The sequence below is a fragment of the Grus americana genome, chromosome 6 (assembly GCF_028858705.1).
Source record: "Grus americana isolate bGruAme1 chromosome 6, bGruAme1.mat, whole genome shotgun sequence".
NCBI lineage: Eukaryota > Metazoa > Chordata > Aves > Gruiformes > Gruidae > Grus > Grus americana.
The window spans coordinates 19,454,257-19,558,892 of record NC_072857.1 but is presented as its reverse complement, the minus strand read 5'-3'; the positions used below and the strand labels follow the sequence as shown (position 1 = coordinate 19,558,892).

The 104,636-nt window shown below is 37.2% G+C and overlaps 3 protein-coding genes and 1 long non-coding RNA gene across 6 annotated transcripts; 3 read left to right on the top strand and 1 right to left on the bottom strand.

Annotated features, from left to right (window-relative positions):
• Window positions 1-1,358: 1,358 nt before the first annotated feature.
• Window positions 1,359-6,432, bottom strand: LOC129208172 (uncharacterized). Of its 2 annotated transcripts, none has more exons than XR_008577698.1 (6): window positions 6,389-6,432; window positions 3,918-4,071; window positions 3,237-3,354; window positions 2,711-2,905; window positions 2,133-2,235; window positions 1,359-1,538 (listed from the first exon to the last, which is right to left on the bottom strand). It is a non-coding gene; the product is annotated as an uncharacterized LOC129208172 (long non-coding RNA). The 2 variants fall into 2 exon arrangements; XR_008577697.1 differs by lacking the exon at window positions 6,389-6,432 and adding an exon at window positions 5,772-6,284.
• Window positions 6,433-7,813: 1,381 nt separating this feature from the next.
• On the top strand, window positions 7,814-31,827 carry IFIH1 (interferon induced with helicase C domain 1). Its single transcript, XM_054829412.1, is given in 20 exon segments — window positions 7,814-7,919; window positions 8,723-9,006; window positions 10,764-10,806; window positions 10,809-10,842; window positions 12,133-12,152; window positions 13,161-13,337; window positions 21,518-21,692; window positions 21,694-21,733; window positions 22,577-22,651; window positions 22,654-22,822; window positions 23,031-23,089; window positions 26,235-26,416; window positions 26,418-26,595; window positions 28,025-28,177; window positions 28,867-29,028; window positions 29,363-29,420; window positions 29,423-29,546; window positions 30,772-30,865; window positions 30,973-31,108; window positions 31,111-31,827. Coding segments are annotated over 20 exon segments (2,313 nt in total). The 3' UTR covers window positions 31,155-31,827.
• A 7,724-nt stretch (window positions 31,828-39,551) lies between these two features.
• Window positions 39,552-86,375, top strand: FAP (fibroblast activation protein alpha). Of its 2 annotated transcripts, XM_054830165.1 has the most exons (27): window positions 39,578-39,639; window positions 39,721-39,784; window positions 40,055-40,139; window positions 47,483-47,578; window positions 49,473-49,567; window positions 49,715-49,789; window positions 49,977-50,029; window positions 51,133-51,205; window positions 52,799-52,919; window positions 53,487-53,641; window positions 54,710-54,813; window positions 55,148-55,283; window positions 58,692-58,736; window positions 60,445-60,549; window positions 60,641-60,711; window positions 61,311-61,364; window positions 61,697-61,821; window positions 63,050-63,097; window positions 65,976-66,074; window positions 66,797-66,866; window positions 68,076-68,270; window positions 70,868-70,922; window positions 74,522-74,621; window positions 77,643-77,707; window positions 78,586-78,658; window positions 78,923-78,996; window positions 79,930-80,349. In XM_054830165.1, exons 2-27 carry the CDS (start codon window positions 39,779-39,781, stop codon window positions 80,032-80,034), a joined length of 2,283 nt encoding a protein of 760 aa, XP_054686140.1. In that variant the 5' UTR covers window positions 39,578-39,639; window positions 39,721-39,778; the 3' UTR covers window positions 80,035-80,349. The 2 variants fall into 2 exon arrangements, with proteins under 2 accessions (XP_054686141.1, XP_054686140.1); XM_054830166.1 differs by lacking the exon at window positions 79,930-80,349 and adding an exon at window positions 80,378-86,375 and having other exon boundaries at window positions 39,552-39,784.
• A 2,315-nt stretch (window positions 86,376-88,690) lies between these two features.
• On the top strand, window positions 88,691-101,036 carry GCG (glucagon). The gene is made up of 7 exons (XM_054830167.1): window positions 88,691-88,770; window positions 93,737-93,837; window positions 94,232-94,393; window positions 95,233-95,286; window positions 96,902-97,039; window positions 99,232-99,375; window positions 100,446-101,036. Exons 2-7 carry the CDS (start codon window positions 93,740-93,742, stop codon window positions 100,468-100,470), a joined length of 621 nt encoding a protein of 206 aa, XP_054686142.1. The 5' UTR covers window positions 88,691-88,770; window positions 93,737-93,739; the 3' UTR covers window positions 100,471-101,036.
• The last annotated feature ends 3,600 nt before the right edge of the window (window positions 101,037-104,636 follow it).

Below are 104,636 nucleotides of genomic sequence, written 5' to 3'. Positions count from 1 at the left end.
CAGCACAATTGCTCACCACCCAAAGCTGATGTTCAGCAAGTTTCCGAGCTGCATCCCTTCCTGGCCAACCCCCGTCATATACAGAGCATGATGTCATATGGTATGGAATATCCCATTGGCCAGTTTGGGTCAGCTGTCCCGGCTGTGTCCCCTCCCCCTGTCCCTTCTTGTATGCCCACCGCCTTCTCACTGGCAGGGCAGTATGAGAAGCTGAAAAGTCCTTGACTGCTTGGCAACAACTAACATCATCAGTGTGTTATCAACATTATCCTCATCCTAAATCCAAAACACAGCACTATACCCACTGCTAGGAAGAAAATTAACTCTATCCCAGCTGGAAGCAGGACAACAGGACACCACTCACTGGCTTGAAGCACACAGAACAGACACAAACTTAGACCTTTTCAGAAAATTCTATGCACACAGCAATCTCCATGTATCATATTGACCTCCATCCCTCAAGTACAACTGGATGTTATATCCATGTCTACTCACTCCAACTCCACCCACTGAGGAATTCAAAAATCTAAGTTAACTTCTAGTTACAAAATCTGGGTAATAAAGCTGACAATTGCTATCCATTGAGACTGAAATTTTCAAAAAATATTTTGATCAGAAGTGCTGTCTAAATATCTATCTTCAAGCAAGACATTTCCATTGCTTAAATAATTTTATTTTAGCAAATTTAGACTGAATCATGGGATGGATTTACCATGCAAGAAGTGATTTTACTGATCCAGATGAAGAGCCACTGTAAGCTCTTGAAATAAGCTGAGCTCTTGAAAAGAAAAAAATTTTTAAAAAAATTAAAAACATTAAAAAAAAAAGCAAACAAATAACCCAAACAGAACAACAAAAACCCCAAAACACCACACCCACAGATCGCCTTGAGGAAAAGCCTTAGGTGGGATTAAAAAAAACACAATCAGTTGAAGGCCATTCCAGCTGTATTCAAATAGTATTATCTGAGTTTGCCTCACAAAAAAAACCAGTGTATTGCAACAAGCTGGAGCACTGAAAAAATTTTATCTAGAACATCTTGGGTTTTTAATGGAATCCACTGATCTAGCTTCTCCAAACCATCAGAATTTTTCAGAGTGTGCCATCTGAGACAGTATGCCACTACTAATGAAAAAAAAAAAAACCACCCCACATATAGCATTTAGGGTATCTGATGTTTTATCTTTGTAAGCAAGCTATTTATAAGACACAGCCTATTAAGTATGACCATAAGCTTTTCCTTTTCATTAAGCTTTTGAGCTTAACACAGAAATTTACTTGTCTGGAATTACACATGTACAGATAAAAAAAGCCATGCTTCTCAATATAGTAAAATGCAAAACGTATTTATTGCTGTGAATGTGCATTTAAAAATCAAAGTATTCATTCGAAGAACATGTCTTATAAGGCAAGAAGATTAAAAACTCTACAGTAGCTTCCATTCACAGCAGTTCTTCTGAACATGAACTTTGACAGGTTGGCAATCCTCTTTTCTTCCAGCAGTTCAGCACTCAGAATGCCATGGTGCACTGCAAGAACTAGAAGAGACAATAATAGGCAAGTCAGTGTTTGGAGATTTTGGAAGCGTGGCAAGTACCATTACACCAACCATCAGTGAGATTCCAAAGGAATGGCCTACTTACATCCTGACAGATGGAGGGACTCACAAGTTTAAATATTAGAAATAACTTCTCTAATAAATGAAAAGCATTCACAAAACTGTAAGAAGAGGTAAGTCAAGGCTGCTTCTGCTTTTGGGTTTTTAGCAACAAAACTGATTCCTCAATCTTATTTCATTAGTTAGAGCATATCCAAAAATTACTTAGTCAGCTGAACAGTTCACATTCTACCAGTAACTTCCACAATCTACTGTGGTGATCCAGCAATCACTTCCCATAGCAACAAAGTAGTTGCACCACTGACAAGCAGGACTATTCCTATACTATACAGTAAATAACCTGCAGTAGAATTGTTGATATTCACTGGTCTTCTAAAGATTTATGCTTTCAATATTAAGATGCAAATTGAATTGTATGTTAATACCAAGATAAATTATTTTTACAGATATTTTGACGATTTCAATGCAGTTGCATGCATTAAGTTAAACACAACATCAGGAATGATGACCATACCTTTATCTTAATCTTCCTTTCGTGAAACTGTGAAAGTTCAATGGAAGCTCTGATTTCTAATGCTTGTACTGCTGGTGATCAGCTTAACATGAATGAAACCACTCTGTAAAATTACAAAGTGCAAGACATGCAGATCAAATAAAGAGTTACTGCAGCTGAAAATAATACACCTCCATCACCGGTATCTACACCCCATTATAAATGGCCAAACAAAACTAGTATTAAAAGTTAAGAGTTTAGCTAATTTAAAATTCAAGTTTCTCATAATCACCAACAGGTTCAAAGTGATAGCAAGATTCCACTACAGTCCTAATATGTACAAGGATATATTCTACATGGAGATCATAATTCTGCAAGCTTCCAATCTGAATGCTGCAAGGGTAATTAAAAAAGAATCAGAAGTTTGTAATTGGTGTTATTTTTAATAATTAGTTTCAGAAATGACAGTGACCATGAATTCATTTTTTTTTAATCCAATTTAAAAAAAGAAACAAAAAACATTCAAGTAGCCTCATACTAAAAACACCTTTGGTATTTTTAGTCTGTCTACTATGGAACCAACAGATATATTGACTTACTATCTTGGAGCGGCATCCTTGACATCATCTGATGGGTGACAGAATTAGATTAGGCATAAAAGCCCAGTCTTCTCAAGTTTGCACCTCAGAAGACAAGGCAGTGGTGGTAACACTCAGTATCTTACAATAACGGGTTCTACTAATTCCAGACTGCATTAGATATCACTGCAGTTTTTCAGCATCTACTTCACCATCCTGTAGAACAAACGCACACATATGACAAGTGGACAATTCACATTTAACTTGCAAAAACCATCAGTGATTTTTAATGGATTATATTACCTGTAGCAATACCTGAAATGTTCTTATATCGTTAGTCACATAAGAGCAACTGGTCTAAACTGGAAACAGTATGCAGAATTCACTGCTTAAAGCATATCAATGGCAGTGAGCAGGTAAGCAGGTAATTAAACATCCACTAAACATATTCAAAACCAGTATCACAGTTATAGCATTTACTAATGTAGAATTTACATGGGAAGATAATCAGTCCCTCTAAGTCCCTCTAAGTAAGAAGGCCACTCACCTCTAACTGGACATCTTCCAATACATTGCTTCTGCAGATCCATGTTCTTGAGAAGGTGCATGTTGGCACCACAGAAGCCAGAACCATCTCGTAACCCGTGGGGCTGCACACATGACCTCTTAAAGAACATAAAATGTCAGATTTAGGACCTCATGCCAGAATACCTTGCAAAACACACATCAACCTTTCTGGAGACTCCAGTTCCTTGGGATGCTAACCTGGCAAGTTACATGTCTGCATTATGCTTTTCTAGTCAAGCTCCATATGTAGTACAGAACAAAGTCAATTGAAATCCTAGTCTCAAAAGTTTCACAATTGGCTTTTAAGGTTCTGTTATCTGCACACAAAATTAGAGCACTGACATGTACAATAAGGTACAGCAAACCTAAAGAAGAAACAGTATTTCAAGATGGCAGTGAGAATCGGAACATGAACTGCCAATATATTTCTATTTATTTTATCTTATTAAACAGCAACATGTCTATCAAGTCTGTAGTAAACGCTACTGTCAACAATAATTACAATTATTGTTGAACACAATATATTTTACCTGAAGAAGAATGATTATCACTGGGAACGTTATGCTAAAGTATTTCTACTGAAGAAAAAAGCACAAAACAAAACTTTACTGGAGTTGTTTTCACAGATGATTATACAGTTATATTGTTTATATTATCTCACCTGTCCAGCAATAGCACTGAAGTCAGCCAGCAGCAGAGTAAGCACCAGCATACGCAGAACATCCAGTGCACGCACCATGAGGCATATTTGGTACAGCTCCTGGCATTGGCTGTCCCATTGTCACTGGCATTCCAGGCATCTATAGCTGCAATGCCTTGGGAGGAAAAAAAAAAAAAAAATCAGTATATTCACCTTGATAGCCTGAAACACTTCAATTTTACAGTGATTAAGAAATACCTGTTATACTGTGTATTTCCAAAAATAAATCCATTTCAGACTCAGTCCTACAACTGGATTTATTGTTAAATGGCCTCCATTTAAAGGAGTTTTGAAAACACTTGGTGACTAAACAGAATAGCACAACTCCAGAAACAGTTCCACGTGCCTTTGACTGCATTACCAAGAACCTTTCTAAGAAAAAAAAATGAAGTTACTGTTATACTGTTAGGTTTTGTTTTGCTTTGGGGTTGTGGGGATGGAGGTGCTTTTGTTTTTAAACAGATACCTTATGGGCATTAGCAATATTGTTTGCAGGACACTGTAGTCATCATTTAGATACTCTAATAAAATTAATTAAAAAAAAAATAATGCAGTTCTGAACATTAAGTCCCAATCATCTACTTTTCCCTGCATTTGTAACTGGATCAGTCTTTCCTTCTCAGTGCTGAGCTGTTAAAGGTCACTTATCTATGCCAGGATTTCATAGAATTTTCTTTTTATGCAGGTACCACAACAGGTGGCAGGGGTTCCCTTCTTCAGGCTGGGCCATGTACAATTTGAAATGGCTTCAAGTATCTGAGAACTACAGTTTTATGAGAAGCTTATAGATTTTACTGTGCTGATATGTTGCCCTTACTTATAACAGCAAAGTAAAGCTTAATTTTTAACATGGGATGTTTTATCCAAACATTTGACTAAGAAAAATAAAATACAATCACACAGTGGAAGTTTTCCAGATACAATAATGCAAAGCTTGTCAGGCCACACGATCACCTGAGAGAAACAGAGTTACAGCAATCAATAAGAAAGTGACAGGACACAAAACACACAGCTTTGTAAAAATAAACACTACATGGAACTAGTTAGATCAGCAAGTCTTTGGGAAAACAGTAAAAGAGGCATCTAATTTTTTGTCCCAAGTAGCCAGTGTTAGTCCTTAGCACAGCTGCAAATGGCTCCTGCAGATCACATATAAAAAAGTATCTTTGTTATATTGCAGAAGGGTCTCAGATCCGTAGCCCTGAAAGAAGCAAAGCCCAATAAGCCATCACTGCCACTGGTATCATCTCTGCCAGTTTTGTAACAAGAATAATTTTCAGCTATACCACTACAAGGCAATTTCAAAGGAAGGTAAAAGATTTAAGATCCCAAAATACATCGTATCAATATTTAAAGATTTAATTTTAACTAACAATGACAGAGGAGAAGCACACAAAGGTCCAGTTTGCTTAAGCAATATGGAAGCTACCGAACACCAGTGTGATGAGAACTAAGCAACAAGCCTCTCTAGTGACTGTACTTACACTGAGTAGCTAAATTGTTTAGACAAGTATTTACTTTCATCTCTTACGGAGCAACCAAAACCACTTGAGCAGCTTTCCTTTTGCACAAGGACACATAATGCAAACAGCATCCAATTCTTATACATTTCTCTTTGTGCTGTAGTTGTTGTACTTTCACATTTTCTAACGACTACTACTAAAGTTTCCAGCTGTACTATCAGTCCATCCCGGAATGCTGTTTTTACAAAAGGTAGCATAGTGTCCATGGCCACTGCAAACCCCCCCCCCCGCCACTGGCCACGAGAAACACCAAATACAATGCAACTTTTTTTTGCATACGGGCAATAACCACCTCAAAATTGTGTTCCAGGATCTGGGCAGTACGCAATTAGAGACCCCGGTCCTCCAGGGGGGCCTCACTCCTCCTGCGTAAGGGCTTCCAACAGAAGTTCACCCGCTGGTTTATGCGGCACACGGCACCGGCTCTGCCCACCGGCCCTGGCCCAGGCCCACGGACGGCGTGGGCCGCTCGGCTGCAGTCCTTGTGCAACTGCCCGCCTCCCCTCAGACACCTCGACCTCCGCCTCGACTGCTCCGGCCCCGCCAGGTGAGCATCCCGGTTCCGCAGCTAGCGCCGGGAGGAAACCCTTTCCTCCGCTACCCTCCACCGCAGCCCAGCCTGCCAGCGTGCGCGGCAGACAGAGGCGGCCGGAACGCTCCCCGCCAGCCGCCCCCGAGCAAGCACGGAGGGCCGGGACGGACCGCTGCTCTGGGCCGCGCGGGCCTGGCCTCTACGGAACCGCACCGGAAGCGCGATCCCGCCGAGCCCGAAGGCAAGGCGCTGAAGGAGGGAGGGAGGGAGGGAGGGAGGGAAGGAGGGAGGGAGGGAAGGAGGGAGGGAGGGAGGGAAGGAGGGAAGCACCCTGCCCAGGCCGCGGGGCCCCGCCAGGCGGCGGCACCGACACTCACCGCTCCGGCAGCAGCACCGTCACCCCAGCAACAGCGCGCCGACCCCGGCCCTCCTATTGGCCAGCCGAAACCCCGCCCACTGCCTCGGCCCGCGAGCCCTGATCGGCCGTTCGGGGTGGGCGCGTGCGCAGCGCGGCTCGGCCGTTTCCGGTGCGCCGGGTTAGGCGGCTGCGTTGGCTCAGTGCCCCGCGGTGGTGGGTCTCTTTCCTCTGGGACAAGTAACCGCTAAGTGTAACTCCTGCAGGCGCTGGGGCGCCCGTGCTCTTCTTCCGTGTGCTTTAGCCTTTGCGTCTGAGCAGTCTCACGGCTGTACGCGTGGACTTTCACCGTGCGGGGAAGGGAGCTGGCACTGCGCAGCTTCTCTGCAGAGCCGCACAGTGAGGGAGGCCTTGTGCTCCAGCCCTGCCCCTGCCGCAGCCCCTGCTTATGAACCCTGTGACTGATTTCAGTCACATCTGAAAGGGAGAAAGGCCTCAAAAATCACTGAGCTTGTAAGGAGTGTAAGCATCCAGCTAGAGGAGAGCAAGGGAGTCAGGATATTTGCATCATCAACGGACAAGGACGAGCTCAGCCCTCATCAGTGCAACCTAGCAGTAGCCGGGATAACCAAGTAGCATTGATTTTTTGTTTTTCTTTATATATGTCAGACTGCCCTTTTAATGTCTGCAAACTCTTAGAACCTGTAAAGGATTGTGGTATAAATACACTGGGCCTGAATTACCACTGCTACATATACAGCTTGGGAAGCAAAGCAAACGTATCTACACACACTGCACCCAAGTAACTCCTGCAGGCTCCTGAGGCCTTAAAAGAAAGACTGGCATGCCATCCAAATAATGTGCTGAAGACAGAAGAAAGAGTGGGGGGAAAAAAGCAGTGAGACTTCCTTCAGAAATCTCTCAAAGGAAACTTGCACAAAGCAGTAATAAAAAAATAAGAGTGAAATAAAAGTGAAACCTGAAATAAGCAGAAGAGACAAGAATGAAATGAAAGTAAAAAATTATTCTGCAAAAGAAGCCTCCAACTGAAGGAAGCTCCACTGAGAGCAGAATGCTGTAGCACATCTCAGCATGACAAGCAGCTGAGGGCACGATTTGAATTACAGGAAATTTTAGGCTGGGAAGGGACCTCTGGAGATATCTTGCTTCCTTTTAAAATCAAGGGCCCTGCCAAGCCAAGTCTTGAATACTTCTATTGAGGAAACTCCCACTACTTCTCTGGGCAATATATTCCAGTATCTAGTTGTTTTTACAGTGGAGAATATTTTTCTCTTGGACAGAATTTCCCCTGAAGAAACGTATTCCAATTGCCCCTTGTCCTGTGCACCCCTGTGAAGAGGGATCGAACTTTCAGGAGTTAGAAAACTGGTTGGATCTCCCCTGAGCCTTCTTTTCACAAGGCTGAATAAACCCAGTTCCTTCAAACATGTGGCAAGCTCTGCAATCCTGCAAGCATCGTGTTGGCCCTCCATTGGACCCTCTCCAGTTTTTTACTCTCTCTCATGAACTGTCCAGGACCAAAACTCAACACAGTAATCCAGGTGCTCTCTATTTACTCTCTCATTTTGCTACAAAACATGAAACTGAGTCAAGGATCTGTTGCCTTACCTCAGAATCACACTGAGGGTCCCTAAAACCCCACAATGGAAACCAAGCCTGCTCCTGAAGCTCAATGACGTGGACCACATGGGTGAAACCACAGCTCAGGGAGAGACTGTCCCAACAATCTCAGGGACTATCCAACAAACTCCTCTAGGAAGTTTATCACATGCATCACAACCTCCTGCTCTGTATGCAAGCTGCAATTCTTCAAACTAAAAAAAAAAAAAAAGAAATCTCTTTAAGACAAACCACTACAATATACGAGTTGGCTTTACTTCCCTGATGGCTTTTTGAGGGTCTGTATTCTGCAAAAAGGCACATCCTGCAAATGACTGGGATCACTTTGATCACCTGGGGTTACCAACGCTGAAGTGTCTCATTTCTCTGCCATTGCCCACCTGGAAAGCCACCAGTGCCGAAAACCCTGACGCACTAGTGACCTGCCCTAGAAACTGATGAGCTGGAAAGTGAAAGGTACACATCAATTTATGTTTGTTTTTTTCAGTCATGGTTCCTGCTAAAGGTTTCCTTTTAAGTACTTAGGAGTAACACCGAGTCGTGCCCTCCCCTCCAGCTGCCGGGCACCCCCGGCCGGCGGTGCCGCCGTGCCCCGGCTGGCCCCCATCACACGCCAATCCCGCAAACGAAACCGAAACGGGCGCTGGGGCTGGCCCGGTGGCTGCCTGAGGAGGCGCGGAGCGGGACGGGGGACGCGCTCCTCGCTGACATGGAGCCGGACCACCGGAGACCCTCGGCCGCCCCTGCAGGCACCCACCCCACGCCCTCCGTCATTCTCCAGCGGCAGCAGAGGGGCTGGAGCACGGCGGCTGCAGGCTGGCTGCCTGCTGCGGGAACCCCAGCCTCAGCTGCCCTTGCCGGCCGCCCTCGCTGGCCCAGGAGGCCGACTGCAACCTCTGCGTGCACTTGGTGGAGCTGCTCCACAGCACGCTGGTGGATAGAATGCAGACCGCCAAGTGCCTGCAGATGGGCATCTTCCAGGGCGAGGACCGGGATCGGGTAAGTGGCCCACCCACACCAGGCAGTGCCACAGACACTGGCCATCCCCAGGAGCTGTGGGGCAGGTAGGAAGCCACAACTAGAAATGGCCTTGTAAGTGCAAAAATGAAAGGTGAAACTTGGGGGAAAAGAGAAATGGTGCTCCAAGTAAGCCAATGAAGACTGTTGGCAGTGGGCCAGCAGGTGGGATGCCAGCTAAGAACCAGGAAAAGAAAAATGCCATGAACAGAGGGTTAGACTAAGCCAGTGTCTAAATGGAAGGAATATGGCTGGCTTTGCTGATACTTATCATTTTGCCACAGACCTTAGGCTCAGAAGATCATTGTCTTCTGACACCAGAACCGTACCAGGAAGTAGTGATGGCCTGTGAAGTCCTAGAGAATACTTGAGTTAAAATAAAGCAAGACCTTCCCTCCCCTTTTTTCCCATAGGTTCACTAAAGAGTACCATACTAGACAGTAAAGCTGAGCAGAAATACCAGTTTGACAAGAAAGAGCAACTTTGATGAAAACATTTGCCAGTGTTTACTCCATTTGGCTAAGAATGACTTGCCTGGACTAATGTGAAACTTATTTGGAACCCAAAAAAATGGATACCCTGAAACAGTGTTAGAAGAAATTAAAGTAATACTTGCCATAATCATGATGGTAAAACTGGCAAACTAAGGGTGGAACTACATCATATTAGCACTCTGAGCTTTTGCGTCCACTTTTTAGGTAGTTTTATGCTCCATCTCAGATAAATGACAGTCATGTACATAATTTTGTCTGGTGACTGTCAGGCAGCAGTAAGGGCCAGCTGCACCCTAAGGGATGGGTAGCCGAGCATGGTAACACAGCAGGCAGAGGCAGGGGCCTTTTAGGAGGTTACCGGCTCCATTCCCTGGTAATGGATCCACATGTTCCCCCAGGCTGTCTTTTTGCTCCTGGTATTTCCATTAAGCCCTTCATTGCCCTCCACAATCCTGCCAGTTTTAACTCCAACAATGCCTAAGCTTTCTTAATGTGCTTCTGTATTCCTTTCTGTTTACCTCTCCCTACTCGCACTTCCCATGCACTTCCTTTTAGTGTTCAGTCTCAGCGGTTTCCACTGCTATGCCTGCCCATTTTCTTGCATATCAGGATGGGTGATTCTCGAGCCTCGAGAAAATTGCCCTTGAGGACCAAACACCTGTCTTGGGCTGCTTTACTGCTGTGATGGTCATATTGTTCCTCATGTGATCACATGTCAAGTTCTGCTCATGACAGCCTTGGGACACTTTTCCATAGCTTCTTTGAGGGCAATAGTCACTTTCTAGAGGCTTAGCTATTGTATCTTTAAGTGGAAATTAATATAGTGAAGCCAGTTTAAGAAAGGAAATGTTCCATTTTATGTATGAAGTCATGTTACAGATTAAGTCTGAGCTCTGGTAAGCCGTATGACATGACTTCTCCTTAATCAAGGTTGGCTATTCCCTAAACCAGTGTCAACACCAATTATTATTCAATAATAATAATTATTATATAGTGGTTATTATTATAACCATTGTCCAGTCTCTCCAATTAAATTTTAGGTCTCATAAGTTTTATATATCCTACTCAAAACCATATGAACATGGACAAAATTGCAATAAATTTCTTCTGATGAGTGGCAGGCCCACTTTATATCTTTATTTTTAAGTGTGTTTTAATGATGACAGAGAAATGCTTTTGTACCTATCCTGAACCATTTCCAAAGCCTGTCTCAGGATTAGGGTTTTTTTTTTTAATTTTCACCAGATCCACACTGTAACTGACAATCTTGGGAACAGAGATGGTGCAAGTAGCTATTGAGCAGAATAGTGCAGAAGAAAGATTGGTTCTGTCCTTTTTTGATTGCTCTGTGTGAAAGCCAACATGGAGGCCTTGCAGACAATTTAAGCAGAAATACAAGAGGAATCATCTTATTTCACTAATGCTAATGTGTGGGGTTTAAATATCTCTTTTTTGTACTGTTACTTAGGAAACAATGCAGGGTTCTCACTGTATTGATTTCACTGTGACACTGAGACTAATTCTTTCACTTGTCCAGGGATTTCAAAATCAAGTTATGTAACAGCTTATTCAATAGGTTCTTAAACACTAAAAATCCTTGTTAAGCAATATCAGAAATACAATCATATGTATGTAGTTGTAATTAAACTGAATCCTTACCTTTTATAACCCATTGGTTTTCAATGTGATGTTTTTATAATAATTCATAAAAAATATTCTGAAGATTAATTTGAACAAATAAAACAAACCTTTTCTGTATTTCTCCTTCAACACAAAGATTAGTGTTTCCTTTATAGAATGTTTACAAATATATGTGGCATTTTAAAGTACACTGCAGTATGTCTCCTTGGGGGTAAGACATTCATAAGTCTCAAGACATTGTATAAAATTTCCTATAAATAATAAACTAGTAAAGGCATTATTTACAGAAATGAAACTAAACAAGCTATAGGTTTTTGGCTACTACTTTTTATTCCTGTACAATAATTATGATATTGTAAAATTATCCCAGTGCTCCTCTGGATTCTGAAATGTGAAAAAGGAAGCAGCCCCAAAATACTCTATCCCTCATTTTTTACTGGGCTCCACATATGTTTTATAATATTTTTGAGACAGAAGGTTTTTAACAGATTTCCCATGTAGCAGCTTCAGCCTTCTTGCTTGAGGAGCTCACCAGAACTGTATCTTTGTGCTTTTAGTTGCTGCATACGGGACAATGCATTAAGACTGGGATAAGAGGTGTGTGAAGGTGTCTTTTCTAGTTGAGGACAGAAACCAACCTGTCCTCTGCCAGACACAGATAAGCAGCTGCCATATTTGAGCATGCGGTTCAAAGGTGGTTGAGTGTTCCAGTCTGCGGGACAAAACCAACCAAGTTAGAGCCCCAGAAGATAGTTCTGAGTGAAAGTCAGGTGCTGGGAATAGCTCGGCAGGACTGTGGTCCTGATTTTCATTTTGTGTTGCAGCTTTGTCAGTCTTAAATTCTTGTCTTCATTACTTTGCTATCAGTAAGGTAAACAAAGTAATAAATATTTAGCAAATATGCAAATTATTAAAATTCTTTTCACATTTTTATTTTCAATTCTTTTCAAACTTTGCATATGTGAATTTTCAGTATAGTGCAGACTACATGGGGTAAAACTTGAGTTTAATTCAGTTGTTTGATGCAATACTGAATGAATGCATTTATTCCACAGTTTCTCAGTAGTCTTGGGCAATGCAGGCCCTAAAATAAACTGTATGGATAAATACATAAAGCATAAATTGTATTGCTCTTACCAGAGGAAAAGAATTTTTCCACGTACACAGTCCTGTACATGTGTAGATATGTAAAGTGCTGTAGCATCCACTGATAGAAGGTCATAGACAGGAAATGCTAAGAACAGGTTCATTGGGTACCTTGGAAGAAGAGTGGTGCTACATTTTATCACTCCTGGTCAATCCTCAGTGATTTGTTACAGTAAAATACATTGTTATTAGCAGATGCCTACACATAGAAGTTGAAAACTTTGTAAAAAATAAATCTTGAAATAAATTAGATCTATTAATTTCTTTAAATGTAATTTCTAATTGCAGAATAATTGAGTTCCAAATCTGGGAAAACCTGGAATGCAGTCTTACGCAGTTTTTGTAAAAAATGTTTAATGAGCAGCATTTTTTTTGCCTTTGGAGCATGCCTAGTTCTACGTAAGTCTAATAAAAATAAAAGAACAGAGAAGTCAAAGAGAAATTATTTGCATATTTGAAATGAGACAAAGAAGTGGAAGGAGGGAAAACATTTTGTGAAAGCTCTCAGGTCTTCTGGTTTACAGGCAAGTTTTGAAGTTCTGCTGTAAGGCACATCCACTTATAAGCTTACAGGAGCAATGGAATTGAGAAGGTAGGAAACATGGTCTAGTCCACAAATTCAATTTTCAGATCTTTATAGTGACCACAGATATTTGATATTTATGGCCAACAACTTTCTTAATAAATATTTATAAAAACATCAACATTCCAAACTATAATGTTTAAATCAAGATCAAGACCATGTGTTATGCTGTTACGCCATGATGAATACAGGTTAATTCTATGTTTTCTGTGCTCCACACTAAAAGAAATTAAATGTTTTATAGTGCTATGGAATTCCTGTTTATTTTCTAGGAACAGAGAATAGACAAAATGGGATGAAGAGCAGTACGAATGAAGAAACAGAAGTTACAAGACAACTAGGATATGCCATAGTGGAGGATTTGAAACAGCAAGAAAATGTGAATCATAGTTTCAGCAGTGAGAGCAGTGTATTGGAAACATCTATTGGAAAGAATTCTGCAGTTTCAAGTATGTCCACTAACTGGTATTTTGTGCTGGTACCAGTTAAACTTTAGTAACTGCAAGTAACCGAAAGAACGTTCTTGGTACATTAGCTCCCGTCTTGTTTATAAATTCAGGAACATATGGTACCGTCAAGGTGATGGGAATGAATGGAAAAAGTAAATCTTAATCTCTTGGAAGCAGTAAATTCCATTTCTTTCTATGAATTAACAGCAATAGCAATTTTAAGGATCTGATTAAAAAGTTGTTCAGTTCAAAGAGTTGCTCTAGGACAAGAAAGAAAATGTTGTCATAATTGAACTAATTAATCTGAAAGGTAAGAGCTGGTTCAGAAACCAATTTGCTAGCCCAGTACAGAATGGCTTAGGAGGACATGGCCAAAAAATCTTTAGCACACTATGTGCAGCCTTCATGTAGACATTTTCTGTATCCTTGTTGTAGTGATGGTGTTTTATCTACTATGGGCTGCTTGATTTTCTTATAATTGAGCAACATTAATGATCTTCCTTTCCTCTTAAATAGCACTTTTAACAACTTTGTTTTATTATTTTTTAATTTACTATGTGAAGAAATTAGTCATTTTCAAACATATTCAATATTGTTAATTAAAAATATTAATATTATTAAAGTAATACTTTATGACAGACCTATTTGTGGTAGGTTTATACCGTCCAATGTAAACATTAGGTTTACATTGACAACTCCTCCCATTGTTGACAAAGTTTAAATCAAGAGGAAAGTTTCTGTACCACGATCACTGCAGCTGTATTTCGTACTTCTTTCTAGAAGGCTGTTAGTTCTATATTGGAAAATATTTTTGCTTTTGGTAAGTCCTTTAGTGCTGTCCAACAAGTAGTTTTTCTTTTTATTTTAAGGTTTTATATTTACAGAGCATCAAACACCCTTTGTCACTTACATCACATGCTCAGAAGTACATTTTTTAGTACAAATTTGTAGAAATTGTTGTGGCCAATGGATCCACTTTTTAAAACATGAGCTGGGAGTTGATTATGAGCAACAGCAATTACCCACAACAATTCCCAAACATAGCTGGGAACCAATGATTCAAACATGTGCTGTATGATTAAGGAACCATTCGTATGCGTTACAAGTTCAGATGGAGCTCAAACAATAGTTACAACTGAGATAAATCCTGCCTGAAATTATTTTAGTGGGCTTACTCAGCCAGAGTAAGACAGCTAAGGCTGCTCTCTTTTCATCAAACGTGAATAAATAAAAAAAAATTGGCTCTGAAAATTGCAGCCTTTCAGTGTGCAACAGTACTAGCCTATTTCTCATTTAGCATGATATTAACAGCATATCACAATGTTTTGTAGCAAGTAGTGAATTATTAACTACAGAAAAAATACTGGTTTTCCTGGATCAGAACATAATTTGGCAGTATAAAGAAGAGGTGCCAAATATTTAATGATGATTCAGAATGGATCAGACTGAGTTATCCTCAGTCTTAGTTAGGATCCTTTCAGGGCAAGGCTAAGGCTCTTAATTGTAGCCTCACTGAGGGTAGGTTTTCATCGCTGTTAGCCTGATCTTTTGCCTGACTCTTGCCAGGTTGACGGTTACAGATAACTAGATCTATTAGCTATTGACTAGCCTGCCACAAACTAATTCTAGCCTGAAAGCTATGGTCTCCTCTGAGCACCGAACTGTACTGAAAGTAATAGACAGTGGGCATTAGCAGTTTGTGCGGTTGAGTAGATCTGTTCGGTGAAATGGTGCTAAGGGTGTACATACTACATGAATTCTGGCAATTTGGTTCAAATTGACTTCAGGCTGGTATGGACTGTATGCCTGCAAGTGGCTGGGACACATCTCATTTGGTTTCAGCTGACAGGAGTTCATTTCTTGTGATCCAAACCAGCTCTGGTATATGAACCAAAGTAGTATAAGTGGGGACAGTTGACAGATTCACTGTAAACGTGCACTTCTGAGTTAAACTCAACCAGCAGTGTAGATGCAACATAGCAATGGCTACCAGGAGACAGTGCTGCATGAAGATGGCTGTAGAGGAACTGGCTCACATACAGCCATCTTGACGTGCAGTAGGCTTTGAACTCTATGCATTGGTACACACAGACTTGACTGCACTCAAGTCTTTTTCTATTTTCATCCTTTCTCATGATTTCATAAGACTGTATTTTTAGACCAGGCAGCTGAAAATACAACTGGAGTCCAGATTCTACTTCCAAGCAGGCTGGGAACCCACCTAATTTGCAATCTGATGCTGTCAAATGCTGTCAGTTTTGCAGTACACTCCCACCATTCCTTCGTGGATTGAGGACAGATTTCAAGGAGAAAGGAGCTTTTTCAAGTCACTTGAAATTACTGCAATTTGCATTGTATCTTTTATTGGAGTAGCTGAGACAGAGGGAGTCAGAAGGTATGAGAGCAGTAGGGTCACAAAGACAAAGTAGAAATAGATCATTTAGCCTAAGAGAAAAATGGAGAGAAATTGTGCGTGTAAAAACACAGATAAGAAACTGCGCACGCAAAACCCAACACAAAAGCAGTAAGTTTGTAAGGTCAGAAATTAAACACCTGGATTAAGGCTACAGTTACCTGTAAAAGCAACAATTTAAATAGTAGCTCTGTTTCTCAATGTCTATTTCATAAAAAAATTTTGATTGGAACAAATAATTGCACTGTAATTAACTGGAAATTTCAGTAATGTCTCACAAAATGTCCCTTAATACTTCAGATTAGAAAAACTGCCCATTAATTTGAAACTAGGACCAGTTTTAATAGCCTGTTTATATTTTGGTCCTTCATTTATATTTTCAAGATGTTTGAAACTTATTCTATGACATAATATAGCACAGGACAGGAAAGAAAGACTTTTTTCATTAATATTGCATAGATCCATTCTTTTCATTGCATTCCATTGTCTTTATACTTAGTCAATGCAAAGTGACTGAAAATCTTTCTGTGGAGTTTGCTGCATTACAATGTGCAAATAGCACTGTAAGGGAAGACTTGTGAAAGTGAAAACAGCTGTTAGAATATAAACTCTTTTATCTTCGTTGTTTTGGAAAGACCCTGGGGGTATTTTATTTTATTTTATTTTATTTTATAAGAATTCAAGGAAGTTGCCACAGTTGAAAAAGGAGAACATTATTCACCTTTCATTTGGAAGATGAGTATTTTGCATTTCACTTCACCACTGAGATTTTCTGTTGAGAGATTATTTTGTAATGCATGCTGCACATTGTAATTTAGATAATTATGTACAAAACACTTTGTGAATGCATATTCTCTGTGGCATATACATCTTTCAGTAGGTCATTGTAGATGGGAGACCACATGGAAGAGATACAGACAATTTTAATTTTGTCCTCTCTTTCCTATCCGCATGGATTCCTAGAAAGTGAAAACAAGTGGTAGCAGTGTCATCTTCATAGTTGGAGTTCCCACTAATGCTGCTTAATAGTTTGTTGCAGGTCTTTGAACATGGATTATAACTGGTGAGGTTTTCTTCTCTTTTTCAGGAAAATGCTGTCTTTTAATGTGATATTAAATGCGTGCTACTAATAGGGAAATTTTATAGAAATCAGGATTCTGCTGTGAATATATTTTTAAGTGCATTTGTGTTGATTGCATTGATTCCTAGGAGACTAGACTTTTAATTTAGGTGCTTAAAGTCTTCAATGCCCTTGCCCATTGTAACACTTCCTACAGATGGTGGTGATTCATAGTTGGATCAAATTCTGAGGTCTGTATGGAGTAAATTATGAAAACTGTAGGACAGCAAGACAGATGTTTGCATCACTTTTCATGGTTTTGTTAGAAAAACTAAAAATAAAGACTTAACACCTGACTCATAGTGGTAGCTAAGGTAGCTTCATTTCAGTTGTCTGTTATACTTGATCCGTGAAATAGTAGGTTTGTTTCTGTTTTTCATGCACCTTTAAAGGAGAGGAAAACTTGCATAAAGGAAAATCAAAGTTTCATATTTTTACTGAACGCAGACTAGGTTTAATGTCCACCTCACTTTCCAAGATTTTGTAGTGTGTATTTCAGGTGTAACATTCTAAGACACTATAACTTCTGTTCAGTTCTAAACTCTCATTCACAGCATCTGTTTTGCTTTTTGAATTATTTGTTTGGGTCAATAAGTTGGAGACAATATGTATATGGACCATAATGGGATATTCACTGGAAAAAACTATGAAAACCTTGATAGGACACAAGTTCACTAGCTAATTAAGCAAAACACAGGTCAATGCTATTTGACTGATTTCTTATGCATACTATGAGCTCAGTTGCAGAGTACTGCAGGTAAGCTGACAATGCAGGGTGAGGCTGTTTGCAGCGAATTTTTCCAGAAGAACTGTGTATCTCTTTAGATATTAAAAGGACTGAGTTTTAGAAAATCTAGCTGTATAAATTACACTTGTGACTAAAAAACAGTCAGTGTAATACATTGATTGCCCAGCAGAGGGAGACCTTAACATTAGAATATCTACAGTAAACTTGACAGATTCTGTGGCAGTGTCCAAATCTGTTTGGTGTAGTGGGATTGTCGGTCTTTGCTTTTACTTGCAAACAGTTTGGAAGATTTAATAATTCCTCTCTGATTTTATTTACCTGGGAGCTATGGTTTACTCTTGTTACATGAAGAGACCCTTTTAAAAAAAAAAATCACAGTTCTGGTTTTGATTTTCTTCTACTATGGATATAACTCACATGACTTACAGGGAGTAAAAGAGAATGTCTTCAGTTTGCCAGCAGCACAGTGTTTCCAGTAGACCAACATGTTTTCTTTCTTCCTTTCTTCCTTCCTTTCTTCCTTTCTTCCTTTCTTCCTTTCTTCCTTTCTTCCTTTCTTCCTTTCTTCCTTTCTTTTTTTGGCTCTTCACCACTCTGAAAAGATACAGTAAAATAGGACTAGAGTGGATCATGTCTGGACCCTTGCTTTCAAGCAAACAGAACATAGATGCTTGACAACAGTAAATCATGACTCATATTGCCTTACCTCTTACCTCTGGGCTAGAACAAAAATCAATCAATACTGGTTCACAGTATTTAGACACCAGACTTCCTCTTATTTTGTTGGAAAACAGATGCCATTTTTATGGGTACGGACTTCAGTCTCAGCCCCAAAAGAGTTGATTTACTGAGATCGTCTGAATAGATCTCTAGACATCATCATCATCCGGAATGGTCAGTGATGCAGAATGACAGAATCACATAGGCTCGAAGGGACTTCCAGAAGTCATCCAGTGCAGTCCCCTGTACAGATACTCATAATGCTGCCACATATGTATGCATCTTTTGCTCTGAGAGGAGCTAGATTGTGCCTGGGCCCTGCAGAGAGCAAGCAAGAGGGAACAGGACATGCTTTAGAGGCATCTGAATGTGAGGAGAAGCATTTCCGGGGTACTGCAGAACAGTAATGAAGGTCCGCTTTGGTCCTAATTTAGTAGCCCTATTTGTTAAAGCAACCTAATCAATGGAGGTTACTATCTGAAGACCTTTGCAAATCTCACATTTAAACATATGTGCAAGTTCTAAATATAGTTTTAAACTAAATATTGGACTGTGTTTACATAATACTTTGCAGACAGATAGGAACTTGCTATGTATATACTGAGCCCAATTAAACACTGCTGTTGTAAAAGACATCCCATTTTTTAGTTCTTTTAATCTTAGACCTCAGGCAGAACAAATTTGCAGCTGTCCACCATGGTGAACAGCCTGTGTTTGCCTACACAGAATTCAAGAGGAATCAGTTACCTTTTGGAATGTAGCCTTTATAAAGTTTGTGCCGGAAGTGTGTGTTGTGCAAGGGCTAGAAACAATCTGGGTACTTCTCAGGCCAATTCTGCCTAATAAAGCTAGTATTAGATCAGTTAAGTTAATGTAAATGTTATATATCATATGCCTGCAAAGTGTTTACTATAAGTGCTTTTAAAATAGTTTTAAGCTTTTTAAATATTGAGATCCACGTATTTTGCAAGTACACAGAAAATTCAGGATATCTCAGATCTAAATTGCAGTCCTATAGCTAGGGCTTTAGTCTATGTATTGCTAACTCTGAAGAATATACTTTGCACTTCTGCATCAACTGAGGTGACTCATCAGTCACATTGTATTTTTTCCTCACTGTGTCACATGAAATGTCTGGGCACAGAAACTTGGCATTAGCTATGTCCAGTAGTCTAGCAGAAAAAAAAATAAGAATCACTACAGTTATGTGAAGAATGCAGAATTTTTTTCCAATGTTTACTTGCTATATGTTCTGTTTACATGTGGGGTTTAAAAACAACTAGTTAAAATGTTTTTCAAAACATTACTGCTCTTTAATCTTGCCTAGTGAGCTCAGTGAGAGCAACCATGAGGAAAAAAGCTAAGGAGATACAGATGGACTTTGTGATATTTATGGATTTTATAATTTGAAGTTTTGCAGTAGGACTATATTGTATTAAAAGAGATGTTTGGATAGTGACACTATTCAATCACTGACATGATTTGGATTTTAATGCAAAGAATCACATGGATTTAGTTGCAGTTTTCTGTGCAAGGATCATTTTACATTTAAGAAAAATGGTGGAATTAGGACAATAGAAGAATAAGTATCATGTTTCTTTTAGCCCTGAACAGCAATTCATGTGAGCCTTGTACAAAGGCAGACAACTTCCCTAAAGTTATACTGTGCACGATGAAAATTCTTTAATGGAATCATATCCTGTGAAAAGATTCCTGTATTAGCCTTTATATAAACAGGGGCTGAGGAAGCTAGGAGAGAGCTAAGTTAAATATTTTTTAGGCCTGGACAGTTAATTGAGGATGTTAAGGAACTGAAATTTAACCAAACAGATGGGTGATAAAGTGCTAGTTTCAATATGATTGAACTACTGAATTTAGCCAACCAGAAAGCAAACAACGTTCTTCGTCAAAAGAGAGTAGTAGAAGTCAGATAAGTAACAGCAAGTACTCTCTGGTGTGAATTTCCCTGTGTTCCAGGTAGTACTGCACTCACACTAAAAGGCAAAGCAAGCAAAAAACACTTAAGAATGGCATTCGGATGTTTCCATCAGCAGTATTTTATCAAGCTTCATTACTTTTTGTTAGTTTAATTTTATTTAATGGAATCAGGGATACTAGAAAAATACACTTATTTTGTGTGTAATGTATCAGTGATAATAAAATCCTCATGATTCTTCATTTAATGCTATCATCAGGAAATAAAACTGTAGAATGAATTTGTGCCTTTTCTTCACTGAGTACAGTTAATGCTTTGAGGGTGGTTTAAATGTATAAGGGGGAAATAAACCACAAAACTTCATTGAAATAAATCCTTGCGACATTCACGTATATAAAATTTTTGACTTCTTAATATATGTAAACTGAAGAGACTTGATATGCTTTTCTTAATGCCAGAAATAATGCAACAGCAGTTTTCCACTTTTAACTTTAGAACATTGTTTGTTTCACCTGTAACCATAAATCTGAACGCTCTGCCATTGCATTTTATGTGATAGATGGAAGGTTTTGGCCTTCAGGTGGCAAATGTATATGGCTTTTTAGTGAACAGCTCGATTGCATTATGTATGAGTCAGTCTGGAGGCAGCGCAATCTACCATGAATAGTTGCAATACATTCTACAGTTTGCTCTATCTTGTATGGTCAATTGAATTTTCTTATCTATTTGATCTTTATACTTTATAACTCCCTTCATCATTTTTTTAAGTGGTCTCTATCTGTTTTTCTTTCTATGGCTCCATCCTTTTTTTGTTCTTCTACGAAGTATTTAAAAAGGTAGCTTACTTGCAACCAAATACATTTCAGTACTGGTGAAAGAGTATGTGACGTAAGGTTGGCTAGATTATAAATACCGCAGCTCTGAACACAATGTTTGTTGGTCCCAGTGCTACTGAACTGTATCATTTGAATTCATACATAATAATAGTCATGTCAGCATAGATGGGTGAAGACATACTGTGGCTCATTCCACCTACCCTGGTTGGTAACTGGATGTAAGCAGTTCTGATCCAAAGTTGCACAGGTCCACAGAGCAGCATTGCCTATGCTAATATGCCCTGTTTCTATTTATTCAGAAAATGCTTCTGATAGTAAATTAATATTTTTCCCTTTGACATTTGTTCAGTATTCTGATGAATGCTCTGTGCCTCCTATTTGATCCTTATATTTCTTTGTACCCTTAGATGAAGATGAAGTGGAGAGCAGAGCTTCACCTGAGCCAGATCTGATCCTGAGAGGTTACCAGATGGAAGTTGCAAAGCCAGCACTGAATGGGGAGAAAATTATAATATGTCTCCCCACAGGCAGTGGTAAAACCAAAGTGGCTGTTTACATTACCAAAGATCACTTGGATAAGAGCAGCATCAGAGCCTGGAAAATTTGTAGTACTTGTTACTAAGGTATGTTTGTCCACTTTTTAAAAAAAAGTATTTTTAAAACCTCATGCACTGTTAATATAGAACTTGTAAAATGAATATAAATGCATTTCTCAGCTTCTCCAGATGTAGCCGTGTTTAAAGGCATACAGATCTAGACTCATCTCCATTGCACTATCATCATGGTGCAAGCATGAATGATTTTAGTTTACCCCAGTGCCAGTGCAAATTTACATGTGCCCTAATAACCACATTATTGGCAAAAGTACAATTTCATGTTAGAATGAATAGAACTAAAATCATATTTTAAAAAATAAAAATATTTTTCACATTCTGTGTTTGTATTTGGTAATGAAGGCCACCTAATGAGTCTCACAGTAGTTAAGGAATATTCTGTCAGATTTTCTGATAATTGCTGTAATTTTTAAAGTTAAATTTAGCACATATAATAATCTATTGTAATATTAAAATATAGAAATACATTTAAGATTTTTATTAAAAGAATAAAAAATATCCATATCCTCCTATAAGAATAAAATTGATAGTATGTTATAAGCTCAGTTAAAGAGCCAGAGCATGCATGGTTTGTTCGTTCTTTTTAAGGCACAGTGAAGTCAAAGTTCTTGGGACAAAAAGGTTTTATAGGACCAATTGGAGGGGACAGGTTGGTTTGGGAATTTTTAGTCCTTCGTTTTCTTTTTTGTGTTTGGTGGGGTTTTTTTAATCCTACCCTGCAATGAATAAAGGAATGTTTCCTTTTTAAAAAAAGTAAAGTGTATGTGTACCTAACAACATTTCTGGCAAACAAGCATTTATTTTTAAACCTATTTATGTTCTGATTTAAATTCTTTGGAAACTTTTATTCAGGTAGTGATGGTAGAGCAGCATTTACAAAAGGAGTTTAATCCATTTCTGAAACATTGTTATCAGGTTATTGGTGTAAAAGTGGTGATTCTTAGCTAAAAAGCTCATTTCCTGAAGTTGTCCGAAGAAATGATATCATCATCAGTACAGCACATATCCTTGAGAATTCATTGTTAAATGCAGCTGAAGAAGATGAAGAAGGTGTCCACTTATCAGGCAAGTTTTTAATTCTGAAATTTTTACAGAAGGGCTAAAAGTATGTCTCTGTTGTGGAAAATTGCAGGGTAAAAATGTGCCACATGCAGTACTTAATGATTTTTCAGTTGACTAGTTTTATAAATGCAAGCTGAGAGTCAAAAACAGATCTTAGTTAATGAGCATGCATTTTTTTCAAGACAAATTAGACTCTCAGAGTTCATTTGTACTAAATATTTGCTATGCTTCCTATTTTATCTAGCTCAAGCACAACTTTGTGCAAATGCAGCCATACTGGTTCCACTTTCCAAGCCTGGTAGAGTATTGAGTTATATCACATGGAAGCCATAAACAGGATGAGAAAAAAATTATAAAAACGCAATGTACTCAATAGTTTAAGAAATACAATGGAACACAAGATAAAAGCCAATCTATTATAAAAGTTTATTCTTTAAACTCTTACCATTTTGCTAACATACAGAGATATGGTTACTTATAACTATATCTCTCTGAGGTTGGCAGATATAATGGTCTCCTACAAAAGGTGAAGGAAGTTGAAGAGAACAAAAGATACAAGATGAGATGAGGTAAAATTGTTTGCCCAGAATACTAAAGCGGCACCTATCTATAGGAGATCAGAAAGGAAATGGTATTATCTGCCAGTGACATACAAATAATGGAACATCCCACAACTTTGGCTCGAGGATTTGGGCTACAGTGACCCTCCTCTGTGAGATGTGAACTTCTCCCTCTATCTGCACAGTCAACTCTTTTTCAGATGGGGCAGGATGTAGCTGAGGGGAGAGCTATGATATTCAAAATAATAGATCTGAGATAGAAGTACTTCTCTGGGTGTTACAGAGACAGCAGAGAAACCTGAGGGGTCAGCCTGTGTCTATCAGTGCCTAGTGCTGACTGGAGTACTGCTTGATCCACACTAACTCCTGCAGACCACTTGGGTCCCTCAGAATTGCCTCCCCTCCTTCAGAATGCCTTTTATTAACCTAGGCAGAGTACCAGAGATTTTCTTGTACTTACTTCCTTTCCACTGCACCCAAGTTAATATACCTTCCCAACACTGAATCATTTGGGAATGTCGTATAGAGGCACCTTAGAGGCACCTGAACATTTCTACAGGAACTGCTCACCTGAGTAGAACTGGGCTGAGTTCCAACCAGGTTGTGTAACGAAGTATTTTTTTGAATGGGTTTCACACCTTGCAAAGTTTCCTTCATAAGGGGGTATATTTTTTCCAGAACTGAGGTAGCCCTGCAAACAGGGCCCTGTTTGCCTGCTATTACACCTGTGCTAGTAAGTTCGGCTGGACCAAAGCCAAGCAAGCCTGAACAGAGCCAGCTCTATTTTTATGGCTATGACTTGGTTAACCCGCAGCCTATATAAACCATCCTCATTAGTTACAAGTTGTTCATTCTTAATCTCTGTTCATACTTTTTTCATCTGTTTCCAGAGGTCTGCCTTACATGTAACATGGAATTCCATCCTCAGTGAAATGGAGGGACCTCTCTTAATTGCATTTTACCAAATGTTTACCCTCTTTACCATGGGCTGAAGTCACTGTGTGGACTTTCTAGAAGCTGTGTATCACTTCCTTAGTAGAAGCACATCTCTTCTTGTGTGTTTGGTTCTTCCTGAGTAATGATAGGAATATGCATTACAGAGACGATGGTCAAAATCAAAGGGAGTAATTTCATGTTGGCAAAATAGCTGAGAAACTGCCAGCACTGCTTCTGAAGTCTTTCAATATGTAGAAATCTTAGAAACAAATAGAAATTTAGGTTTGGAACCACATCACTCCAGTTCAAAGCAGCTTCCTGAACCACTTGTGTGAAGACAATCAGATTTCCCCAGTGACATGGAGCACTAGCTTGCTTTCCTAGCAGTAGTCTTTGGTTTAGCCTTTAAATAAAATTTCCCTTGTTCAGTCTCCACCTTTCTTTAGGTTCTTCAAAAAGAAAGTTACACGATATTTTCTCCAGCAGAAAGGCCATCTGAGAATGTTCTAGCTCTCTGTTAGTTTCCAACTTCTGCTGCCAGTTGTTGCAAACTAATTTGTAGTGATGCAACAATTTGAGCATGCTAATGTGTAAACAAGATCATGGAAATTGTGTGAATTAAAAAAAAAAGAAAGAAAAAGAGTTTAACCCTGATCATTTCAGTGATCTTCTTTACAGTCATTTCCACAAACGTTTGTTGAATTGTAGGAAACAATGTCAAATTAGAGAGTTATTGGCCAGCTAGGGGAAGAGTGGGAGCTCCATAAATCAGTTTTGCTGTTAGAGAAACAGAGAAATGTTCATGTCTTTCAAATCGGAACCTTGAAATATCTGTCACTGGCTGCATATACAGATAGATTAAGAGATGTTTTCTATGTGTGTAAGAAATTTAAAACAAAAATAATCTTTATTTTCCTTATTGTATAGTATTTTATTTGTTGCACGTAAATATAATCTAACTAAAGAGCACATAATACCTGTCTGAATCTTCATCAGTTTCCTCCGCTACAAAAGAGAGATGATTGGTAGTGCTCCTACCATCTGTTTGTTCTTTCCAATGACACATCCATAAAGTAATATAAATCTTTTAATTGGACAGGAATAGGGAGGAAATCTCTCTGCTGCTATAAAATGGAAGCATATTTTGATCAGGACAGGCCTTTCTAGAATGTCTGAAAGGCTTCTAACATGTTATGTATCGTCTCATAAGCAAACAATGTGTCGTTTGTCAGATACACTTAGGGATATAAAAGATAGGATGGAGTTAAACTATGATATGTTCTTACCACTGGTTATTAAAAATATCTCTCTGGAATTCTTTATACCATCAGATTGGTTTTGCAAAAATAGAAAAGCTTTTTAGATTACATGAAATGTAAAACTACTTGACCCATCAGGACTGGAGCAAAGATTCCAAAGTTCATTAAATATATACAGCTTCCATCCACACCTTCCTGCAGCACTATAAATTTCCTAATCTGTAAGGGCTCAGGTTCTCTTCAACAGTGTCCTCACCTGTAAGAAGATTTAGTCACAGAAATTCTACATTTGAAAGAAAATTAATCATTTTAGGGGTTGTCTTTTTTTTTCAGATTTTTCATTCATCATTATTGATGAGTGTCATCACACTCAAAAGGAATTTTCATTCTCAGCTCTGGGGGCTGTGCATATTAATGTTTCTCCTTGTAAGACTTTTTCTGTTGTTTTAAAACTGTTTTGCAAATATTATAAACTGTGATTTAGCTCTTTAATACAGTGCACTTAACTCTGTACCATTTCTGGTGTATAGACAGAGTTTTTTTCTTTTGCTTATTCTTACCATGAAATATAGGCAAAGTGTATGTTAAAAAGTTAACAGTGATTTATTTTGATTGATTAGTGTTTCTAATGAATGTAAACTCACTTGAAAAATAATTGGCATGCCACAGATCTTCAAACTGGATGTGAATTAGCCATGCTGGGAGAATTATATAGAAAGCTGCTCTTTGTTTTGTTTTTTTCTAGAGCTGTTATTCTACATGGTCATTTTTTCTCAATTTACATCTGCTATTTTTAAAGCAAAAAAGAAACAGCCGAAAGACTTGGCTGGAAAGCCAGGATATGAAAAAGAGAAGCTAATACAGTTGCAAAACACTAATGGAGGAGTTCACGAATACTGAGGAACCTGGAGGAACTATTTTCACAAAGACTTGGCTAAGTGCCTTTGCTCTATTCCAGTAGAATAAGGATAACCCAAAATTTGAAGAAATAGGAATTAAGGCCCCTTATCTTATCGGTGCTAGAAATAACAGTGAAATTAAACCCATGACTGAGGTACAGAACTATGCACTACAGCATTAAAATCTTGTCATGATTTGAGGAAATAGCTTGTACTAGAACAGACTGAAGTTTGGAGCCCAGAGTTCTGGTTTCATACCTGCCAGCAACTTACCTTCATAAGCTGCAGGACAGGTGAATAACAATGTCAGATTTTATTTCCACAAGAAACGAGCTTTTTAGGTTTTGGATTCTATGGCAATAGGAGTAACAGGCAGCCATTTCCTAGAGGGACATAAGTTGTACTGAGGCATAGGAAGAAAAAGCGAACAAAATAGCAATAGCAACAATGCAATAGTTAAATGAGTTTATATTTATCGGGACAACAGTAATTCAAATTATGTTTTACTTGCTGAATTGAAAATAAAATTACAATGTTGATTATGCCTGTCTTTTTCTGATATCATTGCTTAATCAACTTATACCAATTTATATGCATGCTTCTCACTGACGCATAATCACTGAAAGAGAATTTGCCAAAATCCGCAATGAAAATTTCACAATTGATCACTCAACAGTCCGTCTCATACCATTGTGTTGACTTCACACACAACATCTCTCTGATGATTTATACCTCCAAACTAAACATTTTCAAAACAAAGTACTTCAGTATCCTAAAATCTCTCTTCTATTCTGCTTTTTACTCCCCATAAAATTGCCGCTTCAGCACTTAAGCAAAAATGGTGTGGTTTACTACTGGACAGAGTCCATTTCCTTCAGCTGCTCTCAGTTTCAAAAAAAAATTAGGAATTGTTCTCTCAAAACATTGCTTGTTTTCCATGAAAATTTGGTATTTAATCTGTGCACCACATTGCATGAATGAAACAATAACCTCTACATTTTGAAACTGAATATAGCAAATAGGAAGTTTCTCTCCCTCTGCTCAAGCTTGTTTGAAATATCCAGCTAATTCAGAAGTCTGTGTTTTAGATGCTTTATTTTTTAAATGTGTCATTGCTGTGCATTTTGGTGCTCCCCAAATCACCAAAATTATTGTCCCCATTTATTATGGGGACTTTTAAGTGCTTTGGAACTTGACTTGGAAGTGCTGAAGTCTATACTTTAAGGTGAAATTTTTGAAATATTGCAATATTATCATAACTCCTAGCGCCTACGAAATGGGCTACAAAGTTCCAAGCTCAGTTACCTTAAAAAGGTTGGCTTCTGCTCCCTCATTCCTCAAAAAAGGTGCTGAGCACTTATTATATTCAATAAGAACTCCTTGTTTGTGATCCTGAAAGATGCTTAAATGCAGTTGTTGAAGCCTCTTGATGTTTGGCACGCTACTCTGAAATGATTGGACTATAATTCCTGAAACCTCTTAAATAGAAAAAACTGATGACAGAAACTTATACTGAAAGTATACTGGTGTTTTTTTGTTTGTTTGTTTGTTTGGGGTTTTTTTAATTTACAAAGCAAAAGGAAGCAAAGGGAACAAAGGGAAGTTATTAATAAATTCCAAGGTGGAAATGTAAATTTACTTATTCCTAGTACTGCAGCTGAGGAAGGCCTAGACATCAAAGAGTGTAACATCATTATTTGCTGTGACCTCATCATCATTGAAATTGCTATGGTGCAGGTATGAGTTCACTGCATACATAAATCATTTTTAAAAGTGCATTTCTGTTTGGAATATGCAAATGGTGAATCATATACCTGAGGTTTGAGATAATTTTTAAATACTTGCATGCTAAAAGAGAAAATGCTCTTGCAACAAGGTTCATTTCCAGTTGCCATCCTCACTTTGCATGCAATCTAAAATTTGCCTCCATGTGTAATGGTGTAACATCCATTTAAAGCTCTACACAAACAGTAAGCTCTTTTAATAGAAAAGGTATGAGAATATGATCATCAGACTGGTTGATATAAAAGATTTTTGTACAACCAACAGCTAAAAGGAGGTAACTGCATATTAGAATACCAGTTTGTCCATGTTCTCACTTAATTAGTGAACACAAATATTTATATATTTAATACTTAAATGCATGCTTATTTTTTGGTGACAAAATACAGTTGCTGCTTTGCAAAATGTTGTGTTAATCACAAATCTCCTGAGTACTATTTCCACAGGTATCTTTGATGATAATGCAGAAACAGAATATGTTATTCACTGATTCTTTATCTGTCTGAGTTAAGTGGGAAAAAATGCTCTGTGGGGCCACTGGGTAAGGAACAGTACGTGTCTTCCATTACAAAACTAGGAAAAAATGTTGTGCAGTGTTATAGGGAACATTGTGCTGTTTATGTTGTATTCCTTGCAAATTGTAGGCTTGCGGTTGAGCTTGAGCTGATGACAGCACCTATGTACTTGTGGCTTCAAGTGGCTCAGGAGCTGTTGAACTTGAAGATGTTAATATTTTCTGCAAGAAAATGATGTATAAGGTCAATCAGCATGTTCAGAAGATGCTACAGGAAGAGTATTTAAATAAGGTATTTACTGCAACTCTGCACTTTCCCTTTAAAGATGACTGATTTATATTGTAAGAAATACTTTATATCTGAAATCTACTTACAGGAGGAAAACTTAAAATAATATTAGTTACTACATATAGCCTTGAATCCTTCTGCCAATATTTGTTTTAAAAACTATGTTTTCTGGGTCTTTAGAAAAGTCTGCTTTTCTATTGGTAAGAAGGGAAACACGCAAGTCGGGAAAACTGACTAGAAGTCATGTTGTCAGTGAACTTGGTAAAATAACTGAAAAAGAAAACTATTACTGTCATTCCACCAGAATGTTACAGTGCTCTTACTGATCTATTTCTAGATTCAGAATTTCCAGTTGCAAAGTATAGTGGAAAAACAAATGAAGGCAAAGAGAGATCAGCACACAAGAAAAATCCTTCACTAATAACATTCCTATGCAAAAATTGCCACAAGCTGATATGTTCTGGAGAAGACATACAAGTTATTGAAAACATGCATCATGTCAGTGTGAAAAAAGATTTCCAGTGTTCATGAACTACCTTATCTCAGCCCAAAACAGATTTTCTTTTCAGCAGGGCTGTACAGGGCCTGTAACCGTCTAGGCCCTGTGGGGCAAAAAAAAGATTATTCCAATATTGTCAAGTCCTAGTTTGAAGAAATTATTTGTTCTTACCCCTGATTTCGAGATGACCAGAGTTGGAAACTTTGGAAAAAGATACAGGTCCTGTGGTATTATTAACTAGGTCACTTATTCTATAATATGGTGTGTATTCCACAGTGTAACTCCATTGCAAGAGATGCCAGCTAGTTTGGTAAACATTGATGTTAAACTCTGTTTAACTTTTCAGTGCCATGATGGCAGGAGGTGACTTTCTCTTCCCACTCATAATGGAAATTCAGAGACCAAGAAAATGTTTTAATTTGACTTCAGTTGCATTTGCTTCCTACAGTAAATTTGTAATGGGTATGGTACATTAGAGATCAGTCGTGGTTTGCTAACTATATGGCAGACACCATCCAACCAAGTTGTTGCCCTCCAGAGTTCTCGTTTCTTTGAGACCTATCTCTGGGATAATTTGTAAAGACTTTTTAAAGAGTTAATAAGAAATTAGTACCTATATGTTGAAAAAATTAAAATTGAGCTGCAGCCCTAAACATTAAACTGCTTTTACTGTGAAATTGTCTGGTCGGCATAATGTTACCAGTCAATTCAAACTACAGGGTAATAATTCTTATAACCCCCCAGCACAGGCTTATAGTAACCTTCAAAATGGGGTACTCCCTAAACTAAAGCAATGTAAGAATGTGCACATACTCTGCAGCTCCGGATATCAGAGCCAAATGATTCTGTTAAGGGGTAAGGTTGGACTACAGGGAATAAAAAGAAAACCTCTAACTTTTAGGTATCATTGCTTTGACAGCTCCATGGCACCTGAAAAAAACAAGCTAGATCTATCCCCTATTATAATGGAGAGCCTGCTGCTCCTAGTTTAAGATGTCTGAGGGAGGATGCAGCTCCTGATATTCTACAAAAGGATGCGTGGAGTACAGTTGTATTTCAGCATTACTTAGGAGCATGAAATATGACCTTGCATTTTCTCCAGCTCCTGAATGTGCACAACAGTCACGGAGTTTATGACCTTTTAGGTTTCATATCTGACCAGCAATTGTAGTCACTGTGTGTTTAAGGCTATATGTAGCACCGAATGACCAATGTATTCTGATGCACACTTTCTGACTGTTTTTCAGAAATTTTTACCATACAAGAGGAAATAAGACACTGCAAGATAAGCATTCTGATTACCAGACAAATAGGGAAATTATATGTAAAGACTGTGGAAAAGTGAGGAACAACTTGTTTTCATACTTTTGTGTTGTTGTTCTCTGTATTTATTTCTGTCTAATGATCTTGTCTATTTTATCTGAAATATAATTTCCTTATACCTGCAGGCTTAGGGAAATATGGTGGTTCATCAAGGTCTTGACCTGCCTTGTCTAAAGATTAGAAATTTTGTGTTTGTGTTTTAAGACAAGGAAACAACAAAGCAAATTTTTCAGAAATGGAGAGAACTGCCCATCAGGTTCCCTAGTTTGATTATGCAGTTCATTGTCCTTCAAGTGATGAAGATTAAGGACTCAGAATGAAAACAAAAGCCCTTTTCCACTTTTTCAGCTGATTAGAAGCTCCTGTGTCCCATAGAAAGTGCTGCATCGTAAACTGTGAAGGCTCCTGGGCATGAGGAAACTGTTTTGAAGAGGAAAAAAATCCAAGGAAGGAGAAGGACGAAGTCACATGGCAGCTGTCTGCACTCAGATTTGCAGTGGTACTCCAGGACAAAGACAATGACCAAATACATTGCAGTCATGTGTATCCATGGAACAAATTCACATCTCTACTCACTACAGTCCACCATGGGGTGACAACACTGTCCAAAGCATGTTAGGTGACCTGTCATCAAGCACAGAACATAGGAGAGACATCTTGAGACTTGCCATGGTGATTATTTTCTGGTTTTCTTCTTGCTACAACCTTTTTGAAAATAAAGTGTCTCAAAAGAGGAGCCATGTAAAGAGAACAGATTAGCTGAGTGTTATTTCTGAATCATTGTTGCTTCATCAGTGACTGAGTTCTTCCCCTCTTATCTTTAGCTGTAAGCTCATACATTTTGACAGACTAAAATTAAGTTTCCATTTCAAAAGATCAAGCCCTTAAACTGACTTGAAATTGATTATTTCAATGTCCAAGAAGCACAATGCCATGTGCCTTTCTGTGTGTTAGTTTCACAGGATTGTTAAACTGGCTATATGAGGTATGTATTTTTTTCAATAAATTACTATAATGATGAACCTTTGCCAACTGTGATACTGTTTATTCTCTTTCACTGTAAGTATTTTGACAATAATAATACCACGGTTTCACCCTAGAAATTGAAAGAATAGTGGTGTATTCTGACTGTAAAAATAGCATAATGTGTCTCCATATTTATCTCATTGACAGATGTTTTTTCCCCCCTATTTGCAAGTAAGATACTGGAGAGTGGAAAGAAGGTCTGTTTGTTGTTATTAACAGTCAGCTTTGCAAATTCAGGATAAAGTGGTATGTTTACTGGCATGGACGAGTAAACACTTCAGTAGCCCCAGGTAAAATCTCTAAGTTACAACATAGCTGAAAAGTATATCCCAGCAAAAAAGAATCTTATTATGGCTAGATCTGTAATTACTCTGCATTTTTAAAAGGAATATAAATACTGTGTAAATTTTTTTAAAATCAGATCTTATTTCAGATTTTCATCAGGACCAGATTTGGTGGGGTTTTTTTTATATTTCTGGCCTTGCTTCAAGGGGAGGGGAAAAGATCTAATTTCTGACTGAGAAGAGCAGCACATTTCAGATATCACCACACTGATACAGGCCATTTTGGGATTAGCTACTTACTTATAAACAAATTACAGCATTATGAAATAAATATGCACACTGATGAGTTTTCACTGTAGCAGTTTTGTAGATTAGAATGTGCTTAAATTAAAGAAATTGTGGTTTATTTATAGGGTGAAATTATTCCACAACAGTGATTTATACCAATAAACTACTACCTTAGGGCTGTAAAAAAAAAAAAATTAGGTGCATTGAGAGTTAAGAGATTATATATGCAAAGATGTTTCAAGACACAGCAATTCCACAGGTACTTTTGAATGATACAACTAAAACAAGAAAGGCTGGTGGGAGATAGGGAGTGTAAACAGTTTGTAGTGTATGTGGTTTATATTTATGTATATCTTTACATGTTGCTATTCTTACCTTTACATATTGTGCAGGGCAGAACAAATGTTAAATCTTCACCAATTTCTTTATTCGACATTAGATACTTCATTAGTTAAAAAAATTAAACCATATCCCTCATCTATTGTTCTTAGAAACTCTAAGTTACTCTCTTTCTTGTATTGTAGTATTTTGCTTAATACTGAAGCTTTTGGCTACTTCTAGAATGTGCCGATTTAGCATTAAGTGTAGGAAAAATTTTACACTTTTTATACATTGATCTGAGAATCTGACTATTTAAAATAGTTGGAGATTGATAGATCACACATGATTGTAATTTAAGATGTATTTCGTTCATGTGCTCAGTATCTAATGAGATGCTATGAAACATACTACAAATTAATTATTAGAATAGTCTCTCTTGGTAAATCATCATCATCCAGATCATCTCTGGATTTCTGTGTTAATGTTGCATCCCAACAAAGAGGAAGTCAAGCAAAAACACCAAAAGGCCCCCATGGATGAACAAGGAGCTCCTGGGCAAAGTCAAACAAAAAAAAGGAAGCCTACACAGGGTGGAAGCAAGGGCAGGTAGCCCGGGAAGAATACAGAGAAACTGTCTGAGCAGCCAGGGAGCAGGTTAGGAAAGCCAAAGCCCTGATGATAGAAATTAGTCTGGCCAGGGATGTCAAGGACAACAAGAAAAGCTTCTATAGGTATGTCAGTGATAAGAGGAGGACGAGGGAAAATGTGGGTCCCCTCTGGAATGAAATGGGTGACCTGGTTACCCAGGATATGGAGAAGGCTGAGGTACTCAACAACTTCTTCGCCTCAGTCTTCACTGGCAAGTGCTTGAGCCACACTGCCCAGGTCACAGAAGGCAGGGACTGGGAGGATGCAGAACCACCCACTGTAGGAGAAGATGAGGTTCGAGAACATCTAAGGAACCTGAAGGGGCACAAGTCCATGGGACCTGATGAGTTGCATCCGCGGGTCTTGAGGGAACTGGCGGATGAAGTGGCCAGGCCACTCTCCATCATATTTGAGAAGTCCTGGCAGTCTGGCAAAGTTCCCGCCAACTGGAAGAGGGGGAACGTAACCCCCATTTTTAAGAAGGGTAAAAAGGAAGACCCAGGGAACTACAGGCCGGTTAGTCTCACCTCTGTGCCTGGCAAGATTATGGAGCAGACCCTCCTGGAGACTATGCTCAGGCACATGGAAAACAAGGAGGTGATTGGTGATGGCCAACACGGCTTCACTAAGGGCAAATCGTGCCTGACAAACTTGGTGACGTTCTATGATGGGGTTACAGCGTTGGTGGATAAGGGAAGGGCAGCCGACGTCATCTACCTGGAGTTGTGCAAGGCATTTGACACTGTCCCACACGACATCCTTGTCTCTAAATTGGAGAGACATAGATTCGATGGATGGACCACGCGGTGGTTAAGGAATTGGCTGGATGGTCGCACCCAAAGAGTTGTGACCAACGGCTCAATGTCCAAGTGGAGAACGGTGATGAGTGGCGTTCCTCAGGGGTCAGTACTGGGACCAGCGCTGTTCAACATCTTTGTCGGCGACATGGACAATGGGATCAAGTGCACCCTCAGCAAGTTTGCCGATGACACCAAGCTGTGTGGTGTGGTCGACAGGCTGGAGGGAAGGGATGCCATCCAGAGGGACCTTGACAGGCTGGAGAGGTGGACCCGTGCGAACCGCTTGAAGTTCAACAAGGCCAAGTGCAAGGTCCTGCCCGAGGGTCGGCGCAATCCCAAGCACGACCATAGGCTGGATGAGGAATGGATTGAAAGCAGCCCCGAGGAGGACTTGAGTGTATTGATTGATGAGAAGCTCAACATGAGCCGGCAGTGTGCGCTTGCAGCCCAGAAAGCCAACCGTGTCCTGGGCTGCATCAAGAGAGGCGTGACCAGCAGGTCGAGGGAGGTGATCCTGCCCCTCTACTCCACTCTTGTGAGACCCCACCTGGAGTACTGCATCCAGCTCTGGGGGCCCCAGTACAGGAGAGACATTGAGCTGTTGGAGAGAGTCCAGAGGAGGCCACGAAACTGATTGGAAGGATGGAGCACCTCTCCTGTGAGGACAGGCTGAGAGAGTTGGGGTTGTTCAGCCTGGAGAAAAGAAGGCTCCAGGGAGATCTAATTGCGGCTTACCAGTACCTGAAGGGGTCTACAGGAAAGCTGGCGAGGGACGGTTTATCAGGGAGTGTAGTGACAGGACAAGGGGTAATGGGTTCAAGCTGAAGGAAGGTCAATTTAGATTAGATATTAGAAATAAATTCTTTACAGTTAGAGTGGTGAGGCACTGGAACAGGTTGCCCAAAGAGGTTGTGGATGCCCCCTCCCTGGAAGTGTTTAAGACCAGGTTGGATGGGGCTTTGGGCAATGTGGTCTAGTGGAGGGTGTCCCTGCCTGCAGCAGGAGGGTTGGAACTAGATGATCTTTGAGGTCCCTTCCAAATCTAACCATTCTATGATTCTATGATTCTAATGTGTTGTTATAGTTATGTAAATGTAACATAATACACTGTATGTAGAATTTCCAAGTGTATGAAGTAATTTATTCAGTACTTTAAAGAAGTGTATAACCCTGGTAAAAAGATACATTACATAGATTGCTGCTATCAATCAAATAATTTTCCATGCAGAGTGGAGTTTCTGAAATCTGAGCTTTATTGAAGCAACAAAAGCATATGCAGCTGGATTTCTCTGTTCTTTTATAGCTGAGTTCAACAGGGCCGTATCACAAACACACTTGTAGTTCACCTGTGTGCTGCTGTTACACTCCCAGTTCCTAGCGTGACTCAGCCACATTGTCACCAAAGCTTAAAGAGTGTTTGCACAATCTCACTTCAGCATAATGCATAATGAACCTCAAATGAAACCTGCTGGCGTGTAGGATAAGGAATTTGCACTTCAAGTTATTGTCTCTGAACGGGGTTGTAAAACGTGCCTATATTGTTCATCCAGGAAGTGTGAAGTCGTAAAAAATAGGCTAAATTGCCATATTTTATCTGCTAGTTACTTCTGCATTTATTGCCTTTATGGACCCAAAGTCCTCCAGGGAGTGTGACAAATCCTGATTGTATTTTCTACTTAGAACTTTTATTTGTTCACAGATGTGGAAAGAAGAAAAACTATTAGTCACTGGGGATTTGTCTAGCTATGGGTGTGGCTACTTAAGAAGTGGTTCAGCTTTAGTTGCATTTTCATTATTCTGTCTACTTTGGTCTGATATCAGTCATGGACAACATACATCTGTAAATCTGCATTTCTTCATCTGGGAAATATAAATACTTTAGTAACCTTAGAGTAGTTGCATAACTGGTTGGATAGTTGCTGTACAAACTGAATATGTTTTCTGTTCCATAATTTGTCCATTTCTCCAACTGATACACCCTCTTTCTAGCTTTCTTACACTTTTATTTCTATCTTACATTATGGGGTTGTGATGTTGCAGAGGTCAGGAAGAGCTTTGGCTGTTGCAAGAATTGTCGTTTGCTTCTTCATTGGTATTAGTATAAACAGTCCAGAGAAGCGAGTTCAGGTGTTAGGAGCAATAGATCTACAAAGCTTGTCAAGGTCATTCTCTTTTTGTTTTGCTTCTAATGCTGCAACCTTTGTGAATCTTACTACAGTACATGTGTAAATAATTAGACTTCCAAATTAGAAAAATACACAGTGTGCAGCATATAGTCATTTTGCAAAGTCTGTTAGATCATGAGAGTTTGAATCATTTCCTTTGAGGCATTCTCTAAATATGCATTCATTAGAGGAAGCTGCATATTTGGAAATCAAAACTAGCCTGATCAAGACCTGCGTTTGCAATTTTGTGATGTTCTGGTTGTCAGAAACAACCTATGTTGGTAGGAAAAAAATTTATTTCTCTGACCCATGTTATTGAAAATATATATGGCATTAACCACAGAATGCTAGGAAATAAGTAGCAGTTTGGAAATATGAATAAGAAGCATGAGTTACATGGGGAAAAATTATTTTGTAACAATCCTTTTCTGTTTTGGAAATTTGGAGTAGCTGCGGTTTTATCTTGTTAGGAAACACTATTGGTTTTGAGCTCAGTTCTGCCCTTCATATACAGTGTGTCAGCAGCAATGTATTCTAGGCTCCTTGGCCTTTTTTCCTGCATGGCTTATGTCAATAGGATGGATCTTATTCAATAGCTGTATCTTGTATAGTTTGTACTTCACTGTTGTGACAAGAACTGGGGAGAGAGGGGAACTGAGTTTATGGGAAAACAAGGCATGTTTCATATCAATTTTAATTTCTTTTCAAAAATCCCCCCCACCAAGGCTAATGAAAGGATTGTTGCAAAAACACTGCCCAGATCAGCTGCTGCCTCTCCAAGGCTGGTGTAGTGGTTCAGGTTCAAATTCCAGCCCATACTGTTAGGCTAAGGTGGTAACTTGACTGCCTTTGGTGGTAATATTTTCCATTTTCAAAGAAGACAGAGGGGGTGGTGCACCAAGCTACTACTGAATTTCAGTAAGATTTGGATACTCAGTCCTTGTTAACCTACCCTGAAAAATCGTAGTCCCTGTGCCATAGAACCAGCAGCATTCTGGACTCCTTTCCTCAGCATCTTATTTTTCCCTTTTTGGTGTTAAGCACAGTAGAGAAATACAGGGCTGGTGCAGGGAGAAAGATGAGATGATACAGCAGACTCCATGTGCAAAATCAACAACGCCTAAGCCCAACCTGCAACTTCTAGTCATCAGTCTCTAAGTTTCATGTCAAACCTAGTGTATATTCTGTCAGTTTGTGGCCGCCTTTGGCAGTTAACATCTACCATGCAGGCTGAGGCAGCAGCAAGAAGGAAGCTGAGCCAGGCCTGGGGCTGCAGCTGGCCCTGGCCGCCCCAAGCAGGCTATGGAGGCCAAACTGAGGGAGGCTCACTGCCAGTGCAGGCACTGCCGCCTCCTCTGGCGTGGGCACTGGGTGAAATGGCAGAGAAGCTACAGGCAGGAAGTGGATGATAGAATCATAGAATCATTTAGGTTTGAAAAGACCTTTAAGATGATCAGGTCCAAACCATTGACCAAGTCCATCACTAAACCATGTCCCTAAGCACCACATCTAGACGTCTTTCAAATACCTCCAGGGATGGTGACTCAACCACTTCCCTGGGCAGCCTGTTCCGATGCTTGTGAACCCTTTCAGTGAAGAAATGTTTCCTAATATCCAGTCTAAACCTCCCCTGGCATGACTTGAGGCCATTTCTTCTCATCCTATCGCTTGTTACTTGGGAGAAGAGACCGACCCCCAGCTTCCTTTTCTCCAGGCTCAACAATCCCAGTTCCCTCAGCCACTCCTCATAAGACTTGTGCTCTAGGCCCTTCTCGAGCATTGTTGCTCAAAGGCTTTGTTTTGTAGCTCAGCTCAGTTGCTGCCATCCCTGTACATAACACAGAGCCTGAACCCACGGCTGCGGGGCAGAGCACTGCACAAGGCCTTGGTTGGTGTTTCCTCACAGCATGCTGTCTGGACGAATACTATAAAGGGTACGAGAGTGCCTATTTTTTTTTTTTCCCTAGTAACACATCCGAAATGTGCCCAGTCTTATGCTTAGGTTCATCATCTGAAAAAATGATTACGGGCTCTGTGGTAGGAGCACTGGAAGGATTTCGTTTTTGAGATCATCCTTCTGAGACCTGGACATCGCTAATGAGCAGTTGTGCATTGCAGGGTGTGTGGAGATGCACTAAAGAGCATCCAACCTCCCCGAGCGATGCCAGGAAGCCTGAAAGCACAGAGGGTGCTGGGAAAGAGCAACGAGCAGCAAAGAAAGGAGGGGACAGTGCAGAGCGCTGCTGAGGGACCCGGGTACCAGCAGGACACGGGGCCGTGCAGGGACAGGGGAAACGGCGCTATCAGCCCAGAAAAGATTGCTTCGTTTGAACATTTCTCTCTCTTTTCAGCCCAGATCGCGCCGCGACAGGGCGCGCGGCCGCTAGGGGGCAGCGTGCCTGTTCCCCTCCGACCGTTACTCGCGCTCCCCCCGCGGCAGCGCCCGTGGCCCGTGTGGAGACCCGCCTGAGGGGAACGGGCAGGGAGCGGCCGGCCGCGCCTTCCCCTCCCGCCTAGCACTCACCTCAGCGGCGCTGAGGCACACCACTAGTAAGAATGTTGTAGTAAAGTCAGTGTAATGAGCACGGCATACTTTTATTTCCCTTTTCGAGCGTTTCTTCTCTCTGCTGAGGGATCTCTTATGTAACGACACTGCAGTCTCAAGAGTAGTTTTCCCCGTTTTCAGCTGACCTCATTTCAGTGCGTTAAATAAAATACGTGCAATTGGTGGTTTAAGCACTATTTCAGAATTTGCACTGGGCTAGTAGATATTTACTTTTCTAAGTTCTGTTACATAGCCTATAGAAGTTTATCGTTTTCTGAGAAAAAAAGGAATTCTCACATGTGGAAGACATTAAACGATATCTGTTTCTGCTTCATGTTTTACATTCTTATGCCATCATTCATTATTTCAGAAAGTAAACATACATGAATTATATATAAACAATAAAGCCAATCGATTTTCTTTTGATTTCTCTGTAGAGAGTAGAAATAAGGTCATGACTATGTCCTGAGAATGTGAGGATTGCCAAAATACACAGTAGATACTTTTCAGAGAAAAACAGTACATATCAAGTAACTGTTGAGTCATAAACCCCTTAAGTTAGTGTAAGCAGATGTTGGTTACAGCTCACATTGATGGGAAGTATATAATCACCACCCCTATAGCCACCCACTGTCCATTTCTGGTTCAAGAACTTCCCCGAAAGCCTGTTTCTAATTTTATGGAAACCCTTTGAAATTTGGCACAGTTTTCAAAAGTATGTAGGAAAAAAAAGGCTGCCAGAGGTTTGGCCTCCAACTGTGAAAACAGACACTGCCTTTTCAAACTTCTCTCCTAGATCCACTGACCAACACCCAGAAGAGAGAATTTACATTCTTTTAGAATACGAGCGGAAAATGAAGGTCTGTATGCTGCTGAATTCAGCTTTTGGTAACATTTACATCTGTTGTTTTAAACTGTCAGCTATTGCACAAGGCCAGGCTCTGATGTGAAAGTATTTAAAGAAAAAGGAAAGGGAAGTCTTTTCAAATGTACTACAGGGACATTTTTGTTTGTTGCTTGGACGGCTTGCAGCAGTTAGAGAGGGTGGGAGGACTTAATTATTTACAAGCCATAGAACTGTGCTTCAGGCAATATTATAAATGTAATTATTGTTTGTTTCTGTCCTGCAGACTCAGCTAAAAATCATATTTGGTGTGGTTATATGCCTTTTGCTTTCCTTATTACTTATGTGTATTATACTGCTTCCATCAAGAGGTAAGGCATTTATAATCTAATGTAGTGTAAAACACAGTATCTTTAGCTACTGTGGCTTCTAAAGTTCACAAAAGTTTGTCAAATTACCTTTAGGATTGTCCTGTCAGTATTGTTATGGCTTTATCACTTTACAGAAATGTACTGACAGCTGCAATATCCTGAAGGTAGGATTGAAATGCCAGCAGATGTTGAAACAAGGAACTCCTTGAAGTGAAAAGCATTTGAATTAACTCTATTGTGCATGATATATAATGTTCTTAGACAGGACTACAAAAATAATTCTCAGATCTCCTCATATTATGTTATTTTTTTATGTTAGGGGTTAGAAGACTCTCACAAACCTTTAGTAATTTCCTTTAGCTTGGTGAACTTGTATTTGGTTTTAAATGGTTGTGTAATAATTACAGAAGTTCCCTATCCAATTACAAGTTAAACATTTTGTTGTAGGTAGAGTATGATGAATTATTTGTGAACATACTTAAGATTGCATTTGAAAATTAAAGTCAGCATTGTATAAAATAGGGATGCATAGCTTGCTCTAGTATTATTATGCCAGCTGTAGGTAAATCAACACAGTGTGGTCTGCTGAGTCCTCTGGTAAAGTTTGAAGTGAATGTGGTTTGAAATTTGGAGCCTGAGTGGCACCGACTTGGTGGTATTTTTTCTCTGTTAGAGGCATAGTAAGGGCAATATAAGTATTTGTATGTCCCTTTCACTATAGCAGATTAATTGAATGGCAATGAAATAATTAAAATAGTAATAAAAAGCCTATATTCTAGTAACAGTATCTATTTAAAGGGATTTTTTTTTTCTGTTATTATTCTTTGTTCATGTGCTGGCAGGGTGACTGAGATGAAGAAATCAGTTTTGCATTTACAACTAAATGTTATAAAATCAGCTATCTGCTTAAGTCTTGTGAAAGTTAAGTCCTGTAGTTAATATGCAGGTTTTGTGAAAGGTGAAATCTCTTTCCTACCTGATATTTCTGTGGAACATGGTTATCACGGGTTGTTTTGTTGAGGGAGGGGTTGGAGGTTTCTGAAGTAGTTAGCGTTGATTCTGTTATGCAGCATGTGAAGACGAGGATAGATTATATCAAGGTGGGAGTCAGTGCCAGGAAGAGATGCCACCTCAGAGTGATAGGTTTGACTTTTACTGTCAATGCCGGATTTTTTGGCTAGCTTAAGCATGGTCAAATCTGAGCTTTCATTACTAGATAAATGTATGGTATCAAGTCAGACTTACTCATACCAAGTCTGCATGTTAAAACAGGGCAAAATATTTTTATGAGATTTAAATAAAAAAGAGCAGTGAGGAAACAAAGAGGTCGGAGACCAAGGATTAGTTTGGCAGCGTGAAGAAGTTGCTAAAGAAGGTACTGTAGGAGGAAGTGAATACACTTTTCGCTTCTGAAGTTATCACATACCAGCTCACTGGTCTTAGTCTGAGCCTCTTCAGTACGTGAGCCCTTACGAAGAAGTCTTTTCATCTCTATGGTTTCTTGGAATAGCAGCTTGGTAACCAGCCATATCAGACATGACATTTAGATCCAGTAGGATGATAAAGAATTTACCTTACAGAATTACTTTACAGAATGCTTTTGAAGGAGCATTTTAGACAATTGTGGAATGCACAATTATGTTGAACACATCTGGTTATGGCTTCTTATTCTCAGATGGAACTGCAAGTGCTGCATTTATCTGTTTAAATGCCTAAAACTTTTTGAATTCTTAGTAGTCTACTGATCAGTTGTAAAAGGAAGAAATATAAAATAATTTTGCTGTTACAAATTTTGCAAGTCGAAGACAGACCGGAAATAGCTACAGGGATGGAATGCTGTTTGTACATTCCACTTTTACTACTGCTTAACTGGAAGGATGTGGCAACCTAGAAAGACAATTCTTTGCATATGAGAAATGTCTCATCGACTAAATTTCTGCTTAAGAAATCAGCAAAGAGAAGTGTCATCTGTAATTCTGAAAGAACTCGAAGAAATATTTAGTTCTGGGTTTGTCTGCTAAGTTTCCAGTAATTTCATGTTCTTCAAACTTCTCAAAATGTGATAGCTGGTTTTGGTTTACACATGGAAGAGTATCAAAATGTGAAAAATTCTCAAAAGTTATACTGGAAAATAATTTTCTGTTTGGAGAGGATAGTCGGGGGAAATACTTAGTTGCAGTTATTACACAATTTCTGTGAGGCTGAGAGAAGCAAAGCAGGCAATCTCAATATAGTGAATGACATCTATGTCTAAGAAATTAGTGACAGTGTCTTGACATTTCTTTGAGTTAGGAATGTGCTGTGTGATTTCCCTTACTATGATAACCCAACTCTAAACAGTTCAGACAGGTTCTTTTCCCTTGTACACTGGTATACCTAGTCGTGTTCTTCTGCAGCATAAACAAGAAAGAAACCACCTGTCTGCAGTTGAAAAGCAATAGCAGAACCACAGGCAGAGTTACAATTAACTGAATGTATGCTTAGGCTTCAAATTAATCTTTTCTTCTGCTATTTTTAATGAATATCCAGAATCCTGCCTGTCAATGTTTCTGTTCCCATTGTACACTTGACCTAGGTCTGAGACCAAGACCTCAGTTCTCTAATGTTGCACATTAGGTGATAGAGCATATTTCTCAGCCAGGAAGTGTTGAGCAGCCAGTTTCTCAGGAACTGGTGGTGTCCTTTGCTACACCCCAGCCAAATCCATTTTCTGATTCAATAAATGCCTTCCTCTGTTCCGATGCAAAGTCAAACAGGGTAGCTTCCAACATTGTGGAGTGGAAGAAAAATGCTTCCAGTCAGGAATTCCGTTGCTGGCATGGAATTGTTAGTTGCTGCTTTCTAATTGAAATATGTGCCTGGATATTAGACTTAAAACAGAAATAAAGTTAAGCAGAAATTCTCATCTTCTTGGCCATCTATCAAAACTGGCAAGTGACAAGCAGAGATTATAAACTCTCAGCTGTTGCTGAAGCTTCTTGTAATTGAAAATCAATAGATTACTGTGAAAGTGTGCTTCCACCAAAATCTGGTGGTTCAGTCTTAGCTACGAGTTCAGGCTCAGATCTAAGTAATAGTATAAACCTAGCCACAGTGATCTGTATGCTGGTGGCAGAGAGCTATCATAAGATTATTAGAACAGAGTAATAAAAAACAATATTAAGATGGATTAGACTAATGTATACCTCTTCTGTTTGGTACTTTAAATTGCATAAAAATTGGTAGGAATTCATGCTAAAATCTTTCTGATCAGGAGCGTTGGAATTAATTTCTGATGCTGAACTGGGCTGTGGTTTCCTCAAGTGGAAGGCTGTCTTACCTGCAAGTGTTGAAGGAGCTTGTGCTTTAGCTATTCAGCATCAGCCCACAGAGATAAGAGTGGACATTCTAGTCCCAAAGCAGACTATAATACCATCTGAAAGCTGGCTGTCTCAAGATGCTAACCAGTTTTCTTTTGGCAAGTAATCTATTTGCTGTGTAGCAGTGGATGCTAAATAAAATACATATAAAAATACATATGTATTAAATACATATAAATACATATATACAGCTACAAATATAAAAATATATATAAAAATAACAAATACAGAAACCAGAACACTTTCTGATTATTATGTACACTTGGTTTAATTTGGCAGAGGTAGACACAATTTTTATGGATGCACATTATACCATGTTGTGGGATAAGCCAGCAGGGCTTTGAAATGTAAAGCAAGGATTGTGTTGGCATACTCACATCCAATCTTTGAAAGGGAATAATCCTCATAATACAAACAGAATTTTGATGGATTGGTGTGCATAAAGTTAATCTGAGTTTAATATAATTGAAAGTTCTGCTTTCTGTGTTTTATTAAGCTCTCTCACAACAGTGAACTGAACAGTAAAGGAGAAGGTATCTGCATAAAGCCAGTGGCAATAGATGCTTACAGGCTTTTATCACCACAGTTATACATGTAAATAGAACACACTGAAATGCATGAGTGAATAATTATGATCATGGAATATATAAAACAGTTACCCTGTGAAGCAAAATAACCAGTTCAGTGCACAGAGAAATACAGAACTGCACCCTGTACATGAATGCAAGTGGACCATAAAGGATTCAAACTGAGACAGGGAGGTGGTGAAGGGAAAAGAGCAAAGTTGAAATTTGGTAAGCTTTTGTTTCTGTGGTTGGCTCTGCTATTTGCCTCCTTTTTGTCCCGGGGCATCTTTTTTCATCTTTGTTATTTCATGGAGAAATGAAACACATCAAAAGAACTTACCAAGCCTACCAACAGCCATCCAAATCAATGTCTATGTAGTGCAGCAGACATGTAAAGTACTTTTCATGTTAGGGTCTGCTCTGTGAGCAGAGATTTCAAATACTATTATTTAACCAGTCTTTAGGTACAGAAGAAAGAATCAGCAACAATTATAGGAAACAACTAAAGATCATAGAATTATAGAATCATAGAATGGTTTGTGTTGGAAGGGATCATCTAGTTCCAACCCCTTCCATGGGCAAGGGACACCCTCCACTAGACCAGGTTGCCCAAAGCCCCATCCAACCTGGCCTTGAACACTTCCAGGGAGGGGAAATCCACAACCTCTCTGGGCAACCTGTTCCAGTGCGTCACCACCTCACAATGAAGAATTTCTTTCCAATATCTAATTTAAATCTCCCCTCCTTCAGTTTAAAGCAGTTAACCCTTGTCCTATCACTCCATGCCCTTGTAAACAGTCCCTCTCCAGCTTTCCTGTAGGCCCCCATCAGGTACTGGAAGGCTGCTCTAAGGTCTGCCCGGAGCCGCCTTTTCTCCAGGCTAAACAACCCCAACTCTCTCAGCCTGTCCTCATCAGAGAGGTTCTCCAGCCCTCTGATTATCTTTGTGGCCCTCCTCTGGACTCACTCCAACAGATCCATGTCCTTCTTGTACTGGAGACCCTAGAATTGAACACAGTACTCCAGGTGGGGTCTCACGAGAGTGGAGGAGAGGTGGCAAATCACCTCCCTCAACCTGCTGGTCACACTTCCTTTGATGCAGCCAAGGATACGGTTGGCTTCTGGGCTGCAAGCATACATTGCTGGGTCATGTTGAGCTTCTCATCCAGCAGCACCCCAGGTCTTTCTCCTCAGGACTGCTCTCAGTCCAGAGATGCTGCTTTTAATGAAAGATGCTGCTTCTAATTAAAACATTTAAATATATCTTCTGTTGCCTAGAAACGAGCATTCAAAATTATAAGTAATCAAGTAAGAAATAGTTGTGTTCACATTTTTTGCAGTCCATTGGTAGAAATTCAGATAGGACTGGACACATTTTGAAAATCATTAGCAGTCATAATAAATTATCACAGAATATTAAGTATGTAAGGGTGAGATGGCTAACAGAATAAAGGTTTAAATTAGAGCTGTGAAAATTAGACCAGAGATGAGACATTTGTGATATTGCTTGTCTTTTTAGTAAAAACTCCTCTTAAGCTGAGAAAAGAAACCAGGAAATTTTACCAGATTAAAGTATCAAATAGGACTGCAAATTTAAGCCTTCTATACATCCAACCATGGAAACAGATCTTAACAGTGGATTTCTTTTGCTAATAGGCATATTCAGTTAGAGAATTTAAACTGAAAACTAGTGATAAGTAACCGCCTCTCAATATAAATAGAAGTGGATTCTTCTTTGGAATTATTTTCTATGCATTTTTTAAGAGTTTGCCATCTTCTGTGCTTATCATTAATGTATCAAGGGATTTATTATGTATAGTCACGGTATTAGCAAGAGGGATTAATTTTTTATTGAACTTCTTGGGATTTTTCTGGACATAGTGCTAGCTCAGAGTTTGTACTGGTATGTTTTTGCCTATGGATTGGCATTCAGTTTTATTTCTCATGACAGCTTTCTTCTGCATTAGTGCAGACAAGGCTAGTGTCAACAGTCAACTTGACATGTGTATTCTACAGTAAGTAACAGTCACTTAGCAGAAGAAAATGTGTATTATCATTACAAAGTAGCATAGAAGAGAATACGAAGAAACATTTCCCAGGAAGTCAGTGTGATCTTAACAGAGAGGGCATCTGTAATGAGGAAGTGATGGAGCATGATATGAAACCTGAGGGCAATGAGTCATCTTGATTATCTGCCTGTCATCTGAGAGCTCTGAAGGAACAGGGAAAGTGGCAGAGACCTACCAGGCTGCATAGTGACATCCCCACTACCTCTGAAGACCATGGCAAAAGTCCCCTTGATTTTAAAGGAGAAAAGCATAGAATCCGAAATGCATAGACTTAAAAGCTGCCATTATTATGGTACTGAACTTTAAAAACTGGCCTTTATCAGAAATGTTCCTGTGTCTTTTGAGGATTAAATATTTTGAGTACTCTTTCTCTTGTGAATTCCATAGTTGGGGGGGGGGTTGGCTTTTTTCTACCTTTTTATAATGGCATTTTTCTTTTCCATGCACTTAGTGAGCCAGCTTTTTCAGCATTATCCTCTTCTCATCCAGTTGATTCTCCTTAAATTCTGTTTTTAAAAATCTGCCCTAGCTTAAGGTGTTTAGCTTTGGGAAGAAACATAGTCAGACAAGAACCACAAAACCAAATATAATTTTGTGCATTATTTTTATGCAACTATCTGATCTGCTAAGAAATCAAATATCAGAGTACCTGTCTTCTTTCTAGAATCATTGCCAATTTTCTTTTTCAGCATCAAATAAAATGTTGAAGTTTGGGCTCACTCATTCATTACTTTGCAGCATTATTTTTACCTACATACCTTCATCTATTTCTTTCGTGTGGCTATTAAGAAATATATGTGGATGGTGATTATTTTGCAAGCCTTGTATCCATCTTCTAACACTGGTTGATGAGGCATTTTTAAAATTTGGCAGTAGGGGTTTGTATGCACATCCTGTCATTTGACTCTCTGCCGAATATGTGCAAGTCCCTATTAAAATAGTTGTCTCTACCTAAAACACAAGTTCATGAAACCTATGCTTTAAAAAAAACTTTGATTTGTCTTTTGTGTGGAAAATACTTTTCTTGGACTCACAGTTTCTACAAGTAAATACATCTGCATGAATAAATGACTGGGTGAAATAAATTAGTTTGTCTAGTTTCTAATTTTGTATTCCTAAAGATGAGTCCTTCAGAGACTGAAGGACCTTATCAGAACAGTAACAGAGAACTTTCCTTTCTGCTGTGCCTACTCTCTGCATACCTCCAGGATTATGCTATCCTCACTGTTCCCTGGTGCTAAATATAGAAAAAAAGGAAATATTGGACTAGTAATTGCTTCTTCTTTTTTCTTTTTTTTTTTATAACTTCACAGCATTGCATTAACAGAAACTTTCTGACTTATTCTTAGTTGTCAACACAGATGATGGTCCCAGAGCTCTTACATTGGAGGATTATTTGAATGGAAACTTCCAATATAAAACATTTTTTCCATATTGGGTGTCAGGTAAGTAAAACATTTTCTCAGACATACATAAGCCTTTCTAATGTGTATTTCCAGACTGGTTTACACAGACTCAGAAATGTATTTTTCTTCCAGCTTTACTGTGAATGAATGCTAACTATGAAATTAAACAATCTACTAGTCAAAACTTATGGTTGAAATTTACTCTTCTGTCAGTCATTCTAGAAATTCCAGGTATTTGATGTTTCAACAGACATGTTTGAGTCAAGTATAAGCTATAATTTTACAGAGACCTTCACTGTTTTATTTCTTTTGCTGTCATATTCATCACAGCAAGTGAAAGAAATATGTCAATGTGTCAGTCATTTCTTAAGCAATCTCCTTTTCTGTGTTTATCACAGAACTTTTTCACTTACCATTTGTAGTAATTGAGGTAGCCTGTCCTACAGGCCCTGTTTGTCTTCAGTAGTACCTAGCTCTGCAATGTGCCCAACTATTCTTATCTCATTTAAGGAAACGCTGACACTGCTGAATTTCCTGAGTTCCAATGCATTGCATGAAAAATAAGGTTGAGTTTCTAAGCAAGTTCCTTAAGGTGGAAGATAAAGCCATGAAGTTAATTGTTGCTGATATACGTGTCTGTGTGGCTGAAATACTAATCTTATCATTGAATTGCAGCAGCACCAAAAGGCTTGAGCTAGATTGAATTATATTCTAGCACACACTACTATCACTCCTATCTATGCACTGCCTCAAGCAATTACTATTCTCTGACTAGAGACAAGAAACATAGTGCTGTTCACATGGAGTCTTACTAAGTTTTAACCCACAATTTTAGAACTGAACTGAAGCCTTTCAGGACACTGCTAGCAGCGGTTCAAGTTTTACAATTAGCAATTTGAAGTATGTTGACATCACTTGTATGATTTAAAAATTAGGTCACCATTTGTTAGAATTCTGTCTGAAGTATGTAGGCAGCATGTCACCTAAACCTAATATTCTCCTTCCTTCTTTATATCCTTCTCACTTAGACTTATCTTTCCTCTTAACAGTTACAAAACTCAAGCAAAAGTCATGCCATAGATTCCATAGATAGTCATGCCTACAGCATTCCATATGCCTATTTTTCTTCAGAAGCAAGGAGTTAAATTTGAATATCTCTTCCTAAGGGGGCCTAAGATCACCACAAATGCTGTTACAAAAATCACAGCAGTGTGCTCAAAAGATCAAAGGGTGATCTAATTTCCTAAAAATGAACACCTTATACGATGTTTCAGGCTGCTTGTAAACTTAAAGTCTCTCTCTCTTTAGCTAAACCAAGTATGTAATTCCTTCTCTCTGTTTATAGCAGTGAAAATAATGATGTGAAACTAAAATTTTGATCTTCATTCTCTACCAAACTGTGACTCAGATCTTGAGCACAGGTAGGGTTAAATTCTGTTCTCATTGAAGGCCACTCACCCTTGCTTTCTGGGACCTGTGTGAGTAAGGGAAGTATCATTTATGCAGTGTCAGTTACATGGTATGGCTGTTATCTGCAGGATCTGTACAAATGAGAATGTTCTGGTGAAATTACAAGCAAAGATCTCAAATGTTTTCTTTAAAACATTTACATTATGATACTGGTCTTCCAATGTGTCTGTCCCTGGTATTCTTGATCAGACATTACTGAGAATAAAATCTGGCATTTAATTATAAGTTAACTAGCTGGTTCTGTGTGCAGTGTGTAATCTTGAGAATGTACTCAATAATCCTGAAGACCATTTGTTGATAAGTCTGTACTCTGGCATCATTAGAAGAAGAGTATTTTTTTATAGATGCCAAAAGATATTTGCTCAAAGTCTATTCACTGACAGGAGTGTGAATACTTTGATAAATTGATCTGTTCTATAATTTTTCTGTGCAAGGTAACAGCCCTTTTATCTTGTTTATAAAGATAATGAATATCTTCATCAGTCTGCAGAAGATGATATTATTCTTTACAATGTTGAAATGAACTACCCAACTACCATCATGACTAACAGCACAATGGTATGTATCTTTTCAATTAATAAAAAGGCAGTAAAATGCAGTTGCGTTTCAAGTACCAGTTTAAAAGTGAGTGGATCAAAACCTGACTCATCAAACTCTTATTTAAAGTTTTTTTACTAGAATCTAATCTACTTCTTAATCTTTCAGAAACAAGTTAATGCTTCAAATTATGTGTTATCATCAGACAAGTATTTCATAGCTCTGGAAAGCAATTATTCAAAGGTAATTATTTTATTATTTCACTTGATGAAATGTTTGGTTTCATTTAGTATTTTGTTGATTGTGGTTGCCATGGATAAATGTTTCTTGGTATTTTCTTGAGAAAGGCTGAGAAAAAGCAGCTGATTATTTTTAATTAAATTATCTTTTCCCAAGTTAATAATATTATTTTCTTGCTTAATTTTTGCAGCTGTGGAGATACTCTTATACAGCATCATACCACATTTATGATCTTATATATGGGTAAGGCCTGACATTTCTTACAGAGAGCTATGGCGAATACTCTGTAGTGATGTGCTTGCATTTCCACCGAAAAACTCTATAGTGACTACCACCCTGCTTTGCTTTTGCCTGAATCTGTCAGGTTACTTGTTTGCTTGAAAAAAATGGCCCGTAACAAAATCATACAGTCCTTTCATCTACTCATCAGGATATCTGGATTGGTTTATATTTCATGCCCTAAAACTTTCACTGCTCAAGATTCTCATCTCTTTTTCTTCTTTGCATAATTTTGTCCCACCCTGTCTTGGCTGCTTGTGTCCACTTCAGTCTCACACCTGATGTTTCCATGCTCTTCTGGTGTCTAATTCATCCTTTTTATGGTTAATCTAATCTTTAGCTTTCGTGAAACTCTCACATATCCTTTAGTGCTTCAGTGATCTTGTAACAGCCCATTTTGGGTTCCTCAAAGGTTTAAAGCTTCTCCCATGCCATTTGGTCTCTTTCGCAAGATTTGCCCCAAACCACCCCTCTTTCCACCCAAGTTCAAAGGAGGCCATTGGCCTCCTCAGTCACCTTTTCATGTCATAAGTGGCAGCATGACCAAATGCTTCTTAGTTCTGAGCAACAGGGGCTGCACTGAGCTGCTCCATTCTTGGGAAACTGTTGGCTCAAGGTGACAGGAAAAGATTGCTGCAGGCTAATGTGAGTAGAGAGATACTGCATGTGGGTCATCATCCTTAACAAATGTTGTAACTGCTGCTGTTATGTTTGCCTCAGTGTGCTATATCCTGAGTTCACATTTCCCAGTAACTTGCTGAGACTGTAATGCAGGCTGCAGATAAAGCAAATGACTGTAGATGCTTGTGCGGTATTTAGAAAGAGATAAGGCTGGCTTCTTAGGCTGTTGAATATGTTTTCAAAGGGTTGAGTTGCAAGCTTTTAGGAGTGCTGGTGCACACCATCACATTACTGCATGTCTTACTGCCTGCCTTAATTTTGCATTGCTCAAAAAACAATAAGCTGTTAGAAAATACAGCCCTTCATGAATTTTATATGAATGTACAGTATAATGATCCATTTGCACTGTGCGCAAAAAGCCATCTCAACTTCTTTCCTTTTTTTAGTGGTTTTGTAACAGAAAATCAGCTTCCACATAAAATTCAGTATATATCCTGGTCACCCGTTGGACACAAATTGGTCAGTAAAGATAATGAAGCGCTAGAATGATTTTGTTTTGTATGGCTTCAAGACATTTATTTGCCTTTGGTTATTATTTTGTTAGGCCGTATTTTTGACAGGCCTGTGTGTATTAACCTTGGTTGTGAGCAAGAATGACAAAGGAAACAGTTTTAACTTGTTAAAATTGAACTTGGCTGTGTCTCCATAGAAGAATCCATGTTCACAGCTACGTTACATGTTTCAGTTCACTAGCCAGATTCTTATCAAGAATTGACCAACATAATTGTATATAGGATTAAATGTAGTTTCAAGGCCTGAAAACCAATGTGTTTTCTTTTGAGACTGTATAACACATGAGTTTACTACGGAGATTTGGAGATGCAGCATTTAAAATCTTTTCTAAAATTTTTACTCTAGGAAATGGCTGCCAGATTCTTATTACAAAAAAAATGTTATTTTCTTTTTTTTTTTTACCTACTTGATAGCCAAGTATGTATTTCTCAGTAGTTGTAATAGACCTGTTGCATATAGTAACAAGTTTACAAACTTTTTCTCGGTTCTGAAGTATCAGCCCAATAATAGTGATTTTTTAACTACTTATCCAGTATTGACAAAATAGTTGTGCAAGAAAAAGTTCTAAACAGCATACTAATTTCAGAAATTTAGAGCTGGCTAAATATGAATGGATAATTTATTAGGAATTTTTTTCTATGTTCTAGGAGAGTATTAGATCTCTCAAATATTGTTATTTTCTTTATCAAGAATTCTGAAGACAGCACCCAATTAAGATAGTTTCCTATCTTCCTAGTAATAATAGTCTGTGATATTTTTATACAATAGCCCTTGTATTTTATCTGAGAGTTTTAGGACATGCTTTGTTTTTCATTTAAAGCAGAAAGTAGTTAAAATGTTACACTGATGTTGCTAACAAATGCTTAGGCTTCAAAAGACATGATTTTCTGTTTCTGGTGCTGATTCCTTAACCATATGTTTGTTCATTTCATTGAAATTTAGAGATACTCAAGGCCTGCAAGCATTTGTTGCAAGAACTCTCTTTTGGTAACTAATTTACTAGAAAGGAACAAACGAGCACAGACAGAGTAAAACCTTTTTTTGTCTCATTTCACATCAGCTAGGCCTTTTGATAGGTTTAGAAAAGTTCAATTATTTTCATTTTAGTTGTTATGTATTTGTTTTTGTCTCCTAGTTTTGGTGGAATCAAAAGGAAAAATCAGAAAACACTTTGTCTGAGGGTCTCTTAAACACAGCAATTTGAATGAGTTTCCAAGATTTTTTTATTATTTTTTTTATCATTATTTTCCACACCAAAGCTAGCCACAGAATTCTCTGAAGTTTATTAAAATCAAAGGAGTTGTTCAGGATTTATTCTGATATAATTGAACATAGTATTTGGCCTGTAATGTATAATTTATTTACTGAGGTACCTATTCCTGCAGAATTTGCAAGGGCTTTTAGTGTAGTGTTTATGTCCCATTTTGTATTCATTATGTCTTCTTCTTGGTATAATGTAAGAGTATTGACTGCAGAAGATCTTACTCGAGCCCCTGTTATAGGTGCCTGTACTCATAAGAAATACTTTCTTGTCTTTAGGTATATGTATATCAGAATAATATCTATTTGAAACAAAGTCCAAGAGAGGCTCCAATTAAACTAACTAGTGATGGAAAACAGAATGAAATATTTAATGGGATTCCTGATTGGGTCTATGAAGGTAAGTAAATCTTGAAGGACAACAACTAACATGTTAAATGCTTTGTTTAGATTACCTGGTTCTCACAATCCATTCTAAAATATCTGTGATGATACATTATTTTTAGAGCCCTCAGGATTACTTCATGTCCATATTTTATTTACCATATGATGACTGTATTTTATATTCATAGGGTGTAACCAAAATCCTGAGTCTTTTGTTACTGAAACTATATCAGAACTTTACAAACTGGGCTTCCTTCTGCTACACAGGCAGTGGTTGGGAATTAAGCTTTAATGGAAGTTTTAATTTTGGTGAAAATTTGGCACTTCAGTGCATCAAAAAAAATTTAAAAATATAAACACATGCATACACAAAAAGCCCAAATGAGTTAAATGGGATCTGTGTGCCTGTTTTGAGAGTTCTTAAGTCCTTTCAAAATTGAGATGTATTGCAATATGTTTGGTGTTATTTATTTAGTGTAACTCTCTTTACATGTCTGGGTTGCTAAGAGTAGAATGCTGAAATAGATTAGAAGATAGATAGATTACAATGATAAACTATTCTGAATGATTTTTTTCTCCTCAGAGGAAATGCTAGCGACAAAATATGCACTGTGGTGGTCTCCAAGTGGAAAATATTTAGCATATGTACAATTTAATGATTCGGACATACCAGTTATTGAATATTCATATTTTGGTGAGGACCAGTATCCTAGAAAAATAATTATCCCATACCCAAAGGTATGTTTTCCCATTCTTTTGACTTACCTTCTGTTGAGAAATGAGTTATGACAGTGATAAAATTAACTGTGCTGGTAGTATTACAGTGGTTAAATCCATTGTGGCCTAAATTAATGAAAGAAAACAAACTTAGGCCAAGTTCTGAAAAGATATATAGGTACATTCAAAAATTTAGATATTTAATAATATCAGTTAAATAAATGGAATTACTCATGTAAGTAAAAAACATGTGCAAAAGTGCATGCTTGCATGATCAAGCCTTGCTTTTTCAATTCAGTTTACTTATTGTGATGTGTTAACTATGTGGTTGTTATTTTTCATTACAGTAAATGAATTATGAGACATTTTTTATTTTGAAGAATAAAGGCTATGACAGCTTCAGTTTATTTGCACACTTCATAGTGCTTTTTGATCTCTAGGGGCTTTGAATTTTAAATGCTTTCAAGTGCTAGATCTAAGGCCAGAAGGTTTGGGGTTGGCATTTCTTCAGCATATACTAGAGAGCTCTCCTGACTGGACCTGTCATGTTCATATGATTGCAAGTGACCATGTTAATGTATCTTAAGAAGTTACTGATCAGTCAGCTGCATTGCAGTTCTAAAGTAAAGCTGGGTGGTCCACACATGGAGGAGAATTAAAAAGCTAATACTGTATGCAATGAATAAGCTAGTATGAAATCAGTTTAAGCCAAACCATTTTATTTCACAGCTGGGATGTCAAAGAGCACTTGTAATCATGTGAATACAATGGATTTTTATGCAAAATTAAGTGTAGTGTGTGCTGCAAAGATCCACACTGCAAATAGAATGCTGTTTCCCATCAAGCATGTTTTCTGTATAGAAAGACACTAAATTTGACTGTTCTTTATATATGAAATAATGAAAAGTTAAGTAACGTACTACTGCTGTAGTGTCATTTGGAGATCTTATAAGACCACATTTGCCCTATTATACCCAACTGAATACATATTTTGTATCCTATCTCCTTTCCTGCAAAAAACGTTGTAATTTTTCTTAATCTGAATTGTTCAGAGCCTGATTTGAATAACCTGATACATTTTCTTTGAAGGCTGGGGCTAAAAATCCTACTGTTAAAGTGTTTATTGTGGACACTATTAACACTGAAGTGTTTGGTCCTAAGGAGGTCCCAGTTCCTGCAGTCATAGCATCCAGGTAGTGTGCCCTCAAATATGTCTTCTCTTTTTTCTAAAAAAAAAAGGTTTTTCTCTATTTCTTTTAAATGCTTGAATCTCTGAGTTGTTTTCTCTTCTAACAGTGGAGTGCCATATTCATCTCTAGATGGGTCAGAAGCTAACTAGAAATGTCGTATTTTGATTCTGTCTGTTCATATGACACATTGTTACAAAGGACAAAAAAATCCCTAAGACAATGGAAGCTTTGCTATTGTCTTCCACAGAGCAATATGGGGGATACTATCTGTAGCAATGCTTCTATATTCCTGTTTTTTAACAACCACCACTTTTCTCTTTTTCTTTTATTTTTTTAGTGATCATTATTTTGCTTGGCTTACTTGGGTAACGGATAGTCGAATCTGTGTGCAATGGCTAAAGAGAATCCAGAATTTTTCAGTTTTAGCTATTTGTGACTTCAAAGAAAATTCAAATACTTGGGACTGTCCAGAGGTAATAAAGTTGGAAATATAAATTTAACATTGCTGAAATTAACATTTGCTTATCCCATCTGCATAGCTATTTTAATCCCTACTGGTCATGCATAGGTTGCTCTGACTTACTTACAGAAGTATAATCTTGCCCTGAATTCTTTTAGAAAATAATTGTATGTCTGCCATAATTGTATTTTCCAGTGTTTGATCACATTCATCTTTTAGCTACCAGTGATACCTTTTTCAATATTTTAAATGCTGGGGGAAGGGTGAAAAATTTAATTGCACCAACAAGAAATAAAATCAACAAAATATTTTTCTAATGAGACTTAAATAACACTGAAAGCAACAAAAATAAGAAGAATGCTGTTGAGCAGCTTTCAATACTGTTGCTTAGTTCCTTCTTGCTTCCTCATCTTCAAAAGTGGAACCATATAGGATCTTGATTGTTTTTTAAAGAAACTCTTTTTATACTATACCACATTGAAATTTCCTACTAAGTCTGACTAAATCACATCCCTTATGATTGATGTTAAATTAGTTAAAAGAACATACAGATTAAAAGTAATGCAGGTTTTCAGGAGGGAGAAATTCTTCTATCTTGTCAAATCATACAGTTGGAGAAAGCAAGCAAGTTTTCGGAAACCCAATCCCTTTTTCAGATCTGAAAAGAAAACTTCAGGCTCAGTGCAAGAGTAGCTCTACATTTTGTTTAAATATCTCATTTTATCATTAAGACAGTTTGGAGGGAAAACCATGTTCTGTTGAGCATAATGATAGCTTGTATGGCCTACCTATCTATACCTATATGTAGGTAGTTACAGATCTTACATACAGATCTTACGTATGTATTTTTCTAAAAAAAAAAAAAAAAAATATGGTTCTTTAAAAGATCTTGTAAAGCCTGAAGACTGTAGACACTGATAAATTCATATAGATCCTGAAGGAAAGGATAACCATGAATTTCAGTAACTCTAGTACAAAAGTCTCATTTATTGTCTTTTAGTATTGATGCTGCTTGCATGTCTTGTTTTTAGAGTTTATGGTACAGAACACCTATAAAAACTAGCATTAGGCTTGAAACCTTGAACTAGTAGGAAATAAAAGGCAAGAATACTTATAAAAGTGTTCTGTATAACTGATAAATTGTAAATTCAGAGTTTATTGACACAGCATTTCCAAGCTGAAAATAATTTTTATTCCTCCATGATATGACAATTGTTGCAAATTTAAAAGGAAGTTAAGGTCTTGTTTCAAAAATATTATCATTGAAATAATTTTACACAGTGAAATATCTTAATTTATTAGGAAAAAAATACATATTTACTGCAGCATTTGATGTGTTTCGTAAATAATTGTTCCACTTTATAAGTACATGAGCACTGAATCTCTGTCTTACCTCCAAGTAACCTACATTTTAATAACTAAATATTTTAATGTACAGAAAAAAAAAGCAACCAAGGGTTTTAGGATTCTACCACAATCCACCAAAGTACTTTAATGCAAGCTTAACTTTAAGCATGTAAGCAGTTGTATTTATTTCAGTAGGTCTATTTATGTGTTTAAAATTAAGCATGTGCTTAATTGCTTTGCTGGAACCAGACCAGAACAATTAACATCTTGCAGGACCGTGTTCATGATCCTTGTTTAATTGCATTTCTCCTTGAAACCTTATTTATGGAGTCACTACTGACGTTTCTATACTTCTATATTTATACAGTGATACAATGCTTTTATCACATTAAAGTTTGCACAAATGGCCAATTGAAGGAGTGTGAACAGATGGGAGTGCTGCATTAGCTCTATTTGCCGTTAGAAAGTATATCTCTGTATGTTTCCATTGGCAAAAATAGTTCTCTTGTTGATTTCAGATTAAATCAAGACTCTAATGTACAATAAATGTGCTAGGCTTTATGTACTTGAAAATAATAACAAAATATAATCCACAAAATGTTCCTAAAGTGTTGATTCATCAGAAATGTTCATGTGTTCAAGTCTTGCTTATGTGAATAAACCATAGAAACCAATATGACTTCAACAAAACTATTCATGTGAGCAAAAGCTAGGCATGTATTTGTGAAATTGGGATTTCCTATAAAGATGCCAGTTGTCTAATTAAATTCTGTAAGTAATTTAATACACAGAAAAATCCCATAGAACTCATATGAGATAAGTTAAATATATCCTAAATGTACTATGTCATCAAGATCTGAGCCTTAATTTAAAGAAAGGAAAATAAATTTAGGATGCAGATATAAAACAATACATCCAATTCTTCTTATCCTAAAAGAAATAAAATCCATCTGAGTTAATAGCTCAGTGGAGCCCTTGCAAAGTACTAAACAGTCTTCTAAGGGGCAAGCACCTGCAACTTTTGCTCAGATAAGTCAGTTTGCAGGGACTAAGTGGAAAGGGAGAAAGCATGATTCTGAATGCTAATGAGATTACATTGAGGATAACAAGTGCAAACAATATTTTTTAGAAAGCAAACTTGTTGAATTTATTTCAGACTGTAAAGAAATACTATATTAAATGAACAGTATAAGGAAAAGTTTGCAAGATAAAAAAGAAATACATTGATTGTATTGAAAATTCACTAGAAACTTTAGAATTAAAACATTAATAAAAATGTAAAAGTACCTTTAGGTACAGAAGATACTGATACGTTTATGCTTCATATAAGTCATTTTTTTAAAATCAGCTTTAAGAATGTTAGAAGGAGTTAAGACCTGCTAAACTTATATTCATTATCCCATTATAATCTGGGTGATTTTTGCTGCCTACGTTATCTTTGCCAGTCCTTAATTCTTCTTTCTAAATATGTTATTTGTGAGATTTTTTAAGTGTTGAAAACGAGGCCCTTTAATATCTGTAAGCTGAGCCACAAATATGGAGACCCTTGATTTCTATGTACTTAGTTAAAGTATTTGGCTTGTATTTTTAAGGTTTTTAAGGTTTACTTTTGAAAGATGTACCTAGTACTCACATTATCCATTTTTATAAATCAACATCACAGCTTTGAAATGAAAGAAAATATGTCAAATGAACCAGCTGAGAATCTAACACAGATTTTTAATATTATTCCTGAAATTATTTTACTTTTTGTTACTGAAAAATTCCTGAGACTAAGTAGTTTTTAATTCTTGCTTTCAGTGAAAATGTTGCATAAGGTTAAAACAATTACTTTAGATTTTATTTAGCTCTGATGACAGCTGTTGAAAAATAATATTTTAACATAACTAACATAATGGTATTAATACAGTAATATTATTTACCTCTGACAACCTTCAAGTCCCTGAACCTTCCTAGCAAGTATTCTGAAATTGTCTTTTACAGGCAGCTACAGATTTTTTATTTGAAGATTTTGAATCTCCATAAAATCATTCTTCAACTTCTTAAAGAGTGTACATTTGATTTTGTTTTTCAGAATCAACAGCACATAGAAGAGAGTCAGACAGGATGGGCAGGCGGAGTAGGTTTTTTTGTTATATTCTATTTTGATTTAATGAAAAGCTACAGCTTTCTGCATCTTCACAGCAGTGTTTTGAAATATGAAGCACCATTCTGAGTCATACAACACTACTGCTTAAACCTTTTGCACTGTAGGATTGAGACTTTTGATGCTGTGTTAGGCATAGTATCTGGCTACCTGCTTTCTGAGTTTAAAAATCCTTTTTCTGTCTCCTTTTGCAAATCTTAGACCAACTGATTAGACACTATACTTAAGGGAGGGAAGTCATGAAAAGAGGTAGATTCATACCACAGTGTAATTCTTAGAAGTATCCTGGAGGCAAAGAATAGATGTCAAATTCCTCTGATGTCACTAGGGCAAGAGGTAAGATCGGTCATACCATAGCATTTTATGAATAAATCCTGTCCATTCAGAGCACAGTTTTAGTGCCAAGTGCTGCACATCTTCAGCTAGGGAGGAACCTTCAAGGTGAGACACCCCACTTACAAGGGTAGTTGATAGTTCTCTGCAGTTACCCCTAAGCGAAAGAATTTTTCTCTACCCAGTAACCTTTATCTTGGAAGAGATATAACACATATCTTTGGGAACTCACAGTAAAAAACAAGCCTGCAAGAAAATTGTAAGAGCATGAGATCAGTATTTACAGCCATATATTCTAACAGTGAATATGTATTATTGCTTATGTTTACTCCTCATGCAGGTGAAGTTACCAGAACTTATGGGGAACCTCAAATGTGCCTGAATATCCTGCAGTGGACTTAACTGAGAGTTTCGATTTTCAGTACACTACCCTTTAAGAGAATTATTTTCATTTAAAGTGAAGATTGACATTTACACAAGGATTAGTTATTTTACTTGATCTCTTCCTTTTTACTTGAGGTTGTGATGGCAGATTTTTATTAAAACTAAAGAAATTGCACACCTGCATAAATACCTGCTTTAGCCTCTCTGGGATTTCAAGCATTAGGAACATTAGAAGCGGGATCCAGAACAATTTAGCTTGAGGTCACAGGTTCTAGTCAAGCTTGGGTTAGTATTATTCAAAAGTCATACTCAGGAATGTTTGGTGCTGTTCTTGAAGTGCTTGTAGGTCATTTTTCTGTGTTCATATTTTGAAAATAAAACTCACAGTTGCAATAACTCATCCTTGACTGGCAATTTTAGTAAAGAAGTGATGGTTTGAAAGGAAACAAAAGTAGAGTGGTTTTATCTGGCATAACTTGTTATTTAACATTAGCAGAATACTATGGAAAACTTCAGATATCCATTTGCTTAGCGCTGTATTTGCTCAGTGAATTGGCCAAACTCTGTGGTCCACAGGATTTTCAGTCTGGCACCGTTCATGAACATTAGCTTTATTCAGAAACTTATTTTGTAAAAATCAACTCTACCTATTTTTAAATAACTAAAGAAAGGTGATTCAGAATATGGAAACAAATTATTCCACTTACAAGTAGAGATCTTGCATTTGTGGAGCACTTGAGGTATCTATATTATCAGCTTAAGAAATCTGACATGACAGGTTAGAAATTGTAATGTGTACTGCCTGGAAGATTGAATATCACAGGTAAAAACCTGTGGAAAGTACTTTGTTCTATGTGAACTGATTAAATAGTCTTGTTACTTTTAGTATGTGTACTATAATCTGCTAAACAGCTTGGACACTCTTACTTATGTCTCATCTACTATTTTTCTTCCATTGTTCCAGTTCTTTGTTTCTGCACCATATTTTACATCAGACAGCAGTTCATACTACAAAATTTTTAGTGACAAAAATGGTTATAAGCATATTCATTACATCAATGACTCTGTGGTAAGTCAAGCAACGTGGTCTACATTTATCTACTGGTAAGTTCCTGAAATAGTTCTACAATATTCAGTAACTTACATGTCTTGCTTCACAGGAGAATGCAATCCAAATTACAAGTGGAGAATGGGAGGCAATATACATTTTCAGAGTAACAAATGATGCAATGTAAGTATCATGAAGAAGAGAACAGGTTGTGAGTGTTGTCAGTAAAAGCAACACTTAATCATTGGGACACCATTTGTTAACTCATCAAGTTATAACTAAATGTAATTTGTTTTGTATCTGAATGCATCCACAACAAATTTGTATACAAAGGTACTGCATAGGTTTGCAAACTTGGTTACTTATGGGACATTCTTTGCAAATTGCCCTCATTTTTCTATTGATTTTCAATCACCCATCTTAGAGAGACTTATTTAGAAATACTTAAATTTAAGTACGTGGTTAATCCTCACACAATTTGCAATTATTTCAGTCATCTGTTTTTATGGTCTCTGATTCAGGTTACTATATAATAGTAACATCTTACATAATTGGAGTGATTAGCTCATGAGAATTAAGATGGAACTCTTATTTATATGGTTTATTTGTCATCTAATCGGAGTTCGATTAAGATGAAAAGTATATAAGCTTAACTTACTCTTCCATCACATGCAGAAATCTCAAAAAGTCTAAGTTAACTTCCAAGACGGCTTTTCATCTTGATGCTGGTTCATAGGTCATCACTTTATGGATTATTTATTAACATATACATGAATTTACAGTTTCTATTCAAGCAATGAATTTGAAGGCTATCCAGGAAGAAGGAACATTTACAAGTAAGTGTTATCAACATTATCGTAATGATACTAGGTTGATAGAAGATAGGTCTGGATTTGTCAGTAAAATAATTTAGTTTTGAAATGTTTAAAGTGTAATTTCACAATCTATTTTAACTAAATCTTGACCTCAGATTATATCTGAGAATTGAAGAGAAATAGCATCTGAAGTTTAAATATTCTCTTGGGAAAAATATTTATATAAAGACCAACATTTACTTTAAAATTGAACCATTCTGAAAGTACAGTGCCTATGTTCTAGAATGTGAGGCAGACACATGTGAAGTTAGTTGTACTAAAATAAATATTGCTTTATTTTATTTCTCTCCTAGAATCAGTATTGGAAGTAAACCTATCAGAAAACAATGCATTACTTGCAATTTAAGGAAAGAGAGATGCCAGTATTATACAGCAAGGTTCAGTGAACGTTCTAAGTATTATGCCTTGATCTGTTATGGTATGTATAGCATGGGAGCAAACATATAATCAGTTGTTCTTTCAGATTTATCAGAGGCATAGATAATACTGATTATCCCAAATGATAGCTAGATGAATCATAGAAATTTCACAATAACCAGGAGAGATTTCCAGAAAGAAACTTTTCCATGTCCAAAAACCTTGGGAAGATGTTTCAGAAAATACAAATATTTTCACTCCTTTTTTTTTTTTTATTTTTTCAAAAAAAAACTTGGTATTTTTAGAATTAAAAACAAATTTGTGAAAGTCCTTCATGGCACAAAACATTATAATCTGGCTCATCAAAGTCATGTTTTTCTTGCAGCAGCAAGAGCAGGATTTAGAAACAGACACCGATTTCCAGTTCATGTGATCAAAGTTAGCTACGAGAAACTACTACAATGTTTCCCAGTTGAAATTATTAAAGCCTATGTTAGCCACAAGAGGTTGGATATTTACTACCTGAGAACATTTTTAATAACTGAACTAAGAAAAATTCAATTCATCAAGATTTATAATCACTGAAACCACTTGTAACACAGAAGTATTAGATGAAGTCTTAGCTCTGTTGAAATAAGTTGGGTGATTTCAGTGATCTGAGGTTTCATCCATTGGTGTAATCAAAGAACAGTGAACTCACAGTCTAAAAAAAGGGAAGAAAAATATCCAAGGTTTTCCTTTTGTGTATTTCGTATGAAGTTTACTGTTCTTCTGATTCTGCACTGACTGATCAGCTGAAGAGTTCCTTAGAACTTCCCTTGAGCAGAGAAGCAAATGTAGCAAATAATAACACCCTTCAATCATTCTTGCACAAAATAGTCACTAAGGTCGTCATCATATGAAAGCCACTCACCTTCACAAATATGATGTGACATGTTCTCAGAAGAATGTTTCACATTGTTAATTCTGCATTCATGTTATGTAATCACATCTCAGGTATTAACTAGATGTCACTTCACCTCTAGAGAGGAACAGTTTGTTAGTTGATTTAAAGTTACTTCTGTTATGTTTGCTAAGCAATACCTGTATGTATACAAGTCTATGTACACACAGTACTTTATGCATTTCGTACAGCAGGGACTAGTAGGTTATACAGCAGAGAAGATTCAGATTTGTGTATCAATGATGAGCTCTTTAACACCTTAGTTACCGATGTTAATGTAATACACACTTCACCACCAAATTCCAGCTTTAAACTATAAACTGCTTTCTTACCTTTCTTATGACAGGTCCCGGGATTCCCATTTCTACCCTTTTTGAGAACCATGGTGATAGAGGTACTGCAAATATCCTATTTCTAAGCAATTGTTTTTCTCATTGATCTTCACTATGGAGATCCTCTAATACAATAGGAAGGATTGTGATCAAGAAGCTTTTCATCTTCTTTGTTATTAAAATATCTAGTGTCTTTCTAGATTTGTTAATTAGTAAAATCCAAATATCAATGAACACACTGATGCCTTTATTTTCATTCCTGAGTCCAGCACTTTTATAGCATCCTGATGTTTTTCTTGTTTACACACTATAGATGCAATGAACATCCGCAGCTCTTTGTCTACCAAATATCAAGTCAAACTTTGTAAAACACATTATTGTGATTTCCAAACTATTCCTTTTCACATTTGAATGAACACAAGACTTTCTGAGTTTTCATGAAGCAACCCTACCCTGTACAAAAGGTAACAGTGTACTATTTAGAATTTGCAGTTTGAGCTATTGCACTGTACTAATTAGAATTTCGATCAGTGACTTGCTCTTCAGCCATCGGTAGAGATCTCAGGAAAAAGCAGAAGCTCCTTCAGATGATCAGTTCAAATAATTGCTTCAGACAAGGTGTAATTATTGATATAAACTGGGAACTCCATCAAGAAACACTCAGAGCTCTCATTCTTAAGTAGCCTGTTAGTGAGGACTGTTTGGAACCAGGCCAAGCAGGAATTTGCTAACCATGAAAATGCTAATTACTCTGCAGTGAGTTTTCTCTCTCTGTCCCTTGTTCTTCCCTAAAAAATCTTCTCCAACTTAAAACCCTCAGTTCTGAAAGGTTATGAAAGCTAGCGTGGTCTTGTAAAAAACTTCAGTGATGTGACATTTCCCCTTCCTTCCCCAGTGGAAATGCACTGCTAGTTCTGATGCTAGGGTCCTTACAGTTCAGCCGGTATTGATAACTCACTATTAACTGTGTTGTCTGACCAGAAGACAGATAAAAATATGAGGAAGACAAATGCCACAATATTGTTAAGCTAAATTAATCAGTTGTGTTTCATGTAGAAGTCAATGACTTGCAACTTAAGATTATTTTGACTCCAGTAGGAGTTGGTACATCTTAGTTTTTAACCACTCAAAAATGTTTGCAGATGGAAAAGATTGGTCAACATGTCTATTGCAATTATGCTATAAAACCCCAATGTTCTTCTGCTATTTCTTTTGCAGAAGGTTTACATAGGTTTAAAGGTTTAAATACAGCTAATGGATGGATTTTCCTTATTTAGTCCATTGACATAGCTCTCTGTTTTCCAAGATTCATTATGACCTTGTATATCAAGGGCCCTGGTACTTCCTTATCAAAGTATGAATTGCATGAAATGCAGCTAAGTGCCCAACTACAAATATGTGTTTGTTAGCCTCTCTGCAGGAGGGAACAGTTTTGTTTAATGGATCTTCACCACTGGTTTCATGATGCCTCACTCTGCTGTGCTATATTTTTTAGGAATAAAAATAAATTCAGACTTCCCTTTGACTTTTTCATCACCTTTTTTGGATTAATTTTCCTTAAGTCCCTTGCTTTCATAATCTCTCTGTGGTGCAAAAACTATTTTTAGTAGATCCATTTTCATTGCAGTTGGCAGCATTTTGAATATATATCACCCATGAATTTTAGTAGGAGGCATGCAGTTAAACTAACATACACCAGTTTGGAAGCTCCTTCCAGCATGCCCACAATTCATTTGTGGTAATGGGCAAGTTTCAGAAGTTTTGAGGGGAAGGATGGAAAGGGTTCAGCTGAGTTTGGGTGAGTATCCAAAGCTAGGATGATCTTTCAGCCATAAAAAGCCACTTGAATCTGCAAAACTTGTCAAGGGTACTTTGAAAGATCAAATTCTGGTGTTACATTTCTGACATGTCCTGAGCACTATCTATCTCAAGACATGCTGAGAGAAGTACTTCTTGTAATTTTTTTTGAGCATTTCTAGAAAGAGGAAGTGGTTGCCATGAAAGAAAGGAAAAAAAAAGGTAAACTAACAAAGAAAACTCTGCAGTCTTAAAAGGCTCTTTCATTTTGAAAGTGAAGCTAAAAGTCACAGATTTCCATTATGTACAATATTCTTCATCCATCACTACTCATGGGAAAATACATAAATAAACAGTACCTAGTGGATTTATAATATATAGTTCTGCAGTTTATGCTGGAAATTAACTAAATTTTAAATAGTAATTTTTAAATTATATATCTGTAAATTGGGTCTAAAGCAAGTAAAACAAAAAAATTATATACTTTTTAGGTAAAAAAAAAAAAACCCAACCCCAACAAGAGAGGTTCACTAAGTGTGCAGTAATATATTACTAAGGACAGTTATATGGTAAGTCTAGTGCCCCTGTGTAGGAATATACTGCACAGTGGTTAAGCAACAGTTTGCCACAACCCCTTAAGAAACTGAATTTCCTGCAGTAGCCCAGAAACGAGATACTCCCAAACTTCTGTGCACTTAACCACAGTGCCCAAGGGTCTCAGAGGTTAAACTGATGTTACTGTGGTAAGCAAGAGTAGATATAGGACTGTGTTTTGCATGATGGGATGAATTTCCAGCTCCCACCGTATTACAGAACTGGGATGAGAGCTCTGCAGGAGAAAGGAGCTTCTTCATAACATTCAGGACTCTAACACAAGGAGGCATCATGTGAAATGATTTGCATTGTAAAATATACATCCTATAAAAATCTAGCTAATATTTGTGCACTGTAATACCACTGCCTTGCTTTTATTCAGCTATGTGATCAAGCCCAAATAGAAGGGTCTGAGTTGATTTCATTGCTCTGCTTGTAAAATGTCACAGATTTCCTTTCTGTTCTAATAACACAAACTAAAGGAATCTCTATTACTGAAGAGGAATTAACAATAAATTAGTTAATAATTCAGGCATTTCTTTTACTTAGAGCTCAGAGTATTGGAAGACAATTGGGAATTGCAATCTGCTTTGCAAGAGATCAAACTACCAAAAGAAGAAATTAATAAATTTGAAGTGGATGGTATAAGTAAGAATTACACATCTTTGTTATACTTTTTATTCCTACCATTTTAATATTTTGCCTTCATTTTGTTATAGTAGTAGAAAAAACTTGTTAGCCTGTCAGGTTGGGAAGAAGAGGTGTGGTTCTGCCCTGTTTGGCAATGACCAATTTGTCTATGCCTCAGGGTATCTCTCAGTAAAATAGTAGTTAAAATGCATGTGTGCTTCACAATGCAATTTTTTTTATAATTCTTTCATACTATTGGTAAAGTGTTTAAATATCATGTAAAGATATTATAGTATGGTGGTAAAAAAATATGAAATGTAAACTGCTGGTCATGTGTTATATGTTATATTGACTTGCATACACTGCTGTTTTCACTAGTGACTTTACAAACAATATTCCATGATAATGAATCAATGTAAAGTCTCCAAAACTCATTTCTCATAATCTTAACAACATTTATATTCCTAGTTGTGTTTTTCTAAGCACCTGGAAAACTGACAACCTAGAGTTATGCAAAATAATTTTATATATAGCTAAATTAAAAGTGATCACTTTATTTCTTCAAAGTTGTTCTTCAACAGCTCAATATAAAGTTACTTGCATCAATTCTGTGATTCACAGTTCATGCATTGTGTAGTTTGTGCTGATTCATTTTAATATACTATTATACCAAACTCTGGATTATGCTTAGAGGAATCATTTTAACCATTAACAATATAATTTTAATATGTCTTTTCTAGCTTTGTGGTACAAAATGCTTCTACCCCCACAGTTTGATAGATCCAAGAAGTACCCTCTACTTATTCAGGTGTATGTAACACTTCCTTTCTTTGAATGTTATTGTTTTGTCAGAAAACACAGTTCTTATAATTTAACAAAACTGAGGACATTTGCAACATTTTATGAAGCAAAAGCAAAACCACTTAGTTCTGCTTTGGTTTTTGTGGTCAGATTTTTAACATATTTCTGGAATAGAAATTCAACCCAATGGAAATCAATAAGGTTTTTAATGTTAATCTTAGCACGGCAAGGATTAGTTCCTCAGAGAAAGAAAAAGAATAAAATGATGTGGGTTATTGCTTGGCATTCTTAGCTCTGTTGCTGCTTCTCTTAATCATGAGGCTGTCTGAAATTATTGATTTCAGCTTTGTGAAAAATACAAGAGCGTACTTCATTTTTTAAGAAAAAAGCCCAAACACCCCTAAACCATATGGACTGACTTCTTTGTTCCTTCTAAAGAGCATTTGACATGAATTTAATTTATTACAGGCAGGAAAGACAACAAAAAATGCAATGGTGCAAAAAAAAGAGGCAGAAAGGAGAGCTGGGTGTAATAAATGTTACATCATTTTTTATTAACCAGTGATGATCCAAAGGTCAAAGAATGCTAAGTATGTTTGAATGAAGTTTAGAGTAGAAGATTAAGTCAGTCGGGTCCTTGAGGTCAAATGTGTAATTTGCATGAGGCCATTCTCATGAGGAGTGTCTCTCTGTATTGCTCAGCTGTGTGGGGTGTGTTCTGCCTACAGCTCCAACAGCACATGATATTCCCTACTGAAACAAAGATGGTCTGGGGATAGCCAGAAAGTGTAAGGAGCTGTACTTTTTTTCTCATTTTCTTTGTCTTTGCTGACTGTGTGTGGAGATAAATGCAGAAAGCACCAAAAAGGGCTGTTACACCTAAGGAATTTGGAGAGAGGAAAGAATTGAGTGTTTGAGGCATGACTCTTCCAAGGATTTCCCTTAGGACAAGTACCTTATGCTGCATGCCTTTGAGCTAAAACTAATGATTTGCCTTAGGCATAAGACCTGAAGGATTAAAATGGATTTAAATAGCAAAATCTCACAAATATGTGAAAATGGCAGTTGAACTGTTTGTCTACTGAGCTCTCTGAACCACAGACATATAACAAAATACTTACGGAGAAAATGTAAGTACCTATAGCTATAGTCCAGTATCCAGTAATCATTTATAAATTTATAAATATGAGTTGCAAATGTGTGAATTTTCATCCTTAGGTACGGAGGGCCTTGCAGTCAGAATGTAAAGGAAACATTTAGCATTAGCTGGATAACCTATCTTGCAAGCAAAGAGGGAATTATTGTTGCTCTAGTGGATGGCAGAGGGACGGCTTATCAAGGTGACAAGATTTTGCATGCAGTGTATCGAAGACTAGGAGTCTATGAAGTTGAGGACCAAATCTCAGCAGTGAAGTAAGTAGAATATCCTCCTGTCTAACGGTTGTATTTACATACTTTCGAGACGTAATGTGAAAAAAATATTAAATATACTTCTCAGCTTTTCTTCGGGAGAGCTGAGGTCTCCAGGAAATAAGACAAGACTTGTAGAAATAAAATATCACTGAGGTGCTCGATATCACTGAGGTTTTGTGTGGTATATTGTCTATATACTACTAAGTCCACATTTGGACCTCGCCACTTCCATTTTATAAGAACATCATCAGAGGCTTTAATCCTAGGCCGAAGCAAATACAGGCGTCAATGGTGAGAGGTAAGCTAATGTATCACAGAAAATGTGATCCTTGCATCATTATTCTGAAGGGGTTTTCCCCTGTAGGGGAAACCTCCCTTCGTGATCATAACAATTAGCCAAAGATCCACATGTACCACAGTGATTAGCTAAAGGTCAGATGTGAAGTTGGTAGCAAAACTGAATCCTGACACAAGCCTGGTAGAGGTCAGTTAGTCAGAAACTTGCCTCCCGTGCTATTTTAGGATTGTTATGAACAACAGAAAGTGTCTGAGGTCCTCCGGTAGTTGTTCTCCAACAGTTACTCCTTTGCATCGAAACACTTAAAGTGTTCCAAGGGAAAATAATTCCCTAAGCAGAGCTTTTGGGAGGGAGTGAAAGCTGAGGTTTTGTAAAGAAAGGTCGCCTGTTAAGCTTACAGATGCAGTAGCACTGCTAAAGTGACCATTTAAAGAAGTGTTAGTTTGAATCCCACAGAGATGAGTACAAGGCAGGAATAAGGAATTTAGTCTAGCCTTTGGTCTGGAATTTGGCCCATCAGAGCATGGACAGATTTCCAGATGCAACAGTAAATACCTCTTTCCCCCAGTAATAGACCTGACTCTGAGCAGCTTAGCTAGAAACTGGATGCAGCAGTCCAGGTTTCCACAGCTTTCTCTTCTTGTTTGAGAACACTGCCTGTACTTACAAGTGTGTGTGAGGAGGGTATCTGTTCCTTCATCTTTCTGCTTTGTGATAATTCATTTCCTCCTCAATGATATAAACACACCATTATCCTTTTCAGTGATAAATGAAATAGAATAGCTGTATATCATGGTAAGTTTTTCTATTAATCTATTATTTTATTTTCTTTCTTGAAACTTTTAGCAGCAATGGCATACTTTAAAATATCACAAGAGAGGGACTGTTTTTTTATTATTCTGAATCGTCACTCAGACATAAAATGTCAGAGATAGAGGGAACCCAAAGTGATTCTGCAGTTGCAAAATCTGCTGAGACAGGCTGTGAAGAAATGACCTCAGACTTCACACTTCCCAGTTTTCTGTCAGCACCTAGACTAAATTTTTATTCAGTTACATGTATTGCATTCCATCTTCCTGATCTAACACATGGTTTAAGATGCATGATTTTTAAAGAGGATCTTATACTCTAGTGGGAAATTCTTAGAGGGGCTTTTGTTGTAGGAGGAACCCCAGGGATTAAGACAACAATAAAACAAAGCTGAATCATTTTTTGGCTTTTCTAACTTTGTCCCACCCAGACAGTATCGCACATTTTGGGTGTTGTCAGTCACTCATGCTTGTCCTGGTAAAATAAGGCTAGCAGCTGCTGATATATGTCCTGGGATGTATGTGAACCTATTTTGTTTTTCTTTCACTCTTGAACCTATGTGGTCTTTTGCCTCACCCCCTTTTCTTTGCTGTTGCTAATACAGGTCTGGAAGTACAGCCTTCCAACTCTGATGCAGGATTTTTGTAGGAGACCTAATATTTATGATTCTCTTAGACCTGTTTGACTACTGAGTGCATAAGCAAGGTGCACCTTTCATCCATTGCAAGCTCATTACCTACTTGGAACATTAGAAGATGTTTTCCTCATTATTATTTTTATTCACTTTCCAGGCACATAAAAAAGAAAGTATATTGCTCCAGGGAATTCCTTATCTCAGAGGTTGATACTGTGCTTCTTGAGAGATCAGAGTATCAACTCATTGTAAGATGAGTGTGTTGAGCATCTTGCAGGATGAGGTCTGAATGTGAATGGTAATCCAGCACCTTTGGCATTAAAACAAAACGATAATAGCCTCTGGGAAGGTAGAACTATGGGAAATGAAATGTGGTTATTAGTAGGTGTACACTTTTTGAACTTTTCTCTCTGCATATGTGTGAGAGTATGTATGTATGTATGCATATGCACATATATATATGCACATGTACAACATGAGTATAATGTAGGATGTTTAATCCAGTCTGGACTAAATATCCAGGTGGATTCTAAGTATAAAAAAAAAAGAACTTTTTGCCAAGAAGCTAGCTGGGCAGTCTTCATCCACTGGAACAAAGATTATTATGAAGAATGTATTAATTTCAGCATTTTTTATTATTTCAAGAAAAAAATCTTCCTTTTTTTCTGAAATATCTATTAATTGAATAATTGATGCTTTGTAGAAATTGGACATGCTATGCTGATTGACAATTTGCTCAAATTGGTGGAATGTGTGGAAAAAAGTGAAAGAAATGGGGGGTTTTTTTGAAATTTGTTATAGTATTAGCAATCTTTTGTAATAATGCATTTCTTTCCTTGATTTTCTTTTCCACAGGAAATTTATAGAAATGGGGTTTATTGATGAGAAACGAATAGCAATATGGGGCTGGGTAAGTGATTGGTTCTTTCTGTATCTATCTTTAAATAATCCTGCAGTATAATTTTTTTAATTCTTCCTTATTCTGTTCTGAATGTTTATAAAGTTTCTTCTACCAGTGTTTGATGGTATTGCCAAAGGGGATAGTTCCTGTCAGTGACTATATACATGTAACTGCAACAATGCAAGCCCCCTAAAAGGGATCTTTGGCAGCTCAAAGGGGAATTTTGAAAAGCTTATATCTAATTCATTGTTTGGACTTGAAGTTAAGCAAAACTGAGATGTTTTAATTGGCTTTCCTTTTAACTCAGGGACTTAGTGGCACAGTGTCAACTTTCAAGTATTGTCCTTTCTGATCTGAGATTAAAACAATGAGAAAAGCCCTATGAATATCTCTCATCAGAAAATGTGACCCTTGCATCATTCTGAACTATTGTGTACTCGGTTGGCTTTGAAATGGTCAGTAGGGGTGAATGTGGTCTGAGGGGTGTACGACATTGACTTCACCAAGAAATGGAAAAATTGGACAGTATAGGAGTCATTGCAAATAATTAGCCAGTATATTTTTCATCTTTGATTTTTTCATGTACTTTGCTTTGTAATGCTTCCAGAACCTTTTATAGCCAGAGGTATTGCAAGTCTTTATTATTAAATGGCCAGATTCCACTACCCTTAGTGTCATGGTTTAACCCAGCAGGCAGCTAAAACAACCACACAGCCGTTTGCTCACTCCCCCCATTCCCAGTGGGATGGGAGAGAGAATTGAAACTGAGGGGGAAAAAACAAACAAACAAACCAACCAACCATCCAAACTCATGAGTTAAGATAAAGACAATTTAATAAGACAAAAAAGAAAAATAATAACAATAATAATGATAGTGATAGTAATAATAATAATAATAATAATAATGACATACAAAACAACCGATGAACAGCACAATTTCTCACCACCCGAATTCAATGCTCTGCAAGACTCCAAGCTGACCTGCTCTACCAGTTGTATATGGAACATGACATCGTATAGTATGGCCAGTTTGGGTTAGCTGTCCCAGCTGCGTCCCCTCCCAGCTTCTTGGACACCCCCCACCTTCTCACTGGTGGAGCAGTATGAGAAGCTGAAAAGTCCTTGACTGCTTGGCAACAACTAACAACATCAGGGTGTTATCAACATTATTCTCATCCTAAATCCAAAACACAGCACTATACCCACTGCTAGGAAGAAAATTAACTCTATTCCTGCTGACACCAGGACACTTAGGCACTGAGATATAGAGTAGCATACTCTATATATAGACAGAACTAGAACCCTGTCTCCTGCCCAGCTTTACATTTACATTCTGGCATTACAGAATTATACTATGCAGGAGGACGAGCTGATAAGCAACACCTGAAGGGCTCATGGATTAGGGACAGTACTGTAAGGAATGCTAAAGGGGGTTGGAGGCCAGACCTATGTAGCTGCCTTTTACTTCTCTGAGTAAATCAGTATCAGCTATCCAGCAGTAACAGGCAGCACTAACTAAAAAAGCTTACAGAATAAACTGCTATGTTAACCACTCATTAACATTTTCCAATATTTTTCTCTTTATACATGTTCATTTTTCTCTGATTATCATTCAGAAAGATCTCTTATTTCATTCTCTTTAACTGCCTGTCTTTGGCAGGAGAATTCTTCTGATCTCTCACTGTTTGTTTTGTTTATTTTTTCCTGGTTTTTGTTTGTTTGTTTGTTTTCATTGGCCCAATTTCATTGTAAGAGGCTTGCCCAGAAACACACTAGAGGATGGATCTTGTAAGATTCAGTTCAACTGTAACTATAGAAGTTGCCTGATCTTAGATAGCACATGAGCAGGGTTGCTAAAATCTTTCTATGAAGCTTCTACCAACTAATATTTAAATTACTTTGGTCAGACACTGCTATAACACCAGGATAAAATGGGGTACCATATGGTGAAATTATGTGACACAGACACTTACAAGTGAATAATTCATCTACATTGAGTAAGTTAAGGCCACATGAAAATATTTTAATTTTTTATTCACATTGTATTTTATTTCACCACAGTGTTTCCAGAACCAATTAAAGAGATTTCACACATCTAAAGCATTGTATCCCAGTAGCAGATACAAACAATGACACTATTGCCAAACCTGTCAGTCTTTTTTTTTTTTTTTTTTCTGTTTATTATACCATTTTCTGGTCCATAACCTTTGAAACAAGTTGAAAGGTGTTTCCTTATTTATAGGCTGCAGCTTGGCAGGTATGCATGAACTATGTAGCTCATTGTACTTTCAGACTCACCAAACTCTTCTGCATGGCAAAAGCTCTTAAATAACCGCTAAAGCAATTCAGGTTTTGACCTCTATCTCTCTGTCTGTTACAGTGCATAGGTTTATCTGCCTGATCCTAATCCTTTACTTTTAGCCTTGTGGACTAATTTTTTAAAAGATCAAATAAGCCAATCAAATGAGCTGGAAAAATTGTAGGAATTATTGTTTCCATTAGCATATCCCTCACTGTCATTTCAAGCTGGAATGTCAAGAGGAGGGAGGGACTAACTTACTTTTGTACAAAAAAAACTTAAGTTTTGCTTATTTCCCTTAGTCTTTTTAGTATTATTTCCCATATGCTACTGATGAATTTGATAATCTTCAGAATTCTTCATGACACGTCCCAATTTTTTTTCCTCCCTCCATTCCAAAGTAAACAGTAACCCATTATTTCCTGAAGGCCTTATACAAGTATTTTCCAACCTCAGTTTTACATCCTATGGAAAGCCAAACCAAATGCTTTTTATTTACAGTATTTTCCTGTCTCTGAGCAACTAGCCCCATACAATTGCACAGATCTATTCTGATATCCAGGCTTACTTACTACTTTACCAAACTTCCAGCTGTGAACTTATTCTTCCTAGCTGGGTCCCAGTTTGAGGAATCAGGCCAGAAAATCACAGGAACAGTGGCAGGCAATTGGGAGGAGTTGCTCAACCTCAAGTTCTCAAGTAGCTGAGCCTGTTAGTACTGATGACAGGGTTGGTTCAATATGACAATCATTAGCCAAAGCTAGGTAGTTTGTTAAGGGAAGGAAAAACCTATAACTCTTCTTGGAGGTGCACACTGAAAGGATGAGAGGCAACGAATACAAGTTGCCCCTACGGAAGTTTTGTTTATGTTTTAGGAAAAAAAATTTTACAACAGTGATCAGCATTGAAACTGATTGAGTAGAGAGGCTGTGTAATGTGGATGGGACTCTGATCAACCTCATTTAAATCTGAAGTAAGCCCTGTTTTGAGATAGAGGTTGCACTAGGTTACCCTACCAACTTGAACTTTTCTGATTCTAAGTGATAATAAGAGCAGTATCCTGTGATAAGCATTGAAGAAGTAGCAAAAAAGAAGTGATTCAATAAAATTGTGTAATCTGTCTCACGAGAAATCACATCAGATCCATCTGAAATAAATAAATTTTAAAAAAATTTAAAAGCTTTTATTGCTTTGTCCTCCATGCATTCAAAACAAAATATTTACTTTGGAATTAATTTATATGAGTTTGATTCAGAAAACAAAATGATACTTCATGAATAATTTTAAACTGTCTGTTATTTCTCCCTAGTCCTATGGTGGGTACGTAACTTCTTTGGCGCTTGGATCTGGCAGTGGAGTATTTAAATGTGGAATGGCTGTGGCTCCTGTTTCCAGCTGGGAATATTACGGTATGGAAACTTGTCATAAATACTGACTTGGAAAGCAAGATGTAGCATTTAATGACTTTCTAAATGAAATCATTGCAGGAGACTGGCAATATGAAACTTAAAGACATTGCAATTACCTGGACATAAAATTCTTAAGACCTTAAGTTTAATGTTTTCCTTGCTGAAAATAACTGACTGCAACTGGCAGTTTGGAACAGACTTTGTCACACAGGAGAAGGTACACCCAAATAATTCCATATGCACATCTGTAACAGTGAGCGTGCAAAGCCCTCTTGATAAACTGCTATACTCGGGAGTGATCTCCCTAAAAATCCTGTTAAGACAGTATCACTGAATTCAGAAACAGCTGAAATGATCTTTCTGCCAGTGATGGAATCACAGTGCACTTCAACTTCAGATACTTCAGATGATCTCTGTCAGGAATCAGCATCTCTGATGGTTGCAAAGTTATTTCCCAAAAGCAGTGGAAAAGAGAGGAAGTCAATTGTGTCTGATCTTTTTTTTAATTAAATATTTTTGCCGTTAGATGTTTCTCAGCCACTCCTCCTGTGTTGTTGTGTTACAAGACATATTTTTATTTATGTTTATTGACATAGGCTCCAAACTGTTCCAAGGAAACAACTCCGGGAGTATACTCCCAGGGCCTTACTGCGTGAATAAAGCAGGCACATACTCATACGTACTTGCAGACCCATTAAGCTTTTGGCATGGTGTAAAGGAACCTTAGTGTAAAAAAGAATCATGGCATGCATGTTTTCAGTGAGCAAAATGTAGCACTTTGAACACATTTACTTAGCATATGGTTGTTTGCTAAGAAGTCTTGGTTATGAGAAAATTTTTTGGTTAAATGGGAAAGATTCCTTCCCTGACTGCTAGCACAGACATTCCTTGTATTTATGGTGTTTTGCAAACAAAGGGGAAAACATTTGTATGACACAGGAAGCATAGTCTTCATGTTTTCACTGGCATCAAGATTTTTTTAAGACATTTTCACTCATGATTGCAAAATTATTGCCGGAATGCAGGCATAAAGCACTATTTTTTGCAAAAGTCCTTCAATAAAAGAGTTATAAACATTTGTCAAAGCACTAAAAAATGAATGAAGTTTTTATGTTAAAGTAGATTAGCCCTGCACCATTGCAATCTTTACTTTAGCTGAATTTTCAGGAGGGAGTTAAAGAACCTTGCTAAAAACATATTGTAAAATCCAAAAGGCAAATATACCTCCAGGAAGGAAGGAAGGAAATAGAAGGAAGTCATGAGTCATAAGTTTTGTCAAACAGATCATATTAACATTAAGGTGAACTGGTTTAGGGGCAAAACGACAGGATGTTACATATTTGAGTCTCCAAGAAGTATCAGTGTGTCAGAGGATATACTGGCCCCTAGAGCTTCTAAATTCTGTCCCACCCTCTTTTAGATGCACAAATTAGACTCTGGACCATAATGTTATGTCTGAAATCCTCCCACTCACCTCCATTTTGTGTCAGAGTTAGTAACAGCTGAACAGCTATAAGATGGCAAGGGAAATTGCATTCAGGGACAATGTATAGCTAAAAGTATTACATCTGTGACTGTTTTATTAAAATTTGCAATTTATATCCTTTTTTCTTCCTCAGTAATTGACAAGATGAATCTTTCACGTAGTCATTATAATGCAATTCTGCTGACTTCTGTGGACTTGTAGCTATACTGGTAGAAGTGAGTGGAGAATTTGGTTCAGAATACGGTAGAAATGCCAGCCATTCAGAAAGAGTCTATTTTATTGAAAACTTAAGCCTAATATGGTTGTTTGACACTGTGTTGACAACAGATATTGCACATTTTCTGTTTTCATTGAATGATAAAGGACTTTTATCAAAGATAGGCTACTTAGATTTTTTTGGTACTTACTTTATTACACATTATCTTCAGGATCCTTACTTGGCTGATCTGGGAGACATAGTACACATCTTTAGCACTCAGTGGTAACATATGTAAAGGATACATAATAAACCATGGGAACATGAGTATATTGAGTCATTTTCCTTTCCTGGGAGGATTCTCATTTCTACTTTTTAACAAAATTATTCTAAGGCAGCGTACCAAGCTGGACAACAAGGCAGACAATCCCAATTCCTTACTGATTACAATAGCTGTCACCTCTCTTATGGGAGGGAAAGATGCCAGCTCTTCTTTGTCAGAAAGCCCTGACTCCGTTAAATAAAGTTCTTGTAATACTGCAGCTTGACTGCTCAATATGTGTCAGTGACTCTTTCAAGGCAAGGTCATAAAGAAAGTAATGTTCTGGTAGTGACAGCTGCTGCATCAGTTTTCCACAAATTTTCATAACAGCTTAGATAAATTACAAATACCCAGGCAGCTCAAAGATAGCGGTTCCTACTGATTTCTTGGTGATAGACACTGTTCAGTTATTCACAATTGTTTTGTCAAATCTGTTAATAGTCTTTGTTGTAGTTCGAAAAAGGAATTGAACAGAGACCTGAACAGCAATTGTACCACTTCTTTAGTTGAAGCCCAGATCATTTCCTGCTCCCCCTAGTTGCTGCATATATCCATTCAAGAGGAAAATGACAACGTATATCCATATTTACTGCATATACACATACACATCCCAGGTTGCAACTCTGCTTAGCTTCCCTTTTTAAGGTGTCAAAAATAGTCTGGGTCATCTTTCCACCATGCACCTTTATTGGCTCATTGGCTCATTCAGCTGACTTCTGGAGCTCAACCTAATAGCATAAAGCAGTATCAGTTAATTACCTTTATCCAAAAAACCTTCTGTTGGTTCCACAGATGAGTATCACACCACAATTTATGCAAGGATGGTTTAGAGGACATTTATTAATTAATCTTCATAGTTTATTTTTTTAAATATGTTTAAATTTGGTGTATTATGAGGAAACCAAGCAGAACAGATACAGTTAAAATAAACAACATTTAATTTGCTATGTGTCACTGGAGGCATAAAAATATCTGTTCATTCTTTATCTATAGCTTTTTTCTTCTTTAATATTGCAGCATCTATCTACACAGAACGATTTATGGGTCTTCCTGTAGAGTCAGATAATCTTGAGCACTACAAGGTGAGAATTCTCTTTCTTTGTTGATCTGCCTTAAACTGGAATCACACTTTCATGGACAAGTAGAACTGTGAAGAAAGAAAATGACCCGCCAGCTCTCATAGTGGCAGTCCTGTAGCAGCTAAGCTACTGCTGTGAAATTCATATCTCTGTAGTTACGTGTGGGTTTGTATTTATCAGTCCTAAATATGCTAAATTGAAGGATCCTTATTTTCTAACTTGGACAAGTCAGTTCTGCCAGTGCAAACTTAGCCTAGGAAAGAACTTATGTGAGAGAGGTTAAAATGTTGATGTTTATAAGGTTTTGATTGGTACTGTTAGCTGTGGTATGCAAACTGCTTCATGCAAATTTAGCTGCCTTATAATAACATCATAAGCATACTGAATGGTCAGAACTACTTCACCTACCTGGAAGAGGTTGCCTTTCTTCTTTTCATCACATTGATAGGAAGTCTTTCGCTTCCACTAGCAGCACACATACCAGCTCTGGATATAGAGAGGCCTGAATTAACGCCCAAAGTTGTTAGTGGAAAGACTCCTATTAAAGATTTTGGATCATGTTCTCAGTACCTAGTCTCCATCCCAACTCAAAGAACAGAAATGCTCAATACCAAACTGCCCTGGTAGAGCTGTCTGTGTAGCCAGGAATTATAGTGTTCAGAGAATGACACATGGCAAGTGCTGTGCTTTTCGTGAACTGCCCCTTAGAAAAGGTACTAAATATATATGGCTTCTACTATAATCTCAGATTGATATGAAGTCACTGCTGTCATTTCTATGCCAGTCTGATTGTTGTTCTACTAGGTAATGAAAGCCTTTCATTACTGTGACTGAGTGGTTTAAATTGAAGCTGCTGAACTGTTCATTTTTCCTCTCAACAGAATTCAACTGTGATGGCAAGAGCAAAGAATTTCCAAAACGTAGAGTATCTTCTCATCCATGGAACAGCAGATGGTGAGGTTTGCGAATGGCAGTACAAATACAGAGCCAGAATCACTTTGTTTGAAAAACATTAAGCATCTTTCTATGCCTTTGATTAGGGTCAGTACTTAGATCTTTGGTAGATTTCCATATGACATATTATAAGATGCTTACTCATTCTTAGTAATGTCAACTGTATCACTTGATAATTAGTGGACACAACCTAATGCACTATAACTTTATGCTTTGTGGTATTTACACATTTCAACAGCCAATCTCTTTTTTTTCCTTTTTCAGATAATGTACATTTTCAGAACTCAGCACAAATCGCAAAAGCTTTGGTTAATGCACAGGTGGATTTCCAGGCAATGGTAAATAACAGACTATTTTTCATTTTGAACAGTGGTTTATAGCTTTATCAATAAGCTTATCTGACATGTGGTGATGTTTTTAAGAACCCAGTTCAACTGAACATGCTTCAAAATCTGGCAATTGCTAGTGGATTTGTTACTCTTCATAAACAATTTCTTCCTCAAATGATTTGCCTGCTCTTTCGTTTTTCCTTCTTGCCCTTTGGATGCTAGCAGGATTTCTCTATTATCAAGAATAACTTAGAAGCTTTTAAAATGAGCCAGGGAGAAGAATAAGAATCCTCCTTATGAAAGTTGCTGATAGCTAGTAAAAGAGAGGAAGATGAAGGAGCTGGCACCGGGGGACAAAACCATCACTGGTTCTGATGGATTTTAGCTTGAACTGGACATGCCTACCACAGGCACAAGGTGAACTAAGCAAAAAGGGTATAATGTATCCTAGTAGTATATCCAGGATCAGAAAGAAAAAAAAAAAAACACAAACAAAAAAATAACCCACAAGTTCTCTGCAAAACTTGTTTAGGGTAGCAAGTGCAGGCAAAGAGAGAAACACATAGGCAAGAGGTTAGAGGGTATAAATGAGGAATGAACAGGGGAAAAGTAGTTCTGAATTTTGAATTACATGCTCAGCTCTGCTTTTGCACCCTTCTTTCTGCCTGCTGTCAAACGTACTGGCCTTCTGCCTGAGTCCACTTTCCCAGGGCCATGAACTCCCCAAAAAGGGATCACATAGGGATCCCTCTGTACTTGGGGTTTGTAGGCCCTTTTGTGTATTCCACATTTTCTGCCTCCTTAACTGGTATTTAGCAAACCCAGGTTATTTCTCAAGTATCTGGAATACTGTATGCAGTTGTAGTCATTCTAGTTCAGTTACAGGGGAATGTCAGATATTTCTAAGAGTTAGCATAATTCATATGTGTATTTTATTTGCAGTACACCATTCATGATGTTCATGGCCCTGCTCTAATGAAGGATGTTTTGAAAAGAATTCCACAACATTTACCTGAAAGCTTGTTGCTTAGAGCCCGGTATTCCTAAGCGAGACTGTGACCCCTATTGTCAAGGCCATGCAGCAGGTCAAGGGCACTTCATCCCAAAAGGCATGTCAAAGCTCTTTTGCCTGACTTGATACAACTGGCTTGTCAGTACTGAGGCAGTAATGCTTACTCCTAGATTACAGAAGGTTTAGAAGCTTTTTTTCAGGAAGAATATGAATATATTGGAAACTGATGAAAAGAAAAAAGATTAGCAAGTCCCTCTGTTTTCTTGAGGCATACACTTTCTTCTATATGGTAATACAATAAAGTTCTTGTATTGTTTAACTATTGCAGAATTGAAAATATAACATAGGGGCTTTATGGTTTTTTTTTTTCTTTTTCAGTGGTATACTGACCAAAACCATGGAATTCCAGGCCTTTCCAGCAAACATCTCTACACACATATGACCCACTTCCTCAAACAATGTTTTTCTTTGTCAGAATAAGTAGGCTATTCAAAGCATGCTAAGGATCTGATACATCTCTGGGAGAATGCAATGATAACAGTGCCCAGGTTATATAGTTTTCAGGTGAATTGATAACAGGAACTTTGAAGTTTTAAACTTGATGTTTACATAAACTTTTGATATTGTATATTAGCAAATGTTATGCTAATACATGTTTCGGCACATTTAACACCTGTTTGATAGAAAAAATAAAATCAGAATGTAAAATGCCATGTGCATTTATTGCCATCTTGCTTAAACTTACATTCTGCAATCTAAAGAAAGGTGGTCCATTGCAAAGGCACAATGCCAAATGAATATGCTTGCATTTGTTAACTACAGCTGTAAAATGGGAAAGGACAAAGAAAGCAGTGCAAGTACCTAATTAGCATCCTAACAAGAACCAGTTTCTCAAAATGTATTTCCAATTTCTTGGAAGGAATCCAAGCAGGGATAGGACCACACAATATTTAAAGCTGAAGTTTGGATAATTACCCAGAATAGTGAATGCTGTGTTCAAATTTTATTCAACTCTTATTTGCAACCTTGATTCTGCAAAACTCTCAATGTTAAGGTTTAAATATGAAAGCAGGACATTCATGATAGCTATTTTATCTCAGTGTTTTTTCTCCCTATGTTCAGAATGTGTGAGCCGTATTAGCCTGTTTTTAATCTCTAATCATCACCTCAGCATTCAAATTAATCTCAATGTCATTCATCCCAGACTGGAGGGAAAGGATCAAAGGATTATGTAGGCCTTCTTTGCTTTGTTTCCAGTGAAACTATTTTAGGGAGTCTTAAAAGTGCTAGAGGCTAATAATGATTGGATTACTTGTATTCTTTTCATTAGTAATTAAATCAGTCCTGTCATAATATAAGAATATGAACAAGATAATTGCCAAGAGATCCACTGTAGATGAAATGATTCTCTGGTCACGTGTTTAAAAAATTCTAAGTTAGACTACTGCATAAGAACCATGGTCTGTTTAACAGTCTCTCATCTCTGCTATTAGCCAGTGAGAGTACAACATAACCTGAAAAAGATTGTGGAATAGCCTTCCCACAAAGCAAGCTGCTTCCTAACTCTCAGTCAGAGATCGGTTGCTGCTTCTTTGTGGAAAAGCAAGGGGTTTCATTTGACCCTCTTGACAAAAACATGGGGTTTAGCCAAAATCATTAAAATGTGGAAGTGATTTGCTATGTAACAGCTTCCTTCGTTTGTTAATGGCAATATCAAATTTGATTTTCCACACATGAGAACATTCTTCAGACACATCTTTATGTAAATGTAGTTGCCAAGCTGTTTGTAATGGTTAAATTATACTTTGATGGGAACTCTTCAGAAAATACTCAATTAGTTCAGGTTTTTTTGGAAACGCTGCCAATTATGTGACGTTAATGAGCTTTTTGTTGGTAATGTAATTAAAATTCAACTGCTATAATGGTTAAAGGAAAAAATTATAGCTCTAAGAAAGTTAACATTAAGCAAATATAACATGAAGTGGGGCTAATTAGATGTTGATTATATGGTCCTATGTGCATTTGCTGCACACACCAGTAGTCTCAGTAATGTAGTAATTTTACAAATAAGGAATACAATTCAGTTGTAGTTACTGAGATTTAACTCTCAATTTCTTAGATTGATACAACACCACAGAAACCATTGCAAAGTTGTGGTGAAAGAAAAATCAAACTCTTATCCCAGATGCTTAAAGGTTTTAGATACCTGAATATGTCAATGGGAACCTAGAGAAATTTTCAAAAAAGCATGGTATCAATCTCACAGAAATATCAATATATTAAGTTCTCTTTAAATTTTTGCACCTTTATTTTTATTTATACTTTTGAAAATCCTATGAACTCTGGAAATTTGGCCAGATGAACTGGCTCTTTGTGGATACTATAAGTAACAAAGTGATGCACTGTGTTGTTCACACCCTGCCCACAGGTCTGTAGTCAGAAGATTCTGGAAGTATTTGGAGTACAGGACATTTCAGGAAAACGTGTCAAATAAAATAACAGAAGGTACCTTTTTCCCAAGGGATGCATTAGCTGTTTCATTATTAATCTGCACTTATGTCTATTTCTTTCCTAAGGCAGATTACGCATCTCCCAAACTGTCCACCATTTACATTGGCTTGTAGGAAGCAGTTGTGGGGATAAAACATGAAAAAATAAGTGCATCATGCTGCTGTCAGTTTTGCTTCATTGTTTTTTGTGTTGTTAATTTATTTACCTTACACAGTGCTCTTGCCAAAGAATAGGAATATGTCTTCAGCCGAGTGTGACATTTACTTTGAGTTGCTGGAATAATGTCTAACCTGAAAGCTTTATGACTGAGCAACCATGTATTTTGATGACATGGGGGAAAATGTTCTAGGATACTGTGAGTGTCAAAAAAAACTCTTAAAAACAGACACAACATCAAATTGCTGGCCTGTGCTAATACCAGGTAACGTTGCAGTCATTCATTAGAAATGGTTCCGAGCACTTTAAACTTACCATCGCAGTATCACAGAATGGTTGGGGTTGGAAGGGAACTTTGGAGGTCATCTTGTCCCACCTCCCTGTTCAAGCAGGGAGCCCAGGACTATGTCCAGACAGCTTTTGAATATCTAAAAGGATGGAAACTCCACAACCTCTCTGGACCACCTCTGCCAGTGCTCAGTCACCCTCATAGTAAAAAAGTGTTTCCTTATGTTCAGACAGAACCTGCTGTGTTCCAGTTTGTGTCTGTTGCCTCTTGTTCTGTCACTGCGCATCACTGAAAAGAGCCTGGCTCCATCTTCTTTACACCCTCCCTTCAGATATTTATATACAGTGATAAGATCGTCCCGAGCCTTTTCTTCTCTAGAAGGAGAACTTTTTCCAGTCTGCATTGCTGTCTACGATCATAATCCATGTTATACGCATCACCATAAACATTCAGTGGACAGTTATTTGCCCCATTCCTTTTTAATCTAGCCTACAGTATAGGCTCTTCTGTAACAGCTTCAACACAGTTCAAGGTGAAAGGCTTGTCCTGAGGAATCAAGCTAACAAAAATATGTTTCAGGGTTAGCCTTATCTATAAATAAAAAGTATATATATATCAATACTGCAGATGTAGAATATGGTATTTAAGAGCCAATGCTGGGACACAACTCATTATGAAACTAAGAAATTATAGCTTTTATTACAAGATTTTCTAGGCCGATAAATTAATATCCTCAAAGTTTTACTTCCCACCTTCAAATGTTTTAGAGGACCCAAGTTTCAGAAAATGCTGAGCGCTTTCTGCTTTTCTTTTCCCTGTTGAGTAAGAATCTCACACTTCAGATGCCCAAAAACACCACTTCAGACAATGAAACTCAGTCTTCAAATATCTGTCATATAAACAAGGTATACAAGCCTCTGAAGATGGGACATAGTTGTTCTGAATTAAGTAGACAGGCCCTTGATTAATAGCCACAGTTGTTTACAAGTCAGTTTCCACTATGAATCCTGCTTAACTTTTACAAAATAAAGCTAGAGCTGCAAAGCAAAAACTGCTTTATTCTAGGAACAGAAGCATACATAAATAGTATGTACTGGTTCCATTCCAAACCATTCATTCCCCAACACCTATTTTCATCATTTTCTTCATTCATGCTGTGTGAGTTGTGCACATCAATGAACATGCAATCCTCATACCTCAAACATGGAACTACATCCTTTGCTTCACTCAGGATTACTGCAGCTGCAAAGAAGAAAAGGCCTCAAGAGAAAACAGCATTAGTAGAAAACCAAGTATAAACCCAGCCAGACTCCAGAATATGGTTAGTGTTATACTCATTTTACTCAGATATCAAGTCAAATTCAGACTACATTCAATACTTTCCAGTTTGCCAGTCAGTTCCAATTACAAGGCACAGCTGTTTAGTACATTTTATAGAGTCATTTGAAGGCTCTATATTTAATCTGAGTAATTCATAGTATTTGCTAAGAGCATTTGGTATTACTTTCAATTATGAACATTGTCTTCTCAGAATGTAAAGTAACTAGTACATACTTGGCCAGCTCTTCTGCTTGCGCAAATTGATGCAGCTCCATTGACTTCAAATGGAGCGATTCCAATTTATGTGAGTAGACAGTGTGGGCTACAGCATAGTTACAATAGTTCTCTTTTCTGAGGTACAAACCCATCAGCATCCATGGCAGTGAGCACAGAGTTGCATGCTGTGGAAAGGCTTAGAGACCCTAAGCTAATCCTCCATTTCAGAAAGCTATTCTTGCTCTCCAAAGTGTAACCATGGAGTTGTATACATACATATGCATACATTTGTGTGTTATGTATATGTACACATGTATGTATGTAACATGATGCATATGTTTTATGTATGTATGTGTTTAGACAGATTCCTCTATATATTGCACTAATTCCTAGAAGGGGAATGCAGAGCTCTTTTGGCTGATTATCCCATAGCAAGGATAGGAAAATAAAAGGGGCTGCACGGCCCAGCCTCATGGTTGACAAGGTTAGGGAGAGAAAAATGCTTTCTGTGCAATGTAAGAAAGAAAAGGGTGTGGGCCTGTAGTCATACCCCAAGATACATCCTCCTCCCTCCCATGTTCTTTAGATGTGTAATAGGTAATAATAATATAATAACAATAAATATGTAATGAAGAAATACCCAGAAAAATGTGAGGAGTTCACTTTTTTTGAAAAAATTTGTTGGAAATTTTTTTGGTTTTTTACTTTCGAAAGTCAGGAACTTCCTAATTCGTACAAATGTTCAAATCTTGAAGATTTTATTTTTTTTTCTTGTACCAACAGTTAAAGAGTTGAGAGAAACATCCTAGAAAATTATGATATTCAGAGAATGCTAGCCAGTTATAACAAATACATTGGTCCTATTTTTCTGAAAAGCCATGCCAACTGGAATGGTCAGTGCTAGAGCATCAGGTTCAGTGTGCAGCCGGTAAGAATTCTGCTTCTCATTTTACCTCTTCTGTACTTTCACCACGGATTTTTTGTCCAGTGAGCGCAGTACACTGTCCTTAATAGCAGCCATTACCCGGTGCTGAGATGATGGTGCAGGAAACTTTGATCAACTCCAAATACGGTGAATCAAAGATACAGATTTTTTCATGACTCCAAGTGAATCATGAAAAACATCAAGATGAAACTTTCCTGCAGGCAGGTCACTTTCAGATTCTGTCTCTTTGTGTGACTCAGTTGAAGTACTGTCTCATATGTGAACTATAATATACAGGAAAGTGAGGTTGCCTTTGACTTTTGCCAAAAGGTGACATCTAACTATTCTATTTTACAATATGAGAGGAAAAAACCTGAGTATATATGCATAACGAGTGTTCCATACACTCGTTACAATTTTCTACTTCTGTTTGGTAACTCTTGTTTGCTGTGCTCTTGAAATGTGCATTACTACAGATTGAGTTATGGCAACTGAAGGTTGCATGGTTCTTGATTGCAGTTCACTTCTTTCCAGTACTTTTTATTGTCTGTGTATCACTTGAAAAACAAATAATCAGTCACCTTCTAGATGCTAGATGACCTGCTAGATGATATTGCCTGTGTAACAGCCTGCCCAGCCAGGTGCACTGAGCTGCTCTGTCTCATATATTTTTTTCTGAAATCATCCTACTGTAAACATGGAACTTTATCTGACACAAGAAAATAAACAGAGCTAAACAAAAAGAAAAGAACTGCCTGTTTCCTGGAGGAGGCGATATTTTCTTACATTCTGTATTGCCTGTTTAGAAAGCTATGTATCTTTAACTCAACATGCAGTGAGATAATTATCTGCAGCAATCTGTTTCAACGAGGGTGTGTCATCCTAGTGTCAAAAAAGCCTAAACGGCCCTTTTATCACCATCTGCTGTCCGGTTGGGGTACTGCAGGGCTGGGCAGCCTGCCGCCTTCTGCAGGAGCCAGCCGCAAAACTGACCAACTGACTGCTGGACTTACCTTTAAACTGTGACTTTGCATCCCCTATATAAAGCTCATAAAGTTTAAATAAGAAGTAGATTAAAATATAATTCTGAGATAAAGACAACAAAGTATCTCAGTGAATCAGCATCTCATGAAGATAAGTCGATTTGGGGTATAAGGTTGTTTCCAGGCTTATTTTGGCTCCTTTGGCACCATGTTGTAAACATTACAGTTGTTTGCCTAGGGAAGGTTGGTATATGGAGATGGTAATTCAATTCCGGTGGTTTCAAACAAAAAAAAAATCTGAGAAATCAAGTTTGATAAATATGTACGCAAGTTTGTATATCCTATGCCAATCAACGACTGGGAATCCATGACTTTGAATGGATGTGAAAAATACAATTAGGAGCAGGACAAAAGAGGACATGGGGAAGAGAACATGTGGAAAAGAGGGGAAAAGAAGTAGTAATTGAAAAGGAGAGTAACAAAAAGGGAAAATAAGGTGCTCAGATATCACTGAAGATACAAACAGAAGGCAATAATGAGAGGAACAGAAGCTGTGCTTAAGGTTTCAGCCAGCAGTATTAGTAGACACTTGCATTGTAGCCAAAAATGGACCATGAATCTCAGTAAATGGATCCAAGAGCAGAGAAAAAGTATACTGACACCAAAAATATATATTTTAAATTGATTATGTGGACTGTGTAGTGAGACTTAATGGTTTACTAAACCAATACTGTGGTACCACAGCAAGGTACTTACGATAGAGCTCTGGGAAGGATCCATTAAATTTTGCTTGCCACTCTAGGCAAACCCTAGGGTTATTAAATTTATACACTGCCTTGATTGTATCATATGGGCTATGCCAGTCTGGCTGTGGTCAGGCAGCAGCAAACTACCTCACTGAAGAAGATTTGTTGCTGGCTTCATGGAGCAGTGTTAGGGGAAATAAGAGGGTTTGCTGTAACATGTGTGCTTTGTACCACAAATTGGACCGTGGGCCACTCCAGACTGGAGCGCAGGCTGTCATTAATGTTCAGTGAGATATCCACTGTGATTCGAGACCCTTCCCTCTACTGAGCAGAGCTGAAACAAACTCAGGGTGGAGTCCTTCACATTTAATGTGTCTCCTGGACTACCTGGCACCTTACATATGTAATAATCATATTTCATTTTCGGTGTCCTTTTGCATTTTACAAAGGATTATCACGATGTATGAAAAAAGTCTGTAAAAAAAAAAACCTTCTCCAAGAATTTCTTGAAGGGGGATATCTCACTTGTTGCTTCATAGACAGGATAAAAGACCCATGTTCCTGACTGGCAGGTTTTTTTCAGATGCCAGGGCCATTGACAAGCTTTGCATCATACTCTTCTACCTCTGACACCAGATGGCTGGACATAGTCTTCTTTGGCAATGCTGCCCCACCACAGCTATGAAATTGCCCCTATTACTTAATGGTTTAGCACCTTGACAATTGTTGCATAGAACATATACAGCTACAAAGCTCAAATCTGGTTTGGTTTGGGGTTTTTTTTCCTTGTCGGGAATGAAGACATGTGAGCAAAAAAACTTATATTGCATAAATCTGTAGGCCACTGTGTGAAACTCAATTCATAATGAATGTTTGGCATACAGTTCTCAAGTAAGTATGAATTTTCATATAGTAGAATTTACAAAAAGTTGGCATTTTACATCTACGGGTAATCAAATCTTTGTGTTAAATTTGACCTGTGCTGGGCTTTGCATATTGGGTAGCTGTCACTGCAGTACTTCACATCTCTTCATGTTCATTATATTGGCACAAGATTACCTGAAGAATCATTCAAGGGCTTTGCGGGAGTTGTGTAGGTTATTGTTAACAGCGTATTAAATTTATAAACTTTGACTTAAAATTGATAGATGAAGTTGATGCTATTGATGTCAACAGGACTGGGATTTTGCTCAATACTAAATGTTAAATGTGGCAAATCAGAATTTGGAGAAATTGCTGCCTTAATCCCAGGCACCTTTAGCCCACTGTTTGTCATCCTAATGCCCTTCTGTTTGATATTTACTTCTTTGGACATTGCTACCTCACTCCTTTTGCAAATCCATGTTAGCATTGATGTCATAAAGTAAGCAGAATGAATGTGTGAAATTGCTTGTAAAATTATCAAATGAAATGAATAGCAAATATGATGACTTTTTTTTAAAGTTGAATAAGGAAACTGTCAGCAATGATGCACTCTCGTAATGCTTACTAGAGCTGAACAGTATATATATAAGTCTGTGCAAAAGAGGCAGCTAGGCAGATCTCAGGATCCTCAAGGCTTTCCATAGTTGCAGAAGAGAGAGTAGGAGCTCTTTCTGCTACGTATCACTTCAAAGTATAAAAAGGTAAGATTTACATGAACTACCAGTACAATTTGTTTGAGAAAGCTGAGTGCATTTTATGAATTGTATTGCCCAAAGTTTGCAATAGAGGTGCAGGATCTTTCAGCATATTGGTGTTTTCTTCTGTGGTTATAATCATTGATATTTGGAGTTAATGACATCATCATTTAAATATTTTAATCTATTGAATTAGTTCAACAGAGAATGATCCTAAGAAGGGAAATCAACTGTTTGGGTTGCAGAAGCAATTGAAAGAAGGAAGATTAACCATGAGAACATGAAAGACATGCATTGTAGTAAGAATTTAAATGTGAGATACATAATTATTGATTTTTATATTTTTATCTCCTTTAGTATCTCCTCTAGCGATATTTAATGAATATGAGTTTAAAAATATTCACTCCTTATAGCTACTGCCTAAATATGAATCAATGGGGATTAAATTAGCAGAATGCAAACAAATTAAGTGATCTTATATAGACACTGATTTAAAACTGTTCAAGACAGATTGTTACTCCATCGCCCTACAGATTGGCACTCCACTGCCCTTCTTTTAGATTAGTTTGTCTTAAACAGCTATTCTTTTCGTATCACTGTAAGATCTGAAAAGGAAATTTTAGCACAAGAGTAAAAATTTAAGTCTTTCAATAGTTATTGTGATTATTGTATAAAATTTAATTTAGTCTTCCATCCTACTATGGATTTCCTTAGACTAATACCGTTACATTTTATAGAACGTTGCACAAGGCATTATAACACGGTAGGTAAATTAGATGTAAAGTACATCTACCTGAAAAAGTAATTTATTTATAATTAGAAATAACTGCTATTTGCAAACAGTTTCATGTCAACAGAAATCATTTTATTCATTCATACATTTTCATATGAAAATATTCCCTTTTTTACTGCTGTAACTTCATAATTGGTATTTTTAAACTGGAAATAGATAAAAATCTGATTTTTGAAAGATTCTTTTTTGAAAACTCCATGAAATTAAGCTAGTTTAAATTGCACATGGTGTACAAAGGACATCTGCAGTAAAATATATTGTAAGAACCAGCAAAATCAGGTTGATCAAAGAAATAATATTCAAATAATTTTCTAACCAAGATTTGAGAGACATATTTGTTACGTACTTCCTGGTGGTTCAAATTGAGATGTGTTAAGATTTTCATCTCAAATCAGAAGAAATTAAAACATTTCCATTAGTCTAATATGCATAGGAACAAAATTTTCCCGTGTAAGATTAGCCTTAGTTCTCCTGCACCTTGACAATAAGATTGCATGGGTTTTAGCAGTATCTCCTGGTGACCTAAATAATTTAGAGCAAATAAAACCTTTCTTCTGATTGAGAAATTACTTGATTAGCAGGAATAAACTAAACAAAAATTATCTTGCTGATCATCTCATTTTCTCTACAAAACATGTTTGTGTTCCCAAGAATAAAATAACAATTTCTTCTTTAAAAACTGTAGCTTCTTTAGCTTGTTGAAAACTGCTATTGCTAGTTTGGGTTACCAATAGGAAGTACTAAACATTGAACAAACAAAATTGATTCTAGATTTTTAAAAGAACATATGTGACAGAAGTTTAATAGCTTTTGAAAATGCTTATTTTATGAGTAAGGATTCTCTTATTTGAAAATTGTATTAATTTAAAAAAATTGCATTTATACATCTTTCTTTTTAGCAATCTCCCCAGATTCTGATTCTGAAAAATTTAGAAAGAAGCTAAACATGCATTTAACTTTAAACATATTCTTAAGGCATAAAGTAGCCAGTGGGACTGTTCACATCTGAAAGCTCTATAGGACTGAGGAATGAGTTAGATCCAAGATATATTGAAATCACTGAAAGTCTGTTTACTGACCACAATGGGTTTTGAATAGGGTTTTTTAATAAGTTTTATATAAAATAATAGCTTTTGGCGTCTGATATTACTATAAGGAGGCTGGATTAATGACTAGACTGTTTCTTTCATTCCACTTCAGTGACTTAGGTTTATATCTAATCTATATCATGGTTTAAGAAATCTAAAGGCAGCTGTAAACTATCTTTCTTTAATTTTTCATGTTAAGTAAAAGTATACTAAACTGCTAGTATACCATTAAGCAAGGCAAGTTTACTTATGTACAGTGCAATAGCCAGTGTCTAAGTTAACTCACTTACAGCCATATCAGCTAACATAAGGGTCACGACATTACAATCAAACCATTTTTGTGACCACAGCAGAGTCATGTCCCAAAGAATAGGCAGAGCTTTTGTTCCATTGTTGGAAGCCTATGAAATGTGAAATTATGCAATCTTTGGGATAAACATTGGATGTCAGTGTTGCACCACTGAATTACAGCTCCAAATGAAACAGTGAAAAGAGTTCAATACTATAGTTAGGGTTATAACAAGACTGACAACATGGCCACGATGGTATTTGTTGGTACTGTAGCAGGATATGTGCAAGTGTAGGAACCAAATCTCATTTATCAGGACATTACAGAAGGCAGAGAAGAGTCTCCATACACACTGATGAAAAAATGAGCAACACTGGCAGTGGCTTCTGGTGGAGAGAGGGAAATTGATTCCATTGCTTAATAGTACAATCCACCAGAAAGTCTGATATTCATTAATTTATTTTCCTGGTTTTAATTAAGATTTGATTAAGATTTTTATTGCCTCAAATATTTTGATACTGACACTGAGGTATTCTAGTAAAATATTTATATTATTCATTAAGATTCTCTTAAAAATTAGGCCTCACAAAGTACCAGAAGCAATACATTCTTCCTAACCATAGGTAAAATGCCTGCCAACAGTCAAGTTTGCATCTCCAACTATAAGTTATTTTATAATAGATGTAAGAAACAGATTTCATAAAAAATCTTCTCTGAAGCTGGGTAGACTACTGGGGCAGAGTAGAAATCCTACAGCAGCAGGGTTTTTGATGGAGGATTTTACTTTTTCAGACACGTTCATATACCGCCCACCCACACACACCCCCATTTGCACTGGTCAGTGCAGAGCCAGCTCTAAATCTCAAGACAGACTAATTTGCACCTTCTCTACACATCATTCCTTCATAACTTTCTTATGGCTTCCTCCAGGCCATAGTATTTTTAAATTCATCCCATTGCGACAAGGCATGACAATAGAGAATAGATATGTTTTCACTCAGACTGTCTTATTTTATAAATCATTGAATTTCCATAAATAGCTCCTCCAGTAGAGCCGGAGGAGTTCAGTGTAGATTACATTTAGTGGGGAGGGTGTTTTTTGGCTGGGTCTTACTTTGTCACCTAGCACTTTACTTCAATGCACTCATCTTTCCTATCTCCCTTTGTTTTTCAGACTGTAACATAAACTTCCATAGGAGGGTGTAATGGATGGCAGAAGGGCTCTTTCAAATGCACAAATATCAAGTACAAGTACATGATGAAATTATTTCCAGGCACATTTTGCTGATGTGAACTCATTGCAACTTCTGTTGCTTTACAGCAGATTAATATTGTGATCCATACTGATTTTAAAGTTAGAACGAATGAGCGTTTACTACTCATCATTCAATGAAGGAGCATTTAGCCAATGAATGAATGGCATATTCAATTTCTTTGTCAAGGTCAGAAGTACCTAACCAAATTTTAAATTCACTTTCTTTTCTATACATTCATTCCATAAATTTAAGTGATCCAAAATAATTAAAAATAAACAATATATACTAGCTGATTTTGTAAGTAGATTTCCTCTCATTTCCTGTTTATGCAAAGTGCTTTTGAGTCTATTAGCCACTAGCTGCTCATAGTCCCTTTTGCACAGGGTTTTGTGAGCCTAAAACGAATAGCATTTCTTTGTTCAATAGAGTTTGTCCTATAGGGGATCATGTGTCAACAGACTAATACTACTACATTAAATAATGAAAATTGTAGCACACATAATTAGGGGATTAGAGAATGCCTTATTCCCATTCATGACTATGCAGTAAAAGTTATAACTGTACTGCTTGCAAGTAAAGGAATCACGGTTTGGCTATGGATCACCAAAGCATTTGTACAGACTGTAATACTCTAGTTTACACTGAATAGTGTCACGTTAAAGTCAGTGAGACTGGTCAAGTTATTACAGTGCACATGACGAAGACATATATAATAATGTAGCCATTTCTATTACATGGTTGAAGCCAATAGAGTTACCTGTAACAGTAAGAATTATATGTAGGAGACAATATTTTCTGCTTTGGTTTGTTACCAATATTAAGTATATACCCCATATCTTGTATATCCCATACAGCCCCACAATGGAAGCCCTTAAGCTGAAATAAAGTATTATGTCAATAGTGCCAAAAGCAAAAGTTGACATATCCCATCATGAATTGAACACAAGCCAGTGTGTGGTTTTGTGGTTGTATTTTTCTAAGGAGTGACACCTATTAATCAGTTATTATAAGTCCAGAGGTGTACTGCTGTAATATCTGTTATTTCAAAAAAAAACTTTTAAAAGGAAGATGGAGGGCCAGAAGGAAAGAATGGGGAGCTACTAATGTGACAGTATTCTTGACAGAGATTTGCTTTGTTTTTTCTGTAGTGAACGAGCTGGAAAAAAATAAAAGTCACACCAATACCCTAGTTTTGCAATAAAACATTATTATAGAAGCAGATCTAATGCTTGCCATCAGCAGAACATACAGCAAAGGAGATACAGACCTTTACCCTTGCATTACAAAAGTGAGACTGCAGTTGCTCTCCACTCACCTTGCATTCTGGAATAGAGACTAGAGCCTAAAGACTAGAACAGACACTACATCTTTTGAATGCCTACACAAGGCACTACAGTCTCCATCCACTGGATATGGAACCTGAGGATGGGGTCTCTGTATTATCAAGTTTAGATCAGCAGTAAAGATGTCTCTGTTTGATGTAATTGATTCAGATGTATGTAGAGATTATTATTTTTTCTTTGTTGCCTTATTTCTGTTTTGACAGGCAATGAAAATGAAAAGTGTTTATTTTGTTGCTGGGCTCCTTTTAATGATAGTTCAAGGCAGCTGGCAAAATCCTCTTCAGGATACAGAGGAGAAATCAAGGTAATTTCTTTAGATCAACCTTCTAGAAACATTTGGCCTGAACTTTGTTTTCTTATACTTTGAAGTAAAACATACTATGACTTAAAGATAGTTTTTTGTATACTATTACACAGTCCTTAATCTACCATTGGGATTGGCAAAAGTTTTTAATATTGCAAAGGATAGCACAGAAGTTTTTGGTATTACAAACAATAGCTGCCTTAGTTAGCCAAGAAGACCTTGTAATTGTGCAGTATGCAGTCTGCTATGTTGATTCATTTTACTAGCCAGCTAGTGATCAATAATGCCACTTGCTTTTTGTAGTGTATAAAATAGTATTTTTAAGAGAAAAGTCAATGCACCTGTAGAATGTACTATAAGCATTGCCAATTAACAAGTTCTAAACTTTTCACAGATCATTCAAAGCTTCCCAGTCTGAACCATTAGATGAATCTAGACAGCTGAATGAAGTGAAACGTCACTCACAAGGCACATTCACCAGTGATTACAGCAAGTACTTGGACACTAGACGAGCTCAGGACTTTGTGCAATGGTTAATGAGCACTAAAAGAAATGGGTAAGCATTTTGGTCACATTGCTATAGATCTCAATTTTCAGAAACAGCAAAAAATCTAGCTGAATTCAGTTTCTTGGTTTCAGCTTCCCATCACAGGCCATGCATAATCCTCAAATAAGTAAAGTACTTAAGCAAAATTTATATATGATGTTAATATATTATTAGAAACGGGGAATATGTGTAAAATCAGTTAAAAGGATTTGGATAAATCAAGTGTATCAGTATATTACCTGATATGCCATCTAAAAAGACTACCTCAGCCTTTTTGGGACAGATCGTTTCAGTGAATGAATTAAGTTCAATAGGAATAAGATATGTAAATAGAATGTAAAGGTCTGGGCCATTGGGCCTTAATAAAACTTTCCTATCTATGGATACTCTAATCCTGAAGTTTCATTTGTGAAAAGGGAGATAAGGTTTAAGTTTTGTTGACCACTGGATACTTTACTAGTATCATAAGTATACTGTTAAGGCATGAGTTGGCATATTTTTTTAACATATACTTTGATTAAACACAAACTACCAAGCTGAGAGCAAGAATGATATAAAGGCATGTAAGTCTATGCCCTGCGTTCTAGAGAAGATCTGTCCACAGAATGAAAAAATCTACGATATTAATGCTTTTAAATCCCTGTGGATGTCTTTAAAGTATAAAGTAATGATTTCTAGATATTGTATTCATTTAAATTCATAAACCTGCAATTATTTATAATATTCATCTATCAGTTGTGCTTGTTTATCATAATATTTAAATAATAACCAATAAAATCTTATCAGCTTATACATGCTCTTCAATGTACTCATAACAATGATTTAATGATTGTGGAATTCCACTACAGGCAACAAGGACAGGGGGACAAAGAAAACGACAAATTCCCGGACCAGCTCTCAAGGTATTCTAGTTGCTACAACTTGTTACTCAAAACCAGTTTGAGCTCATTTTCTGTTAAACAAGAAAGAAAATAACTAGTATTCTTTACAATGTTACCATAATCCAAGAAATACCTACCAAAAGAATTTATTTCGCACCTGCTTTTTACAAGGAAAGAGGAAATGTCTTTATGTTATTTATTCCTGTACCTGTGTTCTATAGCTATGTGCAGTGGCTTCAAGGGATGCAACAGGATGAGAATAGATTTTAGGAAAGGACATTTCAGGTAATAAAGGAGAGTAGAGAATAAGATAAAAAGAAAACTTGGTATAGAAAAAGGCAGAAGCAAAAAACCCCCACCTCATTATGTTGAGGAAAAGAAAACCAGTGAGGAAACTAATGAAAGGAAAATGGCCAGGCACCAATTTGCAGAGAGCTGATAGAACATGATACAATGCTCAGCTGTAAACACTCAGTCCCATGTTACATAAACCGCTCCCTCATTACAGGAAAGGAGAACACAAAACCTGCTGGAGGCCAGAATTTTGTTTCTTGACAACATTTTTGGGACAGGGTTGGGGGGATTGGAAATTTGAAACAAATAAAACAAAAAAACAGTAAGTATTCTTGCAAAACAGATTGAAATACCTATATCAATTGTTCCTGTTGTCAGAAATTCCAAAGAAGATAGCCTGGATCAGAAAGATCCTTCCGTTCAAAACACTGTCAATATCAGTAACAAATTTGTAATAATGTTTCAGCTTCAATGAAACAGCATATCTCAACAAAATTAATGTTTCATTAAAAATGTTCCAAACAACTCTAGTTAGCATGCTGATGAAAAGTGCAGATGGTGCTAAATTAGGAGGAATGGTGAAATCCCAAGAAGATAAAAAAATAATACAAAGAGCTAGAGGCCCGGAAAATTGGGCAGAAATTAGCAAATTCTGAAACAGAAATGTTAGGGAAATTATTTGTGGAAAATATTCCATAATATGTCTACTTCTCAGTGCAGCTCACCTTCCTAAAGGCCAGTGTGACATAACTTTGTGCTATATCAGAGAAAGAAGCACAATGAGGTGTAGGGAAGGAGAAGGCAATTGTCTTTCTCTATTAGGCTGGAGGTGATCAGGCTTGAAATTGTTCCAAAATTATCACTTGGTCAGAATGATGATTAAAAGGGTGTTCAAAATGTAAATTCAAAAGGAATTAAGTCTGAACAGTTTGGCTAAGCAATAATGAAGATGAAGGTAGGAGGAGTGAATTAATGGAAATTAAAAGAAACACAAGAGGTAACAAAAAGTCTGTCCGTATAATAAAATAGTTTGTTGATCATAGCTAATTAATCTAGCAGAAGACCGTTCCAATGCAGCTATAATTGCTTTCTGCACCTGATTTGATTTGTTCAGAACTAGTTCAGGTATCTCTGCACAAAACTCTATTGCATAGCACAGACAATGCCTTCCAAACTGAAAGATATCGAGAAAAAAAAATATCAAGGGTAATTTGAGAAGCAAAATAAGCCCCTCTCCCTAACAAGAAATGCTAGCTGGATGGGTGGGAAATATAAACCAATAAAGGTTAAAAAAAATTAAGTCATTATGCAGTCTGCTCCTATAGTATTGCTCTTCTTTCAGCAATGCGATATCCAAGCGTCATGCTGAATTCGAGAGACATGCTGAAGGCACCTATACCAGCGATATCACCTCTTATTTGGAAGGTCAAGCTGCCAAAGAGTTCATTGCTTGGTTAGTGAATGGACGAGGAAGAAGAGAGTAAGAACCCATCCATTCCTATTATTAAATTTTGCCTTGCTTTTGGGGTTAGAAATCAACTCTGATGAAACCTTGGTGTGTTTTTGATCATTCTTGCTGTACTTCATGTTTTTCTTTTGTAATAGAAGATATTCTGTGGGTGTTAGACTACCACTTTACATTATTAAGTTCAAATACAGATTACAACAAACCTGTTCAGTATGCTGTTACACTCTAAAAGGTCAAGTTATATTTAAGGTCAATGTATCTAAAATTAAACCAGACCTTCCTCTAACTATCACCTTTCCCCCTTCACATGACAATGTTTACAGTCTCCTTAATTATCATTGACATGATTCAAGTCAGTGTCATCTTAAATTACTTTCTCTTTTTTCCCTTTCACAGTCAATCTTTTCCTTTGCAATATTTCCAAGATTAAATTTTTACCAATGTCATCAGCTGTACTCCATGCACTGGTGTTCATTCCCAGCAGTAACTGATCACTTCTTTTCCCCTTTCCATGCTCCACAAAGTCTCCACAAGTTGCTGCTGACAAAATAGTTATCATTTCCTACAACTATGACTTATTTTCCTTTTTGAGACACCTCTACTTCTTTTGCTATGGTTCATGGTTTCCTGGATGCAGTGCTCCACAGTTTTGACCTACCTATGTCTCTGATTCCTTTCATGAATATCTTGTTCTCCACGTACTTATCGCAGATTTCTCAAGCTTATTCACTTCATGGTCTCGCTTATGTTTTTACATCTTTTTTCATGATAGTCTTACACTTAGAATGGCATTACCTTCAATCTCCTGCAGGCAACCTTCTATCTATCTCATCTATTTCCCACTCTGCATGGTTAGGAGCTACACCATGCACATGCTACTCCTCACCTTTTAACTGTTCTGTACTTATTTGTACCTTTAGACTGTAAGCTCTCTGGGGCAGGGATTTCAGTTCATCCTCTGATTATATATTCTACCAGCTGTAAAGTACTATGTAAGTCTCTTGCACTATATAAAAATAATAAATAATAATAATAATAATAAAATATAATCCATAAGACAAGATTGTGTGTTGTAGTCAAGGAAGACTAAATAGGTAAAAGTAAATTTTGTAAATAATGACAATTCCCTGAAAAAAACAGAGTTAAATAAATGAGGTCAGCTATATAGAGAAGGGAAAGGCTGGTGCCACTTCATAGTGATGTTCAGATTTGCAGTTGTTTTTCTGCCATGTTGTACTGTCGTGAGCAGAAATAGGGTATTTCAGTATCTATAAGACAGAAATGTAACCTAGCTGTGATGAACGGAGCTAGGTTCATCTAAGAAACCTAGATGGACAATTAAATGTAGACCACCCTTCTACTTTCCAATATTTAGTATTATTTGTGGTCAAACTTGTATATAGCCTTTCCTGAAATTATTGCATGAAAAGAGCCAGTCTGCCTGTCATTGGTCCCAGAGCACAGTGTGCTTCAGCATCAGCCCACCCTAATGGAACCCATTAAAATCTTCCTATATTTGATGGGATGAAACAAGAGAGGAAAGATTTCTAAATCAGGCTCTTGGCATAATGGTTTTCCAGCATTCGAAAAAGGATAGAGCAAGAATCAGGACCCAATTCCAAACATAAAATGCTATTGAACAGCAAACACACACATAGATTTTATACAGGTGTTGTAATTGAGTTATTTTAACCCCCCCAAAAAAAAGTTGCTGCTCTTAATATCTAAATACTTATGCAATATAATTGTGAGTATATAACTAGGACTTAAGTCCAATTAGAACAGAAAAAAAAGTATGAAAATTTGACTATAATGTTTTAGTAGTGATATTTCTTAATGATTCTTAGTAAATCTCCTGTGAGTTCTACTGATGCTTTGTCTACTTGGCATAGACATTGCAGACCAAGATATGTTTTTGCATGTATAGCTTTTTCAGAAATGCTAGAGAGGAAGTTAGACTCACCTGAAGGAACAGTTCTCATCTGATAAAGGGAGACTTCCATGTTTTATTCTGTTGTGAAAATAATGACTCAAAAGATGTTCTGTTATACATCATGCTATACTGAGCCATAGCATCAGGCTCAACCCTTAATTCCTTAAAATCACAGGAAATGTGCAGTGTATTAGAATCCTGTAATGAGGCCCTTTTAAACGGTTTGTTTATTTTGATCTGCAAATTGTTTGATAATTTCTTCCCTTTGAAGTTTCCCAGAAAAAGCTCTTGTGGCCGAAGAAATGGGCCGAAGACATGCAGATGGCACTTTCACAAGTGATATCAACAAAGTCCTGGATGACATGGCTGCCAAAGAATTCCTAAAATGGCTGATTAACACAAAAGTTACCCAAAGGTGCCTGAATTTTTATTGTGTTATTCTTAACATACTGGGGTTTTAAATGCATTTGTTACACATAGGGAAAATACTGCTAATTCTTCTCTTAACTATTGACATATCTGTAACTGTGTTACAAACTTTATTACAGACAGTGCTGAACAAGGATAAAACACTACACAGAAGTCATTCCAAATGTAATTTGTATTTTCATCAGTGGTGAACCTATTTAACAGTTTCCTATTTAACTTGAGGGGAGTTTTCCCACTGAATGTTACCAGAAGTAAGGTCATATTACATTATTGAAAAATAAAGCTCTCCTTTGCATGGGCATTATAAAATCAGAAATATTTATTGGTAAAATTACATCAAACTGATTATTCTTTAAAGTCTGTGATATAAAATGCTGCCTTAAATTGTGGTTTGTCATTAAGGAATAGGGTACTGTAGTCTGAGTTCCTGAGAGCTAACTATTTATGAACGCTGCTTTAGTTTGCCTGTATACAGGCAAATGCTGTTGACACAGCAACATTTTCTATCTGAGCTCTGTGAATGGGTTAATATTTAAGAAATATTTGTTAACATTAACAAAGCATTTCAAAAATAATAAAATGCCAACTCAAGGCACATGTGAGTGGTCAGATTTTTTAAAATGTTGGACGTCCACTCTGTAAAAATAAATTGCTTTTAGTCTTTGGACTACTGAAGAACCCAAAATGACTAATTGATCATTGAAATCTGAAATTACCGATACTGCCTCAAAAATTTAGAAGTTATAGTTCAAATACCGTTTTTATTAACGTTTTAATATTTTTGTGTTTGTTTGTTTCCAGTTCAGTATTGAAACACACAATTTAGGAAAATAGTCTATTAGAAACTATGAAAAAGCTTTTCCTTTAGAAATAATTGTTTTCAATCTGTTATTAGAGAGAGACATTGAGAGGTCTGTGGAACTAACATCCGCTAACTCTTAAACAGAAAAAATATGTTCCACGTATATTTCATAAATCTTGGGAGATTTATAATATGTCCTAATTGCTGCTTTTTTTTTTTTTTGCCTTTTTTTTTTGCCTTTTTTTTTCCCCCAGGGACCTTTTGGAAGAATATCAGTAAAAATACAGAATAAAAATGGGATAAATGAAGATCTTCATTGCATCAACTGCCAGTTATTAGGAGATTCTGAAATCTGTATTCTGTCATTTACATTGGGTGTAACAAAGCTCTGTCACCTTGCATGCCAGGAAATAATTGTAATACAGTTTAGTGTTGCCAAAGGTTTATATATGGAAAACCTATTGTCTAAGGGATAGTTATCTTAACAGCTTTAAGACTATGAAAGTTCCATATCTTCATATTTTCCATTTATTTGGACTGAAGTAACTCCATTTATATTTAATGATAAAATTATTTTTCTAAAATGTTGACTTCTACACACAAAGGATTCAATCACCAGTTATACATGTTATTTGTAAGGGGCTGGCAGTTACAAATGCCTGAGAAGTGAATATCCCTCTTAAAACCTTTGTTATAAAAAGGCTAAGCTTTAAGGATATTAAATGATAGCCTTAAATAAATTTTTTCAAGCTTCTTTTCTGTTGACTTTTCATGTGTATATCCCTTGTGCTTCTTTGCACTCCATGTCATTTTATTCTAATATTTTAGTGTCATTGAGATCTTGGAAGTGGTTTGTTTGAAATGATAAAACAAACTCAACACTTTGTTTTGTCACATTTTCTCCATAATGATTCTCAGAAAAGAGCTGTGTGAACTTTGAATTATCTTTAGTTGAGAAAGAAATCACGTAAGATGAAGCTAGAGGGGGAAACAAGACTGAAGAGACAAGGATTCTTCATTAGCATAAGTTCTGGTTTCTCAGCAAAAGCAGGAGGACAGCTTTGAAAAATATTAAGTGCAATATACTCGATTAGTAGTGGAAACTGCCACATAATTTCTTCAAATTTTATAAGATTGCTAAGTAAAGCCAACTCAAACAGCCCTGGGGTCACTCTAATCTGTGTCGTATTCTTTTCCTCCTTCTTCCTCTGAGAACTGCTTTATCCGTTATCTCTTGCATTTAGCAACAGTGTACTGTAACCTACAACTGTCATTTCAGTAATCTGTGCCTTCTCCATTATGGTGACAGAACATTTTGCTTGCAGATCTCAGCATTTCTAGCAACCCAAGCTATTATACTCTCAGCTGGCCAGGGCACATTTTTGTAGATATGGTAGTAGCTGCAACTCTCAAATAGCCACAGTTGCTGTTATGCACCTCTTACTTCTGATGGCTCCTCAGACCCCCTTTTCTCCCCTTGCTATAATAGCAACATGCCAGGTATTGATATTAAAATGTCCTGAAGGGCAAGTGGTTTAAAAGAAAGCCAATGAACTTAGCAAGTATCTAGTAAAAGTTAAGGTGAAGCGGGAGTGTTGCTGAATTAGAATTAGCACCTATAACTTTTGCTAGGAATAACTAGTATTGGTTTGTGTCTCATTTGGTTTTTAAAGGCATCTGAAATTTTCACTGACAGTCTAGAATTTCTGGAAAAATAAGATTAGGTTGTCCTCCCAAAGTCCTACAGGAACCCATATTCTGTACTTTCAGATCAAAACTGATCATACCCAACTTGGCTTCTAACATCCCAACTTTAAACAATTAAAACTCAATAGAACCTTGCACTAAAAAACCCCATCATGGCATCCAAAACACCACTGGAGATTAAAAGAAAGGGGAGGACAATGAATGTATATTGTTGTTTATTTAATCCCATTTGTACACAGTGTTTTGGCTCCAAGTGTTTCTGGAACCGAAAAAGATTCAGTTATACACAGTTGGATCCATATAGTTGAGGCTGGAATGGTATAACTCCTCTATTTCCATAGATTGAGCAATTGTCTTTAAAATGTTTTATTCCACTATGTCCAGGATATTTAGTGTTCTGAAGGACAGGATTCCTGAGTTACAAATTCATTTTCCTGTGGTGTCTGTCACCACTGTATTTGAGCACCTCCTGATGATGGCTTTGTCAGCTATGAAAATACTGGTTTCCTACATTTTTACAAATTATATGATTTTAGGAACAGAGGGGTATAAATTATTTTCTCAAAGTTATGCAGCTTGTCTGGAACACAGCACAAATATTTAACCTCTAATTTTCTCAAGTCTCAATCTAGAGCATGAATCAAAAGACACCCTTTCTTCAGAAGTGAGATGAAGTTGAGCATGTTCCAGAAGTTTCAAACACAGGTTTTAGCTCAACAGGACTAGGACTTATATACCCCAAAATCACAGAGCAGGCCCATATGGGATCAAAAACAAGGTATGTGCTGGGTATTTCTTATACATGCTAGATGAAATTCAGTGAATGGTACCCACACAGGGTAAGTAGCGGTCACTTCTTTAAAAAGTGTCTTTACTAGACAATAGCTACCCATGTCTGCAGGCTGAGAGAGGGCAGAATAGCTGCAGCATTCAAGCCTAGAGAGAACTGCTATTTTATGTTTTAATCTTAATTTTGTACTCTAGTAAGGGAGAGAGGTAAATCATGCTGTGAGTGGTACATTGGTAGAGAAATTCAGGAACAGAGTGGCCTGAGTATTCCTTTTAGATCATAGATGGTTTTCAAAGTCTTCAGGCAATGGAGCAACAGCTGATCATATTGCCTGTGGTACTGCTGCTTGTATGAGGGGGCTTCAAGTTGCTCTTGGCAAATAAAGGAAGGGAAGTAGGACTCCTTAAGAAAATCATGCTCAGGAGCATGTTCCAGCATTACCTACAGGGCTACACCCTCATCCACTCTCAGAACCATTAATTTCCCTTCCAGTCAAGGACCCAAACTGTGTATAGCTTATTAAAATCACATGCCCTGGCATGTATGAGGAGTCTTGACTGGCATGCTATCAAAGATGGCACTGTTGCAATGCCCCTCTGCACCTGATGGGAGTTTTAAGTCTACAAAAGAGTTAGGGTATGGGTCCCATCTTATTTGAAATACATTGTAAATGGTTGATATATGCAGTTTATAGTGCATAAACTTAATTATTTTTTTGTTTTCATTCACTCCAAGCTGACTTCTTCACTCTACAAGAAAATTGAACCTTATACCTTCTTTAAGTTGTATGAAAACATTAGCACTGGCCCAGATGTTTTGAATGTATTGTGTATGTGCACCTTCACCAATTCTATATTCCATGAACTCATGTGTGTATCTAGAGTCCTCTGTGTCTCTGCACAAGTGCTGCCTAAAACTTCCAGGTGGCCTTATCTTAAAGGAGGTAATATTGGGAAAACTTTTTATTAACTGTATTTCATATGCTGAGTGTGCAGCATCCTTTCTCTTCCACCCTATTTACTAAGTGTCTGGAAAAATAAGCATATTGAAGCAAAACAAGACAACTAGTTGGAATTAATACAATAAAAATGAACAGAAACCTGAGATACTCTAACCATCCGACTGTGCTCTGAGGACATGTGGCAAGAATCTTCAGTTGCCAGGGAATTAATTTTATAAAGAATAATACATAAAGTTGAAAGAACTGAATGACAGCTGCTACTAGCCACATTGAGATGGTTGTCCCAATGACATAACCACAGAAGAAAAGGGTTTTTTCTCATTTGCTTTCCTGATTTACAGTGAACAGTCTTTTCACAATCCTCTCAAACAGAACCAACGTAATGACGAATTACAAAATAGCCCTTATGCCATTTCAGCCTCAAAATGCAAAGACACAAAAAGAAATAGTTTCTGGAAAAAAGACATTTTTAATATATTTGGTATCAAAAGACACACTTAGTCAAGTAGAACTTGAACACTCCTCAGTGCTAATAGCACTTTTGCCTTCTCTTCCTCACAGCACATTTGAAGTCAGCCACTGCATCAGTATAAAACTTGCTCCAGCACATATTTTGCCTCCCATAGCCACACATTGAGACATCTGGAACACATTATTGCACCTGTAAAGTAGACTATATACATTTTAGTCACAAACAATAATTTTTTTTTTTGTTCTGCAGAGAGCTTATGTTTTCCATTTTTCCTGTTTGACTTCTCCAAATATTTCTGGAGGAAAGACTCAAATATATAAACAGACTTATAACAGTCTTGAGTTTCACTGAGGCTAGAAGTCTGAAGGAGACATCACATCTGGCAGGTCCATCAAGTGTTTGGGAAAGCCAACCTTCAGGTTACTTTCCAGTAAGTAATTCTTCTTAATCATACAACTTCTTTATGAGTACTTTTGTGGCACATAATATGACGAACGGCTATGACTTCTCCAATT

Bases quoted from the DNA above. Each gene is read 5' to 3' on its own strand.
- FAP (XM_054830165.1), top strand. The intron at 49,568-49,714 runs GTATGTATCTTT...TTAATCTTTCAG, and splicing joins TCATGACTAACAGCACAATG to AAACAAGTTAATGCTTCAAA. The intron at 61,365-61,696 runs GTAAGTGTTATC...TTTCTCTCCTAG, and splicing joins GGAAGAAGGAACATTTACAA to AATCAGTATTGGAAGTAAAC.
- GCG (XM_054830167.1), top strand. From the start codon at position 93,740: ATGAAAATGAAAAGTGTTTATTTTGTTGCTGGGCTCCTTTTAATGATA. The intron at 93,838-94,231 runs GTAATTTCTTTA...AACTTTTCACAG, and splicing joins GATACAGAGGAGAAATCAAG to ATCATTCAAAGCTTCCCAGT. The intron at 95,287-96,901 runs GTATTCTAGTTG...CTCTTCTTTCAG, and splicing joins TTCCCGGACCAGCTCTCAAG to CAATGCGATATCCAAGCGTC.